The 144179-nt window shown below is 41.7% G+C and overlaps 1 protein-coding gene and 1 long non-coding RNA gene across 3 annotated transcripts; one reads left to right on the top strand and one right to left on the bottom strand.

The window, feature by feature from the left end:
- Window positions 1-39880: 39880 nt before the first annotated feature.
- On the bottom strand, window positions 39881-41613 carry LOC122984718. Its single transcript, XR_006403957.1, has 3 exons — window positions 41354-41613; window positions 40642-41010; window positions 39881-40197 (listed from the first exon to the last, which is right to left on the bottom strand). It is a non-coding gene; the product is annotated as an uncharacterized LOC122984718 (long non-coding RNA).
- Window positions 41614-41982: 369 nt separating this feature from the next.
- On the top strand, window positions 41983-98228 carry epha4l (eph receptor A4, like). Of its 2 annotated transcripts, none has more exons than XM_044354064.1 (18): window positions 41983-42307; window positions 44101-44168; window positions 46709-47372; window positions 66147-66302; window positions 72479-72814; window positions 78595-78719; window positions 78864-79023; window positions 80409-80520; window positions 83118-83173; window positions 83664-83777; window positions 84427-84612; window positions 88127-88188; window positions 89167-89376; window positions 89488-89637; window positions 90072-90268; window positions 92314-92472; window positions 93601-94830; window positions 96619-98228. In XM_044354064.1, the coding sequence occupies exons 1-17, from the start codon at window positions 42211-42213 to the stop codon at window positions 93713-93715; spliced, it is 2967 nt and encodes a 988-aa protein (XP_044209999.1). In that variant the 5' UTR covers window positions 41983-42210; the 3' UTR covers window positions 93716-94830; window positions 96619-98228. The 2 variants fall into 2 exon arrangements, with proteins under 2 accessions (XP_044209999.1, XP_044209998.1); XM_044354063.1 differs by having other exon boundaries at window positions 83115-83173.
- The last annotated feature ends 45951 nt before the right edge of the window (window positions 98229-144179 follow it).

Genomic DNA, 144179 nt, shown 5'->3' with positions numbered 1-144179 from the left:
ATATTGTGCTCAGAGTGGGAGGTGTGGAATTTTAGCATTCTGGCAAAATAGTTCTGACAGACAAAATTACAGTATATCACTTAAAGGAACAGTATATAATTTTGGAAAGAGTTAGATGAAATGATTGATACCACTCTCATATAGGCTACATTAAGTATGGAGCTGGACTGGGAGGCATTAGCGTAGCTTAGCATACAAACTAGAAACACAGGGAAAGAGCTAGTCTGGCTCTGTCCACAGTTTAAAAATACACCTATCAAAAGCTCAGTAGCTCACTAATTAACACATTGTATCTGATTTGATTAATTTGTACACAAATAGAAATATGAAAAAATGACAATTTGTTGAATTACATGCTTTTACTAGTGAACAACAGGTGGCTGCTGACTTCCCAGTCTTGTTGTGAAGTCTTAAGGTGTGTTCAGACAGAATGCTAATGGGATTTTCGCCGCGTGTCATTCATGTATATTTGACTGCTGGACCGTTTATTCGCCTCAAACAACCAAAATACCAACTGCACATTAGCTATAAGCTAGCTAGCAACAGACGCACCAACTGTGTCTGTGGGAGTGTACCTGTGTGTTTGTGTTCATACTCAGAACTCACCAGAGACTCCGGTTCTTTCTGTTATTTCCCTTCAGTCTTTCTGCTTTTTCCTCTCCTCTCTGTATGTTTATGAAGCATATTCATAAAGTTCTGGATATGGATGTATTTTTGACACGTATTTGTGTCATTTGTCACCGTCCTAGACAAATATGCGTCCACTCGCACCTTTGCATTGTCTGTGTTTTAATCACACCGAGTCTAAAATTTGCTTCACTCTCTGTCTGGACACACCTTTAAGAGTATGCTATCACTCCTTTACTGTTTAACTAGGTGCCCAAGTGACAAAGAACCAAAGTGAAAAAACTATTTGTCAAAACTAGCTGGAACTAAGTCAGTGGAAGAAACATCTTTATTTCAACAATGTGTTTCGGCACACAGTCTTCATCAGGGTGTTTCATCATGAAGTTGCAGAGATGTTCAGAGAGGATAGATTAAACTGTTGTTCATCCAGAAATAGTTACACTCCCCCTAAAACCACTAATTGTTGTTTTTACATTTCGTACTGATGAAACAAACAAGTGATAGCATCTTAATTAGTGAGCTATAGAGGTGCTGATAGGTGTATTTATGAACTGTGGACAGAGCAAGGCTTGCTATTTCCCCCTGCTTCCAGTCTTTATGCTAAGCTAAGCTAATTGCCTGCTGGCTCCAGCTCCGTACATAACACACAGATATGAGAGTAGTTGATCTTCTTGTCTAACTCTCTGCAAATAATTTAGTGTAATTTCCTTTAATCACATAATTATCTATAAAATGCATAAGTGCATAAATAATTATCCCAAACTGATCATACCTAATACCTACAATGTTGCTGTAAAGAGACATGTGATTTTCAGTCAAGTGTCACATTTTGATGATTGCTTTTCCCAATGCTTATCATTCCTAAGCATGCATATGAAGCTCCAGCTTACTGTATGTCCTTGCTGACGAGGCTTACACACAGGACTTGTCAGATGAGCCCCTGTGAGTCAGCAGGAAATTCAACCTTTCAAAACTGCAACAGCATCAGGGGAAAGCTTTTCATATCAAAGACGCCCCCAGAAAATATGCAGTTTACTTAGGGGCAATATGTGTGTGATAATTTATTCGTCCCATCATTTTTTTAATGAAAAAGTTATACCCTTTCATATTACAAAAAAAATCTAAATAAAACAGCCAAGTGAAAGCACAAACTTTCTCTTTTGAGGGTTTGAATCCAGTGTTACCTTGAAGACTTGAATGTTATCCCATCATTGTATATGCATGTTTTATTACCCCTTGGGTGTTGTATGCTGACTCAACATCTGAGAGCTGAAGATAATAAATAAAATCTATACGAGCAGCTGGCATGTGTGAAAAGTATATGTTTCCTATTGGTGTAAGCCTCCAACCCACTAACCCACTTTATACCATACCAGCAGCTCATGGTTTGGCCATGCAGTGCAGCATCTGCTGTTCAGCTTACACCACCTGCTTGCCTATATTTGTACACTCTTCATGTACTATATATGTATCTTGCATGCCATGTGTCATAACCACCAAAGTACCTTGAGTTTGCACACAAGCTGTTTCAACTGTCCAACCATGGCAGCATCAATAATTGAATGTGCGTTCAAAAAGAATGCATGAATAGTTTCACTTGAGTCACAACAGCAATATGCACCCTCCCCTCTGTAAACACTGAATTCCACTGAAATGTAGGAATGATAGATTGTTCAAGGCCTGATATGTCACCCAAAGCATGAAAAATAACATGACTGTTTTGATTGTTCCTGCACGGTGTGGCTGGGTGTGGCTGTTCTGGGTTACATTACAGTAGAGACTTGTATGGGACATATTTTCCTCCCCAGCGACTGTAATTAGAAAAGGCTTTCTGCTCCCTTGCTCATACAGCAAACACGTACTGTAACTATAACTCCTCTGGGCTATTTTCCCAAACTCCTGCCAGACTGTAAATGACCGCAACTTGTTTGATTGGCAGTGCATGAGAGCTCTACATGGAAAGCCGGCTTATGTGCACAACCAGTCGTATTAAAATGCATCCATCCTTATTAAGATTCAGAAAGGAGTGGCTGATTCTGTCTTTATGGTGCTCTCTGTCTCTTCATTGTTATTGAGCGAAAACCCATTAAAGCTGGGCTCAAACTTGGCAAGCTTGCAGGATGCTGCCAATACAACTCCGCTGACATTGTCTGTACCCTTGATACCTCAGCCATTCGCCAGTCTCATGCTGAATGATAGAAATATTGGAATTCAACTGATTTCCCCTGGCAAAGCAGAGACACTTTCCCAGCTGCAGTTAAACACAATACAAGAGGTGAAAAAGCTAAATTGAAATGATAAAATAGTTTCAGCAGGCATTTTTATAGACAATAGTGCCAATCAGGTAGGGTCCTAAAGGCATAAGGAAAGAGCAATGTCAATGAATTCACCCACATTATCCCTCTATGCTATGAGGCTGGGAAGGCTGGGAGAGCCATAGACGCAAAATGACTGAACAGCATTCCTGACAGCACTACAGCCATGCTTATCCTAATAATCTCTGTCACTGTTGGAAGGTCAATATGACCAGTACTCCAGGAAAGTACACATTTGACTGGCTTTACAAAGCAGAAGCCCTGAGCTCAATGTGCTATGCTGTATTAGTGCTGTATTAGCAACCATATTGTTGTTCTTGTACAGCTGCTACATTTTTAATGGTTAATTCAGTCACCTGCTCTTTGGCTGATCTCTGCAGTTGTGCTCCAACCCAAATGCATTTGTTGTAGTTCATTTAGGCCAGTGCTGGGCCGTTTACCAAGACAAACACACTGATTAATGGTGGCAATGGTCCACTATCAGGCAGACTAATGGTCTGCTTAGGCTAAATTGGTTTGATTTTTGGCCCACAGAAACTGAGTGCTGACTGTTAAAATACCAACTGATAGCCACTGATCAGTGGCTATCAGTTGGTATTTTGGTATTAAGTAATAACTTGTCAAAAACACTCAACTGAATGAATAAAAATAAAGTTTAAATGTTGTAATTTGTAAATAATATGCTTTTAATAGATTATATTAGGTTACTATGACATATGTATATATATAAGTCATGATGTAAGTTTAGGGTTCATCAGTGGGTGTTACATAATGGGTATTAAGTGACTTCTTGCTGCTTGAGGAAAGCAGAATTTACAATATTGACTTTATTTTCACCTGCTAAAGTTGATATGGCGAAACTGCCTATTTATACATGCACTATATAAATGAAATTGAATTGAATTGAATTGAACATTCAGCAGACATGGAGCAACATTAGTATTCATTTGGTGTTATGTCTCCAGCCATCTGGTGAATATAAGTCAAATATTCAGTCCACTAATAGCTATGTTTTTGTCTCCACCAACTCCTCACAAAAATATCTGGCTTTTTAGCAGCTAAATGACCCACTGTGTTCATTGGTAAACTTTGTCTATCTGTAGTTGTGTGCTGTCTGTGTTTTTTAGAGGTTGTTTGCTGAAAACAGCTACCTACAGCTGCTGGAAATGGGTATTGTGAGTAGTGAGACAGACCCAAATCATTTGCATAACGCCCTAACCCTAACCTGCTGTAAAACCAAAACAATGAGCGGAAAGATGCTAAAACACTCTCTAGAGCCACAAAGGACTTGGTTGATAATTCTCTGTGGGGTTGTCACACTTTCACATTAGGCCTACACATTGTTATATATGTCATTGGAAATATTGATAAGTTCAGCTTTAACAGACAGGAGACAAATTAAAGGAAAAAAAATGAATAAATAAGGGTTAGGGTTACAACAACAAATACAGATGCTTCCACCGAGGGGTCACTAAATTTAAATGATTTGATGAGTAATGTGAATGATATGAATTATATGCTAAAGCCTTCACAGTCAACAGGTCTCAACCTTACTAAACATCTATGGGATAATTTGGAGGGTTGTTAGACAGCACCCTCCACCACCATCATCGGGACACCAAATTAGGGAATATGTTTTGGGAGAATGGTGTTCGTTCCTTCAATAGCGCTCTAGAGATTTGGAGAAAAATATGCAAAGGAACACTGAACACTGAAGCTATCCCTATCTATCTATCTATCTATCTATCTATCTATCTATCTATCTATCTATCTATCTTACGAATTTAGAAAGAAAAGTTACAGAGAGTGATACAATTACCCTCTTAAGCTTATTGTCTTTCCTCTCTTGAGGGAGCCTTTACAGTTGACCATTTAGTGTGGCCTCCAGGTGGTGACAAATCACAGGTGACCAGAGTAGAGAGGGAAATAAACAAGAATTGAACAGCTGCCGCTGGGCTGGGTGAACTGGAAGAAGATGAACTTTAGAAATAATGGAAGAATGAGTCAGACCTGACCCGTTCAGACTCCCATCATTTCCCATGGTTGGAGGCTGAAAAGGAAAGAACACTGTAATGGGGAAAAAAGGGAATGACAGTAATAGTAATGTTAATGGGTTTGTATATATTGACTGTAGTGGTTATAGCTTTTGAGGGAGTTTTTGACAGTCTTCTTCAATTCCCTCCATTGATCTTAAACTCCCAAATGCATTGTTGGACTCCTATTCCTATTTCATTTAAATCGCTTAATAAATCACAGTTACAGCATTAACTCTACTGTAATAAACCATTCCAGGTAAAAGCTATTGAATTGTCGTATGCATCAGTATACTGTACATCCTCTAACTTTCCATTTTTCCATTTTGAGCATCGACTGTCCAATTAACTGCAAACAAACTGAGCCAGTCTCTTCCTGTACACATTGTTCATCGAGATGAATTGTACATGTATCCAATACTTCAGTGATACAATTTCATGCCTCAGCAAATGGAATGGTGTGGCTATATATTTAGTAAGAGGTTTATGCTTTCAGAGACTTTAAGACCTTCTGCATCTTTCAGTGAAATCGGGAAAGTAAGGGAATAAAATGTCCTGCTCAGTCAGTTTCCATATTTCCATGAACCATATACAATACATCACTGGTAATGACCTTTTTAAAATTAATGTCCATTACTGCACAAAGACAAATCTTATACACATGACATAGCTTTTCATTGGTCACTCAAACAGAGTGGGTAGCACTGTCACTTTTCTTCCTTTGATTTTCTGGTGATTCAGGCTTGTAGGTGCTCATTTCTTTATCTGTTTATTGTGGTGGCTATCACTGCTAATGCTTATTATATAGATCTTCTGAGTAACCATTTTGTAAATCTTCTCCCTGAGAGAAACTATTGTCCAATCATAGCTGTAAATTAGCACTGCAGGTCTGTGCATGGGGCTTCAGTAACAGAGATACTTAGTATCATAAGAGTTTGGAGATTGGTATCTTTTGTAAGCCTTTCCAAAACTAAAACCACAAGTGCAATAGTGTAAGGACTGGATTAAACATTTTATTTGTCTGCTCTAACATACATAAGCTGCAAACATTAGCATGCCCAGCTAACTAGCTTACTACCTACAGTACTATAGTAAGCTTTGTTCAAACAAAATAATAGTCTGATCTTTAATTTTTCCTCATCACACTTATAGTACTACTAGGGATAACTACCCCTGCAATCATGAACCCTTTTCATGACAGACATTTTGACTTGTCAAAGCAGGAAAAGCACCAGTGGAATAAATAACATCAATGATGGCTGTATTTTATTTAGATGAGTCCGTTCCATGGCTCTGGTATTTTGCATGCTCACTCACTGACATGGCTTAGTGGGACAATTAATAGAATGCAGTTATTGTTTATGTTATTGCATTATTATGTTGTGCTTTTCCTGCTTTGAAAAGTCAAAATGTCTGTTGTGAAAAGGGTCTATTCTCCATCCTCTCCATGCCTCATCAACTGGTTAGGAGGCTGACAGTTTGCCAGTGACATGTAGCTCTAGCCTCAGTATTTTACCATGATATAATGTACAGTATATCATCGTAGCCCATCATAGTGCATATTACGACAACTTTACAGGATTCTCTTTTAAAATGAATCAGTTAGAGACAAAGTTTTCCAACTCACAGAGCTAACATTAGCTTAATCAACTACAGTTGATAAAATCCTTTCAGCCAGTAAAATCGATGTTAACTGCATTTTTTTTTTCTGTGGTTGAGTTCTTCAAATCATATCTAAAAGATATCTGTTTTCAGAGGGCAATGACTGTCATCCAATAGTACACGAGGTCAGAGATCATCACTAGGCAGGGTGTGTTTCCTTGACACAGCTGTGGGAGGTAAAGATATAGACCCAAATGTTCTGTGACTCAGTCTTTTGTTCTCTTCTTCTTCTCACCTCCTTCCTGCACTCCCCTCTGTCCACCAGCATCCTGCCTCCAGACAGCATGCAGGTCGTTATCAGTTGAGAGGGAGGAGGTTAACTGGTGTGATGTATGCCTTGCACTTTATTGAAATGCTAAAAACACTTACAGCCAATGGAAAAGAAGCAGCAACAGAAGTTTTAGTTTGCCTGTGAAGCAAAATGGCCCTTTGAAAATCACTGCTGTGTAAGTCATGTGGCTGAGATGATAGCCTTTTTAGAAGAACCCTGTTGTTGGAACCTGCTTTTACTTTTGAATTACAGAAACAAACTGTATGAATAAAAATGCCAATCATGCAAATCTGACAATATCCCATCATTCCATTGTGCAGTTCTCCATTCATGCGGCAGCTTGCTGGCAGGCAAATGAGAATGAATAATCACAGGTGGTTGGAACAGACATTGGCATTCCCAGAGGGCTCTCACAGCCTGAAAGCACTGTTGTGTGCCACTGCCTTGCAGCATCAGACAGTACCATGCATCATAACAATACAGCATTGGCACACTCAGGACATATTGACACAGCAGTATAGCCAGGTTGGCAGTGTGGCAATCATGCCCACACACTGGTAGGCCTGGCAGAAACATGATCTGGAAGAGATGCCGATTGGGGCCTTGGGTATGGCTGTTGGCATGCCTTGGCATTTATAGTGCTGGTGTAATGAGTGTGTGATTGATTGGAACCACAATAGGGGCTCATGTACTCAGAGCGGTATACAGCACCCACCAGGCGGCTGGCACTCTTGGATTAGAGGCCCCCTGGGCTCACACCCAGATTAAAGGGTTACATTAAACTGCATGAATAAAAGATTGAAATTATTCTCTTTGGAGCGTACCCGCAGGAGAAAGGATTGGAGTGTGTTTACATTTGTGCCTGCTGGGAAGGATGTTTGGGATGAAGCTTTTACCATTTCCTGCTTCCTCTTGAAATACACATGCTTGCACTGAATGTCTCTATCTGTAGCTTTGAGCATCCAAGGGCAAACAGAATTTAAATATGTAATTACCAGCTACAAATTGTACAAATGGGACACCCGCAACATGATTATGCCAATGTTAAAGGTTACCTCAGTCATTTGGATAATTACATTTACATGCTTGGGGCCAGGCTCTCCTTGAGGAGAGGGGGGCATGGAGGGAACAGGAGCGCCACCTGAACTGTTTCGGAAGAGGCGTCCAGGAACTTAATGTTATCAGGCTTTAATGAGGACATTTGCGCCCATGGTCAACATAATTTTACTTAAACCATAAGAAGAAGGATGGCTGCTTGTGCTTTTATGATTTTAATCTTTCTAATTGGCCCTATAGTTCATAAGCTAATGTAATGAAAGAGGATGGGGCATCTTAATCAACCACAGGGAATGTGGGTAAGCCAGTGGGCAGCGCAGGGGCCCTGGCAGGGTCCGACTCCCACCCCCTGCTGCACTATTTCATCTTCAGCTCACTGATCACTTAACCAAATGAATAGGCTGCTCACATGTCGTCATGGTGATATTTCACACGTTTTTACCAGCATCATAAATATTACAGTCATTTCCCCCACTCTTCCTCGCTGTGCTTTGCTAATTATTTATTTATAAACATTACAGCTTAAGCAGTGTTTACAGTTGTTGTTCTTTTTTTACAGCTGTTCATGCCCAGTCTTGCTATAACTGAAGTAAAATATCCACTGTAGGATGTAAAAAAAAAAGAGCCTAGGTCCTATAAAAAGTAAGATTTACCAGTACATCAAGGGGAATTAGAAAATAAGAGCCTGATTCTGTTGCATCCCATTTGGGGATTTATCGAACAGTTTCTATTGATTGGTAATTCATCATTCAATCCAGGCCAATGGGCTAACGCAAGCAGAACAAGAGTTGGCTCCGGCCTCAGATGATGACTCGCACATAATCAATGGCAGATAATACAGAGGCCTTCCAAATTATTGACGACAAGAGCAACTCTCCCCTCTGTTTTTCCTATTCATTCAGAGAGGGGTCAATTAAATAGCCGTCTCGGCCTCAGACTCGGCTGAACAGTTGGTTAGAGCAGGCTATGGTCCTAAGGGAGACAGAGGTGAAAGGGTGACAGACTAGGGGATTTATGGCCTAAAGGCAGAGAGAAAGACAGTTGCTCTTGCTTACTAAGGAGCGATAAGATGCTGAAAAGATTTACTTATCAGTCAGCTCATCAGCCAACAGCCGCAGAATCACAGGTGCAGCTTGTCACAAAATCAACAGTAATTCATGGGAAGGTTACAGCCTCCTGCTCGTATTCATTCTCTTATTTCATTCTCTGCTTTAGTTTTGTGTGTGATATTTGTGTGTAATCCCTTGTTAAACTGGAGAGTACTTAGTGGCTTGTGGTTAGTTTCCATTATTTTGCACTTAGCGTGCTGACAAAAGTCTTTCATCCATTCCAGACATTTCTCTGTCTCGGTTGTGAAAAACAACTGGAACAGTGACTGGAAAAACATCTACACACATCCTCAACTCTCGGTTTCTCTCTCCCACACACACTCACTAGGCCAGTAGGTGATGCTTGGTAGTAAATCAGGAAATTAGGTCTGGAGAGAGAGGGTGGTCTGACATGTCTCCATCCACAACACAACACTGAAACAAATGTACCTCATAAAGCTGTGGGAGAATGAATTTACCTGACCACAGCTTCCTACCTCCAACCCCCTCTCCCAAACTCCAACCCAGTATCCCAGCAGTTTGTGAAATAGTCGCAAAATTTAATCTATAGATTCATGTACATGGACATGAATCTTCCATTTTTTTTCTTGACAGCATGACTTTTAAACTAATGTATTTCAGTTGGAAGTATGTTTCATGCCTGCACCATTTTTCAGTCAGTTGAGACTCAGGAGCACAGAAGCTGTATTGTTTTTTCTCAAATGTTATTGATTTTTTTTTCAACCATAACCGCTACATTACTTAACATTTAATAACAAGATTTTATCTTTCTATTTCTTTATTTTAATTTTATCAGTTCAGTCAATGGTCCGTGTCAGGCCAGTGGGCGGACAGGATGACTCGATGCCAGGAAATATTTTCCTCACTGTTGATTTTATCCTCAACATTTCTCAACACAAAAACACGCAAGTGTCCTTGATAACTCAACAACATGATAGGTTAATGTTAATGTGTTAGTGTTGAGAAATGTTAAAGATATCATTAAAAGATAACTTTATCATGGTGACGGTGAGGAAAACACCAGGTGGTGGATCCTCCGGTCCGCCCATCAGACTGATGCGTACCAATAACTGTTCTGATAATATTAAAATAATGAAATAAAAAGAAGGATAAAATCTTGTGATTAAATGTTGAGTAATGTAGCAGTTATTGTTTAAAAAAAAGAGAAAAAACAATACAGTTTCTGTGCTCCCAAGTCCTGACTGACGAAACATACTTCCAACTGAAATACATTAGTTTAAAATTTATGCTGAGTGTCAAAAAAAAGGGAAAATCCATGTCCATTTACACAAATTTTGTGACTATTTCATGAACTGCTGTGATACTGGGTTGCAAACCCATATCTGCCACCTCCTACCTCTTTACTTCCACTGACCCAGTCCTCCAAGCATCTCTTTTCTGCACCAGGTGACCTATGAACCCTCTGTGCTGTCAGGTGATGTCATAATGGAACAATGTTACCAAACCACCAAACTGAATGCAAGAGTCAAAACATGAATGACCGCTGACAGACACAGATCTGACCTGGAAACTTCAGGAGTTTATAAAAATGGGCTGTCATAGGAGAGGCATGTGGCTGTTAGTCTATATGAAAGGAAGATGTTTTTTTTTTAAATTTAATATGTGTTCTGATAAAGATGGTGTAGATAATTCCTAAAAATGATTCACTCACTTTTTCAAAATGTTCATAGTTTTAGCCATTAATTCTATAGGTTATAATAACATTGTACTCAGCAAAGTAATTGATGAGCTCTGAAACACAACAACATCGCTGCTACAAAGTCCAACAAAGAAGAAACATGAGCAGTCAGACAATCAGGCAAGTTTTAAACAAGCCAGATTATGTAAGTCACTTTATTTGGAGGGAAAACAGAAAATAAGCACATGCAGATTTTCTGTAATAATGCCTCATTGCACAAGAAAACTGTGTGCACACAACTTTTTCTCAGTCTGGTCTATACTATTTGTATTACTACAGTTGGTATTACTGTTTAACATATCAATGCATTCTTAATGCTGCTAATGTGCTTTTGTATATTCTTATTTTCTGTTAGTATTTGCTGCTGCAATCACAGAGTTTTACTTTGAAGTCCAATCTAATCTAATCTAATCTAATCTAATCTAATCTAATCTAATCTAATCTAATCTAATCTAATCTAATCTAATCTAATCTAATCTAATCTAATCTGCCATCCTTAATTATAAGGTGCTATCATTTATTTAAATTTGATGTTCTCAGTGGTTTTGTAAGTGTTGAATATAATTAATTTTTCTGATAAGATGCATTTTATTACCATTTCAATTTCAATTTATGCCAACCTGAGCTGTGATGTCACCCTTCTCATTTGACATGTCACTCAATTAACTCTTATTAAGAAGCGTAGGGTGCAGACAGAATAGCAGCGATCAATCTCTCCTCTGTAGTCAGAAGTGTAAATGTTTAGATGTACAGCGGTGTTACTTCCCATGTTAACACACATCCATTAAAGAAAGCCAGCAGGTCTATCTAGACTCCCTCTGACCTGCTGGGCCTTTATCAGTGGGAGCCTCTGCACCTGGACACTAGACATTTGTGTGTGTGTGTGTGTGTGTGTGTGTGTGTGTGTGTGGGAGTAGATCAATGCACAAATTTAAGTGTGTGGATATGTGTGTGTACGTGTGTTTGTGTGAGAGGGTGTGTGCGTTGTGTTTTACAGCGCGCATGTGAGCACAGACAAATGTGTTAGAGATTTCACGAACCTGTGCACGCGTGTGACTTCCTGAGTTCTGTGAGTTTTTTTTATGTCACAGGTCAGATTGGGAGAGACTGGGAGGTTGATGGGATCATGACATAACAGCCACAACATGCCCCCCAACACACACGCGCACACACTCACACACATACACACACACACTCGTCTCCCTCCTGTAAGGAATGCCATTTTTCAGCCCGAGTCTGACTTTCCTGTTTGAATTAGAGGTGCAAACATCAGCCGGCCTTGATAAATGGTGTTTATCCAGGGCCAAAGGATCAAGGAAACTGTAATGTGGTGTAAATTGATGAAGAAACAAGGAGGGGTAGAACAAAAGAGAGTGGAAAAAAACGATGAAGTCAACACTATAGTCATTTTGTGTGTGTGTGTTGGGGGTTGGCGAGAAGCGATGAGCCACTGAATGTGAAGCAGAAATAAAGGGATAGATGGATTTTAAGTTGGGGCAAAAGAAGAGCAAGGCAGGGGGGCATCAAGAATGTCTGGAGGCCACTCTTATCTCTCTGAATGAACGGAATGCGCACACACACATCTGTGTGATGTGTGTGTGTTCATGTGACTCTTTGTGTACATGTGCATGGGGGAGAGGGGTGCTGAGTTGGGGGGCACACCATAGAATTACCCTATGTACTTTTAGCTGCAGGGGACTCGGGTGGGAACATACACCCACACACAACCTCAATCAACATCCTCCTTTCTCCTTCCACTCCTGCACCCCAGCAATCCTGTCCACCCTACTGCCTGGAATCTCTTTAAGCAGGGTGAAAAGAGAGTGTGCGTGTGGGAGGGGGCTGTTTAATGACAAAGCAGCAGGGTGTCCCTAAGCCACCCATGAGTGTACCTGAAATTGCACCGCCCCCTCTGAACGAGCCTTCAACTGTAGTGGCTCTCTTGTCAGCTTTGGCTGAGGGGGTGGGGAGGAATAGCTGTATTGTTTTGTATGACAACATCACTACACCAAACTTCATTCAAAATTCTGTCTGTTTACTACTGCTTTATTTTATAAGAGTCTCCACGTTAAAGTAATTGGGTTTTGTCAGTCAGACAAAGGTGACTTTAATGTAAATACTCCTCAAAGCTTTATTCAGGCATGGCAGGACGCTTATGGAAACAGTCATGGTGCTTGTGCAATATTTGGTGCCTGGTGCATGGGAGGGAGCATGCGGTGTCGCTGCTGGAGAACTATGATTAATTGGAAATTAATTATATGGAGGAAAAAGAGTTTTGTTTTTTATCCTCTCACAGGCTGCGGCACTGATGGATTTTAAAACTTATTTTACTGTTGAAGCCTTTATTTATTAATGAACATTGTTAGTTTTTCTACACTGAATCCTCTAATACATTTTTTCTCACCATAATTTCACCATTTATTAGGTAGCTAATTCTGCTGCACATGACAAGACGTTAAGTCAGGACTTATTTAATTCCTATTCGCTCACATGCTTTTTGTAAAGATGGAAATATACTGTACGTACTGGTCTGACTATTGTAGATTATTATTTCTTCTTTACCTCTTTTGCCACGCAGCACAAGAGAAAAAAAACATTTATGGACTGATCTGACATGAGAAAAATCATGTCAAATCGGCTCATTCATAGTATTTTGTGGCTCTCTCTCTCTCTCTCTCTCTCTCTCTCTCTCTCTCTGTATTTAAATATGTTCTGCTGCAGCCTTTAAGTTAATCTGACAGCATCCACTTCAGCCATGTGCCGTGCTGAAAGTGTTATGGAAATGTTAGGTCTGACCTAGTAAGATTGCCGTTGTGACTTTTATGTAAATGTGACTTGGGAGCTCATGCAGACATGAGACCAACATGTAAAATAGCCATCACATCTAGTTTATTCTGTCAGAGGCTGATCGTACAAATAATAGCTGTGTCCCAATGATTGATAGAGGGTATTAATGATGTGCCACCAGATATGCACTTTGCCAATTATTGAATGTCTTATGAGTTCTGTAACTGTAAGAGGGAATAGCGTGCAATGAGTCAAGTGGGGAAAAGTGAATACCTCCTTTCCTCAGTTTTGATTGACAGAGTCACATTTTTTAAAGGTGCAGTAAAATGCGTAATAGATTCACAGTCCAAGAATATCTAACTGACAGTTGCATTAAAAAAAATCTGCATTATTTTCATATTCTGTTTTATTTTTTGTCTGTAGCAAACCAGCTTCCTCATTGAGGATCATTAAAGTTTCACTGTACAACATCTGAAAGCTAGATTTCAAGGCGAAATATTTCTTGAACATTTGACTCTTTTATTCATCAAAAGGCTGCGTTTCTGTGGTTTGCTGTGAAAAATTGCATTTTGTTACAAATTGGAATGAGGTCAGATGAAGTCAGATAACTTAGGTAGAGAATGCAGCAGATAGTGTCGGGTTTCATATATTCGGTTTGTGCAAATCTGACATTTGGGAAAACAGTGGAACAGAACGTCTTTTATAGATTCGAGGAATCACATTCATTTGAATATGGAACAGGATGTATCTTGGAATAAATGTGTTGATGTGAATAGGGAAAGAGCCACTTTCTTTCCACTTTCTCACTTTCTTTTTCCCTCTTTCTGACACACATACACACACACACCCTGGCTGACCCCTGTGTTTTGTCGTCATCCATTAGTAATTAGGAGCTGTTTCCTGAGTGTGTATCCAGAGGCTTGCTGAATAAAGGCTTTAGAGGGAATAATAATAAATAATAATCAGACCGACCAATTAAGACTGATTACCCTCTGCATCATGTTGGATGCCTCACACTGCTTTACTTTCATGCACAGGTTTGTGCTGATGTGTTAAGTTATATACAACCCTCCATGCTGCACACACACACGCACATACACAAATGCACATTACCGGGTTTCTTCCTAAATAAAGCCAATTCCATGCTCCAATACGTAATGTTGCGGTAATTGGGAATCCCTCAAACTTTTTATTCCTCACGGGGGCTCAGTCTAACTCCAAGAGACTGGGCCTGTGCCTCTCAGAAAGGCTCTAAGCCCTTTTAAGCCTTAGTCTTAGCAGAAGACAAAGGCTATGTGGCTTGGGGAGGATTAGTAATATGGGAGGAGAGGGTCGACATCCCAAAACGTGATTAAGTGTTTGGTAAGTGACTGAAGCGGGCTCGTGAGACTTAAAGTAACGCACTGAAGACACCGGGTCCTTTCTGATGTTAAATAAGGTTGGGAGATTGGAACTCAGTGGGGGAAGTGACAGAAGTGAAGAAGACGCAGAAGACATCAATAAGGAACGTTTGGCTTCTGACAAGGAAGATGTGGCTGCTTTTGTTTTTCTGATGTCCTAAGGGTGGACCATAAGGAGCTGTGATCACACACACACATGCGCTCATGCACACTTTCTTACACACACTTTCTCCAATCTGTGAGATAAATACATACATTATTGATAAGAAACATCATGAAATGTCCCCTATCAGCAATAACACAGTATTGGTTATGATTTCCCTCTATTGTCTTTATTCTAACAAATAAAGTGTTTTCCCATAAGTCCAACCAAAGAATTCCTAACACGCTTGTTTTGTCTTTTTATACTCCACAATGCACACTTTTCCCTTGGATATTAAAGATTCATACTGTGGCCACCTCCATCTCCCTCTTTCTGCCTCTGTCAATGGGTTCTAATGGCGTGTAATTGTCATGAGTCAGTGGCCCGTGGGCTTGTCCCCAACGGCTGGTTTGTGACTGACACCCACAGCCGCTCTCTAAGAAGTGCCATATGGCTACAGTTAACACTGACATATAGGACTGTAACACAGCCTCATGGGACAAGAGTGACAGGACTCAGTCAGTGCAATGAGTGAGAGCAAACACATAGTAACCGACTGGCTGTCTGCATTAGCTGGCTAAGAGAGTGGCTCTGATTTTTAAATTAAAACATTTTTAAATCAACACAGTGTGGGTTTAGTTATCTAAATATATTTAAAATCATTGTTAGTGGAGTGTGGTCGGATATAATAATACTAAGCAGGAATGGTCCAATAGAAAGACGTGTTATTGATGAAGAAATAATCAATAGTGTGGCATAGATTAAAGAAGTTGGAATATTCTCGGATGAGGGGTAAGAAAAACCCTCCAAGGAAGTCAATACTTCCATCCGCAGATGGCAAATGTAAATTAAAAACTTGAACAGACTATAAACAAATGGTTGAGTCAAACAGAAGATAAATAAAAGTCTACAGCCATGCAAGAAGCTCCACAAGGCTGTACTTGGGCACAGTGATGCTTTGAGTTAAATGCTAATGCTTAGCTGGTATAATGTTTATAAGTTTTATTTTACATCAACTATTTTCTTCAGAGGAGTTCCATCATCTTCGAATTTCTTCCCATTTGTGTCCCAGTGTTACAACCAGAAGTAGCAGAGGTGGTGGAGAGATGCCAAAAAAACATCTAACTGAAAGGCACTGTCATTTTTAAAAACCTTCAGCAGAGATTACTGTTGCTAAAATTTAAAGAAACACAAAGAAACTATTCAGCGCGGGGAAATATCTTTGTTTGTTTGCTTGCTTAGCTTAAAGACGCGAGCAAGCTATCAACTTTTGACAAGTCAAACACATGTGCAGTATGCTAAAATAACATTTCCTACATTCAATTTAGGTGTACATGTGCGAGTATTTGCTGGTCACTGTGAAGGGTTAAAGGCATGTAAAAATGGAACAGAGCCATTATTAATGTTATAGTGTTGTTCACTTTTGGCTAGGCTAACCATTTCCGTCCGTCTTCCAGTCTTTGTGCAGAACTAGACTAAACACATCCCTGATATGTCTCTGTAACTTGCAGGATGCATGGAGATGAAATTCATCAGCTTGCTGAAATACAAAAACAAAACCTCTTTTCCATTCGGTTAACAAAATAGCAAAACGTTTAGACATACCATGTGGCTAATGTCAGCTGATGGTTATGATTTGAAGTGTTGTGAAGACAGACACAAATAAATTACATAAAGTACTTGAAAATCTTCACTTGAATGAAATGATTTGTCTGCAGGCTGTTATTCCCCTTTAACAATAAAATGATCGTCTTATAGATCTAACTTAGTGCCAAAACATTAAAGCAAAACATTTTACAAGTGCTACTCCTGCAGCCACTGATCATGTACTGGAAAAGTGTGTATGTACTGTATGTGTGACAGAGTATTCTGGCCTGAGTCATTTACCATTGGCTTAGTGTGATAAATATGACCTGTCTCTGCTACTCTAGGTTATGTGCCATTGAGGGATAGCGGCTGTGTTTTGTTACTGAGGAATGAGGCAGGAGAACAGGCCTAGTAAATGACTTTAACCCTGGCAGAGAGCTGGGTTATCATTAACAGAGGCGCAAAACCGTGGCACTGCTGTCAGAGCGCTAACCCATGACACAGACATGACAAGGACATGAGATGTTGCGCTTCAGTTTTGACCTTGTGTCGTTTTTAGAGGGGCTGCATGTTTGGCGGCTCAGCCTTTTGGTTGGCTGGTTTTCTTATTTTTGTGCCTAGATTTATGTACCGTACATGTCCATGAGTTTCAGAACGTCCATGACTCTCAGTGCAAGAACAGAAACACATTCACATAAACACATCCGTTTTTCTCATTTGCTATTTGTCAGTTTTGGTTCTTGTTTCTTTTGTTTTTTCCCAACCCTATTTTTAGTAAACTAAAATTCTTTTACACCTATCAGAGAAAGGTTCGGTAGGTTTGTGCCATAGCATAAACTTATGTGGTGCCACAAAACCTCTTTTCAAATATACAGAATGATGCTCAAATAGTTTTAGTCAAGACTTTGGGAAGAATGCTAAGAACCACATTTAGTTATTTTCTGTGACCTTTTTAAAACAAATTATACATTTCTTTCTGCTATTATCTTATGAACAAAATACAACTACTGTCTTCATCAAAGAAGCGCTGAAGAACCTTCCTTTTTGTGTTCATACCCCACCTGTCTGATTTCACATAAACCTCTGTCACCACAGCTGTCTTCCTTTTCCTCCCATTCCTCTCTCTCTATCCCTTTCCCCAATCACATGTCAGTCCGTCATTTTCTAAATAGGCTAAGGCAGCGCAGCATTGTTGATGATTTCATACATGTCATACGACACAATTATGTTAATGGCTCCATGAATGGATTTCACAGAGAGTCGGTGGGATTTGTTTGGGAGGCAGTTTAGAGACACAAAGAGGCTGTCATGTCTGTTTGGCCATCAGCTACAAAGCTCTTATTAGCAGATGAGAGATTTGACAGTCCTGCTACAAATGAAGTGATTATTTCTTTATAATTAACACATAATAGAATTGTAAAAGATTTGTTCATAATCTTAACTTTTTTTCTGTCTTCCTTTTTATGCCAGGTTGTATACAGCTTTAAAAAACACAACAGGTTTTGCAAATAAACTGTATTTAGATAATAGATGAGTATGCTAGACATTCATTCTGTGTATGTGATGGTGTGTTTAGTTTGCTTGATATGTGCAATAAGTGGTTTGGCTTTAAAACTCACGCCACCTGTGTGATTACAGGGAAGACCAGCAAACTTTCTCCAGAAAAGAAGGGCTTCTAGCCAGCAGAAAATGCACACACAGACTGCTGGTTTTGGGGTTTGGCCAGGCTGGTGTGACCTCAGTGACCACTTAGTAAGTAAGAACTGGAGTGACCCGGGACTCCGCTTTTTATCACATTACCAACACACCCTTTGCAATCAGCTGTTTTTTTAAGATTTTAAAGCTGTTGAAGCTTCACTAGATCCCTCCTGCAGGCTCTGATTCTAGTCTTCTGTGGGGAAAAAATTGTTATTGTCACTGTACAAGTTTCCTCACTGTCGGCTTAAGCATGTTGCTGGGAGTGACAAGGTCATTCACTGAAGTGGTTATAAAGTTAATGTATTATATAGACTACCAAACAAAAATGTTTCTATATCTAGTATTTTTTGTAGTACAGTGACTTTAAAAATAAATGTTGTCTTTTGAATCTATAAGATGTATCTTTTTTTCTCAGCTTTTTTATGTTAAATGTAGTTGAATTTTTCAGGTTATTCAGTTAATTCAGTACCTTGCATTCCTGCTTGTGTTTATATTGGCATGCTGTCTCTCTAATGTCCATAGATTGGAAGATAGTTTGGAACGGTGTTTGCAGATGTCAGGGAGGTCAAAGAAAAAGCATCATTTATGTTCTTAGAACAGGATGCTTGACTTATGTCCAAGTTAATTTCCATGTATTTATTATAGGGAAGAGTTTCTATAACATAGACAGTACTTGGAACAAGGTTACATCTACATCCCATGTATGATGTATTCTGTTGGAAGAACTACAGGGAGAGTTTGGCTGAGATTAGTTTTCTTCTCCTCACTACAGCTTTATCTGCTATAAGAGCTAAACTGCATTTCTAATCGACTGTTTAGTAAATACGCACGGTCAACACAAGTGATTGCTTCACATTTTATATACATGTTATCAGAGTCACAGCAGATCTGTATGCTTGCACTGCCGAGTTAATGCACCTAAGACAGAGGCAGAGGCTGTGGCTGCTGCTCTTTGTATTGCTGCCTGGCTAGCAGCCATCACAGCAGCAGCCCTGCTAGTCAGGATGTTCCAGAGGGGGAGCCCGGAGTATTTGTGCTTTTATTGCCCACCATGCCAACCAAAACTGAGTCACTGTGCCGAAGGGGATTTCACAGTGGACTGTTAGTTTTTGTTGGATTGTGTTGCTGCCTGTTGCCAGTGCAGAGGAACTTCTGGTGTGTGCAACAGTGGACAACTTGAAACTACTTTCTTCAAAGATAAAGGAACAACCTTATCCTACAGGAAAAGGGCATCTGACTTATGTTACCTGATGCTATTAAAGTGTCTGAAATCTCTCCTTCATTCACTCACTCTTTCCTCAGTGATAATACTCAACAAATTGTCATGAGTAGAAAGTTGTGAATTGTTATGTTTTGTGTAAACTTTATTACCCCTGTCTCATGAAATGTCACAAAATAGGGTTTGAGAACCACATCTGACCTGGAACCATGTCATGCCTGTTGTGTTTGTTTGTTAATTTGGGATGCAAACAGAAATACTTGCTTTCAGTATGTGACATGATAAGGGGCTAACAGCCAGGTAAACAGGACAGTCACCATTGAGAACCTCATACATAATGTATACTGACACATGTATGGGCAGTAGAACTTCTCTGTCAGTGCTTAAGTGATCAACAAAGTGATTATTATATTGACTACCAAGATAGATGTCTACATAATTAGCTACAAAATCTTCCTTTATTGGCTCTGAGCCCAAGGTCTCTCTCTCCCTTTCTCTCACTCTCTGCATAAAATATATTTCTTATTATTATTTCTGTCTAAAAATGTTTCTATACTTTACTATACATTTAATAGTATGGTGACTTCAAAGAGAAATTTGTACTTCTGTATTTTGTAAACTGTATCTTTTTTCACATTTGTATTTTTTATGTTTAATGTGGCTTTGTGGAATTCTTTTTGTGTGCAAACTTACCAGCCACTAAAACCAGTTCTGGTTCTGTGGTAGGTGATTGTTGTGGTTTGCGTGGTGGTGGTGTGTGCATGCATGCATACATGCATGTGTGTGTGTGTGCATACGTGCATGCGTGCATGCATGTGTGTGTGTGTGCATATGTGCATGCGTGTGTGTGTGTGTGTGTGCGTGTGCGTGTGTGTTTGTGCATGCAGCTGAGCTGGTTTAGGGTCCCCCCTCCTTTGAGATCCTCTGTAATTACTCTGTTGTCTCAGAGGCCAGATGTCCAAAGAGCCTTTCACCTCTCAGCATTAAACTCTGCAGGACCCAGCTGGGACAGTGAACAGGAGCGCACTGCAGTAAATTAGTGTGCATGGATGTGTGTTAACCTTAAGTTGCATGGTGATGTAGGGATGTAGTGGGGAGCAAAACCACCCACTGTTTTTTTGCAGAATGTCACAAAGCTTTCCTACATATTATACATTACCTTGTATTGTAGTATATGCTTGTACACTCAGTGCATCAGTGAGCAGAGTATAGTCACTTTTCTACTGACGTATATGCCTGCTCCAAAACCAAATCATAACACTTCTACCACTTCTTCAGTTGCTATTGTGCGCCATATAAGTAAGCTGAACACATACATTACTGTCAATTGATGTTGTAAAAGGACAATATATTTTGGAAAACATAACTTATCACAGGTTTTTTTCTTTAATGGTGATTTATCACTGAAGGTTACACTTATGCATTGTAATATTTTCCACAATGTCACGTATGATAATATGTTCATCATCAGCACAAAAATATTATATTTCCCATCCAAGGAACATGGTGCAATTTGAAAAACTATACTATACCTGTGCAGAGTCCTTGACGTGTTTCATTATACTTAATAATTGTCTTCTAGCCTTGTGGACAAATGATAGTGAAGCTAGTTTTTCCTGACATAAATGTTAGAAAAGACTATTATCATGGAAAAGGATGACAACAAAAAGTCATTCAGTACTCTTTGGTGTCCATATTCACACTCAATGTAATTGAAATTTGACTTTAGCAATAAATTACTTCCATGAAGTAATAAACAAAATGTCAGTGTAACTCAATCTGTTTCCTCATCAGGGAGACTAATGCATGATGTGTGAAAAGAGCATTCTGCGGCTTCAAGGGTAGGTTACATGGAAATAAACGATAAAATAGATGAATGAGTGGGTAAGAAAAATTACAAATGAAATAGATTAGCTTGCAGTTTGAGTAAAACCTGAACAGAAGGAGACAGTACAGACACAAAGGGATGGAGACTGTGTGTGTGTGTGTGTGTGTGTGTGTGTGTGTGTGTGTGTGTGTGTGTGTGTGTGTGTGTGTGTGTGTGTGCACTGGTCAAAGGTGGTGTTAGATGAAATTCTTGCATCTCTGGTGACCCCACTCCCATCCGTCATGGTAGGTAAACAGCCCTCTGACACCCGCTGACACTCCACCAGGACCCTTATCGCCCCAGTCTGCCAAGTTACGGGTGGGCTTCTGTGGATAGGGAGATCATGCACACACACACACACACACACACACACACACACACACACACACACACACACACACAGGGAAGAAACAGACATTAATACACTTCTTTCTACTATACCTTTGGTTTCTCTCTCACACATAGAAATTTGGGTAGAACAGAATAAAACAAACCTTCAGTACTCTATATTGAACACACACACACACACACACACACAAAAACAGAAGTGGGGATCAACACACAAGCGCACACATTTCCTCCTCATTGGGGGGTCAGTGTGAGGTGCCTGGCAGTTTGTTGTCACATTCATGACAACAGTGACGGAGTCTTCCACCACCTGGCTTAGTTTAGCCCGATGCCAGATGTATCTTTTCTGCAACACACACACACAAGTTAAGACTGTCATGGACAGCCAGAGAGAGTGTGTGCTGAAGAAACAGGGGTGGCAGTAGAGAGGTTGAGCTCGGCAGCCAGGGAGCGAACCGGGGCGTGACATGCATGATTGAATGAGCGAAGCATCTGCTCTCCTTCCCGTCCTCCTGCAATAACAAAGCCTGATTTGAAAATCCGCTGCCTTAGGCCCTGGTTTATGCTTCATATGTGGCTCAGTGTGCAGGATCCATACTGTGTTCATGCTTCCAATGCTTGGCTGAAAACGCCAACATGTCAGTGACAGATGTGAGGGAACTGAGCTTTCTAGATGCAGCACCTTTTTTGGGTTTATTTATTTAAAAGATTTGTGTTACAGGTCAGTGCAGAGCAAATGGAAAACCCTTTTCCAGACTGTTGACAATCTCGCCTCAAGGTCAATTTACGAGCTGTTCTGCAGCTTTCGATATGATCTTCAACGGCAGTTTGAGTTTGGTGAGTTGTAATGGAATTTTGTGTGTGTTCAAATTTCCTTTTTTTTTTCTGAGCACTTTACAGATTTCTCTTCCATGTTTGCTTAAAAAGTTTCTTGTGAATAAAGCTTAAAAACTCCATCTGCATATGAAGATCATCTGATATGATCAAATTATTAAAATTAAACTTAAAACATACATTTTAAATATCATTTTTATAGCAGCAGATATTAAATACAATCCTAAAGAACATTTTTTTATGCTCAGAACTCTTTTTTTTGTTTTTGTAACACTCTTATACAGAAAAGGGGTGGATATAAAGCAAATTAAACAGAATTGATGTAAAAGCTGCTGAGAAAAATGTGAAAATGGTAACCATTATATAAATCTACAAATATGAAAATCAAGAAATCAAGCAAGCCATTCTAAACATTCTAACATTGTTCTTTACGTTCCATTTTTGAGGAAACATTTTGTGGTTATATATTTTTAGTGGTGAATACAGTATCTGTAATAAATATCCAGCATTCTTGTTTGGTCTTTGTCTCAGAGGAACATATTTAAAGCAGCAAAACAGGAACCCGGGGAATATTCTGCATATTTAAAGCAGACACAAACCAAACAAGGGAAAATCATGTTTCAGGCAAATCTTCAACATTTGCATGTGCTGTTGACTGTGGGCACATAGTCAAATGAGGATAGCATGGAACAAAAATTTATAGGAAACCACATGTCTGTGTGTGTTCCACCCCCTCCTGCCAACCCTCAGCCTGCCTGCATGTGTGTATTTACACCAGAGCAAGAACAACATCTTCAAATGATCATCCCTCACCTGACAAACACATGAATGAGAAAGACAATAAAAGAAGGAAGTGGTTAGAGGAGACGCAGCACATTCAACAAGGGTCTTATGGTTTATCTCTCAGTTAAAGAAAAATAGTATTTTGATCTCAAAAGTCAAGCTGTTAAGCTATCTCATGCTGCTGAATATTTTCATATTGCAACTACAACATAAATGACCAACATACCTCTTGAGTAACAGTCACTTGGCTGTACACTATTCTCTAAAGGAAACATTGTAATCTTGTATATTTTCTTTTACTGAGTTATATATCATGCTTTCAAAGCAACTTTAAGGTAAGATGACACTTTAATGATCCCTCCAGGGAACCTAGGGTCATTGTAGCAGCAAAAAGGAGGTTACATTGCTTTTGAGAGGAGAACAAATACATACTTGCATCGTTCCTACAACACTTTGTGTGGACAAAACACTGCATTAGTGAAATTCTACTGAGAGTACATGTTGTAGTTGATTTTATCCTTCCTGTCTATAGTAGCATTTCTTCTGGACACCAGGCCAACTTTACTCCACAAACAGTCTCACATCAGCTGGATCCCCAACGACTCATCTCCACCACCTCTGCTCTCACACCAGCTCCAATGCTCGGCTCGTTATTAAGCCGTTAGTCCTCACTGATCTTCAAGAACTTCTGTCTAAACCCACCCCTGCCTCCACTCACCCTCCAATAAACACTCCACTGACAGCAACTGGCAGTCTGACCCAGGATCAGGTCAGCTTTGCCTCGTCTGTTTGGGGTTTTGGAAGGCCAAAAGAAATGGTTGTTGAATCTGTTTAAAGCTGATATTTTCTGCTGAGCTTCAACACAGTTTAATACGACAATGTGATATCATCCAATATGTAACTAATGTGGAATGATTAATTCTACAAGAGGCATGTAATCAAAACGCATTATTAAAAAAGCCAATAATGATCAGATAAAACTGGCAAACTGATATCAGCCTGTAATGTTATGAAGAAAAGTTGCTCTCAGGGCAGTTTAATAGCCTCATTTCACTCAATAAACATCCTCCAATTAGTCTAGCGTGCTATAGTTGTTTCAATCGTAACCATGGGAGATGCTACACAGGAAGACAATAGTGCAGGTAACACTAAAATGAGAGTGATTGTCAAAGAGAGTGAAAAGTAGCAGGACAGACCAACAGGCTTGCTCTCACGTACACACCACCATACGAACACACTGCTCTGCCGTCGTTATCTGCAAATGAAGAGGGAGGTCTGGGAAAGGGAGGAGAGGGTGATAAATGACTGAGATCTTGTTGACAGGTAGTTGCCCAATGGGCCAGACTCTGTCCGACAGGCCTGCCAAAGAAATAGTGTTGACGTGTCTTGTTCTTTGAAGAGACAGCTGGGTTCCCATGTTGTTGCCGTTGGTGTAGGAAGTAAATGAGCATCTCTTGTGATGCCGCAGTTGTGTTGCAGGAAGTTCTTGACGTGTTGTGATGTATCACATTGTCTTCGTGTAGACTGATCAGCAATACTGCGCTCAAAGCAGGGAAATAACATGTCATGCAATTTCCTGATTGTCAAAAGTGAACAAAACTGGGATAAATATAATAGGAAAACATAACCATATGGAGCCCAAACTCTGATCTCTGATGCAAGCTCGAAACATCTGCTGTGAAAGCTTTTTTGTTGTAATAATTCAAGTCAGTGAAGAGACAGGTTTTATATTTGAATTAGCATGAGTGCTAAAACCTCACATTTGCTTGCTTTTTAATAAGAACATTTCACCAACAGGGTTGCCACTTGGTAGAAACATTGCTCATCATCATTTAGCTATTCCTGCACTGCTGCACAAATCTCACATTTTTATAAACGTACCGACCTGACTCGTTTATTCGCTGCGTCTCCAGACAGAGCGACCTTGAGTGTACGGTTGGTTGGTTTCTGCACCGGCAATGACGGTTGGAGGCGCTCTGTGGGCTGCGGCACTGAAACCCAATAGGGGCTCCATATTAGCGGGCACTGAGTGAAACAGTCAACAGCAGTGTTTCAGAGAAGCAGTGGAGCTTTAACACCTACTGTAACGCTCTGCCCTGCTTCCTGCCCTGGATTACATCTAGGCTTACAGTATACCCAATGTCGCGCTCCCCCCTTCTCCTTTCCCACCCACTCACATTCACATGGGGGTTATTGCACCTACTCATGCTCACATATACAGGCACACACACATGAAATGATATCCAAGCTATTTCCTGTCGCACTTAATACATACTTGTTATAATCTGTTTGTAAGTGTTATGTTAATGGACAAACAGCAAAACACCGAAAGTGCTGAGCATTATCGATACAAAACACACCATTCAGAACAGCTATGATAGGTTTTCACACACACACACACACACACACACATGCACACACACATCACATGCACCCTTTTGTTACATATTAGGGAACTGGTAATGGAAAGCCCCCTCCTATGAGTGCTGGCCTCATTTTAGTAATTATCATGTGGAAGGTGTAATGGAAGCCTACCCCCCTGAGCAACACACAGTGACATAAAGGCACACGTACTTACACACACATACACACACACACACACACACACAAACACCTATCCATGTACAGTCACATTTGAGTACATGTATTTCCCCTCTGTTCATCCTCACGGTCACATGCATAGTGTGGATTGGCTACATTCTTCACTAGCCACTCTGTCTGCCAAACACATATGCACACACACACACACACACCCCATCTGTCAAAAGGCCAGTCCTATCTGTTATCAGCATGTCTTGGCCTGTCATACCTGCCTGTCGTCTGCAGCCTGTGTCCCAGAATGCTGACAGATAAGCCGGCGTGTTTGTGTGTGTGTGTCCCAGTCCTAGCATCAGTGTGTACTTTTTGGATCTCACACTCATCCACTTTTTAGGCATTCCCATGTTCTGGCGGGTTACTGTCAGTCCCCACTAGTCACGATTCGGCCAACCGCTGAGTCAGACCAACCAGACACACTCCATCATGAACAAAGAGTGCTGGTGTAGTGCAGTGGAACAATCTCTAAGCAATGAAGTTGAGAGGCTCTAACACATCTACAAACAAACACGTACCACAGGCTTATAAATTATAGCACAAAGACACATTGTAAGATGAACACTCGGTATGTAGAAATTTTTGAATCAGTGTCACTAAACCATGACCTATCACTTCAGTGCAGTGTTTGATGGCATAACTTAGCATGAAATAAAGCCCAACAATTCAAACTGCACATTCTTATAGTGCATTGTAACGACTGATTTTGGGCAGCATGCTTTTTGATGTTAATTCTGTGTCACTGAAATACAGCGAGGAGTCAGGTGATGAGGCAGTTTCAACCAAAAGTTCCAGCTACTCTGGAACCACAAGGAAACTATAAAAGAAGGGAGGGTCATTACAGCATAAAACCAATGTTCTAATGCTCCGCTTGGTGCCAGACTTTGGTGCCAGTTCTATTGAAGCCCATGGGAGATGCATGGAAAAGCACACTAAAACCCAACATATCTACGTCGTATGACCTTTGATGAAGAAATGCTTCTACCAAATGAAAGAACACACTTCAGAGAATACTGACTGATTTTTACAAATGTGTGCATTCGTTTATGTGGTCTCAAAATAAAATCCAAAGATGATTATAGGCATACTTTACAGGGCTCATGGTGAAAATCAGAAAAATCAGAAAATAATGCATCATAATTATCAATGAAGCAATCCCTCCCGTGATAAAATCAACACCTGGGCTGTAATCCCATTGGTCTGGTGCCCTGCTGTCCACCTGGTCACAACATCAAAAACTGTATATTACGTTACATAATGTCAGCTAATGGGCCCAGAGTTCATTTAGTTATGGTATTATAACTTACTAACATTGCTCTGTTACTATCCTCAATCACATATGCATACATCTAGCATAACATTAACGCAGCTTGCATACAAATAACTTATTGAATTAACATACAAATCAAATGAAATATACCTTGAAAATCCATGAAACATTAGCAGAATAATAACACAACAAAATACCAGTGCCTCTATCACCCACATTGATAACCTGTGAAACTGAGATGAAGGTTTGACCAATCATCGATGGTCATAACTGCAAAACCCAACCCCAAAATACTTCTGGAGATTATTACCCCCAGTGAGGACTTTTTGAGGGGTAAAACAATTTCCCTGGAAATTCTTTTGCCCTTCATTTAGACCCTTGTCCCCCCAGTGGTAATGCAGGTAGAGGAACTGAGGTTCTTAGTCTCTAGGAAAAGTTCCTGCAGTGGAAAGGCAGCTAAATGGTTCTATATCTCAATAGGGCATAGTTCTTGGGGGCCAGCCCAATAGTCTCTGCTCTTGAGGTAGTGCTTTCTGATGGTCCAGGAACTATTGGGTGGGGTTTGCAGTGCTGAATGTCACTCACTTGGCCAATACAAACCTTTTGGCTGCCCCTACTTGTGTACAGCTCACACAGTTTAGTCTGACTTCATGACAAGAAAAAGAAAGACTTTCTCTGTGAACAAATGAGAGCATAAGCAAATGGAAGAATGAGGGAACACTGATTGAGAGCTGGTGTGTAATCAAGAGAAACAAAACTTTATTTACTCTTTGGTTCAATGAGGTTACGTTTTGAAGCTAAAATAAATCATCAGCAGATCATCTGCTTTGAAGACAATAATCTGGATTTTTCAGTCTCCTTTTGCTGCTGTTTTTCCAACTGTTTTTCAGCTGCACTGGAGACATAAACAGAAATGCACAAAAGGGACTTTTTGTTCCTGATTTTAGTTTGTGTTGCTTCCTAGTACGTATTTGGTCAAAAAGGGAGAATTGTCTACTATTTATCACCATTTTATGTATCACATTATCCCACAATGCAACATAAAAAGTAGCAAACATCTAAAATCATGCATTGCATGTGACTGGGGTAGTTTTTTGAACATACTATACTGACTTCTGTGCAGTATCCCTTATGTAATGAGTAGCAATGAGTGCAAACTCTTACTCTGTTCTCCTCTCTCTCAAACCCAAATCGTAATACAGGGACATACAGGGACATACATGCACTCACACACACACACACATACACACACGGAGAGCAAACAGAAGCAGGCTGGAAGACATAGTGGTGCTTGGAGGTGGGTGGCACTCCTCAGCGACTCTCAGTAATAAAAGTCGAGCGCGATTTGAAAAGGCCCTATTGTGGCTTCATTCTGTTTTTCCACGAGGGTAGCATTCCTCCCAAATTGGACAAAAGAATTTTAATGGGGCGGCTAATGGACTGTGATTAGATAGGAGGAGAGGGAGAGAGAGAGAAGGAGAGCGAAAGAGAGAGAGAGAGGTGGGCCTTGTTGGGAGTGAGCAGGATGGGGGTCTAAACGCTACGGTGGGGGGGGCTTGAGTTTCATCCATCCAGAGAGAGGGGGCGATGGGCCAGGAGATTACCCCATTTACCTGCAACCTTTGAGGAGGAACTGGAGAGGAGGACGGGAGGGGGGTTATTGCGGAGGTTAGGTTGCAAGGGGGACACAGGGGACTCCACTCCAAAGGTATATCTGTACATATAGTGTAGGGATGGATAGAAGGCCACCTGCTTTTAGCTGTAAGTGGATTCAGTGTGGTTGAAGTGGCCTAATGCAGGGCTTACTCACTGTTGTGTAAAGAGAGACTGCAGGACTGTGTACACAGACAAGGATGCTAAAAATAGGACTGGGGTGTTAAACCTTTATTCCAAAATATGAGTGTAAATGTTGGAGTGACAGCCAGATGGCCAGGATGTAACAGAAGATAAGTTGATTCATTAAGATCATTACAAACTTGAACTTTATGGTAAAACACATCTACCTCCACCATCACAACCTATTGCTTTACAATGCACAGTGCAAGTTTCTTCTCACTTTTATATAAAATGTTTGTCAGCTTTAAGTTTTAAAACTGTTGAAGATCATATAAACCTTTTCAAGTACAACTATTCACATGACTTGGACTCAAGTTAGACCCAAGTGATGAATGTGATGACATTAGACCTCAATGCTGTAGACTTGAAAAAATAAAGATATCAATGACTTGTGACTTTAATTGGACTTTTATGATTCAGTTATGTTAAAATGTCCAAGAATCAACACTTCATTTTCCTGATGATGGATGAATCAATCATACATACATTTTCCACGAGCGGAAGGGAAAGTGCACTGTCAGTGCAGCCCAGCAGACAGACAACAGATGATATCTCAGATTGTCACGTTTGGATTGAAGACTCAACTGTGGCCAACAAAAAATGGACGATAACATGCAAAACATTTGGCTCAAGATAAAGCGTGCAAGATATTTTTGATTTTAAATGTTATAAAGTGTATTTGAGCGTAATAAATGAAAATTGTAAAAAGCATTCATTATTTCTTTGAATTTACCATACCAACAGTTAAACTGTTCAAATTTAAAATGACATTATGACTTGAGTGCAGGACTTTAAACAAAATTTAGGACTTGGACTTAGGACTTTGGCACTTAGTTACCTCATAGCCAAGACTTTAGACTTGCAAAACAATAACTTTGTCCTACATCTGCAACTGTCAAGTCATGTAGTAAACCAATAACATAAATTTAATTTGCATACATTAATGTAATTCATAAATCATTAATATACTTGGTTTCTAAAAGAAAGTTCACCTTCATGCATGCTGTATGGTGTCAAGTACAACTTTTATATATAATATTCTTCCTTAATATAGTTATTACTTTTTTAGGTTGTCTTACAGCACTATATATTTAGTTTTTTTGAAGAATGATGACAGTATGATAACTAGTTGCAACCTTTTTATACAGCAGTTTACATCTTGAGTGAAATGCCTCTCTTTCAGTCACTGTAGGATAGTGAGATTATGGGTTAAAATGTCATTTTTCTTGAACAACAGTTCATTTCCACATCTGTGTAGAACTAGCTAATCATCAAGCTAATTGACAAATCAAATGTCATTCTAGAAATGTGTTAGGCTCACTCAGTGATGTCAGTCACATGATTTGTTAATGCAGTACACGGTGACAGTGGTCACATGAGAAAAGTCACGGGGTCACGGCTGAGACAATCATCCACCCGTCTGAGCTGAGACAAACACGAGCCAGTCAAGTATCAGCTGGCTTCTGTTGACATGTATTAAAAGTGGGGAAGGTTCTGGAAATCAGATTTTATTGAGAACTTTTGTTGCTTGTAGTTAATGCTATCCAGTAACTGTGTGACATATTAATGTTGTTTGCTGGGTGGACGGCTCCTTTAGTTGTCTTTTCACTGCGTCTATCATAACCTAAAATTCATACATTTCCACAATTTCACTTCACCAGTATATGTCTGTAAAAATATTTCTTGGTGTTGTTTTAATTTTGCACTTTCTAATAATTTTCAGATGTTGGAGATCTCATCTCGGAATAAACTCTTTCCTCACTTTCTCTTTATTTCCCAAAGCCAGTCCTAGTTTTAGAAGCACCTTTTCAGAATGTAATTTTCTCAATGACAAAACCAATTTCTCTTGTAAATGTATGGATTTCTCTTCCATCCCTCTCTAGCATGATCTCTTCATCACATCTTGTCTGTCTTTCTGCCTGCCAATTCCACTATGAAATGACTTGAAATACCGTCTGTCTTCACAAGTGCACACAGCACACACAACACATAAATACACACTCTACTCTTACTTTCATCCCTATGCAGATGAACTATCCTGGCACACACACACACACACACACACACACTGCCATTCTTTCCCAAATTGGATAGAGACACTGCCTTGCGATATTTACATAAGTAATAACAGGCGGCTGCTCCGGGGGCCAGCAGCTCCTATCTCACAGCACAGAATGGGTAATTGCTATTTTGGCACAGAGGTGCTACCTGTGCTTACGTCTGACTGTGTGTATGTGCAAGGAGGGCTCATCTGAATGAGAATCAAAGCAAGAGTAACGGATTTATTAGGGATTTATGTGTGCATGTGAGTAAACGTGCATGTTTGGTTTATGACAGAATGAACCTCTTCTTCTCTTTTTATTTTCTGCACATGTCTAGATGACTGTTTGTGTTAGTTAAGGTCCGGTGGGAGACAGCAGGCTGCATCTGTAGCCCACAGCTTGATATTTGGTGTCGGGCTGGCGCAGTTTGTTATCAGCACATATTGTCCCGCACTGCAAGTGTGCTGCTGTGTGTTTTAGATGGTTGGTGTGACTGCATCTCTCTCACTCCCTCGCTTGTTCATTTGCTCTTTCTCCTCATCTGTGTGTGTGTGTGTGTGTGTGTGTGTGTTTGAATATTTCAAGCAAATATGTGGGCAGCTGTCAGTTGTCCTGGATGACTGTTTCTCAGTGAATAGGTTTTATTTTGAATGAGTTTGTTTTTGTCTCTGCATGTATTTTTGAGCATGGAGTCTGTGTGTCTACTTCACCATTAGTGTGTCCGTGCTTAGTGCAGTGAGTGTGTGTATGCAGACAAGTGTGGTTTAGTATTTCTGTTCTTATGAGAGCCGTTTTTATTTTAGACATTTTTAAGAAAAGATAAAACTTGTAAGATCGTTTTTTTTTTTCTGGCCGTCTCCTCTCTTTTCACAGGACTAATTTAGCAGTAGGTTATGATAAAATTTAAGATTAGATTTAGGCTGAGATTAAGGTGAAGTCATGTCAGAGGTTTAATACAGCTAGTAGAAGGTCTTCACAGGTATAGTAAGGCAAACTGTGTTGTGTGTGTGTGTGTGTGTGTGTGTGTGTGTGTGTGTGTGTGTGTGTAATCCTCAGTGCTCTCGACAGCTCGACGGCTCTCTCCTCCTCTGTGCAACTCAATAAGCTCTCACTGCTGTCACTGTGCAGCAGCGGGACGCCATAGCAACCAGCCCACCTTAGGTGATTACCATGCTCAACCCTACCTCACCCACCTCCTCCATCAACACCCATGGTGCAAATACAACCCGCCCCCGGGAGCAGGAAGAGGAGGAGGAGGAAGAAGAAGGGGAGAGACAAGGAGAGGAAAAGAATAGCTGGTCTGAACAAAATATTTTACCATAATGTCTCTCCATCTCTGCAGATTAGACAGACTCCCACATTGTGGTTTTTGCAGATATCGTCAGATTGTGTGTTTCTTCTGCTTTCACTGGAGGATAGGTGAACTAAATACTGTTCAAGTGTATATGCTTTGCATCCTCACTGAGCCTGCACAGCGCAGGAATCAGATTGGAGTCGACCAGTTGATGAAGTTCACATGGCTTATATCAGAGAATGACATTTGAATTTTGGATAGTAGCTCAGACGTAACTATTTTGAATATAACAAAGATTATGCAGTACTGTAGAATAGAATAGAATATAACTTTATTGTCCACAAAAGTAGAAAACTGTTTTTGGCCCATCTGGCAGTTCATTAAAACATAATCATGTACCAACACTAACAGTATGAAGTAAGAAGAACAAAACCAACACTGATTACCACCGCGCACCGTCTGTGTAGCCAAAGCCTGATATGTCTTATTCCTCAGTGCCACAGTGCTCCATTGTTGTCCAAAAATGATTAAAAACACATCATTGAACCACACTGTTGCACTGTATGACTTTTCCTCATTACCATGAATAGGCCACGCTTATTTTGAGTCAATCACAGATGCTGTCTTGCCTGCATAAATATTCTCTCGAGCACCAAATCTGCACATGTTTGAGTAACATTTGTTGACTACCTGCTTTCAATAAGAAAGATGGAGATTATCACCAGACTTATCCTTTAAGCTCTGCATGTAAAATTTCTCAATGAGCAGGCACAGAACATTAAGTGCAGGGTGTAGATGATCTGTTGAAAATCACATACAGGTTTTTCTAGTGGATGAATTATTGAGTATGAAGGTCTCTGACTGCTCACCAGCAGCTTGTGTGCAGCTTCACATTGTGCAAACCTATTAAAGCTGAAATCTGTAACTTTCCACTATGTGCCACTCTTCACAGCAGCAACAGGTTGACAGCAAATACTTGTGTGAAAGGTCATCCTTCATCTGAATCAGCCATGACAATATCTGGAAAATTACCCAGTTAGTGATGCGTGATACTACTTGGTTTATGCTTCATTTTGTTGCTTTGAAATCCAGACATGGTGTGAAATGTAGCGATCTCTTAAGTGTGCCGGCATGGTTTTGAACAGTCTTTACTGTCAGCAAGGACAGACGCCACCTGACAAACCATTCAAAGATGATCTACATGCAGATTACATATTAAAGATACTCCACCACACAGGTATTACATATTAGTGATGTAATACCTATAGTGTAGCCAAAGTGAACTGCATATTTATTTCCTTTTTTTGTCAGTTCATGACTTGCTTAAATGCTAAATGCTACACTAAATCAAAACACAGCTGCTAAACATACAACACAACTGCCAGAACAATGACCTAGATAAATGTTATTAATCACAATTACAACATTGTTGTAGTAAAAGATAAACATTTAGACATTACAACTAAACAAAAAGGGGCTTTTTTCATACAACTTAAAAAATTAAACCATCAATTGTATCAATCCCAATGTATTATAATGCTTCATAATGTTGTTACATATATCAACTGTCTTTAATTTTTATCCATCATTCACATCAATCTATGTCATAAATAAGCAGATTTATTGACTCATCCAATCAGTTTAAGACAGCAGAGTATGTGCAGCCATTTAACACCAATAAATTATCACTACGTTAGTTTACTGGCCTCTTGCCAGTTCTGCATGTTACGTGTTGTGACACTGGGTTCTAGTGGACAGTAAAATTTAATTGTTTTATGGTTGAAAACAGGAAGCGGGAGCTGTTCTTCCTCCGCCCATGGAGATAAAGTGTTTTGGTTAGCAACAATCTTTGTGGATAAGGATAATATGGTCTTAATTTTGTAAATCATTAGTTTAACATCAGTAATACCGCTGGCATGAGATAAAAGCTACCGGGTGACAGCGATCTGATTTGTTTACAGTCATCATATAATAGCACCACAGTTCCTCACTTAGCACCTCTCATTTGTACCAGTTAGTCTCAGAGTAACAGCTGAAAGACCAAATGCTCATTGTGCGCTTAAAACCTCCCACTACCTTCTGTGCCTGCTCTTGAGTCCCACTAAGTTAGGAGAAGACATCAGTTGGAACACAAACGCCGTCACCGAATCACACTGCCGAGTCTGATGGTTCAGCCAAGTGTCAGGTTGTGTGTTAGTGTTACGCTTGTGTCTTGCATCTGTGCTTGCTGTAAACTCACAATTAAAAAATCTTAGACTGAGAGAGAGAGAGAGAGAGAAGTTCTCTACATGAGTTTTATTAATGCAATGTGACTGGAATCTATGCATGTATAAGCGTATAAATAATCCATGCATACATTTGTACATGCTGTTACTAACATGCCAAGGCTTAGGGAAATGTCCCTTATGGAGGCACATACCTTCCATAACTTCCACATACATAGCTTTGCTGTCACTGCTCCACCTCCTTGTCTCAGTCTAAGTATGATGATTAGGAGGTGCTCTGAAGCGCCTGACACCACACCATAAAATAACTTAGAGACACCTTAAATCATCTCCCCTTGAGTGTTTATTCCCTTTTGCGGCTGCCAAATGTCTTTTGTGTGTAATCTTTTACATGAAAATTCTAAAGCTGCCTAGAGTTCTAGTTGATTTGTAGCTTGTGTTGATGCTTTAAGCGTTGAGTGACTGTGCCGCCACAGACATCTAAATGCATCTAACGGCAGCAGCTTAGTCTGGCAGCCAGATGAGACTTTGCTGGATCGTTACCCAGCCTACTATAAACCAAAAATGATGTTTCTACAGCAAAACAGTGGGATAAGTGGGTTTTCATGGGGTTACAAAGAGTAATTTGTGACTTTGATACAACTTTGCTACCTTTACACCTCGTAAAACAAGACACGGCTACTTCAAAATCATATACCTCAGTTACAACCTAAGAAATAAACCTGCCCATAAAATGTGCATTTCTGTTGCTTCCATGCACTTTCTGTTTATTTTTTATCAGACTTGCCAGAGAAAGGCATGTAACCTCGATATGTCTTGATCAGGGAAGTTATACTACAGCGTGGCATTAGAGAAACTCTCAGTGTGAGCACACACCACCTGCTGTCAAGTCTCAAACCAGTGGCATTTCCCAGAACAACAACTCAGGACTGGAAAATGAAGGGCGATAAACAACAGGGCAGACACAACAACGGTCCACTTTGAAAGCCCTCAGGTAATTCTGAAATGACACAAAGGATCTCTTGCCGCTCGGTTGCTGTTCCACAAGCACAGAGAGAGCTCGCACATGCTGGGCTCTACTGCTGGACCTGCCGTGATGCTTATCGACTGACACACTGCCGTCAGGGGGTAAAGAGCTGGGTGGCAGGGGCAGGAATAGGTCAGATAACAGCCAGTAACGTGGCATGGGCCATGGGGATGGATGCTGCATGGTGGACGGCTTGTAGATGGTTTCAGAGTTAATATGGCTTTGCCATAAAAATGCTTTTCTTTGTGAGGGGTGGTGATCTTTTTTTCAGTTGTATCACACTGACAGAAATGTGCTCATATGGTGTCTTCATGTAAAACCACAGTATTGCATCTGTAAATGGAGAAATTGTTCAGAGTGCCAGCTGATCATTAGCTAAAAACTATTTTCAAATTTGGAGCGTGGTTTCCAAAACCGAAATCACAAGAACAGAAGTGTAGAGAATGGATTAAACCATGTGTTTATCTGCTCTAGCTTAAGTTGCAAATGTTACACTGTTGCCTTAATGGAGCATATAAAAGAGGTTGATAACATAATAATGTAGTTTGACAAATTATGTATTAAATATAGGTCATCTGACTGACTGATATTCCATGGTGGATGGTAGCCTAAACATTTTCACACTGGCCATGTGATCTATTACAGCTCCCACAACATTTGATTCTAAAGTATCAAAGCCATGAATGTATAATAAGATCTTATAATGACATCCATAGTCAAAGCGGGTTAGTGGTTGGGTGACATTTTCTACTGACAGTTATGTCAAATCCTTCATAAAACACACACAAACTAACTTTAAGAAAGGTGAATGCTTCTTGCTGGAGACACAGTTTCAATTACAAGCTTAGTAAGACAAAAAATATCTGACAAACTTGTAATTAAAGTAAAACTAATAACGAATTTGCAAGAACACCTACGTGTTCTCTTGGTATTTTCAACAGCTGCTGTGTTTTTTGTTTTTTAAGCTCATGTCTCATGAGGCCTTGGAGGCCCAGGGCACCACTGTAGCTCATTACATACAGTAGAAACCTAGCATTATTTACAAAGGCAAGGGCAAAGGCCATGTTATTAGACAAGTTATATTAAGTTTCATAAGTTATGAAAAATACCTGTTCAGGACCGGAACATCCACTGCATGGGACCCAATCTTTAGCAGCTCTGTCCCGCTCTTTATTTAGTTTGGGGAAGTTTACATTCCAGCAGCCTCAGCTAAACTTCTGTTAGATAGAGCTACATTGTAAAAGTAAAGCACATTGTTTGAAAATACAAAAATGAAAGCATAATGGTATACTACATCTAGAAAATCAAAAGGATATGTTAGAATGAATAACATTTTATTTACATTTTTGTCTATCATTTTGCACTGAGGTACTAAGAGTAACTAGCTCTACACTGTAGTACTTCATTTCTGTCTTCTACATGGATCATCAGCTGGTGTGTGCAGCTCAGACAGTTATGCTTACATCACTTTGTTTAGAAATGCCAAAGGAAGAGACTTCAGGTTGACAGCACTGCAAACAAAAGTGAGTCATACTTTTTTTTATCTTTTTAAATCCAAATACAACAAGGACAGCAAAGAGAGCAGTCGGTCTGATTGCTAGTTGAAAATGATGGTGTTGTCTTAATCGTGAATAGTAAGCAGGTTTGTTCATCTCTCCAGGTGACAGCGTCCAACAAATGCCTTACATTTAAACGTAAACATAAATATAAAAGGAAAGTGACTGGTCAAGAGGCAGTTCGGTAGATAAACACAGACATGATGTGAGTCAAACATTATGTTCTGCAAACACTTCCAAAAGCTGTCCTGAAGAGATAAAGAGTAAACATTGGATGGGCAATGTAAGTGCTGTAACTGTGAAACAATTGAGAGAGAGAAACAGCTTCAAAGAAATGTTGGATATGTATTGGAGAAGAGAGTCTGGCTTAAAATGTATTTGTGTTGAAATTTAATCTATATCATCTGTATTTTAGGCCACATGTTACAATTTAATCACTGCACCTCAATGGATTACTTTATCTTATTGCTGCAGCAGAGAATAAGATATAGAAAGCACTGGGGATAATATAGTAATTTATATGACAGGTTTACAAGTTTGAAATGGATCATCAAAAATTCATGTTATCATATGGTCTTAAAATGACTTGGCAGAATTATCAGGAGATTTATGTGAGTGTAGAGTGACCTAAGGAGATTTGGATGATCATAGGCAAAGATAAAAACAAGTTTCACTCTGTCATAATACACAAAACAAGTGTATAAAGGTTGTGTGCATGTGTGTTTTCATGTGTTTGTGTGAGCAATATATATATTTCCAGTCCAGTGAGTTTCATCTCATCTCTGACATTCTGGTTCAGAGCTGCTCTCCTGCTGCTCTTTGATCTCTTCTTCCCTTTCTCCTCTGGTCTCCTAAGACTCCCACTCGCTCTGACCTCCGGGGACTGTCTCTCTAACTGCGGGCCCGAGGAACACCGCGTGAGGTTGGGGATCCGAAGGCGGTGGGCAGGGCCTGTAGCCTGGGGGGTCACGGGCCAGCAGGAGGGACTTAAGGGCTTTAGTTGAAACAATGGCCCAAACTGTAGTCAGGGAGGTGGGAGAAGATGAACAGGGGGAGGGTGGGTTGGAGGATTTTGCTTGGTTGACAATAAAGGTGTGATGCACTTTCTGTAGAGATGTGAATGATTGGGCAAGGTTGCTGTGCATTGGATTTTTCTGATGAGTGCTGGTAGCTCATAATTTGTACTGATAATGACCTGGGTGTTAACTTTGGTTTTTCGATATGGGATTAAAATGATCCCTTGTGCAGGTACCTATACAGTGTTTAATTTCAGCTAGCTTACTTTGTGTTAAAGCAGGAGTTTGATGTTTTGATAATGAAAGATTTTAAGAGCACTGATGCTTAACTTATCAGTATAATGATATGTGTTATTAAGTTATTAACTTTTGTTGCATTAAAGTGCTTATACGAACACGTGACTGAAAATGAGTCAGCTCAACATGCAGTCAGCTGGGGTTAATTGTTGATGCAGCTAAACTAGTTGATTTGCCAGTCTGATTGCTGATTGATTAGAAAAACACAAATACTAATGAATTCTGACTGGTCACCATTACTGTTAACTATTGTAACTAGCTAACAGTGTATCTCTTTGCAGGAGTACTGATCTAATTAGCACTGCTGCAATTGCAAATGGTGGTTGATATGTTTAAAAAACCGCTGCTGTGAAAGATTCCTCCAGCTATGGTGGTCTTTAACGTTATGCCTTATAGTGTAAAACTGGTCAAATATTTGCCAAAATGCAGGTGCAAGGTGGTCACATGCAGCAGATGCCAACCACACATCCCCACCTCTAGAGTGGAGCGGTTCCTTGTTGCTGGGAAACATAAAGTGGATATTTTGAAATTACTGTGTTGCCCAATACCTTTTTTCTAATTAGGAAGGAAGGTAGGAAGGAATGAAGGAACTTGATTGTCCACACTGCGGAAAATTATCTTTGGTTTCACCACGCAGGGCAAAAAAACAACATGAAACAGGACATGATGGAAAAGCTCTGAAAAAACTAACATCCTGAGTAAATTATAACTTCCATAATGTTAGAGCTGGACATGACTGATATCCAATTTGAACAAAGCTGATATCAGTCAAATATATCAGGAAATTGGTCTATAACACATGTTGTAACACAGCATACAAGTATAACATATGAGTTTATTTGAGTGAGCTGTGTGTGTGTGTGTGTGTGTGTGTGTCCGCTCGAGAAAAGGATTTGGAGTCGGTGTGCATGATTGGCACACAATGCAGATGTGTGGGCAGCAGATGCCATCTGGAGAAAGCGGAGTGGGCTGGTAGAGGGAGGGAAAGGGGGGGGTGCTCCACCACTCCACCACCCCCCTACTCCCGAAAAAAAAGGCGCTGGTTTGACAGGAAGATAAAGGAAACGATGGGAGTGTAATCAATCAAAAACACTGTGACACAAATAAAGGAAGACAAGAGACACAACCCGGCCCCTCGCACCCTGTCCCAACCACCACCATGGCTCCGCCTGTGCACCAGCAGACCTCCGTCGTTGTCGGTACATGAAACTTTGCCGTCATTGGTCGAAAAGATCAAAAGCGTCCTTGCTCGGTCCCCCTCTGGCTTTTTAAGGTTGCAAGGCTTGTAGTCAGGGGAGAACAGGGGAAAGTGCCTTTCATCTGGGGATGTAGTTTTGGACAATCGATGTTCGGGGGTAAATTGGCCAATTTCATTGGAGCACCAGATGCTTTGTCTGTGTCATTACGCTGGACGAGATGCTTTTGCAGGAGAGACCATAACCCCACAAAAGCACAGTATGGCACACCAAGAGACCCTCATAAACACCCTACACACACCTCTCCTCTCCATTTCCAAATCAGCCAAATTCTTACTAACTCCATAGCTGTCCTCTCTCGATCTGTAATGTATAAAAACACTACTCTCCCTCTTCATTTGAGTGGCATCTGTGAAGGGAAACAAAGCCACACTGTCTGCCAGAGTGTTTGAGACAAAGACAGGTCTATTCGCAGTGAGATCATCCATATGAGAAAACTCCTAGATGTTTCCTTGTATGGGCAGAAATAAATATATTGTAGCCAAATCTTGGAAGCCTGAGGTTGGTGTGACAGCTACAAAGAGGCATGGGAAATGGAACACTTGGGATCTGCCAAACGTGGATGCTAGAGGCTATAGACAACATTTCTGCACAAAGACACATTCATACATGTATGATGAAAAAAAGGTATTCAGACACCTGCTGAGAGTGCAGGGTTATCTTCTTATAGCTATAAGCTGCACTGTCTCACCATCACAAACACAGATGAAGATGCCAAAACTTAAAAAACGCATTTCATTTCAAGTTTAAAGATAGTCGGTTTCATACAACAGAAAGAACAATGTTGACATACTTTTTTGATTCATGTGATGAAATTCTGTTTTGGCTTCCCACCCTCAGAAAGGATCAGCAGTCCTAGAGCTGATGGGGATCCAATGACTTGCCCAAGGACACTTCAGCAGGGTGAATCTTTCCCAGCTGAATAACTGTCTCTGTAATCTGTAAAGGCCAAATTCCCCTCTAAATGAGTCACAATACAGGACCAGATATTAAAAAATGTGCTGGTTGTGGATGTGCAAACCTATCTGTAGTCACTGGCAGCAGTGTGTGGTGATGCAGAACGACCTAACCTGCCCACTCAGTGACAATAACCTCTGAAGATCATTGAAAGGTTGCCTGCCTCCCGCTGCAATGGGCACATCTCACGGGAGCAATAGAAGACCTGTGTAGGAGGACATAAAAGAGTGAGAGCACCCTGGGCAAAACCCCAAACCTGGACACAGCTGCATGGCTTTCTCAAAGACGAACAATGCAGCCTTTGTTTGAAGAAAAACTGCACAAGTAACATCATTTCCCCATCAATTCCTGCACATCATTCACTTCTGCAGCTTCACAACACCAGGCCTGTTCTAACCTGTATACTGAGGGATGGATCTGTGTGCACGTTTCATCATAAATACCCATAAAGCCTTGATAATATTAGAATAATAGCAAGTGACAATAATCCAATACAGGCTCGACACCGATCACAAAACGGGCATTGTCAATTTCACAAAGTGCAATACCATGTAATGTTAAGGAGGTCATGCTCATGCTTGTTCTTTAATCCAATTTTGGTGGCAGAACAGGCGTCAATATCTCCGCTAGGTGGCGACCTTGGTCTGATGCGGTTCACCTTGGACAGCGCTGCGCTTGACTGGAGCCAGACTACATGCAGGATCAGCACAGTGTGACTGCTGAGAAACACAGAGGACAAAAACTGACGCATTGCATTTTAGGCGTTAAAATATATAGCTAGTTTAGGAGCAGTTTCTGTTTTCATGCATTAAGGGAGTTGTGATTTCTGCAGATTTTTTTTCCTTGATCAACCTCAGTGCCTTATAAACTATGGATGCATGTGCAGCGCGCACACACCTCCTGTGCATCTTCACTTTTCATATCCCCCCGCAGTTTAATCTTGTAATGTCAATCGGTGACTCACAGGGTCACGGAGAGTTTTACATCGCCCTTGTACCTGCATGGCAAATATGGAGAAATGCCATCTCACACCATCACCATGTTTCTCCGTGTCTCCGTCTAGTGCCCACTGGTAAATGAGAGAGTGAGTTGTTTGGGGTGTGCGTGGGGGTTGGGGGGTGGGGGTGAGGGGGTAGTTAATGATTATTTGCCCCCCCTATTCCAATCCCCTGTCCACTATTCTTCCTATATGGTTTGACGGGGTCCGCGTCAGAGCGCACGGAGTAGACCCGCCTCCTGGCTGTGGTGCGCTCGGTGCGTCTCTCTCCCCGTGTCCGCTTCAATCCCATATTCCACTGGGAAAGAGAGAGAGGGGGAGAGAGAGGGAGTGAGAGAGAGAGAGAGCAGGACCTGGGAGAAGAGCAACGAGAGAAAAAGAGGAGAGAAAAACGGAACAACCACACAAATGGCACTCATGGCAGGGATTTTGTTCACGGCTACCTTTCTTGTTTCTGGGATTTCTACATTGGTTTCTACGGCACGGATATACCCCCCAAATGAAGGTAAGGTTGTTGGGAGAACATAACTGCCGCGGACTTCTGACTTCATCCCCGCTCCGTCTCCGTGTGTGTTTGCGCTGCGGAGCCCTACTTCGTGGCCCCCAGTTGCGGGTGCGTGGAGCCGCAAAGAGTTGAATGGTAGAAAACACAGACGGTCACCTTTACGCAGCGACTTTTGCGAGGTTTTATTAAAACGAAGCTGAAATGAGAAGTGGCTTTCCAAAATGGGCATCGGCTGTTTGGGACTTGGATCGTGCCAGCTGCCGAAAGCCTGAGCAGGAATACTTGTAGCCCCGATACGGGCTGTTGTCTCTGTCAAGAGGGAAGGTCAAGCCGTAGTCAATCCAAAAAGCAATTTAATGCTGCGTATAGCATCTCCCTAAACGGACACGTCTTGTAGAACATAAATGAAGTGCTTTTACGAATCAGTGGGAGACTCGCAAATCCGGCAACATCCAACTGACCAAGCAGCTCTTAATTTATCAATTTCAGTATTCTTCACAGTGATCGCTCTCGCTGTCAGGGAGTGTTTTGGTGGAAGGTGATTCCGAGAATGACAGGAAAACCAAAACTAAAAGTTGAAATGTTATTGAATCAAGGGCTGCTCGGTGCATTAGATATACGCCGATTTAAAGAATGGTTCCCAGAGATCCACAAAAACATATTCGGTTATGCTCTATCAGGTGCACGTTCTCTGAAAAGCAACCAATCATTTAAATGGCAGATGTATAAACTGAGCACGGTGTGCCATACCCAGAGCTCGGAAGGTTTCGGGACTGGAGTTGTCTGCTGCCTGCTCGGGGTCCCGGGGGCGCAGTGTACCCAGTTCCAAAATGTTAGGCCCAGTACAGACTACAGCCTACTTCCCAGTGCAAACACTAATAAATTAAATAGTTGATATTATTCGAAACAATCCCAGACTCCTGCTTCGAGTCTGTGTCCTGTAGATCCGTGTTTTCTATATTTGTCCTGCTCGGCAGAGCAAAGCTGTTCGACTCAACAAGTTCAAAATGATGCATCGTGGGCTCCGTTTATTTAAATATGAAACAAGTGTTTTAAATATAAAATGGATCAGTATTAATTGTAATTGTAATAATTTATACTATGACGGGCTTATTCATTAATTTTTACTGAGCAGTTCATTAAGTATTTCAACCACGCCGAATTCAAAACAAGCGTAAAAATAGAAATAGCCTAGGTCTATCTATACCAATTAATTAAATCGAAAACATTTTTAATTTACCTCACAGACCCAACCTTTTACTCTTTCTAGAGAAATGTAGAACTATTGTGTCAGCCTGTATGTCTTGGGCATTTTAAATGCATTTGTTCTTCAACGAGCACGTTTAAGCAGTCGGCTCCGTAATTGATTCTGACCACATCAAACATGCTTTGAACTGATGCTGAGCAAACTGAAAAATCATTATTTTAAAGACACGGGGGAGAACGCATTTGTCATTTGTAGAAAATATTTTTCTTAACGGAAATCAATCTAAACGACGTACGTGAAGCACAGCAGGGAATTGCGCACAAAAAAACATTACAAGTTTATCACTTTTACGCTCTTTAGTCTATTCTTTATTCTCTCTCTCTAATATACATCCATCTAGTATATTTTTCTATTTGATAAATCGTTTTAACAGTTATTTGTATTCATTAAGCCTTTTTTGGAAGGAAATGGGAACCCTTTTTTCTCCTCGGTGTGTTAGACATAAGTGGATTATACATGCCAGTGCTGATGTTGTATGTGGACGGACTGAGACTGCATGCTCACTTCTCCCATTCTTGTTTTCCAGTCACGTTATTGGACTCCAGATCCGTACAGGGGGAGCTGGGATGGGTCGCCAACCCGACAGAAGGAGGGGTAAGTACTGCAAAGAAGTGTCCCCTTGTTAGGACGCATGGTCCCCTATTGAGCAAAAATGGAGAGATATAATCCATTATTGGCAGGAGCTCTGGAATGGACCGCCAAATAGATACACTGCCCTCTTTGATAGGATGTTGTCGTGGTGAGCCCTTTATGGGAATATCTTTGTTGATGATTTATTGAATTGTTCAGCTGCCTGTACTGGGCTCAGGGTGAGATCAAGGCACAATTTCTAGTATCTTACAGTAAAATATGAAAAAAATTCTAATTCACCATTTAGCTGTACAGAGACCCTCTGGAACACCCTCCAGGGCCCCATGGGGTCCTCGGAATCCACTTTGAGAACCACCGGTCTACAGGCACCCCCCCTCACCCGCAACCCCTGCTCCCCTTTCTCCTCGCTCTCCTTCTCTCTAACCACTCTGTAATGGTCAGATGCAGGGGCCGATACTGCAGCGGGCGTCAGGTTTCCTGAATAGACGGTGGATTGAATCGGCCTTTGTGGAGAAACTTTATATCCCTTTCCACCATTGAGTTGAAGAGCGAGAGAGAGAGGGGGGGGGGGGGGGGGACGAGAGAGAGAGAGGAACTTGGCAGCTGAGAGAGGGTCCTCTGGAATGGATGAATAAGGGGGAAAGTGCAGTGGGGTTCAGCTCTTGCCGCAGGAGGACTGAATCAGGCTATAAAGCAACAGGGAATAGGGTCAACCAAATGCATGATCCCTCGGTCTAATTGGGATACCTACAGTGGCTCTGATAAGAGGAAGAATAGGGGACACACTAAGGGCCACAGCCCTGCCAGGGACAGTAGATGGATAGGGCTGAGTCTAAATCTGATCATAAAGAAATGGCCAACAATCTATTTGAATGCCATTATTTTGAAAATCAGTGATAACCTAAATTACACATTTCCTACATTAAACAAATATCAGTATTTGTCAGCAGTCACTTCTCCATTTGTCCCACTCATATAAATGATGATGAGCACAAGTGAGCTTTTTAATGTTTTATGAAAATTAACACAAATTAGTAACAATCAAGTCAGCTAATGAATATGAACCCAGGGGACCAGAATATCACCTTGTGCAGCTGTTGCAGGCTCTGCTTGTGAGCTTTTTTCTATGAACTTGGCCAGTGCTGTGCTCAGGTCCTCCCCACGGCCATTTTATCACAAACAAGTGATCGACAGGGTCCTGGCAGCCCCAGCAAGCCTGCATTCACCCTCTCATTACGACCAATTGGCCTTATTCTCCCTCTTCCTTGCTATCGGGGAAAGGTGCGGCCTTATCTTAGTGCCTCTTGATTTTCACAACAAAAGAGGGGCGAAAGGAAGAGAGCAGAGTGGAATGGAACAGCAGGGAATGATAGACATTTTCTCAAATCATACAGCGGCAGCTATGTTTAGCATTATCCCGCCCTCCTCCAGGGAAATAAGTCTTTAAACCAGATTGTTTATGATAAGGCGTCAAATCAAATCTGGCAGCACAACCCATATTCTCACTGTTCCGTTATTATTTTTTTCATACAGTTTTCTAAATGGTTGAAGCTACGGCAGCCAAAGGCCTGTCTGCTCTTGTTTACAGCCCAGCTCAGTCAAAGACTCTATTTAAAACACACGGTGAAAAACTTAAGGGAACACAGCCTCTCAAGACATGCTTGTATTTGCTCAACAGTGCTCTGTCGAGAGGGGAACTTTATCATAAGTAAAACAAACATTCCCTCTCAGCAAAAATAAGCCAGGCCGTGCTGGATAACTTAATCCATGCGCCCCACGTCAGCGCCCTCCACCCCCTCCTATGAGTTCATACTAACAACAGCAGCGAACATGTGTGCATCTGTCTCCCGGTCCCCATCACGTATGCAGACGTAAAGCAGGCACACATTAGATCATTAGCATTGATTCAGAGACCTTTGGTTTCTGCAGCCCCATAATCCCCTGTTTTTCATTCTTTCCCTTCTCCTCTGAGCCATCCAGGTCTCTCAGTGTGTGTGTGTGAAGAGGGTTTTGTAAACCACTCCCCAAGTAATTGAACTGTAGGCATTACTGAGGCATAGAACTAATTACAATTTTCCATTCTCACAGTTGAGGAGAAGCAATGAATATTAATATCTTTATGATTCTATATTAGGACCCAACAAGTCTATTAGGTGCCATTCATAAAATATGCATTAAGTTTAGCCATCAATTAATTGCTCTGCTGAGACTCAAATATTGACTAATCATTCACGGATGCTCTTTTGCACAGTATCTCTTGTTCTTGGCATAGAAGGGTTCACTGTTATGTGTGATACTTGTAAAGTCCATTTTCATTAGGAGATAATTAAGATCAGATATTTCTCTGATGATCCTAATAAACCTTTAGTAACTCTGCCATAACACTGTTATAGCATTTTCCCTGATCTAATCTTCCTTAAATATGGTTTGGAACTCAATATACTGTAGGTCAAAAATAGGTAATTCTTTTGCAGATTGCAGAATAAAACCAAGAGGTTTAAGAATACCTTATTAACATTTTAATGGTTGTGTCCTTTCCCCAGTGGGAGGAAGTAAGCATTATGGATGAGAAGAATATCCCCATCCGGACATACCAGGTGTGTAATGTCATGGAGCCAAACCAGAACAACTGGCTCCGCACTGACTGGATCCCCCGTGGAGGTGCCCAGCGTGTCTACATTGAGATCAAGTTCACCCTCCGAGACTGCAACAGCCTCCCGGGGGTCATGGGAACCTGCAAGGAAACCTTCAATCTTTACTACTACGAGTCCAACAATGACAAAGAGCGCTACATTCGTGAGAACCAGTTCGGCAAAATCGATACCATCGCTGCAGACGAGAGCTTCACTCAGGTGGACATCGGTGATCGCATCATGAAGCTGAACACGGAGGTGCGGGATGTGGGCGCCTTGACCCGTAAGGGCTTCTATTTGGCCTTCCAGGATGTTGGAGCATGCATTGCGCTGGTGTCCGTCAGGGTCTTCTACAAGAAATGTCCTTTAGCGGTGCGTAACTTGGCCCAGTTTCCTGATACCATCACTGGAGCCGATACCTCCTCGCTTGTGGAAGTTCGAGGCTCATGCGTGGATAATTCAGAGGAGAAGGAGGTTCCCAAGATGTACTGTGGAGCTGACGGAGAGTGGCTGGTGCCCATTGGGAACTGCCTGTGCAACCCTGGATACGAGGAGCGCAATGCAGAATGCCAAGGTAAAGAACTGAGATTTGTCTTGTGTTTTTGGGTGCTGACTTCCTATTTTTTGCCCCTCTCTCTATTTATAGATCATTCTCTCCCTTCAAGCTTTGCCTTTCCGTACAGTATCCTACCTCTTTAATTTCCCCCCTTCCTTGTGCTCTGTCTCTTTGTCTTTATCCCCCATGTTTCGCTCTCTTTGTCCTTCCCTCTCCTCCCTCCCTCGATTCACCCACCTCTCACTCTGTTGGATATTTTTTCCCTCTCGCTCTCCCACTCTCTGCGTTCTTCTTTCCAGTGTCTGGTTGGGTGATAGAAGCAATGATGATTGTAAATGGAGTAATTAGCAGGCCCACTGGGAGGTGTTGTGCAATGGGATGCATCCCAGAGGAATTGGTGACACCAGGAGGAGGCTAGAGCTCCAACTGGTTTGCACTACCACAGTGTCTTTCACCCCCACCTGCTCTTTGTCTTAGTCCCGATGAGGCCTGAAGCTGGGAAAAAGAGATAGACAGCTTTAGAGGAAGGGAAGGAGAGAGAAAGAGTTTATCATTCCAAGCAGGTATGAGAGAAGTGAAAATACACAGCTGTGAGATGGGGTTGAAATAGTGCTATTTGGTAGGGGGGAATAGCCCTTTGTGGATGATTATTCTAGTCCCTGTTCGCCGTGATCCTGTACCAGGCTATTTGATGAGGTTTTAAGGTCAGTGCATAGTGCCCCCTTCCAGATTTTTTAAATCAGGAAAATGATAGAACTGTCAGCATGCTGGTGAATTCAAAAAATGGACTAGCAATGCTCATGAAACAACCAACAAATCGATGCTTTCAGCTTTACAATTTCTGATGGTGTTTTGGCATCTACACGGACTCCACACTCATTTAACTTGCTTGTTTCATTGCACACTATAGGTTGTTATATATGATGTACAAGTGCTGTATAGTGGATAGCATCTAGTTGTATTCAGCAGCTGTTTTGTGGATTATGTTCAGCGTTTTGCCAAGCCAAGGCGAAGCTGTCAGCTGGCCAGACGAGTGGATGCCAATTCTGCCACCATGGTTTATTGGTACACCCCACCCGCCACCCACTACCATCACACACAAAAAGCAGGGGGCCGCAGCAGTTAGGGGTCAGAGGCTGGGCACGGGTGATTAACAGGGGGACGGACCACTGCACCTCTCCTAATTTATGAGGGAGCCTTTATCTTAGACGACTAATTGCATGACAAACAGGACTGGTGATTTAGAGGTACCACTGGCTGCTTGGGGAAGGAGAGGCAAAGAGGTACAAGTGGTCACAGATGGTTTTGTGTGTGCACTTGTGTGTGTATTTGTCCCAAAAAAAAAAAAAAAGTATCATTTGAGCTGTAAGAGTTCCCTTGGAATGTTGCCCATCGCCCCTGTCGCCGGGTTCAGATGGCTCAGGCCAGGTTTCTGTCCCCAGGGTTGGCTTCAAAGAAGCAGAGAGAAATGCAGGGTTGAGGGAAGGAGACCAGAGGGTAGTTAGTTACAGACTTTAGGTAAATCTCATCTGAATTGGCTTTCTATCTTGCAATTTACTATAATAGACTCTTATTTCAAATCAGAATGAGAACCCTGATCTCATACTGTGTATCGTAACTTTGCTTTGCCTGCAATATTGAAACAGACTCCTTATCTCTCCTCTTTAATTTCACTTGAGATAAATAGCTGTTACCCTCCAAAGAAGGCAACAAAGGATTTGGAAACCTTGATTTTATATGACTAATGCAGTCTCGAAGTGTCTGCCAGCCTCTGAGCTGGCAGTATTGCTTTTCAAGCCAATGTATCCATTTAGTTCACATATCATTGCATCTGCTTTAGTTTGTTTAAGTTTACAGTGCCAACACATCCACTCCATTCACTTTTAGCTTCAAACACATTTCTCAAAAAGTTTCATGACATTTCACTTCAAATGAACTCTGGTGAACGCGGATAGGGTTTGACGCTGCATAGCTGCCTGAGGCGTCGGTGTGGGTCAGCTCCAGTGACTGAAGGGTTAAAAGGTGCTGGCCACTGTCAGTCTTCAAGTGCGCCGATGAGCTGGTTAATATTCCCCCGTGGGACAGGCTTTATGAGTGAGGAGCTCCACTGCTCTATGACTGTGTTGACCAAGGGACTTCGACAGGAGCTGGTTTTCAGGAGGGGGAAGGGGAGATATCTAGGGATAGTTGTGGGGTAAGTTGTGTTTGTTAATAGTTTTTTTCTGACTTTTAACAAGTCTATGAGAGTGTGTCAGCCTATGCTTACACTATGTGGCTTGATTTGGTGAAAAACCTTCCTTTTTAAAGGTTTTCTATGGTGCACACAAGCCCAATTGTGTGTCTGCGAGTGTGTGGGTTCACAAACCTGTGTGTCTGTGCTTGTTTGTGTACGTGTGGGGTTACAAGGGCACCTTGGCCCCTGGTTCCCAGCCCAGGATGAATGGGCTCTCCTCTATCATTGTTTGGGGCAGCAGCGGAGCTGACTGGGGCTTGCGATGTTTCGGGGGAAAAAGAAGTATGGGGAGAGGGGGGCTTATGGGGCACGTAGGAGTTGTATTCTCCACCCCTGGCAGGGGTCAGGGGTCATCCCCTTCTGCATCCATCTTACTGCTGCATCTGACAGGGTCGTGGATCCAGGATTGATTAAGACGTCAGGGTTTTGACAGCTGTGGAGGGTGTGTGTGTATGTGTGTCTGTACTTAAGGTGGGCCAAGGGTGGCCAGGGTGTACACCCTGGGCTAAGGCGAGCGGGACAGCCAGGGCACTGAGGGCCAAGGGGCCCCAGATCCTAAAGAGGGGGCTCTGTCTGTTTGCATTTGGGATCCCTTTCCCTGTTAACCACCTCCCCCAAGCCTCTGTTGGGGAAGGGTGGGGGTCAGGGTGTCCTCTCGCTCCTCATCTGGTGAGGGGTTCCCTACTGTTGGAGGGGAAGGGTGGGAGTGTTGATGAGCTGGGGGGGGGATTAGTGAGAACTACGTATGTCATTACAGGGAAACAATAATCACAATTTGTCCCGTCAGTGAGTCAGAGAAACATTTGAAAGACAAAGGGCTCTGGCAGCAATGTGGCTTCTGCAGAGCAGTGATGTGTGTTTTCAGGAAAATCAGAAGATTTTTTTGTTGTGTCTTCAAGTCGTGTTTGTTGGCGTGTGTGTTTGTTGAAGATATAGCTTGGTTGAGGCGTGAAATTTACAGGCACTTTTGACACCGCAGAATGCTAGCTGACGGTTGAGCTGGCCCCCACAACCTATCATCACCACCACAGATCAATACACACATACACTCATTAACATTTCCTCAAAAACAGAAAAAAAAAAATATATATATTATTTTACAGTTTTTGTTTTCCTTTTTCTAGATTCAGATTCACTTCTTTGGGATTTTTAAATTTTCTATTTTCCTCATTCTTTGTTCATGTCTTGAGAGTAGCTAACAGAAATAGAATTCACTTTTAACTTAATTTCCCACAAGCTCTGTATATCCTCACAACCTGTTTGCATGTGAGCGTATGTGTGTGCATAACAGCTTAGGGCCCCGACTGTGATGTCAGCGTGTGATCCGAGCATTTTCTCACCTGAGACCCCCCCCCCCCCACAACCTCCTGATCCACTCCCTCACTATTCCCAGCAGTCTTTGCTGAGCTGGAAACTCTCATTTATATTGGATTAAGAGGTTTTAAGGATGAAGTTTCTCTCCTGTGCTCCACTCATTGTGTGTGTGCATATCTAGGTCTCCCATTCTCTCTCTCCCCCTGTTGACAGTGTTAAATATGCGCTTGGGAGCATCATTCTAAATTCACCACGTAATTCTATTTAGCCCGCCGGTCCCCGATGGCTTTAAATACACAGACTCAGTCCTTCGCTCTTCCTCTCCTGTTTTCTTCCTCCTCCTTCCTCTCTCCTGTATACACACAAATTAAGTATTTGCATACTTACTTATGTTCTTGGCCGGCTTGATTGCTCATTTTTTTGTGTATCTGTCTTTTCTAGATTCAAGGTTCTCTCTCCTGTTGCTTTAATAGCTCTTTATGAGCTCTTTTTTTTCTCTTTTCATCTCTTTCTCCCCTCTAATCTCCCTCCATTTTTATTGCTGAGTCTGTTAGTAATTTTCACCCATTCACACTCTTTTTTTCCCCCCCCCCCCCCCCAGCCATCGAGGTGGTTAGTGTTCATCACCCTGTCTCTGGTGGCAGCAGCAGGAAGTGGGCTGAATAATGAGATTACCTTCACTGTTGGGAGGGAGGAAGGCAGCTAGGAGCAGCACATGGAACATCATCACTCGTCATTGTTCCCACAAACACACATACAGAGAGTGTGCGAGTGTGCACACAAGCCCGAATGACAAAAATCCAGGCACACGCAGGAAAGAATGTCTGAAGTGACACTCACCAGTATGCGCGCACACGTGCACACTCATGCATTCATGCTCATACAGTTTATACAAACTAACACAAAAATTAAGGCAATGGATTCAGGCAAAAGGAAATGTTAAGAAATCATACTCAGACACACATTCATAAATATGTACAGCAGAAGCACACACACAAGCTTTAGTATGCGTTAGCACACACAGACACACTCTCAGAGCAGAGCAGAGCAGAGCGCAGCAGAATGGAGGTGAATGTACTCATCACTCTCCCTGCCACCAGAGAGGCTCATTTTGTGCTCCTGAATAGAGACGAGGAATCTATTACCAACGGATAGCAGGAAAGAACAACAGATACAGAAAGACAGGACAAAATGAGCAATCCTCCGCCACCCTCCCCTTCCTGCTGAAATAATTGCTTAAAGCATTTTTAAAATTCTGTTCTTGTTTAGCTCCTCAAATGATGGAGGAAAAAAAAGGCCTCCCAACACACACAAATCTTCCCTTGCCTGGTCGGAGGAGGGGAGGAGGGGGGGGGTGGGTTGGTGGTGGTAATTCAGCCATCATTAGCTGAGGTGCTGAAATGTTTTTCCTGTTTGGGCTGCCGTCCTGCCCCAGCGTTTGTTCCTTTCGCAGTTCTTGACACTCATCACCCCTCTCTCTTTCTCTTCGCGGTGTCCTATTTAGGGCAGAAAGCCACCGGTGATCGAGCATGACCCGGACTGATGGCCGTAGTGCTCGCACAGCGCCAGCTACACCGCAGTGTGTATGAACGCTGCCACGAATATCCATCTTTAAGTCATTTAGCCCCTATTGAGTTCTAAAAGCTAATTTTTTTTCCTAAGGAAATCATGTTCCTTTTTAGGAATTTTCTGGATAGATGTGCTTTCTCCTACCTCATTTCAACGAACTGACAGTGGATTTAAAGAAAGTGCCAGAAGCATGACAGATTACATTTGAAACAAGTGGGATTTTCTTAGCCTCAATTGTCTTGTGGAAAATATGATTTTAATACTTGATATGAGACTTAATGGTATGTTAGGATGCAAAATTGCCAAAACTGCCCACTAAAATGCTATCGTAGCAGACACAGCGTGTAGAGCAAATATGGTATTGCTTTACTCTGAGCTTTAGTGCAAATATGGTCTTCTTATGCTCAGGATTTGTTTTGTTTTTAAGTTAAATAGCAACAGGTGTCATTAAATGTCTTGAAACAGGCTGGTTTACATTGTTAATAGGTGGAATTATCCTAAACTGAATAGTAGACATCATTCTTTAAAAAACAAACTTTAAAAAACATTCAAGTCAAGCTCTTTTCTACATAGCAGCTTATATTTATTTAGTTTATTCATGTCCGAAAAGTGACAAAGTATACTCAAAGATGTCAGTGTAGATCTTTGGTTGTGCTGTTGATGGCCAGTGTCGTCCTCCAGTGCAATGCACTAAAAAAATGAAAACAATTAAAACAAAACAAGTGAAAAATATTGATCAAATTCTGACGACCTCATAAAGCAGAGCATTTTAAAGTTGCGGTCTGAATGTCATCCGTTGGCAAATGTTCTTGTATTATTTCCTGCTAGTTAAATACACTAACTGCCGAAACAGTATACTCAAAGTATATGCAAATTAGTATATAGTGTATATATCAATGGCCTACTATTAGCACATAAAGTGGAATTAGGACAATTTACATGATGTGTTAAGATGGATGCTTTAACAGAGCAGCTAACATGGTTGTCAGCTGGCATCAGCAACATACTGTATATGCTGTGAAAATGTCAAAGGGGGGTTAAAAGGATGATACAATTTATCTTCTTCTCCTCTCCTCTCCTCTCCTCTACTCTCCTCTCCTCCTTTCCCTCATCTTTTTGAAAAGCATCCCCTCTTTGAAGCCCACGATGGGAAGAGGGAGCGATTAAAGCAGTCAGCTAGCAAATTAGCATGTCAAAAGGCCCTGAATCAATACCCCAGCTCTCTACCAACACAACCCTGTAGTCCTTTCACCCCCCCCCTCTCTCTCCCTCTATCCTTCCCTGTCGTTCCCCCATTCCTCCGGCTGTTTCCCTTCTTCTCCTTCCATTTTCTCCCGCACTCCTGCACACTCTCCCTCTTGCTCTCTTGCCCCTCTCTTTCTCTGTAGCTCACTTTAAATTTTTCTTCCCCCTCTTCCTCCAAACCCCTGTTTTCTCCCTCAGCTGACAGACGGAGAGTAGAGAGGGGGGTTTGTAAGGAGAGTTGGACGGATGTATAGGCAGAGAAAGACGGACAGAGAGAGAGAGAAGTGGACAGCCATCAAGTGGGCATGGACTATTTCAGGGAGAGAGGTTATGAAAGAGAAAGAGGGCCTCTGCCACCTTCTTTGTGCTGAAAGAGAGGCAGAACAGACCTTTCTCGCCAAGAAGAGTGGAGGAGATGGAGATGAGGAGGCTGGGAGGGAGGTAGAGAGAGAAAAAGAAACAAAAAACACGGGAGGAAGTGAAGTGGAAAGAGATTTAGTTCCAGTCTGGCAACCGTGCTTTTTCTACACTTCATCCGTCGGTTCACCATTGCACGGAAATCCCTTTGATCCTGGGCAATGTGTTACTGATCGCGAGGACTGGGTGTATGTGTGTAGACAGACAGAGAGTATGTGTGTGTCTGAGCCATTATCTGTCCTATATTTATTCTGTGCATCTGTCGCGGCAGGCATATCACATGCTGTATCATAAACTTCTATTAACGTTCCAATCGCATTCTGTGATCTGAGCCCGGAGACAAAGCAGCACAGCAGCGCTTCAGATGGACGGCCAACTCTCCCTCAGTATCTGACAATGGGAGACTGATTGCAAACACCTTGAAAATGTTTTATCTTTCTCTCTCTCTTTCCCCTGCTGATTTCTATCTTAAGCTCCCTCCATCCTGCCGGGGTGATAGTAGGTGGTCTTTTCTTCTCTTTCGTTGTCATCCTTTTTCTCCAGGGCGCAGAGTTCAGTGGCCAAATCAAAGGCTGCTCCGTGGCAATCAGTTAGGGGTTATGACAAAAAGCCTTGCAATAAAGGGCTGCTCTGTAATCTGATGGGCCCTGAGACTGGACGCAGTGCCCATTTTAATGAGCTGAGATCCCCCTTTTATAATCATGGTGGTGGAGGAAATGGCACACTGGTTCATTCTCCCTGGAAAAACACACACACACTCAGAATGTGTGATTTGTATGTAGGAAGAAGAATAAGGAATACATGCAGGTTGTTCCATGGTCAGACAGAAATCTGTCAGTGTGATATAGTTGTGAAGTGGGCTGAGTTACATTGTAGTGCAAGGTTTCAGAAGTAAATATCCTGCTCATTTTCTTCAGAGGCAATGTTAGCCGACTGACTGTTGGAGGCTTGGCTGTATATAAATCTCACCTAGTTGAATCATCAGTACAAAAGATTAGGAAGCACATTAAAAAACAGCTTTTTCTTTGACAAAGAGTCACAGGTAGAAAGCCTTTGACGTAAGGAGAGAAATCAATTATGACTCCCAAAGTGTATTTTGGTAGGAAATATCCAGTCACTGAGGTTAAAATGTGGCTATGAGTGCTGCCAGTAGTGAGTGGAAGCTAAATTTTACATGGTTTGAAAACCTGATAAAACATTCAGCAGTTATAATCAGTTCTCTTTCTGATTCTGGATAAGTTTTGAATGAATTCAGTAACTAATGCAGTGTTTTGCTCCCAATTACAGCAACAAAGCATTGCAAATTTGCTACTGCTCTCATTCGCGTCTTTGATTAGCTTTTGTTAAACTGTAAAGGTAGTTCTACTTTGAAGAATATGGAGAATATTATTGCAGGAAGTCAACCACAACTTGTCGTTTCTACACAGTTCTGTGTGGATCAAACGATTAAGATGTAACGTGTTAATTAGTGAGCTTTAGAAGTGCTGGTAGGGGATTTTTTAAAACTTTTGTAGATAGCCAGGCGAGCTGTTTCCCCCCTGCTCCCAGTCTTCATGCTAAGCTAAGCTAACTGGCTGCTGGCCGTAACTTCACATTTAACATAGAGACAAGAGATAGGTATTGATCTTCTCATGTAACTCTCGAAATGGGAATTTACTATAGGAACCACTTTGAAACTCTGTTGCCATTTTAGGTCAACTCTGACACACATACATACACACAGCCTTGGTTGAAAGCCAACTTAGAGATCAGGTGGCTGACCTCTTGCTGAGAATACATGTGTATGCACAGCGACATGCAAAGCACATGTGTATCAAACACACCTCTGGGTTGCCGGTGAGGTGTAACCTCTCTGTGGGAAAGCTGAAATGTAATTTGGGGATGTGGAGGTCTCGCAGCACCAGGGATCCAAAGCTGCAGATCTCCAGCCAAAGGCAGAGGTGTGTCCATGCTAGGGCACGTCTCTGGGATTAGAAACCTTGATCCTTCCTTATCCGCAGCAAGCTGTCAAATACTGCTGGAAGGGGAAGAGAAAAAAAAAAAGACGCAATCCCTTGAAGGCTCACGCCACGGAGGAATGTGAGGAGAAGAAGAAAGAAGAGGAGAGAGAAAAACAGAGAAAGACAGATAGGATAAAGATCGAGAGAAAAGGAAGTGATTGAAATGAGACGGGGGCACACATATATCCAAGTAGAGCGGTGATGAGTGAATGTGTGTGACAGAGGGACTGTGTGTGTGTCTCTGTGTGTGTGTGTGTGTAAGGAGAAGGAAAGATGAATTGACTCCTGTCTAGCGAGCCTGATAAACGGCAGGAGATGTGAAAGGTGAAGTGGGGGGTTATGGGTACAGACGCTGATCGCTCTTTGAACAAGCCTAGTGTGGTTGTGTCACGACCTCCGGCAGCTGCGGTTGATATTACCATCAATATCGCTATCATAGAGCAGGTTCTCCTCACTTTGAACTATTTTTATGGAACTACTTTCTACTGATGAAATAGCCCCAGTGAAAACTGTTGACAGTCTTTTCTGTAGATTACCCAAAGTACCAGGGACAATTTTCTGGAATGAGATGCTGCTGTTGAATTTTTAAAATGTCATTTTCAGTGTTGTGAGTAGCACAACTGAAATTTCATTCACTGCCTTTGTATTGGGGTGAAATTTCCTAAAGATATCTCAAAACATGGACAAATGAAACTAAAACTCTCTGCATGGCTAGATACCACTAGAGTGAGGAGATGCTGTATGTTTTTCGTAATTTGGGGCGAGTCAACTCAAGCAATTTATATATGACTTTTCTCCTCTCCAGGGCAAAAATAACCATATGTTGGTATAATATATTGGTCCTTTGTATCTGAAATATAGAGATCCAATATTGGCGATGTTAAGAGAGAGAATAAAGAAGTCATGTTCAAATTTTTGGCAGCTCTGCTAGCCAAGTGTTGAGCATCATCCTAAGTGGTGAGAAAAAAAACATAAAGATAAAGAGAGATAACAGGAAAGGCAGAAAGAGAGCAGTATACATAGTTGGAGTGAAAAAAGGTGTTGAGTCCAAAAAATACAAAAGATAACCCAGAAACTCGACTGGCCCTCTTCCAGTGCTCCCGCACACTTACTTCAAAGCTTGCTGTGCATTTGAATCTCTCAGCCTTTTTTTGTTTGGCCCTTCCCATCATCACCATCCCTGTGTGTCTGTCCTCACATCAAAGCTAAGAGCTAAAACGTTACACATTAGCAGAGTAACCCTGTCTAAGCAGCAGCCATTAACCCCAGGCTCCTGTTACACACTCTGCAGCAACCCCCCACCCCCCACCCTCTTCCCCCCGCAAGGCCAGGTTCAACTAGCCTGAGGTTAGGCAGGGCAACACATACACCCACAGGCAAAGTTTGGGAACACACACACATGCGCTGCTAACTTTGGAATGCTCACACACACGTCATGCAAAGCTATACCATGCGAACAGGAGCTGACACCATTTCAAGTCGGAGGGCGTATCGCTTCCACAACAGCAGTGACCTCGATCCTGTTTTAAGAGCGAGAGAGAGAGAGAGAGAGAGAGACAGAGAAAGAGAGAGAGGGAGAAAGTGGTCTAGAGCGAGTGAGGCCTGAGTGACACCAAGAGAGGTCAAAGGTTAAAGCAGTGACAGCCACAGCGGAGACCAGCAGACCGTCATCAGGCTGACGTGAGCTGTTGAAGAGCTAGTGACCCAGGAAAGTTTTTATGTACACTGACTGAAGGACACACACACACACACAGTTCATATAACTGCATGTGGACACACACAATGCAGACACAATGTTCTCAGGGACACACACCCTCACGCACACACACACATGCACAATAGAAGGTGTTTTGAGGCCCCAGACAGGCTGTCGTCTGGGAGCTACAAGTAGATTACCTAAACAAACAACCTAAAAATACCTTCCCTTTCACCCATAAGTCGACCCTTTCTTACCCCTCCTCATAACCCACCGAGCCGCCTCTGAGAAACCGACAAGGTTGATGTTAAACTCGCCCCTGAGACCGCAGACAGCTAGGTAATTAAAGTTTTGTATGAGTGTTTGCGCACACTTGTTGACAGATGTGTGCGCACTCTGATTCGACATATTCGACATAAGTCACATATGTGTATGCAAGGTGTGTTTGACAGTGTTTGATGTACTAGCAGTGCAATCTAAACTCACTGTGACAAACTTTTTTATGTTGATGGAAATATTCACATGGTAAATTCATAATTATATAGGCACTAATATAGGATGCCCTATTATATGATCATATCCAAGTTGCCGCATAACAGTAGGTACATAGGAGTAGTTGGTTAGAGCCCGTTTTCCTAAGGATTAAATCAAAGTTTCCCCCTTGAAACGCAACTGATTTTCATTTAGGGTTGTTTGTCTTTTGATAATCCCCAACTGCAGGCTATTTTTTTCCCCCCATCTTGTTTCCATATTTATCTGGATATGAAAGTAAGGATTTATTTGCGCTTTAAGGTATACAATATGTGATATGACTCTGTGGTGGTAATGATGTCATATTCTAACCATTTTACAGTACTATCGTTGCCACCTGAGGTTACACACCTGTGCAAAGCAGATCAGAGAGGATGGAAATATTGAGAGGATTATTAAGGCTGGAGAATAAACTGCATTTATTAACTTATAGACATCATGAATCGACCCAAATGTACTCTTCCCTCTACTTCCAAACCGCCCAGTATGATGCATAAAAAATGTATGTATAACAATACTGTTATAGTTAATACTGATCATTTGATTAGAGCTGAAATGATTAATAACTTAATTGATATACATGATTAATTGTTAAAGTAAATTTTTGAGTAAAATACCAAACATTCCCTATTTACAACCACTCAGGTTTGAGAATTTGCTACTTGTCTTTGTCTTATTTGATAATTAACTGAATATTTTTAGGTTTTAGGGTGTTGTTTGGTGTTAGAAAATTCTGATGTGCATTTTTCACCATTTACAACATTTTGTTGACTAAATAACTAATCAATTAATGGAAAAAATAATCCACAGATTAATCAATCAATCATAGATTTTAGGTCACATTTTCCAGCTTCATACTTGGTTGGTCCAACATTGGCTCTTGTGGGTTAAATGTCAGTATGATGGATTTAAGTTTTACTGGATAATTAATATTTGATTAAATGTATATGACTGTATATTAACTTGACGTGTTGCATTGCAGGGATTGCAGTGATGTATTTATGCTACAGCCCAACACGTGGTTTACACTTGTTTACAGAAATGGATATGAGGCCCCATTGAGACTGCTTCCCTATCGCTTCCTCTTCCTCCTCACCTATTCTTAGTGTATGTTTGTATGTGTTCTCCTCACACATCCTCCCTTTTCCTGCCCCATTCTCCTTGACTCGCCGTGAGTAGAATAGTTTAGCTCCCCTGATTGTTTTGTGGTGTGTGCCGATGTGAGTGTCCCCTTGCACAACAATATTAGCATACTCCCCCATCTCCCACCTCCCTGCCTCTTTTTTTCATAATTGAATTGAAATGCAGCTCTTTTCATTGTAAACAATGTCAGGAAAGCATGCTAGATATACTGCCTGCTCAAACACACACATGCTGACACACACACATGACCAACATGATACTTGAGTCCCTGGGGACCTTGGGGAAATTGGACCAAGACAATACCTTGTTTACCTCGCATCGTCCCTGCTGTGCTCCTGTCCCTGTGCTTTCCATGCTTACACAAAGCCTGTTTGGTGTCTTTGTGTGTGTTTGCATGCATGTATTGCAAAGTGCATCTGTTTAGTCAAAAGGGCCTTTGAAGGGCTTTGCATGCATACCTGAGAGTGTGCAGGTGTGCAGAGGTGTGTAAGCCACTGTTTGTGTATATATCCCTGCCTTGTTTGCTTTGAATTAAAGTCCATTACCCACCTGCTGTGTAAATTTTAGGTCACAAAAGGTCCTTAGTGTGTTGGCATGATTCCCGGCTTTGGGTGGTAACACCCTTGCGGACCTGGCATGGGTGCAAAAGTGGAATCTGAGTTGCCTCCACCTACTGTGGCCAAGTCAAATAGTGTTTCACCAAACAAAGATGGATCTGTTTGCCTGCACCGCTCCTTGTTCTGTCTATCTCTGTCTGCTCTCCTCTTTCCGTTCTGAAGCCCCAACTTATTCTCCTCTTAGTGCAGTGTGCCTTCCAAAAATGTGTAAAAATATCTGTAGCATTCATTTTGTGTCAGTTACTTTTCCTTACATTCACTTTCAATACCCTGTTTCTCAGTTTTTAAGGAGTGGTCTTGTCCATTCTGAAGCGGCAGGGTGGAATACTTAAGATTTTTGCGATATAACCATTGTACTAATATTCCTTCTTAAGGCCAGGCTAGAGGAATTGGGGAGGAAGTTGAGGCCTACGTGTCAATAAGAACGTGGAGACCTTGGTACGCAGGAAGCCTACAGAACAATATTTCAGTTTTTTTCAGTTATGCAATCCAAACAATAACAATATAGGTGGCACCAAAGTGCACTCTGAACAAAAATGGCTCTATATTGGAGCAGGAAATGGTTTGTCAGGCTTGTATATCAGCAGAAACTTTCATAAAGGTGCAGTGTCAAGCTCAGATTGTGCATAGATGCTTGTAGAAATCTGTTTTGAATGTGTGAAATTCTGCAAATTAACACATTGTAGGTAGCACTGTGGTGTTACGTTTTGATCAAAATAGAAGAAATGAGTATAAAAGAACAGTTTGTGGTCTTTACAGTGCCTTAAAAATGTTACTGAATATAATACTTTTTCACTGTTTTGCTCATCTGGTTCTTTGGCTTGTGTTCCTATCTGTCAGGTACAGACATTTTAATTAGGGCAGCATCTTGGGTGGCTCATGTGATGGATCAGTGCTGCTGAAAATACAGTTATAAATCACCCAGCATTTGACAGACAAACTGCTGGCAACTCTTGCACCCCCTGGCACTGGCCACCATTAGCAAAGCTGCAGTGATTGTCAGCAAGGTTGGCTTACGCGTTATTAACATCGTTAGTCTCACTGCCTTTTGTTCTTAGCCTTCATTAACACTAGTAAGGATGTCAGCCCAGATGTCACTACCTGACTTGTTTGGTTTTGCATCTTAAAGGATGGTACCACTAGCATGGGACCTTTTCCCCCGCCAGGTCAAGGTCAAGATGTGTGTCGAGTGTATGTCATCAATCATGGTGATCAGTTTCGGTGGCCGTGTGTCCCTCATCCATCACGCTGATGGGTTTCGCTGGCCGTGTGGCTGCATGTCGCCGTCAGGGCCGGAGGTAATTAATAACCCTCAGTGACGGAATTAATGAGTTAACCTGCTCCACTCTCCTGCTGTTACACTGACAGATGCTAACGGTCAACAGCTAGTTATCCCTACTAATATGCCAGTGGCTCAGGTGTACGGATGTGGATGATCTTTTATTATCCATGTGTGTATCTGTGTGGGAATATCCAGCACATCCAAGACTTCTTATGTATTTTTTTAAATCCAGCTAGGGACAGCAGCCAGGGGGTAAACAAGCGCTCTTGGAATACTAATCATTTCTAGCAGGAGTCTCACCTGAGTAACAGACTGCTTTCCACAAGGCGAAAAGGAGAAAAAAGGGATAGAAGAGACACAATGGAAGAGGGTTATGGCAGAAAGGCTGGTTGAATAGAGAGCGCTGACTCCTCAAGGCGCAGGAGCAGGAGAGACTCTCCTTGCCCTCAGGTACTGAAAGCCGATCGCTCTATTTTTTGAAAGAGCGGCTTTGTGAGGATGCCTCTGACTGCTCTTCTGAAGAGCGCTCACTGTCTGTTATGACTAAAAAGAGTGACCGAGTTTTCATCACCCAAAGAAGATAAAGCGCAGCCTTGAAAGGAGGGAAAATGCTGTAGTTTGAACATAATTGTCTTTTTTTGATTATAAGAGAGGCAATTGTTCTGCCAGGGCAGGCCTAGTTATTGTGTGCCGTGTGCTGGGTGTTATATTCCTGGGGTTTTTGGAAGGCTATTGTAGCACATGTTTGCTCTGATGCTTTCAGTCCCTGGTGTATTGGATACTTTGTTGTGTGGGCTGCAGAATAGCTTGCCTATCAGGCTTTGCATGCAGGTCAGTCAAGGTGGGCTGCAGTGGGTGGGTGTGTGGGTAGATGTGGTTTTATTTGGCGGCAGTGTAGAGAGCATCTATGGCTGTTCAAAGCCTGGTGCGTGGATTGCTGCTACTCAGAGGAAAACTTAGCTGGGTTTTAGATGGCTCATGTGTGGGTAGCTATCATTGTATCATTAGCTTTTGTACGCTCCTATTTTTTGCAGATGGCTGCGTCCATGGTTTTGTCTTGAACAGAAGTTCCCGTTTTCCCCTCCCCTCACGCAGTGCAACCAATTCAGCCAGCAGAATCCCCACCACACGGACAAAACTACTCATTAACTCTCACAACCGTCTCCCTCCACCCTCTTTGCCCCTTTTCCTCCAAACGTGCTTTAGCTTAGAGACAACAGGGATGGGGATGGGGCGGGGGAAAGGCTGACAAAAGGGAATAAAGACTAAAGCTAGAGAGGAGGATTGAATGAGTGAAAGAGCTGCTGGGGGAGAAAAGGGGGAAGAATGCGATGTCCCGGTCTATGAGGGATTCCATTTTTTGCCTTTCCAGAATAGAACAGTAAGTCACCAGTCTCTTTGTCTGCCTTTGATCTCTCAGCTCAGGGATTTGGCACCTGACAAACCCCTCTCTGTCTGAAAGGAGGCCTGCAGAGAGAAAGCCTAGCAGAGTGGGAGACAGAGATAGAGGGCAAAAAAATAATATCAGAGTGCGACCGGGCAAAAAACACAGAGACAGTATAAAAAAGATGGTGTGGAAAAATTGGGTTAGACTTTTGAGAGCTATGAGAGGATACGATGAGGGCTTCTCAGCTCAGATCCCATAAAAACTAAATACATGTGTGTTCATGTGTGTCTGTATTTGCGTCTGTTTGTGGGTTTGCCACGGCTGGCCCGGACAGTGATAAATCCAGTGAGTCTTAAGGGAGATTCCTCTCTGAAGCCACGGTCTCTTGGACCACCCACAACTGCGGTCTCTTTCCTCTCACACACACACACACACACACAGACACACACACTCACACTCCTAATAGGAAGCAAATTCCCCAGCTTTACTTGGATATCGACCTCTCTCTTCCCTCGACTGTTCCTTTCTGCAGGGCAGTCGCTGCTGTAAACAAGCCTTCGTATGTTGACATCACATTTTCAAACACAATTTCTGAAATGCAGAGTTTCAAACCACAGATGAATATGCCAGAGCATGTTGGATGGCAAACGGGGATTTGAAGTTGTGCAAAGAATTCTGGGATGGCCTGTGGGGGCTTTGGGGTCAGCCTTGGGACGGCTTAATAATTGATGAGTGAAAAACTCATCAACTGTGCACAGTTTGAGGTAGCCTGCTCTTAAACTGTGTCTCTTTAAAGAGGCTCAGGCCCAAAGGCTGTGAAGCATGGGACTCAATTAACTCTCCCTCCAGCTTTTAGCAAAGAGGCATCTTCTCAAACAGCTGGTTGACCCCATTCTCAACTCTGGACACTTTCCCGGTCATCGCACATGTACAAACCCTAACGGTAACCTTGTGTTTTGTCACCTGAAGCAGTCACAACCCCTTAAACAATACCCACAAATCCCAGTGTCCTTCTGTCTCTAGTGAGGAGGCTGAAAGATGATGAAAGATTGCTTTAAAGATAGAGAGATAACACAAAGTGCCTCCCGACTAATCTCTCCTCTTTTTCTGCAACTGTGAAGAAAAGAAACGGAGGCTTCACGCACCCCTGCAGGCTACAATCAAAGAGGTCCTTAGCTTAGCGTTAGCGAGTGAAGCGGCAGGGATTTAGCCCTGATTGACTGAGTGGGAACAGGCAAAGAATGGCTCAGCAGGTAGCAGCTAGCCCGGCTCGGTTAACGCCACGCTACGCTAATCCAGCTGCTGGAGAGGAGAGGCTGAGGGGCAAAGAGCCTGACTTTATTACGCCTCCAAGAGAGGGATTTCCCGGTATTCTAGGGAGTTTGTGGATTTCCTCTGCTGTTTGTACATGTGAGCATGTCGGACGGTTGGTGGAATATGTGTTTTTGTTGGAGAATGGACTTCCTCTTCACTGTGGTGTATGTGGATAGGCACTGATTTGATTTCTGGTGTGGTGAACACATGTGGGAGTTTGTTTATGTGACTGTCTTTTGTATGTAGGAATCCCTGATGTATTTATGACTGTGGCATTGCAATCCATGCTTTTTTAGATCTGGGTTGTGTATGCGCTGGTGAGGACAGCAAGCCTTTATATGTGTGTGTGTGTGTGTGTGTGTGTGTGTGTGTGCAGGGGGGGATTGCTTTACCCTTGCAGGCTAAGTGTGTAATTATCTGATTTATATTGGGTATGAATTTATCCATCTGTCTCCAGTGGGTCTTTTTACATCATAACAAGACAGACAGACACTCACACACTCAGACAGACACACACCCACTCAAAACCACGACCCTCCGGCCTCAATACCATTTGCCGCCCACTGCCAAGCACACGGCAGCCTCACTGATTGACAGGTTATTTGGCCAATCGGTGTCGCGACTGTCTACGCCGCACCTCTTAGAGAATTGTTCTTTTGTCCTCCTCTTCTGGTTCAGCGCACAGGAGGTGAAATATAACCCCGCTAGGTTTCCCCAGCCATTATAGAAACGGATAGACGAGGGAGAAACTCCTTGAAAGACGAGCCCTCCAATCAAACTGTCACTCAAGAGAAAGGCGAGCGCTGTCGCCAAAAGTAAGAAAAGTGTCACTTAGGTTACCATTTCAGACTGAGGTGTGTGTGTAGGTGTGTGTGTGTGTGTGTGTGTGTTAGTTAGAGTGAAAACAGGCTTGTGAGAGTTACTGAGCTCCTGGTGTGCCAAGGGTGGTGGCATTTGTTTGTTAAATGGTCCGAAATGCCAACAGTTCTGGTTTCAATGTGGCCCCAACTCTTGCCAATAGAGCATAGCTTAAATTTGTGAGAAAGACAAGAGGTAGTTATTTGATCTTCTCTTTTAGTCAGAGGAAATAGTGCCCTTTACTCCTGTTCTGTTGTTTTTGATAATGGAACGCAGGTTCGTGAGAAAGGAGAAAGGGGAGAAAGCATTGAAGATGGAAAATGAAGACAAAGGGAGGAAGCAATGGGAAGAGAAGTAGAAGCCTCTGGGCAACATATTGTTTTCCTGTTGCTAATTGGGGGAAAATGGGCAAGATCACAGCATTTTCTTCCTCTCTTCCATGGGAAAATAAATATTTGATGTCAAGTACAATGCTATGGCAACGTCTACTCATTGCTAAATGTTAGACAGCCACTTGTATAAACTCCATTTGTGATACACTATGGCCATATAAATCTTTCAAATAGATTTTTGGGGATTTTTAGCTACACTAGCAGCTTGGCTCTACGGATGGCATTGTTAGTCTGTCAGTGCGGTCAGTCTGTAAACCACTTTGGTCAAGACAGAAATATCGCAACAGTTGAATGAATGGTCATCAGGCGTTCATGTTGTTTGAATCCTACTCACATTGGTGATCCCCTCACTTTTCCTCTTTCCCTCCTCTCCATTTTTGTTTCAGAGTGAAATGTCATGGATGGAAATGTCAATGTTATTGGATGGATTGCCATGAAATTTCCATCTAGCTCCATTATCAGGTTTTGACTCGTCCAACACTTGCAATACTTGCAAAACTAATTAGATTCCCATCAGTCTCAGGCGTACTATTTGTTTAGTGCTAATTAGCATATGTTAGCGTGCTAATATGCTAAACAAAGATGGTAAACGCTGCAACCATTACACCTGCTAAACATCAGCATCGTCTGTGCGAGCACGTTAGCATGCTGAATTTAGCTCAAAGCATCGCTGTGCTTAAGTATATAGCCTTGCTGTAGATCCATCCTAGGATCATTTTAGTATAAAACTGCTTTTCATGATAACGTTGCATCTAACCAAACTTTCCCCCCTCTGTGTGGTTGTTTTCTTTCAGCCTGTAAGATTGGTTACTACCGTGCTTTGGCCACCGATGGCGCCTGTTCCAAGTGTCCCCTCCACAGCTACTCTGTCAGGGAGGGCTCCACCTCCTGCGCCTGCGATAAGGGATATTTCCGATCTGAAACGGACCCAGCGTCCATGCCCTGCACTCGTAAGTACACCCATATGTAGCACACACAGTATGTAGTAATGCATAGGAATACACAAAATACACATCACTAACCCTAACACACACAAGTAATTGCCTTCGCCTTAACACGGCCATGGATTCTCTCTCTCTCATATATTGTCAACCTCAATTACCCCCTCGCACACAGAGAAAGTCTTCTCCGCACACATATAAGGCAGGTATGTGCTGGTTTAATAGGTGTGTTTTGATTCCAGGTGGTACTTAGTGATCAGTCATGGTGACAGAGAACTAATGAGGGTATAAACTGCTACATCTTAGATTCAGCCTTCCATAGAAAGACTGCAAAACAGCAGAGGAGGGCGACAAATGGAGATAAAATGTTAGTGGAGACGCGGTGAGGTGAAGAAAAAGGTGGAAAAACAAGAGTAGGTGGAAAGCTGCAGATGTATGCAGAGGATGATTAAGATGCAGTGATAGAGAAAGAGGGTTAAAGTGGAAAGCAGGAAGAGAAGAATGAAACACAGGAATGCATTGAGCTAAAGGAAGATATTCAGTGTTTTATTCTCAGTGTGTGTCTCCACTTTCCTCCCTACAGTTGTATGGGTCAAACTCTGGTGAATCTGGCTCTTCCAATCCTCCCTCCTGACTCACCATGACTATCATAACAAATATCATTAACAATCCTGCTGCCTAATGATACCTCTCCCATTTGTACTCCTCATTCCCTCTGAGTCACAGCATTGGGAGTGCGCACCGGTAGAAATATCTACAAACAGAGAACAAAAAGAAAAACCCACACAACACAAAAAAGTGCTGCACTCATTTCCCAGGAAATAAAAGTAATCATACTTTCATATGACAGACGTTTGTGTATGAGTGAGTATGTGTCATAAAGCAATTTTAACAACCAAAACATCTGTTAAGCTGCTGAGCTCATAGTTGGCTCACCATTTGGCCCAAATGATCTGTCAAGTTCCTGTGGATTCATCACTCAACTAAACACTTTATTGAATCAGACGAGCAGCCGAACGCCCCCAGCCTCATACTTAAGCAGCAAAACTGAGCGACCTCTAATTATTCCCCTGGTTTATGGTATCTATGTGAGATTATAAACAGTGCTCTATTGTGAAATATTGCTACAATAAAATAAATGAGTAAATGTTCCACTTGAGCAATATTATAATCTTTGGTGCGCAGTGCTGATTGCAGATTTACTTTCACCCTGCTTTCCTTGGTGTCACTAAAGAGTTTGCTTGGACTTTGTTTCCTGTAAATAGAAAAGCTTTTAAGAAACCGCTAGAAGCTATTGGACTTGTGTCATATAAACTAACAATCGAAAGTAGCAAAACGGGGAGTTTGTTTATGTGATAATATCCAGGAACATGATGGAACAGTAGCAATATACAACCAGTTGATTAATCGATTAGTCGATCCAAAATTAATCAGCAGAATATTTGATGGTTCCAGCTTTTCAAATCTTGTAATTTTCTGATTTTTCTTGTCTTACACTGTAATGACATTACTCTTAGGCTCTGGGAAATTGTAATGGACATATTTCACAGTTTTCTGATATTTTACAAACACAACAATTAATCAGTTAATCAAGAAAAATAATCTGCAGATTAACAAATTCATGGTCTTCTTAACCACTAAACAGGGCTTTTCATTATTAAAACATTTGCAAGTAAGTACACTGCAAATATTGTATGCCTGATTTTTTTTAAAGGATCAGACTGGTGTATAAAGTGTTTTTCTTGCTGCAGGAGGACATTTTTCAGCATTGTTTTCAGCAAACAAGGTCCTCCTGGGTGTTTAGCTCAGACAATGCTCTCTGTAATAGAAATTAAAGAGGAAAAAAAAAACCACAAATGAGCTGCTGATTATGAATCCCTAAAAATAATTCCATTAAAACTTTTTTTTTATTAAAACATGAGCCCTATTACTAAGTCACCCTCTGCACCTCTTACTGCTTTGTCACAGCACTTATATACTGAGTCACCAGCCCTCTTTTAATGGATGAGCTGGGATATCGTCCCCATTGTCTTGTTAGTCAGTATGGCATTTGACTACGGCTGCTGCAAGCAACAGCTGTCAAAGCTCATTACTTGGCTGGTTTTATAGGATCTTGCATTGCAATCTCTGCTACGTTCCCAACTCCACTGTTAGGAACTCAACATTAGCGGGACTCTCTCACCGACCCTTGCCCCACCTCGTCAGTCGGTCAACATTTGATCTCTGAACTCTCACCCCGTCTGTCGTCTGCTGTTTTCCTTCCTCGTGCAACTTTTTTTTTTTTTTTTTCAATTCTCACCCACATGTTAGAGCTCTGTAATTACAGCTGTCACTCACGCATCCCTCCTCATCCACATTTTTGTTTTCTCCCTCTCTCTCTCTCTCTCTCTCTCTCTCTCTCTCTCAAAACCCACTCAGAGTCATGAACAGAGCAAATGAAAAAAACCTCTTAAAGTCATTTCCCAGTTTGCCTTGCTGAAGGTCAGGCTGGGAAAGAGCCAGCATCTCTGGTAATTGGGGTACATGTCTATGTGTGTGTGTGTGTGTGTGTGTGTGTGTGTGTGTGTGTGTATGGGTAATTGAAAACGCTTTTTCCCCCTCTTAGCTAGGGGTTTACTGATGCAAGATAATGATTAAAACTGGATGTTGTGTAATTTTGTCAATGTGCGACTGTTTGTGTGCAGGCCTGTTTCTGCTCCTGTTTCCTATCTGTCAGCGCCTTTTCCTGCATCTTCGCTTTGTTCTTTTGATCGGCGGGTAATGTGTGCTACATTTGATCGGACTACTCGCACTCCAGATTAAACACAAGAGATCCAAATGTTTGCTTCCCACACTTTAGATTGACCTGCCTGAGAAACATGGCAGGATCAATGAGTTACATCTTTAAAAAAAACAACTTTTAGTGGTTTATTTTCATGTTTCTTGTCATGCTTTTGTGTTCCCTGGCTTGCTTCTCACTGTTTTGTTGTTTTTTCAACTTCCTTCTAAAGAAATTTATTAAGTGTGCTTTGAAAAATGCCCCAAAGACGAAGATTTCTCTTTATTCATCTTCATTTTTGTCAAGATTATTATGCCTCCACAGGCAACTGTAGACTTTTTTTCTATATAGTCCATATAGTTTATAGACAGGTATTTACATTAATTACAGCATATATGTATTTTCCAGAAATTTCAGAAACAGGTAGAAGACATCTCATAAATAACCAAATATGTTCTGGATAAAATATGCAATAGTAGGTATGCATTCACATGGGTGTATAAAAATACATACACATACACCATGCACAGGGCGGTAATGAGGACCAGGGACATGCACCCATGGGAGCTGGTTGCTCCACTATGTTCAGGTTATAAGCAGGAGTGTTCTCCATTTTGGGGTTTCTGTTGGCCCTTGATGTGTTTCTCAGATTTTCCCCAGTTTTCTTAGCAGTGGTTTAGTAAAGAGGAAGCGGGAGGGATGGAGGGAGGAATGAACGCAGAGCGGAGAGGACTCGAGGGGGCATTGAATAAATCCCAGCCGGATGGTAATAGCGGGGTCGATGCACCGGCCAATTTAGCTTGCTCTCCACCTCGGCCCTGCATAACACTCGCCTAACAATTACTGATGGAAAGAGACAGGAAGAAAGAGGGATAAAGGAGGAGAGAAGGTGGAGGAGGAGGAGGAGAGGGTGGCGGCATGCGGAGGGGAAAGATGGAGAATGGGAGCGGAGTAAAAATGAGAAAGACAGATTAAAGCAGGCAAGATGGAAGCGAAGGAGCAACAGGAAAGAAAGAATTAAGGCTCTGAGCAAATTGCAAGGCCATAAACGAACGGAAAGGAGAGGAGGGGCAGAAAAAAAATAACGTCTTTTAGCTGAAACTTTCTTCAGGAGAAACTTTGTCTCCCTTTGGATTCCACCCGTAAGGAGTGCGAATTTTACGGCTATGTTGAGCTAACGTTGTACAAAGGTTGTGTGAGCGTCGCGCTCCCGTCTCCCCCCGCCACACACTCTCTCTCTCTCTCTCTCAGGATTAATTACCGGGTGTCAGTCACAGCCGACGGCTCTCCCACGCTCCCTTGCTCCCACCGGTGCATTCTGGGAGAGCGACAGGTACAACCAAAGGTAGTTTGCGTGTGTGTGTGGAATGTCAGGAGAAATACTGACACGTGGCGGAATGTGTTTAAGACTTTATACAGTCATAAAGATAGCGCTGTGGCAGCGCTCGTCATAGCAACAAACAAACAAAAATAATCTTACTGAGGTGTTCATACACACACTTGTTACACACATATGACCCCAGGCCTGTGAGTGGGAGTTTTTTCATCTTTCTATTCTTGTAAGGACAAGAACAGAAGAACGAGAACACACACATTCTCAGACGCTGACCTGAAACATTAATATTACCTTTGTCCTGTTTGGTTTATGACTTGAAGTCCAGATAACAGCCTAGTAATAGCTTTTAACTGTGTGTCTCAGACAGCACACTATTGAGTATAGAAAGAGAGTAGAGGTTGGTTGAACCTAACACACTGACAAAGGCCCTATTACAATGACGGTTGGGTGTTGGCACCTTAATTTAGAAACCCCATCTGTAACTTGTTCCCATTGTCTGAGAAGCGGACGGAGAGAATGAGGTGAAAGAGCGAGAGAGGAAAAGTGGGTGAGGAGGAGAAAATGTGTGTGTGTGGGGGGGGAATAGGGAGTCAGCGCTTTATCATCATTTTTAATGAGACTTTATTAATAGGTTTTCATCGAAGGCTGCGAATGGTAGAGGAAGCTGAGTGATGCTAATATTAACACAGTGTACTCTGCATCCTTTCATCTCACCGTTTCACACACAGATTGTGTCACAGGCTGTTAGTGACCCTTTAGGTCATTTTCAGTTAAAGAGGCAGCCTTCCTCACCCGCCACCGTCCTTTTCTGTCCCCTCCCTCCATCCAGACTTGCTCCTTCCATACTAATCAGGAGCTTTCTGCTTTCTGGATGAGCAGACGGTGTTTGTCCTTCTCCTCTCCTCTCCATCTCCCTCATCTCAGCCTCAGTTTCCCCTCGGCGTTTGCCCGACTACAAACGCTGGCAAACACGAGTCCGGTCCACACACACATACGAGCGTCTTGTAAAAACGCACGCATCATGGGTAAAACTGCGCTTCCACTCATGCACAAAAGCTCACTTATTTCTCCTCAGGGCGACCATGCGCACACACTCCTACACGCTGTCCCCTCTGCTGCTCTCTGTGTCTCTGTGAAATCACTCATTGCCACTCTGCTCCTCCAAAAATAACACTGATAATTAATTTCCGTTGTGAGATGATTCGTCTGTGGACTGACTAGCTTTCATATTTCACCCTGCATCGATCCCCCCCCCCCCCCCAACACCCCAGCCCACTCGCGTGCGCTTCATTAGTCAGAGAGAGAGCGGGCGAGACAGGGGAAACAGAGACAGGGAGAGAGAGAGAGGGAGAGTTAAGTCAATTACCGCCGCTTATGTTTGAAAGCAACGGAAAAAAAAACACATTAATTACAAAAGAGCTGACATGTAAATTGGGATTGATGAGCAGGGGAGTTTGTGTCACATATCTGCGGAGCCGCTCCCATATAAAGCTACAGTGGGTAGGCCTTACATCAAAGCAAGACCTTAATAACAGGGTCCAAAGCAAACTTTGTCTAAAGTTATTGAGTGGGTGCCATAAAGCCCCGCTGTTAGCAGCAGGCTTGGGCGCTCTGCCACCTCCAGCTGATTCGACATATGAATGGGAAAGAAATCTGCTGGACTATTGGATTTCACTTAACGTGCTGAATTAATTGAGGTGAAATTGGATCCTCCCTCGCTGTAATGGACAGGACATTAAAAGGAAATTCAAGTAGCCTCAGCTCTCAATAAAGGGACAACCCAGTCAATTACACGTTCACATCTTTGTTATATGTATGTATGGAAAGAATCACTTACCAGACCCATTGAAGCAGTCGCCAAAAGCTAGTAGTATTTTTAATAATGCAATCACAAATTTGTTCTATTCTTGTTCTTAAAACTGTTTTTTGTGGTCACAGAAATAATGTCTCCCTCCTTACATTTTCAACAGTAACCACAAGTAAACATGAGTGTAACTCTGTACCTGCTTAGCATTTGGCTCAGTGCTGTTTATTCTAACCACCACTGGTAACAGCACCAACTCTTTCCTTTTTCCTTCCACCTCTATGTAGGCCCTCCGACGGCGCCGCTCCACCTCATCTCCAATGTGAACGAGACCTCCGTAAACCTGGAGTGGAGCCCGCCCCGGAGCTCAGGAGGACGCCAGGACCTGACATACAACGTGATGTGTAAGCGCTGCGGGCCCGATGGCCGGCGCTGTCAAGCCTGCGGTAACGGTATCCACTTCAGCCCCCAGCAGCTGAGCCTGAAGGGAACCAGGGTGTCCATCAATGAGCTGCAGGCCCACACTAACTACACCTTCGAGGTGTGGGCGGTGAACGGAGTCTCGCCTCAGAGCCCCGGGCCGGAACAGGCCGTGTCGGTGACCGTCACCACCAACCAAGCCGGTAAGATGATCAGACGTGCTTGGAGTGAGTTCATGTGGAAGTGTTTAGTTCCAACAGTTGTATTAAAGGAAGCCATTGCCAAGAAAGATAATGTGACAACTTGCCAGTAGCCATCAGGGATTGACTGATATGGGCTTTTGAAGGGCGATGCTTTGGACATCTTTCAACTTGAGTGCAGCTTCAGTTAGCTAATGTTTCTTACAAGAATTCACTGGGCTTCACATAGGCAACCAGCATAGCACTGATTAAGTCAGCAGTAAGTAAATGTTTGTCAATCAGACTGGATTTCTGCAGCACTGATTGGCCTGATTTATTGACATACTAATATATTTTTCCACTCTACTGACCATTCAGAAAGATTCAGTGATCTTTTTATGCAAGTTTTGGCCAAGAATGATAAAAACAGTTCTAAATCAGTACATAAGGTATATTAAACTATAGGTAACTGTTGTAACTATGGTTACCTAACGCCATGTTACTAGTCACAATTTGTAAGTGACATAAAAGCCTAACCACAGATTAACCTTTCAGATTGAAAGTTCCTTCTCGACTTGGAAAAAGCATTTGAAAATTCCAGTCTCATGGCAAGGTCCTTGTTTTCGATCATTTCACATGATTTTCCTCAGGAGCTGGAGTCGCCCGCTTGTCATGAAATCATAGATGTTCATATTTTCATTTGTACTCCTCGCTATCTTCCGAGGAGGATTATGTGATACGATCAAAAGCTCCAGAACGGTTCCTAAACTCGTCTGTATGTGCGTGTGAAGGAAGGAGCGTATGTTGTAGAGAAGCTTTGCAGTTGTGTGTGTAAGCTTATGTATGATTCAGAGCACAGGTTTGTTACACTTAATGCTTGAAGTACTTTTTTGGCGAGGCAATCTACGTGTCAGAACATGTTTATTAAAGCTGTGAATAATTTGGGCGAAGGCTGGATGATTACTGAGGAGGATGATGAATTTCTCTGCTGTGGGAAATGATTTTCTGCAATATTTCACTTGAGTTTTGCATAATTAGGCACGAGAAGCCTAGGATGAAGATAGGGGCAACGTGCTATATTTAGCTCTCAAACTAATGAATTAGAGGAGTCGTATTGATCTTGCGGAGGCTTCATTACAAATGCCGCTGGATTGTGTGTCTGTGTGTGTGTGTGTGTGTGTGTTTGTGTCTGTAATTATTTGAGTAGAACACACCCATGAATACAGCCTCTCCTCCAGTGCTGGAGAAGAGCCCTCTAAGCCCGGGGGTGCGTCCAAAGCCTCCCGTTGTTTTGTCATTTAGCCATTTTGTAACTGGTTGTTGTGCAAATGGATTTTACAACCCTGGCCTTTTCTCTTCATCCCTCTCTTCTCTCCTCCGCTTATAGCCGATCATTACCTTGGTCTTCTTTACAGCTCTGCTCTTGGGTGGCAAGCTAAGTGCCTTTTTTGTGTCGTTTTTATATCGCTAATTTCCATCCCTGGGAAAAGCGAATATCTTGAATGGGGCATGGACTGGCAATGTAAGGAAACAGTGGCTTGATTTATCAGCTGGGGTCAGGAAGATAGAGATGAATGGATGCGCTGCCTGTGGGAGAGCTACGAGCGCTGCCAAACAGGCATGAGCTGTAATGGAGCACACCCAAGAGTCCAGGCTGAGGGCTCGTAATAGCATGTCAGGACGGTCACACTGGCGTGCGGTTGCGCAAAAAAAACTCCAAAGTGCACACTCTCACACATGGATTCATACAAAGACATAGTAACACACGCACACACACACACACACACACACACGGCGATCTTCCCCTGTGGTTGCTCGAGGCTAATCTGCTGACTTCGAGTTGTAAGATATAGATGATGTTGCCTTTGGCTCGTCACTGGTGCATGTTTCACAACTGTTCCCCAGGATTAGTTATATGAAGCTTGCAGCTGGAAGCTCTATTAGTGTGTGTGTGTGTGTGTGTGTGTTTGCACATGTGCAGGACTGACTGCATGCTTGGCTAAAAGTGAGAAAATGTGTTACACAGAGTGTTTGTACGCTGGTGGAGAGAGACTCTCAAACAATGTCCTCTATGTGTCTCTGGGTGGTGCGTGTCTCTTCTAATTTGTGCGCATATGTGTGTGTGTGTGTGCGTGTTAAAGAGAATAGCTCCAGACTGATTGGATTTCTTCCTGCTAATGCTCGGTAGGGGCTTTGGAAGCTCTGGTTTCAGTCGCTGGTAATCCAGCCAGTCATCTGTGGCTGTCCCTCTCTCTGTATCGCCTCCCCTCATCCAGACACCGTGGATTACACATTTATTATGATAGATTTATTAGGATTTATAAGTGCTGTGGAAAAGACACCCCTCGCCGCCGCTGCTGCCTTCTCATAAAAGTTCAAATTTCGGCTAGAGAGGAAGAAGTGAAGTAGGCAGGTTGGAAGGGAGGAGCGCTTATGTGTTTTTGTGTGAGAGGAAAAATGGATGAAGCTGCAGCGCGCTCCAGGAGACAAAAAAAAAAATGAAGACATGAGTGTTTTTGATTGCATGTGCATGCATCTGTGAGCAGGCATGCATTTGTGTGCGTGCACGAAGAGGTCAGATTCCGTGTCTCGCCGTGAACAATTCCGCCGTCGTAAATCAGCTGGGATGTAACCCTTTCACCCAGTCTGCATGAGGAGAGGGAGGGGAAAGAGGGGAGATGTCCAAGCTTTGAACTGACCCCTGGCTGTAAATGGATGTTTTTCCCCATTTTATGGGGTCAAGCACTTTGTGTGCGTGTATGTGTGAGAAAGAGGGGAAGAGAGAGTGAGAGAGAGAGAGGTGTTTATGTCTCGATACAAAATACTTGGCAGGCTTAGGTGACTAAAAGTGAATTAGTGCATGAGAGTGTGTGTGGGCACGTCTGTCAGCGCACATGTGTGTGAGTTTCCATCTCTCTGGCAAATCGGACAGACGTACATGTGGAAATGTGTTCGGGGAGATGGAGGCAGGCTTTATAGGCGGGAGGGAAGGATCTTGTACGCAGGAGCCATTTTCCCGACACCCTGAAAAACGGCTCCCTCCTCGGCTATTTTTCCTTGGCGGCAGCAAAAACGAGTGACTCCAATCTGGCAACCACATGTGCACCCCAGCCTCTGTCTCTTTTAATGTCAAACTGTAATCGACCGCATATTCGTGCAACTGCTCGCGCCGACCACAGCTGCTCCTTGCAGCACAAATACTTTGTGATGAACATGCTCGCAAAGACAAACTCGCTCACTCAACAAACCGTGTCCCACGCTGAGGCAAAACCTCACAAACGTCTGCAGAAAAATCGCCGCTCAAGCCCCACTATTCTCCTGGGAGGGTGATTTTTCAAACTAAACCCAGAACTCTGCATCTCTCTGCGTCTCTGCTAGTTTTTTTTTTTTACTCGTCATAATGTATGCATAGGTGCTGTGATTGAGTCTTTTTACTGCCTGTGTGAGATAATGGCAGAAGGTGTATGTTTTTCTGTGTGAATTTCTATCTGTCTGTTTGTGTAATGAGGTCCTTTGTGGTGTTCTGTGTGTGTGTGTGTGTGTGTGTGTGTGTGCAAATGTTGCAGGCTGTGAAAGAGTTTTTTTGGAGCGCACAATTCTGAAATGAGATCTGAATATTCATTGCGTCTAACACTTATTATTCCACCAACATTTTTAGCCCACACGTTCAGGAGGCAGTAAGAAATTACAGATCTGCTCCACATATTTTCTCTACAGAGGTGCCAGCTAGTCTATCATGGTCTGTCCAAATCGCAGCCTCAGGTGAAGCTTTTCTCTATTCAGGATAGAGATGTCAGGGTTAGTCTTACATCAGTTCTGTGCACACATTGTTCGACAATATTTCAAATTTCTCTTTGTATCAGTTTGCTTTTTAGGCATTCCTCTGACCAATTTATCTTTTCAAGTCATAAAACATGGCCTTGATGGATCATTTATTTGGTGTCTGTGCTGTTTTTAACCTTGCCGTCTCATGTAGTGAACCTCAGAAGGGACCACTCAGAAAATCACTCATCTTTATCCTCACATTAGCCGAGGGAAAAATAAAAACGCAACAAGAAGAGCAGAACACGATTAAATCGCCATATCTGTCATCTTTGGAGGAAAGATGGATGTGTGGATTACCTTGGGGGAACGAAGGCCTGTGACCCCTCTGGGGTTTTTCTTTCTGAGCCGAGTGTCCTCGGTCGGCCCCATGGGGGCCTTCAAATTGCCTCTTGCTGCTGGATAAGATTGATCGGAGGGATACAAATGGCCGCCATCTAATTGTTTAACAGAGACGCAACACATTAGGCCAACAGGATGACACAACCTTGAGTTAATCTATTTACTAAGAGATGTCTGCAATCCCATCCCTTTCCATCTCCATCTCAACCCCCACCAGTTACAAACCCACTGCCCCCTCCTGCCGCTTCTTCACCCCACTGAAACTCAATCCATGGCTGGTGCTTAGATTCCAGGCCTGTTTGAACTCAATCCCCAGCTAAAAGCAGGGCTTTGTTAGCATTAGCTTGGAGGCTAGGCTCCCTGGAGTCCCTAGTCAAAGTGATGAGAATGTATATAATGTCATAGATAATCCAATAATAATCGGTGGACCACGAACCCCTCATTAATCATCCCACTGTAATTTTTTAAAAGGCAGATGGTCTGAAACCAGTAAGGTTACAGTATCACTGAGGAGCAGAGGTCAAAGATTCACTTCTTGAGAACTTGTAAGAGCAGACGCTGTAAAGAAACACTGCCTTGGTTTCACTGGAAATGTTTTTTGAGTGTAGCTTTGTTGTGGCTCTGAGAAGAAGAGAGGAGTTTGTAGTCATTTGTTTGGTTGTGGTCACCTGTGTGTGTGTGTGGGCGGATGTTCGAGCTCCTACGGGGACTTTCCCGATGCTCGAAGTGTGTGTTTGTGTTGTCTTTTTGTCTCTGGGTTGTATGTTCATTCCTGTACTTTTTTGTTCCTTGGTGTATAACTCCATCTGTCTCACTGTATGTCTTCTTGCCTGCTCAAAACTCAATCTGTACATGAGTGTATCTCTGTTTACAACACTATCTCTCTCTATGCCTATGCTTTTCTCTTTGTAGTGGCTAGAGTGTGTATGACCCAATTTTAGTGTTGTCACATTCCCTGAAGATAAAGGTTTGATTTGTGCAGCGGTGACACACTGGTGGGAGGGGACGAGTGCAAGCCATTATCTGTGCTTTAACCTTCACATGTTAAAGGCGGCTGAACGCAGATAGCACAGCTGCTTGAAATATGGCCTCATTATCAGCTGCAGCAGAAAGGGCTCGAGATAAGATCGCTCGCTGAAGCTTTAATGAAAACCAATTGATTTGCTCTCTTGAAGACAAAAAAAGGCAATGGCGTTGAGCTCATTTCGAGCTCTCCAAGGCGGACTTTGTAGCAACGTAAGGTTTCCCAGGGTGACCTGGAAAATGAACTTAGACATTATTTTGCCAGCTTGTAGAAAAAGTGGCTGAGACGCTAGCGTCAGCCGAAGGGAAATTGGATCAGTTTTATGGATGCCAACCTTGAGTTCAGAAACAGAGTATTGCCATACTCTCAGCTGTGTGGCCATACAGCTCTGTAATACCTCTGATTTTGAATCGAAGCCAAGTTCAAAGACAAATGGAAGTGATTGCCTTGTGGCCTGGACCACTGTTTGACTTTCTCAGCAGGAGCAAAGAGAGGGGGATTTAGGAGAGCAATAAAAAACAGACTTGGTGTTTCCAAGGCTGAAAACAACATGGTGGACTGGGAGAAAACAGCGGGCTAAAATTGTTTCTTCTCTTGTTTTTATTAATCTTGCTAGCTCCCTCTCCAGTGACGTCCATCCAGGCAAAGGACATTACAAGACACACCATCTCACTGGCCTGGCAGCCTCCAGATAGAGCCAACGGGGTCATCCTGGAGTATGAGGTCAAGTACTACGAGAAGGTGAGCGGTTTTACGGGAGATGTAGGTTCTTCTGACTAAACAGCAATATAATTTGACAGCAAGTATATTTATTGCAAAAACAGCTTTTGAATCAGCCAATAAAACCATATCTGATTTCTCTGTCGCATTGTATTTCTTCTCCAGGACCAGAATGAAAGAAGCTACAGAATCATAAAAACCTCATCCAGGAATACTGACATCAAGGGTCTCACCCCCATCACCTCCTACGTATTTCATGTGCGCGCTCGCACGGCTGCTGGCTACGGGGAATTCAGTGGCCCCTTTGAGTTCATGACCAACTCCGGTAAGTTCAGCCACACCACTTTTGCTCGCCTCGCATGGATGACATCATTGCACTGCAGAGCCAGAGAGGCTTGATGCCAGCTCTATCGTCCCTGTTTCAAAATCCTGCAATGATAGCATCTTTTATGAGTTTGTCTCTTTCATTGTAGAATCATTAATCAAAATAGCTGTCGTCTATAAAAGATAAATGATATTGGTGCTCCAGAACCTGACTAGCAACTTGAGGAGTTTCCATTATTCAAGTTGCAATGAGTCTCAGTGGATGTGCCAGCGACGGTTCAACCTTTATGAGTTTTTGAAGAATGATACCATTTATGATAGTCTTAGTTGGAAGCTGCTGATGGCTACTTTTTGCTCCTTGCAGTGGCCTTAAATATGATCATATTAAAGTATTCAGTGTTTCCACCAGACTCTGAAACTCTAACATAACAACAGTAACAGTGCCTATATGGGCGGACTCCATTTCAAATCAGTTGTTTCAGACTCATGCTGTGCAGCCGACAAATGTTCAAACCCACAGAATCTTAGTTTAAATTCTAGTGGAGATCCCAAAGTTTTCAAAGATGCCAAATATGTCAGACTGAGGTTTGGGGAAATGCATATTAAATGATGCACAGACATCTAGAAAATTTCTATTTGATGGAATGGTGCAGCCATAGAAACACACAAGGTCTTTGGATGAGCTGATACTGTCAGACAGAGTTGAATAAGATGATTTAGAAGGGAAACAAAAGAGGGAAACTGGCATTATCAGGAGTTAGAATTAATTCACATGAAGGACCGAGGCAAACACTTTGGTGTTCATCAGTTTGTTATCAACATGTAGTCAAACAGACTGCATCAGGTCTATCATATCATTAGTGGTCGGCACTGACTGACCAACCTAAGCTTAACTTCTTACTTTTTCTTCACATCTCTGCTTTATCTCAGTAAATATTCTGCCAAATGATATGAACAGGTCGTGGCAGATTGTGACGTAGAGGGTTACGGAGATGCCCTGTAAGCACAGGTGTCCCCTTTATCATGCAGATAGAGACAGCGGCGCATGGTAATGACACGGTCAAGCACACATCCTAATGGGCTGTCATTGTCCATCAATGAAGCATGTGACAGACTTTATAGGAGGGGAATCGTAAAATGGAGGCAAAGGGAACAAGGACAAACATTGTGTGTGTGTGTGTGTGTGTGCGTGTGTGTGTGTGGAGAGAGTGGAGGAGAAAGAGAGACATGGGGAGGAAGTGGGAGGGAGGTCAATGACTGACAAACACAAAATGTACACTGGCTCTTTCATGTGCGATGATATTGACTTTGCTCTTTTTTCTCTCTTCAACCTTCTTCTCTTTCTCTTTTCTCTACTCTCCCTCCTCCTCTTTCCCCCTTCCACAGTGCCAGCTCCCATTATCGGTGATGGGGCCAACTCCACGGTGTTACTGGTGTCCGTGGTGGGCAGCGTGGTCCTCCTCCTCATCCTCATCAGCGCTTTTGTCATCAGCCGAAGGTGAGCTTCATCCCTCTTCATCCCTCTGTCCCTTCTGCTTTCTGTCTCCCCTTCTTTCCTGTGAGATGAGGGATGTCTTGCTTAGCAGCAGGAAAAGTAGCTGTCAGGAGATGGACGTCACTCGGAAAAACACACAAACACACACACACACACCGAGCCAGACAGCTAGTGCAACTCACTCACGTCGGATGAGTGATGACTCGCCACACCGGAGACGTGATTGACAGCCCCGACAGCTGAAGAGATGCAATCAGCGACCCTTCGCTCCCTGTCCTCTGCATCCATCCTCGCTCCTCGCATCCCTCCATCCCTCTCCCTCTATCTCTCAGCTAGCGGCTGTTATCCCGGCCGCTGGTTATTTTCTCCCGCTGCGCCGTGCTGACCGCCGTGAAGAGAATGAGAGAGAGAGAGAGAGAGAGAGGAAAAAAAGAGAAAAAGAGGAAGAGAGATAGGAGGGTGGACAATGAGATAAGCAGGGCAATGAAAAAGTATGGAGATAGAATAGAGAGAGAGAGAGTGAGACAGAAAGGCATCAGGTGGATTTTCAGTGACCCAATCTCAGAGTGTTAACCAGCGAGCAGGACAAAGCACTGCCACACAGATGGGATTACATGCAGATGGGGCTGCCTCACCTCAGGGTGTTAACCACACTCCTCCTGTGTGTGTGTGTGTGTGTGTGTGTGTATCTGTGTGCATATCCTTATGTAAAAAAAAAAAAAAAAAAGTATTGTTTTCATGTGTGTGGTAGCACTGGGGGAGGGGGAGTGTTAATGGTTTGTGTGTTGACACATTTGCATGTGTGTCCGAGCCTTTTGTGAGCATTTGTTGATCCCGTTATGCGTGTGCGTGTGCTTCTTTATATGGAAACCAAATCATTGTTTGCATGTGTGTATTGGTGTTGAGAATGATAGGGAGTGAAGGGGGCTGTTGATTGTGTGTGTGTGTTTGTGTGTGTGTGTGTGTGTGTGTGTCCTCGCTTTCCATGTGATTGCCTCTCTCCTCAGCCAAGCAGGTGGTTGTCTCTGCCTTTTTTATATGCATGTGACGGCCACTGTCATTGTGCTGCCGCGGCCATCCTGTGATTGTGGGGAGGGACTGTAATCACGTAGCCGTTTACCATCATTACACAACCATAGAGGAGGACAATGTCTCTCACATCTGGTCATTTCCACCACCGACCCAACACATCAATATAAGCACAGGTGTCAGGCTGCCTGAGGGATTCGGAGGGATTTAAGTGCATCTTCACTAGGATTGATTTATAGCTTTTATACCCGCATGGCCCCTTTACTCCATGTTCTTGCTGTACGCTCAGTGCCCTTCAGAAACCCTCAGTGCTGGTAGATGTTTTACTCGACTAAAAATAGAAAAATACAGAATAATTATTGGCAAATTGTATTTAAAGTATAGAAAGTAAAAGTACTCATTATGCAGAATGGCCCCTTTCAGACTCTGGAATATTAATACTGATGCATTAAGATGGAAGTTGGTCAAAAAGGATCTAATTTAAGCTACTTTTAGTTTGGTAGATGGTTCTCTCAAAATGCAACATATTTTACAAGCATGTTATGAATGTTATAGAATCTATAAATCAACTAGTAACTGTAACTGTTAAATAAATACACATGAAACTGAACTTATAATATTAATATTGCCTTATGAAGTCAGTGTAAAGGACCATAAAATTGGACTTAAGTACAGTACTTGACTAAATGTACTCTGTTACTTTCCACAACCAGAAAACTTGAGTCTTTTTTGTGATTTTTGGCATCTGGTAGTAAACATTCCTAAAAAATATTTTAATGAAGTGATGAATGCACTGAAAAATGTTAATAATGCAAAGGTAGCATGGGAGTTGACCCTTCAGTGGGATCAGTTCAGTGTGGTGAACTTTCCGTGAGTCCATAATACATCATTAATGGAATAGTTCAACATTCTAGCAAATACATTTTTAAATTTCAGTTTCAGATTTAATGTGCTAATTAGAGAACTTCAGATTTGCTGGTAGAGGATATTTTTTTCACCTGTGGACAGAGCCAGGCTAGCTGTTTCCCCTTGTTTCTAGTCTTTGTGATAAGCTAAGCTAACAGTCTCGTGGCTTTAGCTTAATATTTAACGTACCGTCATTAGAGTTGTATCAAGCTTCTCATCTAACTCTTAGCATGAAAGTGAGTAGGTGTATTTCCTTAAATTGTGTTCTATTCCTAAGCTTTTATCTACATAACTAAGAGCAAATCTCAATATTCCATATCTAAAAATTACAATAGGTATGTCGTCAGCTTATTATATAGAATGCATTCTGTCTGTGTAATGAGCTCCGACTAATAAATAATGATATCGAACAAGAATATCAGTGTCTCATCAGTAATCAGTCATTTTGTTGCCTCTTCGCGTTAATTAATTGATGTATAAGTGGGTTTAGGAATCTTTGTTTATGTTTTAATTAAGCTTTACTGAATTGACACTTGTGTTCCATTTTGTTTTGTTGATGCAGATGCTTTTTATTCTGACACACACTCCTTGACATTTGAAACTTGAAAATTTGCATTTGCTGTTGTGACTCCAACTGACCGCCCTACTGTTTTTGCCCCCAGAAGGAGTAAGTACAGCAAGGCCAAGCAGGACTCTGACGAAGAGAAGCACTTACATCAAGGTAACTCATAGTTAACGCTACACCTACACACTCTATAATTGAAAAACATTAGTGCTGTCAGGTGTGCTCATGTGCATGCACTCTAAACCGCAAATGAGGCCCATAAAATGGGGGGAAAAAAAACAAAACTATTTTGAAGTTAATGTACTTGCATCCCAACATGCCCCAAACACCTCATTATCAAGCCATCAGCATTGTTATTTGGGTCCCACAAAAATTTCAAGTTAATGAGCTCCATCTTCATCGAAGTCAGCCATGGTGACATGAAAAGCATTAGAGTCGGTGTAAATGGATGTATGGAGAGAAGAAAGGAGGAGGAAGAGGAGGAGGAGAGGTTCCGCAAAGGAAGGCGGTGTAGCCTGCAGCACGATGAAATAAAGAACAGATGGAGAGTACTTGCCGGAATGAATTAACCTTCATTTTTCACTCCCTTCTCTCTTTCTGTTTTGCTCCCTTCCTTCCTTCCTTTCTTTCCAAACTTCTTTCCTAGGAGTGAGGATATACGTTGACCCCTTTACCTACGAGGACCCAAACCAAGCCGTCCGTGAGTTTGCCAAAGAGATAGATGCCTCCTGCATCAAGATCGAAAAAGTCATCGGCATCGGTGAGGAGCTATGTTTTGTTTTCAGTCATTTCAGTGGATTCACCCATTTTTCATCAATTATAATAAATGCAGTGTTTTGTGGAGCATTTGCAGTTGGACGTATTCTGGCATACTTTGGATAAAAGCATCCACCTAATGGAATCATAGCATATTTGGTATTCGTTTCATGCTAATATTTTGCTGCCAGCATTTGTTTCTGGGTGATTCATGCCTGTGTGTGGCTGTGTATGCACTCATGTGCGCTCAGAATAAAAACCATCGTTTTCTCTGACAATAACATTTGGTCTGCCTCCAGAGAGGTCAACGAGTTAAAAAAAAAAAAAGAATTCAGGAGAGGCTAAATATGTTGTCCGTGCTATTCCTGTGGCCAGAGAAAAGTCATCCAATGACAAAATAATAAAGAGAAAGAATCAATATCCATTTCCTCCCTCTCTCTGCTCCAGTGGGTGAGGGGGGGGGGGGGGTGAGGGATTAGAGACCCTGATCAATGTTTAAAGTGGACCCCTTCTAACCTGCACGCGCACACAAACACACACAGGCGCAAACCTTCATCTACTGCCTTCTTGATTTGATTTATAGTCCGTGTACTGTCGTATCAAGTGCTTGTGTGATCATTCCGCTTTTTCAACCCGACGGCCGTGTGTTTCAGGGGAGTTCGGGGAGGTGTGCAGCGGCCGACTGAAGATGCCGGGCAAGAGAGAGATCTGCGTGGCCATCAAGACGCTGAAGGCCGGCTACACCGACAAGCAGAGGAGGGACTTCCTGTCCGAGGCCAGCATCATGGGCCAGTTCGACCACCCGAACATCATTCACCTAGAAGGCGTGGTCACCAAATGTATGTCTGACTTTGTTTACGTTTCATTTACAGAAAGGTGTCAAATAAAACAAAAAAGATAGAAGATAATTTGGTGCATAATTCCTTTGCTATTCAGGAAACCTTTGGAAACTATTTGGGGGACATGAAATTGCTACAGGAAATTGCTCCCACACACACATACACAAACACACACAATCCCATTTTCACACACAATGACTATTACATTATAATAACACAGACATTCATTTCTGCTGTCCCCTCTCTCCCTTAAAAAAAAATCGTAACAATAAATCATTTCAAACTACGTCTGCGGTTTTGGGTGACTTTGGAGAAAGGTGAGTGCAGGGACAGACTTATCTTTACTAGCCGAAGGTGTGTGTTTGGGTGCTTTGTGTTTTCATGCCTTTTACCTACAGTATCTAAAGATATCCAAACACTTATGTTCCATCCTGGCATTGTGTGTGCGTGTGTGTGTGTGTTGTCCGGATGTCCCACTTGGGGTATCCCCAGGTGGATTTTGTCCAGATGGAAAGGGTCCAGCATCGGTGGGGAGGGGGAGGTGGAGTTAGATCTAGGTGGGCAGTTGGGAGGGGGTCTAATGGGTCCAGGAACAGGCCCTGTAGTGCGGCACCAGGCTCATTAATCATGGTGTCAGCTGTAAATGTGTTTGGGGTTAGGGAGTGATACCCTATCCCTCCTCTATCTGCTGCTGCATGGCCACAAAACACCGGCCAAATCTCCCTCCCTCTGCCCTTGGCACTCTCTCCTCTCTGTTTCTCTCTACCTTTTACACCTTCCCCCAATGCTATTTGGTAGGATAGAAGTGTATATGTATGTATGCGTGTGTGTGTGTGTGTGTGTGTGTGTGTGAATATCTTGTCAACACATGTCGGCGTCTGTGCCTTTGATTTTATGCATGTGTATGTGAGTGTTACCATAGCTGATAGCCGGTCTCGGCTCGGGTTAGATGGATGAAGTGCCTTAATGTGTCGTGACACTACAGCCTGGCCCTATCTGTGCTAGATAACACTGTCTCTCTCACTCTTGTACACACCATACACACACTCAGACAGATGCACACACACACACACTTAGCCCAGCTGGAGCTGAAAGTGAACAGCAGCACAGGCAGAATTGCTTATCACCTATCCCACCTCTCACCATGGGGAATGACCTCTTAGACCTCAGAGAGACGGAGTGAGAAAGACAGAGGGAAGGCGGACAGATGGACAGGCGGAAGGAGAAGAAATCGGAGACAAGCGGCAGCCAGGGAAGGTGCAAATAGAGACGCGGACAGAAAGAGACAGGGAGGCGGTCAGGGGCTGATGGATTAGAGGAAAGACGGAGAACAACAGCGGGGACGACAGTGGGAGAAAGCAGAGGGTGGGAGAGCTACTGAACTGGAGGCTGAAAAAGAAAAAAGATGGAGCAAGACAGAGGGAGAGATGAAGCAGAAGAAGATGACCTGCGAAGCAGTGACAGGAGCCGACATGAAAGGATGGTGAGCCAAAGCAAGGAGGGCATCCGATAACTCCCACTCCACCTCCTTCCACTTTTGAGAGCTTGACACAAGGTTTGGGCAAATTAGTCCTTCACACTTGAGTGTGTCAGCGGAATCTATTAAAAATCCATTATTTGAATAGCACTCCGCTCTCCATTACAATCAAGTTAAAAGGAATTCTCAATCTGGCCTCAGTTTGCTGGCATGTCCAACAGAGCCAATTAAGGCTTATTAATTATGGAGGAACTCCAAATAGGCACTAAAATACATAAATGTGCAAAAATCTCACACTGAGGACTGCCTGGCTGTAGTCCACCATCTTGAAACCCGTATAGACTTTATATTTCTATCACGCTAGTGTGTAATTAAAATCCAGCCTCCGTTAGAGCTCAAAATCAGACGTGATATTTTTAACGGCTCATTTACATAAAGCAAAAGTGTGCTAATTTAAGAAAGATCTGCTTTTAAAAGCCAGATCTTTGTTTGTTGCGAATGCAAGGGCCTCTGAGGAGCGTTTGCCCAACGTTCCCCCAATATTGTCCCCCTGTTGCGTCTTTCCCCTTCCCCTGTTTTGTTGGCAGGTGATAATCGGCCCACTGGCGGGGCCCTTGCCCAGAGTTCATTGCCAAAGGCGGCAGGGCGTATTCAGTAAACAAGGAATTAGCATGCAAATGGGCTGGGAGGAAGAGGGCGGGGCTGGGAAGGCGAGAGTTTAAGGTCGCAGGTCAGACGCTCCCCAGACTTGATTGGGGAGCTGTCAATCACCGGCGGCCCTGGGGCAGAGACGCACAACAAAGGGAACAAAGATGGCTGACAAAGAGGGCCCCCGCTCTCTCTCAGCTTTAACTCCACTTCCTCTTTTTGGGGCATCGCCGGAGCGCCCCATAATTAATGGAGTGCCAATCACGCGGCGGGTAAGGCGGTGACTGACGGCCTCTTGGCATGGCGAGAGGCCTGATGTGGAGTGGAGGAACTTCACCTTCTAGACCTCAGCTGCCAACCACTCGGCTCTCTGCTGCTTTAGGCATTCTGCTGGAGCGCACAAGAGATTTCACACAACCTCCTCTCAAGGCCGTAGGCTTAACTCAGCACTTCTCTTAAATGCAATAAGCTTTTAAGTCCACCTTAACTGTGCCACTTGAAATGGAACGCAAAGAACCGCGCTGTCCTCGGAGGAATTTGTGGCAGCACTTTTCGGCATGTGTTGTTGCCATGGCTGGTTAGGCACCAGCTTGCTGGCGTTTTGGGACAAAAACAAGCCACCCTCCCTTCCTCCTCCTTTTTTTTCGTCTCTCTCTCTTGCTCTCTCTCTTCATGCCCGCTATCCCGCCTCATCCTAGGGGAGACAAAGACAGACAGAGACCCACCAGGGAATGTCCACCCTCCCTGCCGCCTGCCCTGACTCAGATAAAGACACAGACGCTCCCCCAAGAGAGACAGAGAGTGGAAGACAGAGGGATGGGGTGAAAAAGGCCAGAGAGGAGTGGCAGGGATCAGGGGTAAAAGAGAGTGGGAAAGAGTATGAGTGAGGGAGGAGAAAAAGAAAGCAATAGGAACTAGCAGGAGAGTGACAGATGCGTGGAAAGTTGGCAGAGGAGAAAGAGGGCAAAGGGACAGTGAGTGACATAAATAGTGAGTCAGAGGGATTCTGGGTGAGTGGCTGTGATGATACTTTGGATAATGCACCCAACGTCAGTTCATATTTGCATAAACACAAGATGGTGTGTGTTTGTGTGCATGCGTGTGTGTGTGTGTGTGCGTGTGTGTCTGCTGGTGTTTTGTTTCAGTGGAGATGCCTTTGCATGTGCAGCGAAAGAAGGGGGACGTCAGGGCAACCGTTACACTGAGCTAATTAAATCACTACGGGACAGAGATGGATGGCCTAACACACACACACACACACACACACACACACATACCCACATTCCCTCGAGAACCTCCCCTGCTGTGTCGGGCTGTGATGTGCATCGTTTACCTCCATAATCATCTGCCTTTCATTCTCTCACTCTTTCACTCTCTCTCTCTCTCTAGGTAAGCCAGTGATGATTATCACAGAGTACATGGAAAACGGATCACTGGATGCATTCCTGAGGGTCAGTCATGCGTTTCTGTCTGCACACACGTGTGTATGTGTGTGTGTACGTGTGCGTGTGTGTGTGTGTGTGTGTGTGTGTGCGATACAGCTGTACCTTGCTTATCCCATCTTATCTCTGTAATGTCATCTGCCGAAATTACAAGCGTTCGTTCACAAACATTCGCCCTAATCTTTATCCTCTCCTTGATCGACCGTTTTTCCGACAAGGAGGTTGGCGCAGGTTTCACCTCTGTTTTTTCAGGGTTCACTGAACTTTAGGATTTAGATGACGATTAGCTACTTTATCCTGTAAATGTACACAGCTTTAAGGTAAATGTAAGAAAATTACAACCACTTGTTGCACAGCATTAGTTATACGCAGATATAAGGAAGTTTTCAAGTATTTTGTAATGTTTTTATCAACCACCATAACTCCTTTTATGATGCATCTATAACTGGTATACAAACAGTTCATGAATGCTTAATTAACTACAATAACATAGTTGTAATTATATAAAATGATATGTCTTAATGAGTGTTTAGCACATTTATAAGTAATTGTAAAATTGTGAATGTGTATAAATAGTTCATAAATTCTTTATAACTTAGTCTAATGTCAGGATTATTTCATTAATAATCCTTCTTTATTATCAAAAAATGCATGTAATAATTTGTTCATGTGTGCAATCATACAGATGCATTATACTGTGTTATCAAGCATTGCCAAATACAATAATAAACACTTTAAAATGTATATATCAAAAATAATCTAAGCTGAAAAATATCCTTATATCTTTATACAGCTACATTATATTATAAACCACTTATTTATTTTTTGTTTTTATACTTATAAATGTTACTTAAAGTATTACCATTTTTAAAAATCCACCATGGAGCATTTCATAGTAGAAATAATGATTTATACTTTTTTTAACATCTAATATATCAGTAAGATTATACTGTATGAATAAATATATTTTCTTTTTCTTTTCTGCAGAAGAACGACGGTCGCTTCACAGTGATCCAGTTGGTCGGCATCCTGCGCGGAATCGCGTCAGGCATGAAGTACCTATCAGACATGAGCTATGTTCACCGCGACCTGGCAGCTCGCAACATCTTAGTCAATAGCAACCTGGTGTGCAAGGTGTCTGACTTCGGCATGTCCCGAGTGCTGGAGGACGACCCAGAGGCTGCGTACACCACCAGGGTGAGTGTGTGTAAGCGAGCATATGTCCGACTGAGTCACTGGTCTGTCTGCGTGTCACCTTACTTGTCTGCTTTGTCAGATTTTATTCATCAGACCATCTGTCAATTACAGGGCGGGAAGATCCCAATCCGCTGGACGGCCCCGGAGGCCATCGCTTACAGGAAGTTCACCTCGGCCAGCGACGTGTGGAGCTATGGCATCGTCATGTGGGAGGTGATGTCATATGGCGAGCGACCATATTGGGACATGAGTAACCAAGATGTAAGTCAAAATGTAATTATATGCAGACATTCATAAATAATAGACAGCTTGAATTAGGGTGCAGTATTAAAGCTCAACAATAATTCCCAGTTGCATGTGTACCGTCAAATATTTTTAAAAGATCATATTAACTTGGATATATAATAAAATGCCTGCAGGGATGATAAACACCAGCAGTATATTTCCTTTTCTCATTACACATTGAATTCAAATTTCCAGTGTCACTAATGATGATAAAGAATTTAATTTATGCCAAATGTGTTGCGTAGGTGCCCAAAGTAAGATGATTAAAAATTAAGCGATGGGTATAAAATTAAGTGGGAAAAAAACAACATAGCTGTAATCAAACTGCCTACAGTTTTTATTACAGTCAAATCCTTCCCAGACAAACACAGAAACACAGTGACTCACCACAGAATTAATCTACCTCCTAGGTGATCAAGGCTATTGATGAGGGCTATCGGCTGCCCCCGCCCATGGATTGCCCTGTGGCGCTCCACCAGCTCATGCTGGACTGCTGGCAGAGAGAGAGGGCCGACCGGCCAAAGTTTGGACAGATCGTCAACATGCTGGACAAGCTGATTCGTAACCCCAACACTCTGAAGAGGACCGGGGGAGAGACCGCTGTCAGGTGAGAGAGGAGGGCCACCCAAATTACAAAAAACATGTTTTCACTCGTCTCTAGTTGTATCTAGCCATGCAGATAGTTTTGTTTGTATTTGACCAGGTTTTCAGATATCCAGCTCTGAGATTTCTGCCTCCAGCTCCGTGTGAAGGAGAAAGGAACATTTGGAGTGCTCAGAGCACTGAAAAATGACATTCTTAAATGTCCCAGAGCACACTTTGAAGAGTTTTCATTGGAACTACTTTCTAGGCATTCAGAACATGATCTGAAAACACATAAACGCACACACCAATGCTTTTACTGGTGATAGAATTCCCAGAATATAATGGAATTGTAAGTAGTAGAAATTTTAGCAGTAAATCAGAGAAATTTATAGGAATTCCTCAAATAAAAATCTGGAAATACACACCACTTTGGTGATGGGTCACAACTTGTTTCATGGATTCCTTACATTAAATGATGTTATTTTAGTTGATCTATATTCCAAATGAATCTAGAAAAAAAAAAAACAGAGCAATATAGATTCAGGAGCAAGTACTGAAAATTATAATTTCACAATCCACAAATATGTTGTTTTGGAAGCTAATGTACATAAACACACATTTAGTCATCAGCTTTACCCACTAGCCCGCACTGTATGCAGTCTAGTTGCTACAAAATGTATTATGTACCTCTCACACCAACACAAACACACACACACACACCCCTATTCTCTCTCCCGCATTTACATTCACCATTAAACATTATCTACCAGCAACATGTGGCTCTTTTCAGCACAAACACCCTCCATAATGGATTTCTCTGCAAACTAGCTTTAATGGTGCTATACACTCAGGAATGCAGCCACTCTAAAAGGGGGGGAGAATTACGATGTAACGCCGAGTTAAAAACAAACATGACCCTACAGCTCCGACACCATTACTCTCGAGCAGCTAAACGTGTTAAGAATGACCTACGTGTGTTTACAGACTCAACGCAGGCCAGCGGGAGTCTGTTTGAGTTTAACGAGTTTGTGAGCACACGCGAGCGGGACACACCTGCGCACGCACACACTCGCCTAATGGGACACGGCGAGAGCAGAGTCCTTATGGAGTAATTTGCAGAACCGAGTCCTATACAGTAAATGCAGCTTTTGAAGGTACAAGAGGAAAGGGGAAAGTAGAGTGTGTGTGTGTGTGTGTGTGTGTGTGAGGCGGGGTATAATCTTTTCCACCTACTGACAAGTGACGACTCAGTGAAGAGTCTGACATCCTGTTCTCACACTTCAACTCAACATCCTTTTTAAAAAGAGAGAACGATAAAGAGTGTATGAGAGTGAGAGAGTCATCAAAGCATGACGAGACTGCCACCGCTACAGACTCGCCGGCCCCTGCATGTGAATGTTTCTTGGCTGGCGGAGAAAGGGAAAGATGTGAAAAAAGAAGTGGAAAAAAGAAGGAGGTAATTCTGTTGATGAATATCTGGATTTGAGAAGGAACTCCACCGTGCAGTTAAGTTCAGTGAAGTATGCCCGGGTTGTGTGTTTTCTGTAAAATAAGGATTAACTAACTGTGTCGGTCACACCCAGGAGGAACTGTGTTTGACTTGGCTCCGTTTCTGGTAGGACCTAGATAACAGGGGCACAAGGAAATGTAGCATGGTGCATTTTACAGCTGTAGCTTTTTTGTCGTTGCACAAGGTGTATGTGTCATGCTCTTTTGATACTAGGGTGGAGCATCACAGTCTGGTGTGAGGAAAGTCTAATTCCCGTAATGCAGTCATTGCCGTACTTGTCATGAATCAGCGGTGTTCCAGACTGTGTAACAAAGCGGATCATTGCTTTTCACGTCAAAAGCACTTAATCAGACTGTAACTTTTATTATCTATTTGCACAGACGGTTGCACACATGATGGTTTGGGGCTAAAGCTTTCATGTGTGCTGGACTGAACTGCAGCAGCATCAAACACTGACTGTGGCTGCTACTTGGAGAAGTTAGAACCTACAAAACTTAAGATAATTTCATTAATTTTCCACTTTTCCTCTTCCTTCCTTTCTCTCCTCCACCCACCAGGCCCAACACCACCCTGCTGGAGCCAGGCAGCCCCGAAGCGTCCTCGGCCGTAGGCACAGTGGAGGACTGGCTGCAGGCCATCGGTATGGAGAGATACAGCGATAACTTTACCGCTGCTGGCTACACCACTCCCGAGGCTGTGGTCCACATGACACAGGAGTGAGTATGAGGGGGAAAAAATGGGAGAAGAAGGGAGGAAGGAAAGAAAAAGGGATAGAGAAGATACAAGCCAGTCAACACAGCAAAAAACTTAACTTTTCTTACAGCAAGCCAATTCTGTAAATGCAGTGGAACTGTGGTCCCACTTTTTACACAGATCACTTCATTATTTAAAAAAAAAGAATATTTAAAGAAGTAAAAGATGATTTATGTGTGAATTTGGACTGGTTTACCACTTAAAAACATTGGTTTTACTTGAAAATACTTATGTGCACAGTAAATTTCACTTTCATGACTACTAAGAAATATTCTCGAAAACAATCAATCAAATCTTATTTAAATCTTATTTTTTTGAATACTTTGATTATTATTTTGAAGACTATTTTGAAATGAATTGAAAATTCTAATTATATAATTGAAACAAAATTAATCTTATTAAAGGTATACCTCAACATTTTGGGAAATATGCTCATTTGAAGAAGAACATTGATGTCACTTCCATGTTTGTATGCTAAATACAAAGCTAGAGCCAAGAAGTGATAGTTTAGCTTAGCATAACCTAGAGCTAGCCTGGCTATACCAGCACCTCCACATTTTACCAAATGACACATATCCTATTTGTTTAATCACAGACAGAAGTGTAAAAACAGCACATTGTGCATCTTGTGTTTTTAGTTACATATTAGAAATACTTCCAGCACGTAACCTAGCTAGCTTTTTCTCCCAGCTTCCAATCTTTATGCTAAACTAAGCTAAGCTACTTGCCTGTTGGCTCTAGTTTCATATTTAGCATACATACATGAGTGGTGTCAATCTTCTTGTAAACTCCTGGCAAGAAGGCAAATAAATATACATGTATGACCCAAAATCCATGACATCTTTTGAAAATTATACATGTGTTAAATGTGTCTCTGTCACTGGTCTGTAGGCCTAATATTTTCATTTTTCACCCATTAAGATTACAGGATTAGGATTGCTGTGTTGGCAAGTGAAATTCCTTATACAGCAGTTAAACTGTCAAGTCAGTTTCCACTGGAAGGGTGTAAAATCCATCATGTGGATCAGGCTTTCGTGTGTTTGTTATTGTTGTCCTCAGTCCTAAATGTCTGCTTTTCCCCATCCTTCCAGAGACATGGCCCGCATAGGCATCTCCTCGGCAGCACACCAGAACAAGATCCTGACCAGCGTCCAGGGAATGCTGTCTCAAATGCAACAGATGCAAGGCAGAATGGTTCCCGTCTGAGAGATTTAAACAAAGAAAAAGGAAAAGGGAGCAAAGCGACTTCATTTCTTATGAAAAAAAAAAAATAACAAAAAAGATTAAATATTAAAAAAAAAGAGACAAATAAACTATGAAGAAATAGTTTACCTCATCCATGCACTTTAAATTGGATCTAAAAGAAAAGAAGACGTTGATGAAGAAGAAAAAAAGTGGTGAAAATGGCACTTTTTTAAAATCAGACCTTTACCTTGCCCTTTTTTTGTTGTTTTGGAGAATGGGACACTTCTGTCTGCAGCATTTATGGATAGATGGAGGGACGGCTGGAAAAGTGCTTCCGAGAGGCCAATCTGGAGTGCCTTTAATGGTCTGGAAGGAAAAGCGAGGGAGGAGGGAATACCTTTCTTCCTCCTCTTGGGCAGAGTGTTGTTTCTGGAACTTTCTTTCTGGAATAGTCCGCGGAGCAGATTTTTTTGATTTCCTGTGACTGTGTTTATTGTACATGAATTGTTTCTGTGGGACACGCAGGCCGCCCCGGCCACCATTGTTCTCTCTCAGCTGGATCTGTTTGATATCTCACAGACAAAATGGAGGATCCTAACCGTCAGATATAAACAGTGAATCTCTGAGAGGTTGAGGGTTGGATTCCGCGGGGAGATGGCGGTGCAGGGAGGGCTTATTTTGAGGAGCTTCTTGTTGTATTTTTGCTCTGTTCTGGCCTTGTTTTTTTTCCCAGAACGCTGTATTTTGTTGCCCTCAGGACGTTGCTGAGAATGTCTTTGATCTTCCAGAGGAGCCTTCCCACTCCCCTGTCTTCCCAAAAATGCCTTCCCACACCTCTGATAAACACACAATTTGGATTCTTCCATTCATCTCCCTATCAGAATCAAAGCCCCCGCCCACCCTCCTGCAGGACCTACCACCTCTTCCTCACCACTTTTGATGGACAGCTGTTTGGACCAGCTAAATTGGCTTAATTAATTGGATGCAAGATGACGGAATTTATTGGCAGGATTTATTCGGACAAAAGGATGCAACAAAGGCAGTATGGATGCAGAATGAATCAGAATCATTAGCATCAAAATTGCCAAGACAATAAATAAGAAAATACACTGGGGATTACTCAAACAGATATCAAGGTGAGAATCAATAGTACTTTTTTTTGTTTTTACCTTTGCACAGCACTAAAAAAAGCCCTCGTAAAACAAAACATATAAAGTTATTGGATTATACCTCCCCTTATTATTGCAATATGCCTCTAATATCAAGTATGTCTAGCCACCAAGAGCCTATAAAATTCATTAGAACCCCCTGTTTCTCTCATCATTGGCCCCTCAGCACCAGAAACAGTGTTAATTAACAAGCGGGTCGCGCCATCGTAGGCAGCCAGAGCAGATCAATAGCCGCTGGTCTGTGATCAGTCTGCGGACCTGATGTGGCTGGCATGTTAATGAGAAGAATTAATCAGCGGCTGACTCCCAGTCAGCCAAACAAAGCCCTTTAGAGCTCACTAACACTTTCAGGATTGAGGAGAAGGTGATTCTGGGGCGACCAACAAACAAATATGTTGTCATGGTAGCAGGAAGGCTTTATGCTTTCATTTTTATATATCAAATAACACTAATTCGTCCCCCCTTTTGGTTAATCCTTGCCCAGATTTTCATTTTTTGACTTTCTAAGTAGAAGATCATAATTTATGCGCACAAATTAACACATACCCCCAAGTTAATAAAGAATGGATTTGGATTACTCAGCAGGTTCAAGACTGACCTCGCCCACTTACATAATTAGTTTAAATTATGTGACGGCGTTGATTTATTTGATTTATTTTTATACACTTAGTTTCCAGTTTATTAGCTTCATCTAACTAATACAATAGCCCTTGCAATAAAAAATATACCTCCATGAAGGTTATCATGTTCAGTTTTCATTGCAACTGTTTCAGAGAAGTGTTTGTTTATGTGCAGTTTGTGGAGCTGCAACTAATAATTATTATCATTATTGATTAAAAATCATGAAAAATGCCTGTTATAATTTCTCAGAGCCCAAGGCGATGCTTTCAGGTTGTTTGTTTTATCTGACCAAGAGTCCAAAACCTGGAGACATTAGATTTACTATCTGAGAAAGTAAAGCTTCAAATCATCACGTTTGAGAAGCTCAAACCAGCGAATGTCTAGAAATTTTGCTTGAAAAAATGACTGAAATGATGAAGCAATTATCCAAATGTTTGCTGATTAATTTCCTGTCGACCAACTAATTGTTTCAGCTCTACTGTTGAATTATATTTAATTAAACTGCAAAGTGTCACCCCATTTATATATATATATGTGGGTAGACTAAATATTAGAAAAACACCTCTCAGTATAACGGCGTTTACTTCTTGTGAACAAAAATAAAACTAATTTTGAAAATTGCTGTACAGAGCTTTTTTTGAATATCCAGTACCTATAATAATGAGAATGAATGTTCCATATTTAATCAGTATTCCTTCTTCAGGGATGTTAAAAATTTTACAAAGGAATCATTTCAGTCAGTATTATAAAAAAAAGCATTGTGCAGTTGCACTGGCTTCAATTTATACATCTAGTATTCTAATATACACACTCGTTAAATGTGTATTGGCGTGCGTTTGATGCGTGCCAATCAGTCAAGGACACGTTTCATGCATTATGTGCATACAACAGCATATGGTGCACACAAGTTAATACATTGTTGCCACGAAATCCATATTCTCCCCCTACAGGGCGGCTGCTCGCCGTCTCTGGATGCTCTGGCTTTGGCTCTCGATTTTGTTTAGCAGATGAGTTGAATGTTCCACGGAGCTGAAGCTAGAAAGGAGTATTGTTGGTCAGGACTGGATGCCAAGCAGAAATTGTTTATATTCAAAACCACCATGACTGATGCAGTCTCTCTCTCTTTCTCCCCAGCTGCTGCCGTCCATCATAAAACAGGATCCCGGCCTCGCTCGCCATGACTAGAATTCCTCCTCGTCTTCCTCCTCCTGCGCTCCCTTCCTCTCCTTGGAGTCTCCTCTGACATCGAGATGACAAATCCATCCCCACGTTTCCGAGACGTCCGCCGTCACAACACGTCAACTTGACAAACTAGCCGCCATGTGCTTGTGGCCATCCAGCAAAGTACTGGAATTACTATGAATGATTTAACAGCATAAAAAAGAGACAATAAGAAGAATGTAATATAATCGAGAAGCCCTGCTCCAGCGGATAATGTACTTTTTTTTTTGTTGAAAGTTTCATTTTATTTTGTGATTTTTTTTGTTGTGTTGTTTTGTTCTTTGTTTGCATGTAAAGTAACAAGCGTTTGATTTGAGCGTGCGAATGAGTCTCGAAGTGTGTGTGTGTGTGCACGAGTGTGCGTGTCTAGATGTATGAGTGACGTCTCAGAAGTACTATCAGTAATTTTGTCTGTTTTCATGCCACTGTGGAGGAGGAGGAGATAACAAGAGTTGTATTGTTTTTGATATAAAGAAAAACCGTGGACTTTTTTTTTTTTTGCTTTCGTGTCGTCTAAAAAACGATGTAAGGTGTGTTGCTCCCGTCGTGCAAACTCTACTCAGCAACAGCATTTATTAAACAGCTTTGTGGAATGCAACCCATTTCTGCTTTTGCAGTGAAGCCGGCTTGCAAATGGACACGCAGAGACACAGACAAGTGCAACTCGAAGCCTCTTGTCCGTAGAAACGCAGCGGACACAGACTAGAGTTTGGACTCTCCGAGCTCATGACAAGTCAAGGAGAAAATGTTGGAAAAGTCTCTCTCGATATGGGAACAGGGAGCAGTTTAAAATGAAGCATCTGTACACAACAAAGGATCAGAGAAGTGAGGAAAAAAGTGATAAAGAAGGGGAAACTGTTGGTTATTTTTATTTTTTCCAGAGCACATCATACAGCTACAGGTTTAACCCAATGGACTATATTCATTTTGTTCCTTTATCTCTTTAAACTATACTTATGTGAATGTTTTTAAACTTGTAAGTGACGCTTCAGATAATACAAGAACACCTCCGTCCTTAATACAGCTCTACTGCTCTTTCCTTTTGGCAATGTGTTATTTTTGGGTTTTATCTGTCAAAAAAGGACCTGTTTGGAAATATGCAAGACATGTTGGGAAGGAGAAGGAAACCAGAATGTACTGTAAAATACTTTTTTCCTTTACTTAAATGTTGGACGATTTGAAAAACACAAAAAGAAAAAAAATTAACAAAAACGCAAGAGTTAATGTTTGTCATTGTATGCCTTCCGATGCCATATGATCTAGCCATGTAGATCTAACATTCTCTCAATCTTTTGTTTTTGTACCTTTTTTGACATGATCATGATTTTTTTTTGTTTTGTTTTGGGTTTTTTTGGCCTTGTTTTTTTTTTGTTTTTTTGTTTTTTTTTTTGTCAAGGAGCTCTAGGTACATGTAACTTATGTCATTTATTTATGTCCTTTTATATCTAGTTTGTAAAATAATAGCCTAAAGTGAAGAAAATAAAGGGGTGCCAAAGCGCATTCTTATTAAAGTAGAAACCATATGACGATCTCCCTGCCTCTCATTCACACACACACACATACGCTGCATTGTCTAAAGCGAAGACCGTCAGCATTTTCATCAGTTATTACGGTCATTATGTCCGTAGAGTAGAGCTGATTATCTTACTATCATGCATTGATTACTGCATTATATGATTGCATATAATGGAGGGATTATGTAACAGGCCAAGGTAGCACATCAAGCAGTTTCTTGGCCTCATTTGTGCTTTCTATTTTTCACTGTCGCTCTGCGTAACATAAACACACACACTGAAAGAAAAAAAAAAACTGGCCGGTCTGTTGGCAGTGTGTCCTCTCTGCAGCACATGTTCAGCAGATATCATGACTCTGGACTTGAAGACTTGGCCCTCAACTCCTCTCAGGCCTTGAGGCAGCAGCGAGCGCCACTCACTTGGCGCAGTGCATGTGTGTGTATGCGTGTTTAATCAGAATAACATCTGCTTCCTGTGCTCATTTCCAGCAGCGATAAACCGCTGATTGTCCTGAGTCTTTGATAAGGGCCCGGGAGAGAGGGGGTGTGAGGGGGGGGGGGGGGGGGGAGAGAGGACAGTTTTAGAAACGGAGCTCAGGCGAATGTTGAGCCAAATGGCGTTTTACACATTTCCTGAGAAATCACCAGTGCAACGCATGCATACATTAAAGCTCTGAAGTTTGCAGTGGGAGATTTTTATCGGCCTCTGAGGGAAAGTGTGCCTCCTTCGCAGATTGTTGGCAAGCTTCGAGGGGAAGACGGAGGAAGATTAGTGAGGCTGAGCTTGATAAATTTGCCCTAAACCGAGAATGTTTATATTTAAAATGTTGACAACCGGAACAGAATTTGATTTTTTTTTTTTTTTTTTTAAAAACATAACCCACACGAATACACATACATATAATATGTATGTGTACACAAGGATTTTTTTTTGCTATAATCCTGGCCCAATAATGTTGACAAAAAGAAGAGGGGGTGTGCTGCTCAACAAGGCAGATGAAGGAAGGCAGTAAGTGCAGCCCTGAATGCGAGCAAGAAGGAGAACAGAAAAAAAACAAAGTGAGAGGAAGAAACCCAGACAGGCAGAGTTAGTGCAGGTCACATGGAAAGGAAAAGCTGGCTGTCTGCTAACCAGAGTAAGCCAAGTCATGTTGAAAGTTCAGGTTGTGGCCATGATTTGGCTGTAACGCTGCCTGTCTCTCCAATGCTAGAACAAAACGAGCACAATCCAACACCTCTGTCAGTAAAGCCTTGGATGCTCAGTGAGCCGGCCCAAGAAAATGATCTTCCAGATATTCCAGCCCATGATCTTTTTTTATAGGAGGGACAACACAGATGGTGGGAATAAAAGACCATCCTTTACTTGGATCGTTTTAAGTGTATCTACTACTACAATAAACATTAAACTTTTTTATTAACTATAGCCACAATCCTTCCATAATCCAAGGAATGTCACCTGCTGATCCGGAGGATCATCAGGGTCAAATTTAAATGGATCAGTAACAGCTAAAATAAACCCGATCAAATGCAGATGCTTTCTTTAATGCACTCTGCTGTGTCATGTCCACATCAGCCAGCTAGTGCTACGATGCTGCTCTTCTTTCTTATTTTTACTCCTTATGTGAAAGTGAAGACTAGAGTGTAGCAAACGTGAAAAAATTCTTTGGCCGCACTGGTGCGAGTAACTGACTGAGACTGACGGGCTGGAAAAACACACTAATTCACTAGCACCAATGCTAACAAATTTGTTTTTGTAGTTCCAACAACATCAACAGAGTGATAGGTCTTCTGCAGTAAAACCATCAACTCATCATGTCAATGTCAGTCACATTCTCCCAGGTAAACTTTCATTCAAACCATATCAATAATAAAAATAGAAATAAAAAAAGCTGATCAATTTTATAGTATGAGCCAAGACTGTCAGTATTTGGATCAAGTAGTTCATGAAAAATACAGTAGGCTACAGTTGTTATTTCACTGTGTCAAACACATTCAATCAACAATGCTTATCTTCTGCTGCATGTATTAAATGTAACTATGTGTGTTTCTTTCAGGGTGAATTAAGCTCTATCTTATCTCATTTTCAAGTTGTAGCTTGACTGAGACTGTACAAACATTGTAGAAAGTGTAAATTTGGAACACACTGGCCTAGAATGTAATCTAGCCTTGTTTTGTCTGGCAATAGGGTTGCTTTACACACATTACTCATAGACATGAACAAACTTTGGGATTTGTATTTCTTTTGTCACTTTAAAACCTGTCTCAGCTCTGATAACTCAATCAAGTCTCAATTGTATAAACCCTCTCACACTTAAATCCAAATAAAGGGGCTTATATGTAGACTGAGTGAAGAGATAGGAAACTTACCCCTTCAGATCCTCTTTTACACACAAACACACACAATGCTAGAAACCTTGATGCTTTTGTCAGCCAATCCAATTAGGGAACCTGTAGGTGAAGTGCTAGCCCCTCAAACTGGCTTAACCCCAGCAGCTCCATACTGTCGCTGCAGCCCTGTTCATTGGGTCACTTTGTTTCATAATTCAATGTCCTGATTTGAAAGATAAAATCCCTCCTGGCCCGTCCTTTAAGTTAATCACAGTGGGGCGCCACACTTCACACTGACATCATGATTACTCTGTCCTTTGTGTTGTCATTCCTAAGTACGTCCTTAAATCCGCACAATATTATAATCCATAATCCAAACGTTTCAACGTTAATCCCCAGCTGCTTCACCCAATTTTGAGTCAAGAGTTTTCTTTTCTCAACTCTCCAGGTGATTGGTTTATGTTCTTGTTGTAGTGAAGGACGATTTAAGAGGGAAACTGAGTGCTGTTATGACGTACGTGGAAATATCTGACAGCAAAAGCAAAAATGAAAAGTGAGGGGAAGAAAACAAGAAGGGCTGAAAGCTTCAGTGGGAAAATATCTGGGTAGAGCCTCTCAAACGTCTGAGCATATTGATCGAGAGGCTTCCAGCATAGAGTTGACCTTGTGTCTGGTCTGTGAGGTATTGCTTGTGAGGACTTTGACATACGCAGCGATAACCATGCAGGGCCAAAAACCATGCCAAGGTCGGAACAAAGTAGGAGCAAATTCTGGCAGTGAGACAGAATGTGTCTTAATTTAGCTGAAATCTCCCAGTTCACAGTCCAATGCTGTCTGTGTAGCCGTCAAACAGCAGCTCTGGTTTGGCAGACACCAGAGGCAGAAACTATCGCAGACAAACACCCGACAACATGAAAAAACACTTACGGGAGAAGAACCCTCTCTTGGTTCAAACCCGGCCTAAAGGCAGCTTTTTTTTCCCCCAGAGTCTCCTGTGAGTAATGGAAATGAACGGGAGATGAATGAGAGTCTGAGAAAAAAAACAAACATGGGAAAACAGAGATGTGAGTTGGCGCGACAAAGAAAGAAAGGGGAGAGGGAAGTGAGTGAAGACTGATGGGTGACAACTTCAGACAGCCTAGGACGTCTTTGAGTCAAGAATTTACGAGTAATTGGCAGCAGATCTGAGAACATTTAGTCAAGGTTGATTAATATACATATATATATACATAATATATATGTATATATACCTAACAGATGTCTTCATGAAAATATCTTCATTTAACATTTCACATGGAAAAAAGAGGACATTTCTGCTTTCTTTTGCAAGGGCACTTTGGATAAATAAGATAGGAGAAAAAATAGTTACTGGTACCTCTACATCCAGGAGTTTAGTGCTATGTGACATGGAGGGATGATAAAGGGATTTAGGGGGGGATCTGGATGAAGAGGCAGAGATTTTTCTCTGTTTATGAACTCTTTATTCAGCACCTCATAACACATGGCTGTGTTCAAATATGTCATGGCCCCCAAACATCTGTCTAAAGGTTCAGAGGACAAAACCGAGAGACATATTCACTGCAAAGCCAAACTATGCGGCTAGCTTAACACCCAACCACTCAACGACTACTGCAGCTGTTTCTCTGTGAAAATAAAATCTATTGTTTGACATTGACGGCTGCAGCAAACCTAAATATGTATGTTTTCGCTCAAGGCTACAGACACCGAACTAACAACAGGAGTAGCCTTAAAGTCAGGAGCCTTTGCATCTCTCCCCACCTGCTTTGTGTGGGAAAGGCGACTCTCTCCAGGAGCATAATCCTCAGTGATTGTTGGTCTGTTGGGAGAATGTGGAGCTTTATCAGCCCCACCAGACTAATCTCACCTTCGGGCCAAAGGGTGCCCGCGGGTTGCCTGTTCCCAAATGAAGGCGAAGGCAGGTCACCTACTTGACCACTCAATTGCTCCTTATCCAGATCCACTGGCCACACTGCTGGCTCCACCTGATAGGCTGACCTTTGACCTTACTGAACACACACATCTACGTACAGCCAAATACACACACAAACATGCTAATCTCTAGAGCAAAGCACTTTCTCAAGCCTCCAAGTCTCTTGTCTAGGACTCCTCGGAGCAGTAGCTCGAAGGTTAAGGAGGGAAAGTACACATGCGAGTGGGTGATGTGGATTTGGCTTCCAACTCTGCTGGCAAGATGATGACTAATCAAGTGACCCTCCCCCACCCCCCACCCCCCCCCTTCCTCCTCCCCCTCTGTGTCTGGACGGCAGCCTGATGAAGGTCCAGCAGGCTATCAGCTCAAGCAGAAACTGGTTATCACAGTGAAAGCAATGTTGAAAATCCCCCTGATAACTGCCTGATAGACTGACATGGACAGACAGCTATGTATATATAGAAAGACAGAGGGAGAAAATTGGAAAAGAGAAACGAAAAAGAAACCTGTAGATGAAAGGAGAAGTTGGGAGACAGCCAGGTGATTCAATTCCTTGCAATTGCCCCCCCAAACTTCTCTTTTTAACCTTATTTTATTTAAAAAGTTGGAACAAAGAAAAAACAGGGAATGATAGAGTGAAAGAAAGAAAGAAAAGGCACCTTGTGTCACAGCAGCCATCTATCATTTGCTGGTTTGAGACCAACGGTGAGAAAAAGGAGTGTAGATTAAAGGAGACAGAGAGCTCAGTAACACTGCTGAGAAAGTCGGGCTCGGGGATTTACTCTGTTCGGCGCAGCTTTGCCCTTTGGACTGATGACAGCAATGAGATTCGTATCACTGTTCACATGTGGGCTACAATACATGCAAGCCACACACACCCAAACATGTGGGCATATACATGCACACACGAGCCACACGGTCTTAATCCTCACTTTTCAGCAAGTTGGAGAATAGAATTAAAATACCACCCATGCCAGGGGATTGTGCTACAACATTTTGTGATAACATCGAAAATAGAGAAATACCGTATGAAACAGCTCAGCTCTTCTGCTCGTAAGATTTCTTTCATGTCAGGCTGCTTTTTGTTAACAAGGGATATGTCTGTTTGCGTGATTTAAGATAACGTGGTCTTGTATTTCACATTAATAATGTATTACCACTACTACTATCATGCTAATACAAATACTAATACTTCATTGGTTTGGTTTTATTGTGTCATAAAACAATAAACACATAACACACTTGCTAAGATGTTTACAGTACATAAAAGAGAAACACAGATAAAGAAAAAAAAAGGCTCAGTAGAGCATTGGACCATGACACATGATGACAACAATTTTAAATAAAATAATGTAATATATTAAAAATAAAACATAGACAAAATGTTATGCATTTAATTAAAATAAATAATATAATAAAGTTAACACAACCTCAACAATCATAATCTCCCTGAAATTTCTACTCCTCCTCCTACAATAATAACAACAACAACAACAACAACAACAATAATAATAATAATAACAATAATAACAACAACAACAACAACAACAATAATAATAATAATAATAATAATAATAATAATAATACACAATGTACAATGATAGTGTCCAGTAATGTACTCTACTTCAGTAGTGCAGTTCAGTAAAGTACAGGATTGTCTTTGGATATTAATATAGAATTATGTATATATACAGTGTACAGTACTTTGTATAAAAGTAAAGTACGATGTATGTGCACCTGTGTATACACAAATAGTCATCTAGAGGGTGTGAAAAGTGTAAAAGAACAGACAGTATCAGAAAGATTACTAGATAAATCTGTAATAAAACAGAAGCAATCAATGAGTGTAATAAATAAATCCAGGTCAGCAGTCTGTCCTATTTCTGTGAGAAACCTGAGGCTTTATTACCAGAGGAGTCCCATGTCCTGACACGGAGGAGACATGTCAAGGTGACATGAAACTGCCTTAATGCAGACTTAAAAATGCAAATAAGTAATAAGGTGCTAATTATCTTCCAAAAATATTTTTGCTAAAATCCTAAAACCATAGCAAGAATCACAGAATAGAGACTTGTCTACTCTTATGATCATGCTAGAATCCTAAAAAAGTTGATGAAAACAGAGCACATCACACCAGTCTAAGGTTTCTGCCCTGACTTTCTTTGTGGAAAACAGTTCAAAAATACTACTGCTTGTCCACTAAATACATACATTACTGATTCTTCTCTGCTATATGACCTCCTCTCCCATCAGGTCAAATTGCAGCAGCTTGCTAAGTGTTCCCATGGAGTAAAAACTAAACATGAACAAGTGAATTAATATGCCACACAGAGCTAGAAAAAACCTTGTAGGAGATGGAAAGATCATCATATATTAACATCAGGTTAAAAACCTTTCTGATCTCCATTGCTTTTAACCTTAAGCACCTATCATTATGTAAAATACTTTGAATTACCCTTGTGTACTGTATATGAAATGTGTTATATACTAAATAAAAATGCATTTCCTGTTGAGAGCAGGGTGAGCTTTTCCACATGTTAATCAGATCAGCCTATTAGCATTTTTTCTCCTCATATGAAATGATTATGTGTTAGGCCTAGCTGTGCAACTGCTGGTCATCCTTATGGCAAAACCTTTACCTGAGGGAGATGCCTCGGTCTTGTGTTTTAATGGAACTACTCCATTTTACTGGCATTTCCCAATTAAAAAAAACAAAACAAACAAACAAACAAACAAAAAAACAGGTATACCTACTAAACACTCTAAACAGAGGCACAGTATGACCTATCACTGGTGTTTCTATTCCTAAAGCCTGATATATGCTGGAAGTGGCTCCAGTTCTTCAGTGATCCTGTATTAGCATAAGGAATCACTGAAATGGAATGACTTAATGACTTGGCATATTCTGCCATGTTTTGCACCTTTTTTGTTGATAAGAAATCAATGAAAACAACTTGACAGGACATCACATGGAGTAATATAATAAGATGGGAAGCAGGAGTGTGTTTCTTTCAAAAATAACAAAGCTCAGCATGCATTCTTTGGACAGTGAAAATTGAGTGCTCAATAAAGCTGTGTAATAAGCAAAGTGAGTAGCAGGCTGGTATTTGCCTTCATATTTATTTGTGGCCCTTTTATCCAGCCCTGCACAGCTTGCCCCCTTACATCCTATTCAAGACATCATTCAATCTTTGAACTCCAGCTCCCACCGCCCTGGCTCCTCCACCCCCCTCAGAGTGAGAGATTCTGGGGCTGAACCGGGCCCTTCACCCATACACGACCTCATCGACTGAGCTGCTCTCCATCAGCTAAATGATTGATACTACCCTTTACTAACTAGACTCCCGAGTCCAAAAACAACTAAGACTGACTGGCTAGTTGGCTGCAGCGTGTGTGTATGTATCTTTGTGTGTGTGCATATATAATCAGCCCAGGAGACCCAGTAAAAATATGTATGCAGGAATGAGGCAGAGTGTGTTTGTGTATGTTTGTGAGAAAATGTGCTTGCAGGTATAAAAATTTAAAATGGCAGCCTTTTTAGTAGTTAAGGTGTGTGCTGTGTTTGGGGAGAGTGGGTGTTTCTTTTGAGTGTGTGTTTTTGTAAGGCTTAACACAGCATTGCTTTTTTCACTTTCATGTTTGTCCTCAAATCCCGACAGTACATGTACATTACATGGGCTCTTTGGTGTGGGAGTATGTGCGCGTGTGTGTTTCTACTTATAAATTTGAGTGGTTGACTTAAATTCTGTGGGACCACACAGCTCATACTGATGGAGTCAGGGCTCGGTCATAATAAGGTTACAGTTAGGCTAATTGAATGAAGTGGTTCGTGCTTTGGTTCACTGGTTAGCCTGCTAGTGCTTTTTGAACCCATGACACTAATCGTACAGTCCATTAAGTAGCTATAAAGTGCCAATAGCAAACAAGGCATGGGTCAACAAGAGCATGGGGCAACAAGAGATAAAAAAAAGAGGTTTACCTGGAAATATAAAAGCACAAATATGAAATACAATGAAATTCCCTGAAGATTCAAAAGTTTGGTTATCAGGAGGGTAACCTTTATTTTAAGCTCTGTATTCAGTCCTTGTTAACCCAGAGAGTCTGCACCTATTAATAACTATCACTGCTGTATATTCACCATCATTACTGCAGGTCAATGTACCTATCAAGGAAACTTATGGCTAGACTATCACCATGGAAACTAAAGTCTTACCGCTTATGAATTGGCAATTACACTGGGTCAAGAAACCTTTCTTAACTAATCATGGAGGTTCTATAACTTAAATTCCCTTATTCAGTCTCATGGGTATTTGTAATATTATTAAAAAGAACAGCCAAGTTAATAAGTGCAGCTCTGCAGTGAAATGAGAGGACAAGGTTTGGGTTTCAATGAGTAGTTGAAAAATAGAAAAGCTGTGTGTTTCATTCCTTATTACTGAATAGAGATTAACTAGAGCATGCTGTTCATAATGGGAGTCAGAAACAGCATCGATCCAGTCCGGAGGACCTTCACTTCATACGGCCTGTCTGATACTGTTGGAGCCATAATGAATTATGAGTTATGATTATAGTTAAAACTTGGGAAAAGGGGAGTTAAATATATGAAACTAAAATGATCTATATGAAGCGGTATACAAACATGCTATGTTAAATACAGTATGGTTCAATATGAATGTTGGATGATTTCTGTGTGCTTATGCCTTGCTCTGCCCTTGGGTCTGCTCTCATCATACAAAGTATACCACTGAATTATTGATTAAGTTTTGTTATTTTTGAAAGTCAGTTGAAAATGATCTTTGTTAAAAATTTTTGTTAATAAAATACCAAGAATCCATTGTTTGGATTGCATGTTGTCAACCTTGCTCAAACAGTGGCTTACTGAATGTGGGAACTGTTGGAAGCCACTATATTAAGTCAAAAAACTCTGCCAGGACTGGGAAGAAACACACACTGTTTGCATTGGAAAAAAGGGACACACCAGAGCAGACAGATTGGGCCAGTCGTGAGTAAATGAATGAATCTGCATACTATGCTATTAATGGAATGTTGGGATGTTTGATGAACATGAACTTGAAAACGGGAATTACAACAGTGGTTGGAAAACTGGAAAATGGAATTTAAATATCTGGCGATCTGAGCCAGGCTGCAAAAATGAACGTCTTTGTGCAGCAAAGTTGACAGTGTTTAAGGATATTTTTGACTGTGCTGTATGAAACACATTAAAGGAGTGGAGCGCAAAAACGTCTGAAACACACAGCCTAAAAACATACAGTCATTATAAAGATTATAAACATGACTGACAACACTGAGACCTCTGCTGAGGCAGAAGTGTGGTTAAAATCAGTCAAAGCAACCGGCAGGGGAAAACTATGTACTAGAAAAATGAATGAAATAAAAGCTTTGCTGGTAGATGGTGGAAATGTTGATCATGTCAGTGAAGGGGGGGAAGCATTTAATCAAACTGTCAATGATTTCAATAATGTTAATCAGTTTGTGCAAAAGCTCTTATCAGAGGAGGAGAGAGAGGAGGATCATGTGGACTTGTATGAGCCAAGAATACTTCATTTCAAATATTTTGTGAAAGAGGTTGAAGTATAGAAAAGAGAACAAATTGCACAGTCAAGGATTGACCCCCAGGATACCATTTCTAATGTGTCACGAAAATCAAAAGGATCAAAGGCCTCCTCCTCAATCTCTTCAGCATGTAAAAAAAGCAGCTGCTGGAAATGCTGTCCTGCTAGCCCGAGCTGCTGCATTAAAGGATAAACATGCACTGCAACTTCAAGAAGTGAAACTAAAAACAAAATTAGAACGAATGGAGCTGGACACAGAAGTTGCAGCATCGGCTGCTAAAATAAAAGTTCTCCAAAGCCTTGAAATGGATGATCAAACTCAAGAAGATGGAATGAATGCTTATTTGGAGGCCAGCAGACAAAAGAACATAGATGTTTTGGTCTCAATTGTGGAGTTTATGCAAATGAGTGCGGTGCCCAAAACACCACTTCAGAAAACTGTTCTGGACCAATGCAGCCCTTAGCAACCAATAAAACAGTCTAAGCCTTCCAGAATGCACTGTATGGATAATTCAGCCCACAGCCATGATACTCATGATAACCTCAGCACTCATCACAAGACAGAGAGACATTGCTGACCTTATCGTCATGCAGCGAAAACTAGCCTTACTACTGGCTAGGGAGATTACAGTATTTGATGGTGATCCACTGACATATCAATCTTTTATGCAGGCATTTAAACACCTAATTGAGGATAAATCCAAGAACAGTAAGGACAGGCTCTACTTTCTTGAGCAGTACACCTCCAGCCAACCCAGAAACCTTGTCCGCAGCTGTCTACACATGGATGCACACGGAGGTTCTGCAGAAGCCAAGCAACTATTAAAGGAGCACTTTGGGGACAAAATCAAAGTAACTCATTATTTGGAAAAGGCATTGAACTGGACAGACATTAAAGCTGACGATGGAAAAGCACTTCATGCTTATGCAATGTACTTAGGAGGATTCTGTAATGCTATGCAGGATTTACTGTACATGGATGAACTTGATATTCCCTCCAATTTGATGTCAGTGGCATCTAAACTTCCTTACAAGCTGCAGGAAAAATGGTGAAAGGCAGCCTATGACATGTTACCAAAATAATTCATGGAAAAGCAAGCCAAAATACTCCTGGACCCATTGTTAGTGGATATACAAGACCATCACTTCTCAATCAAAAGGATGGTCACAAAGAACCAAACAGTGAATTTTAGAACACCAAAGAGTAAAGGCAGGAGCTTCACCACTATAGTGGCATTAGCAAATGATGGAGAAGGCAACACTGCACTTTCAAATACGGCACAACATTGCACATTCAAACAACAGCCAATAGGTAGTGGCCCTGCCTCTTCATACAGTTTCTGTAAAGGGAAGCATGTGCTAACTGATTGCACACCATTTGAAACCCATCCACACTAGAAAAAGGTTGATTTTCTGAAAATAAATGGTCATTGTTTTGGATATTTAATTAATGGTAATCTGAGCAAGAACTGCAAAAATAGGCTGACATCTCAAAAGTGTCAAAGGAGTCACCCAACCATACTACACATAGAGAATATGGAAACCACAAACCAAGAACTTCAACAAAAGCCTAGCCCCACTGAAACTAAAGAAATATCAGTCAGCAGTGCACTCATTTCATCAGGTGAAGTGACCATATGACACACGTGCACAGGCCATAGTGCCAGTCCAAGTAAAAGTTAATAAAGGAAATAAGTTCACCTCGACCTATGTATTCCTTGATCCCACCTGCTCAGTGTCATTTTGCATGGTGAATCTTATGAAGCAGCTGAATCCTAAAGCATGTAAAACAACAGTTCTCCTACAAACAATGGGTCAGGAAAGACCTGTAAAGAATTATGAATTCACAGGATTGGAGATAGGCAACTTAGAGGGCACCACATACTTTGACCTACCAACGGTGTTTAGACAAAGTACGACTCCTGTCTCAAGAAAACATACCTGCCCAAAAGGATCTAGCCTTATGTAATACAGTTGAATGAAATTGATGCTGACATTGAACTTCTGATAGGAATTGATGTCCCTAAGGCAATGGAGCCCTGGGACATAATTAACAGCCAAGGAAATGGACCACATGCAGTCAAGATATTGTTTGGATGGGTGGTAAATGGTCCACTCTATTCTTGTACTGCTGTGGTATCTGGACCTGTGGTGGCAATGGTCAATCGGATCAGTTGCTAATCTGAAAGATCTCCTCATCATGCAATATAATCAGGACTTCTCTGAAAAGGAGTATGAAGAGAAGAGGGAAATGTCAGATGAAGACAAAGATGGAGATAGCATCAATCTCCGTAGTTCTCAAAGATGGACACTACCAACTACCCTTGTCTTTTCACAATAAAGACGGAGTTATGCCTGACAACAATACAATGAAGGAACAATGTACTCTAAATTTTCTTAAGAAGTTTAAGAGGGATGCAGGATATGTTGTAGAATATAAAGACTTTATGGATGATGTGCTCAAAAAAGGTTAGGCAGAGAAAGTGCCACCAGAGCAACTTCATTGGAAAGACAGACAGGTATGTTACATACCTCACCACGGTGTTTACCATCAACAAAAGGGTACTTGGGATCCAACAGAATACTGAAAGTTACTCTTTCACCTTCAAAGTCACTATCAAGAACAGAGCCCCTACCAGAAGAAGTATCCTCTCTACAGTTAGCTCAATCTACAATCCATCAGGATTCCTTTCCCCATTCATCCTGAAAGCCAAGCGAATCCTCCAAGGACTTTGCAAAGTAAAGTGTGGATGGGATGAAATTATCTCAGAAGAATTTTACAAGCAATGGCAGAGCTGGAACCTGATGAAACCTGAGAACTGGGCACGGCTGATCAGACTTTAAATTCTGTAAATTCTGTATTCTGTCCTAAAAGAACAAATATTGGATGATGAGACTTTACAGACAGCATTATGTGAAGTTGTGGCCATCATGAACGACAGACCAGTAACTACAGTGTCAAGTGTTCCTAATGATCTTGAACCCCTCACCCCAAACCACCTCCTTCAACTGAGACCAAACTGGTCTTAGCACCAGGACTCTTCCAAAAGGAAGACCTGTACTCTGGGGGGAGATGGAGACATGCACAATACCTTGCAGATCTCTTCTGGCAGACATGGATAGCGAATATCTCCCAATCATGCAGCAATGGAGTAAATGGCACAATCCAAACCAGAACCCTTGCCCCAACGATCTTGCCCAAGGAACTCTTGGCTCATGGGCTATGTGGTAAAGACACTGCCAGGGCCCAAAGGACTTGTCTGGAGTGTCTTGGTCAAAATTAAAAGTAGCATCTTACAGTGACCCATTGACAAGCTCTGCCTGCTCTTGGAAGCAGTGGATTGAACATAAGGGAGTCATGTTCTGGTTGCCTCTGATTCCCAGAATCACATACACACCTGCACACATTCCCCATGACTACTGAACTCATACATCATACATACATGCCTCACACATACTTCGGAACTCTGAACTTACGATCCTATATTCAAAGGATTACATGGACTAGATGGCCTATGAAAATGTTTTTATATCAATGAGTCATGTAAATCTTGTGTAGTTGCGTTTGTTTTTTTGGCTCCATTGAAGTGTAACTAGGTTGTTGTTTTGCTATGGTGACGACAATTAGGCGCCCGTGTGTTGGAGCCATAATGAACTATGAGTTAAGTCATGGTTAAAACTTGGGAAGAAGGGAGTTAAATGTATGAAAGTAAAATGATTTATAGTAAGCAGTATACAAACATGCTATGTTAAATACAGTATGATTAAATATTAATGTTGAATGATTTCTGTGTGCTTATGCCTTGCTCTGCCCTTGGGTCAGTACTGCTACTGCATGTGCATTGTTTATTTAATTATTTAAGGGATTAATGACACCTGGAAAAGACAACACCTGGTGAGACGGAGGAGCGGAAGTTTTTCAAGCGCAAATTATAGAAAGTATACCACTGAATTATTGATTAAGTTTTGTTATTTCTGAAAGTCAGTTGAAGAATATCTTTGTTGAAATCTTTTTCTTAATAAAACACCTTTGTTGACTTTGGATTCACGGCGTATTGCTTGGATTGCATGTCATCAACCCCACTCACTGAATGTGGGAATTGTTGGAAGCCACTATAGATACTCAGCTGCTGTCTTACCTCAAACAGAAGCACACTCAAATGCACACACACACAAACACACATTCAGCACTCTGCAGGCTGTTTCACCACCAAGTGAGTTCATGTATATTTCTGTTGTCCTGGGAAAACCTTGTAAGTGAGGTTCTGGTGATTTTCAGGTTTTCACTTCATTTGAAGGATTACGTGGCTCCTCTGTGGGTCAAGAACAGTCCATGACCCTTGAGCTGATGAAACACTTTCAAACCCCACATTGGATACACTTGTCTAAAACAAGCATGTTTTTCTGAAGTTGTTGAAAACCTGGCATGTTAACATTTTTTAACAGTGTGATGAATTTCAAGCTACCATTTGAGGTCAGTCTTAAGTCTTTTTTTTTTTTTTTTACATGTCATATTTCCTTTCACTCCCCTCACCCATATTCTCCCCTCTCCAACTTCTCTCTCTCTCTAGTCTAAATAAAGTGTCTGCAGGGGTAACTCAGCCCCTGAAACAGAGGAGATTAACGGTGTCCATTGGGGAGAAAGAGAAGAAGAAAGTGTGCTCACTGTGTGGAATTTAGTTCACTTAAAAATAGACCCCTGGCTTTTCTCTCAGCATTTTTAGTTGAGGGGCACAACGGCCCTGTAGTTAAAGAATAGTATCCTAACAGCAAAACTGCAAACTGACGCTTAAATTTTGTTTAGGACTGCAGCTAAAGATTATTGTCATTCTAGATTAATGTCAATTATTATTTTTTTGATTAATCAATTAATTGGTTATTCTATTAGTCCAAAGTGATGTTTTAAAATAGCTTACTTTGTCCAACAAAAAGTCCCAAACTAGAAAGCAGCAAATCCTCATGGTTTGACCATTGCTTTAAATATTACTTAAAAATTAAGCAGTTGATTATCAGTATACACTTTTCTGTAGATTGACTAATTGTTTTGTTAGAATATTAACTTTTCTTTTTTCTGTCTTTTTTTTCTTTTTTTATATTTTCAGACTAATCTTAGCCACTCAAGTCCTAGCAGAGAGTGCCTCTGTGAACGTATGTGTACGTGTTAGTCCATCACTTTGGTCCAGACTGAAATATCTATAACAACTATTGGATGGATTGCCATTAAATTTGTTGGAGACATGCACACTCCCCAGAAGATGAATCCTAATGACTTCAGTCATTCATTTGGTGATCCACTGACTTTACCTCTTGCACTAGCACTGCCATGGGGTTGTCATTTGTGGTTTTAAGTGAAATGTCTCAACAAGCAGAGCAGTGGATGTATTGCCATGAAATTGGGCAGGGACATTAATACCACCCTCAGGAGGACAACTTTAGTGATTCCTTAAATTTCCTCTAGTGCCATCATTGGGTCATAATTTTAATGTGTTCAAATACCTGTAAATCTGGGCATCCTGGTTGCTTAGAGATTAGGCACCAAACTGCAAAGTGTTGTTTGTTGCATGCTGTTCAACATCTCTCTCCTTGTTTCCTGTAATCTCTACTATCAGCTGTCTAATAAAAAGATAACATGCTCTTTCAAAAAATTACAGCAGAGCTAATGACATTTGCATCGACTGTACTCTGTGTTTAGCGCTAATTATCTAAGATTATGAACATGGAAACATTATATATGCTAAACATTAGCATGTTAGCATTGTCATTGTGAGTATGTTAGTATACTGACAAGCTCACAAGTTCAAAGCACAACTGCACTCAAGTACAGCATTGCAGAACTGCTAGTTCTTGTTTAAAGTCTAATCCCATAAAATATGCTGTTGAAATACAGTAAATTCAGGTTAATGCTGAATTTTCAACAAGTTCACAGTATCCATCATATAAGAGGTAGACAGTGCTAACTCAGTGATGTCTTATTTGTAACCAGCACTGCGTCTAATGGTCTAGTTCACTCCTCACATTCTCATTGACTCATTGACACGATCACACTTAAGAGCTAAGCTGCCGTACATAATGACACTTTCCCCATGCCAGGCGCTAAAATGTTACTTCAATAAGAGGTGGTTACCTCCAAGCCACACACTTCCAGCCATCCGAGGAAATCAAACAGTCGGCCTGACAGACAATCCTCCAATTTATTTGGCTCACAGCGTGCTACCGGCGGAAGGCGAAGCTAAGATGGAAACTCAGTAACTGACCTTTAATGTAATACGGCGCCAATAGCTCACTGAAGAAAGCCTCTGGAGTAGCGGCCGCTGTGTGACTCTGGGTATGTGTGTGAGCTGTGGGCATGTGTGTGTGTGTGAGAAAGTGTGTGTGTGTGATGAATTATGACCAGCTCTCATGTCGGCATTTGGGAAGTTGAGAGCCAAAGCCAGGTGGATTAGGACAACTCGCCTCTGTGAGAATGCTCAAAGTGGGCTTAAGAAAGCATGTGTGAGTGTGTGTGTGTGTGTGTGTGTGTGTGTGTCTGTGCATGTTCTTGCATCTCTGTACTTATGAGGACCAAAATGCTCTCACAAGGACTTGGGTTTAGGACGTGGGTTTCACATTAGAACTGGTTTGAATTGGTTTAAGGCCTCAGCATAATAGAGAGGGTGATAGGGAATAAAAGAAGATCCTCACATGTGTAACAATGCAACTCTGTGTGTGAGTGTGTGTGTGTGTTTTTAAGAGAACAGAAATATACCACAAAAGCAAAGGCATAAAATGCCACCTTAAACTGAAGAAATCAAAATAAAGAAAGCAAACCACCGGCACTGTACGGGATATAAAATGTGTAAAAAATAAAATGTGTCCATTTATACAGGGAAAAAGTAAACCCAAAGAACACTAAACTGTTGGGGCTGAGGGTTGGTTTGAAGCACTAAGCTCAAAGATACAAACATCCTCTGCCCCTTCATAGTTCATGACCTTTCTGACCTCCAAAAACAAAAAACAGGATATAATGTAGAATGCTTAGTGAACATTTCCTCTTGCTTCCATCATCAAATAAAGATGATGGGAAAAATGCTGACATGATTATGCCTCTTTGTGGCAAACAATTGTGAAATTGAAAAAAATACATTTACAGTATGTTCCAGCCAGCTATTTGTACATTCTTTATTCAGAGTGATAAAATACCAAAGTCCTTGCTCATTAACAGTATAATGAATAAACAGCAACATGTCAAGGATCAAAACAACAATCAGGGATCAGCTCAGTTGTATTCATACTTTTATTGGTTTATTTAACTGTCACATTGCACATTAATAAACACTGTATTCAATGTGCCAGAGTCATTCAAACTGTTCATTTTCATCTGTACCCACAGTCCTAGACATATTACATAGTCAAGCTAAATAAAATAAAATTTAAAAAAAGACATTAAAATTCAAACTGCTTTTTAAATACTTAATAAGCATGCTGGGCAATAATAAAAACATATTATTAAAGTTCGTAATGATATCATGCAGGACATCATTATGTTACATTGTCAGGTATTAATTAAAACATGCCACACAGAAGCACACAATAGAAAGCATGCACAGTGATAAAATTAGGAAAAATACTAATGTTCACAGAAATATGTACTAAACAACAGACATCATTGTGTCACATTATTAAATTGAAACACACAGGCATACAATGCACAGACATAAAAAGCAACACATACATAACAAACATAAATCACTATGGCAAAAAAAAAAAAAAAGAGAACACGCCACAGGAAGGAAACGGAACACCGCAACCAAAGATATGCATGCAGACACACAGACTAGACTAAAATCACCAGTTTGTCTCTCCAGGTTTTACAATCTGTACAACACATGACACCGAAATTCAGATTATAAGGATAAAAATGGGAGGAAGAACAACAGAATAGGGATTCCTCTTCCAGGATGTGCAGAATGTAGCACTTACAGAGTAGAAAAGAAGTAACAGGCAGCATTACAGTATGTCAAAAAGCCAAGAACTACAAATTGGCAATGCTACAAAATACTGCAGAAAACAGAAAATAACTAAGAGCAGCATCCTTACACAGCTGGTAGAATAACACTATTACACCACCGGAACAATGAAAGAATGAAAGATGATATTGTTATAAGTCAAAAGATTTCAAGCAAGTGTAAAAGTTGACAAAACAATCTCACCACAAGATCCTGTTCTGGATCTTTTGATGGCATCACATCATTCAAATTTCTATTCTTCTGTAAAAATGTAAGAGTAAAAGTTCATGATGGACTGTGGATGAAAGAGAGGACGTCCAGCAACTCTCAGGTTCCAGTAAGAGCTGCTATGACTTTTCAAGAATAATAGAAATAAACAAATAAAAGATGAATCCTTCAAAAATATTTTTAAAATGGTGGGTGTTTGATTAACAGTAATTAGAGTTGGAGTGCTGTGGTGCTGTGGTAGCCTAATGCTTAAAGTGTAACACATACCAGCTGGAACACGCTCAGTTCATTTCCAGCTGGGGACCCTTGTTGCATGTCATTCATCTCTCTCTCTCTCCCCTTTTCTCCTGTCTCTATCTCAACACTGACAACCATCACATGAATGCGAAGAGGCCGAAAAAAGTCATTAGTGTCTAAATTACACCTTTTAGCCTTTGTTGTAGTCCTGAGATTGTGCTGCTGTTACATGCTATTACATCAGTTTCTCCCCTTTCAGAGGAGACTCTCCACTTTCATAGAGAAAGATAAAAAAAGAGCTCCAGTCAATGCATGTTCCCTTCTTTTCCTTTCAGGCAATGAATAGAATTTACTTATTCATCTGTTTATCCGTTCAGAGCCGACACATGAATACATTCATCAAAGCCAGCCTAATCCTGTGTTTTGCTCACATGTGTTTTTGTAAGCGCGAGTGATGTTGCATTGGTAAACATCATTATCCCAGGACGAGGTGTAAAATGACAGCAAGAAAGAGAGAGAGAGAGATGAGGGAGCTGCTTAGGGGAGATATCATTTGTGTCAGTCGAAGTGAACACCTATCGATTTACATCCAGCACTCCTCTGCGTCGCCACAATGAGACCTCATGCATAATTCATGCAGGACCTATGAAAGAGCCATAAATACAGTCACTCCGCTCGTCAGCACAGCACACTCTCAGCACTTATGGTCACCCAACACGGCTAGTTAGCAGAGGAAGTGGGAAACGCGGGGATGGAGAGGAAGAGCAGATGCACTTGAAGCAAGAATTAGAATGATATAATGTTCCGGCTCAGTCTTCATTAGATTGTATACATTCACATTCAGTGCAGATGTGTGATCGTGCGCCATAAGCAAGTGTGATCTGCACTTTAATGACGCTGGAGCTGCAGAGGGGGTCCTTCATGGCTCCTGGAGAAGGCTTTTGTTTGGAGTTATACCCCAGAGTGGCGGAGGCCTTCTTCAGCCCAGCCGCCCCTGCTTTGACGACCCTGAGGATTTACATCCCACTCCTCGCCGTAAAACAGCCACTTGCCTTTCATTCCTTCCACCCCGCCTTTACGATCTGGAGTGGAAAGGGTGCCTGAGTTATGTGCTTTGTTTGGGACAGAAGAAAAATAAAAATGCTATACAGCCGCGCCATGTCAGAGATGTCAAGGCGGATTGTCTGCCTTGCATGTGTGGTGAATTTAGAGGGGGCTGACCGGGGAAGAGGTACACAAGTGTGTGTGAGCACATGTGTGTTTGCTACACGTGTGCGGTTTTCATCAAACCGTCATTACGTCCAATTAAACCTCTGAATAAATCATGCGAATGCGAGGCATACGCACAAATCAAATATCTGTGCTGAAAATGATCAACAACTTTATTGGAGGGGGAAATGCAGGAGATGGAGTTACTGAAACTGAAGTGAGGCTTTGCTTGTGCAAACTTGCAAAAACAGCAAAGTTTGAAACGAGGACTCCCTTTCCAACACAATACACACTCTGTTTGCCTCTGTAGTGGTGGAACGGGTGCTGTCTAATGACTTGAAATACACACCATTCCATTTGTCAAAAGAGCAAGTTGCCCTTATACGCTCCACTAAATCTCCACACTACTGAGGTCATCACCTCACAACGGCCATCCCTCTCTCGTCATCTATCTCCTCAAGCTTTGTGACTCCCACCCCCCTGAAGCGAACCTTCTCACGCAAACACACACACACACACACACACACACACAAAGTAGAACAAACCTTCATTTCAGCCTGGCTCCTCTCCACCGTAAAGCACCAAACGATTGCTCCGTCCTTGAACGCAAAAGTATTAGAGAGACAGACGAGGCGTAGGAGGAGAAGGAGGAGGAGGAGGAAGAGGAGGAGGAGGAGGACAGAGCAGGAGAAGGAAAACAAGGTAGAAGAAAGGGCTTTTTCATAATGACAGTCAGCTTAATGAAAAAGCAGTTAGGGCTCATATATCTGCTGGCCCCAAGGTTCAGCCCTCTCCTCTCCCTTCCTATTGGAGCCGCTGGGTCCAGGCAAGCTGCTGCACTGTGCCGGGTCATGCCGGGCACAGGAGCGATGGGTTTGGCTGAGGAGAGCCAAGCCAGGCTGGTAAGGGCCAACCAGGGCCGGGGAGGGTCAGCTTGGGTTAATGAGACCTGAGCCAGGCTGAGCGAGGGGTTGGGGAGAGTGCTGTTGGCCTTGAGTGCGGTGCATTCGGGCACATCAATCCACACCGGCAGACAGGAAGGACGGGACATCAGTCACTGGAGCTGCAAACCGCAGAATGCAGCTTTAACACAGCGCATTCATGCACACTCACACAAATACTCCCTCTCCCTCTTTCCCTCTCTTCATCTGCAGCTTCAGATCTCTGCCAACTCTACTCCCCCTAACACTCAGCTCTTCCAGTAACTGATGCACTGCAGAGTAAAACACATAATGGCTAATTAGCAGCTAACAAATACATCAAGGAACTTAGCAGCGGTAGACGACACATACAGGTTGTAACCCTTTTCTTTAAACACTACTGGCTGATCTAACAGTCTGACACGTAGGGCTTTTTTCTTGCTACCCGGTGAATGATGTAGCCTGTAATGCTCAACAGCACATGAACATTTTGGCGTGCATGTGATGAGCTGCGGATGAACTGGGCCAAGGGTATCTGCTACAGTCAGATGAAAAGCCATCCTGTACACAAGGGAGTCTCTATCCACAGAAGAGCAAACTAATTTCTAGGCCAAGAAAGTTATCGATGTGTGCAATGGAAAGAGACTCAGAGAGGGTTAGCATGTGAGCAGGTAGACATAATAGAGTTAAGATTATGAGACATGTACAGGGGTTTAAATCAATAAAGGGTGAGTTTGTGTGATGGTGGAGAGGTCTTGTTATGTGTGGTTTGAGGGGTAATTAGCTCATGCAACAGCCAGTCAAAACAAATAATGTAGTATATCTGAATCTACGAGACTTGTCTTTGGCCTTCAAACTCCAAGGCCTGAATCTATTACACCAATGCAAAATATCTCAAAAGTATCCCGACCCACAAAAAACAAGGCTGCGCTAAACCAGCTGGCCAGGAAGCTTCGAAGCATCCTTTGATCATCAAGGTAAATAAAAAAAGCTAAGGCCAAGAGGAAGGAGGAAAAGTAGTTTGTGTTTTGTTTTATTTGCCGTAACCTTGGATGTTTCTCTATCAAAAGCATACCATTTACAGGCAGCAGACTACCTCCTTCTATTTCTCATCATCTCTCATCCCTATTCTTTAACCCTTAAAGGGTCAGTTCACCCAAATAACAAAATCACATTACATTACATTTTCTCACTTATCTCAGGTTTTAAGATATCCATGTGTCTCTACTGCAATGCAGTGGAGGTGAATGCAGCTTCATTTTTGGGGCTTACAGCATTAAAAAAATGAAATGAAATATGATGTAATCTTACATTTAAGAATTCAACAGCAACATCACTTTAACCCTTAGTGTGCCTGTTAGAGATCTGCTATCTGATTCAAACCTGAAAGGTCCTCACAAAGTATCAGGTCAAAACCGATATATGTCTACGTTCACGTGACAAAACCCTCTAGTGACCAAAGGAACTGTGACTCCTATTGTCAGGGAGCATAGGAGGAAGTAATGGGATGTTGTCTAGCCAGCAAGTCAGGGTGGTTGGATGGTTGACCACCTTATCCAAGCTGGGGGGTTTTTTCAACCCAAACCACAATCCTGTTTTTGTGTCTAAACCAAACCAAACCTTAAACGTAACCTTGTTTGACCACCGGTAGCATTGCCATAGAGCAATGTTATAATGAATGGGTGCCTGTTTAATTTGTTTGTATTGTGCCTCCTGCTGCCGCTTTTACACAATTCCACTGATGAATGGTTGGCAGCGGTAGCACGCTAAAAGAAACAGCAATGTGCTAACAAAGTCAATGAAGGAGAAGACTGCCAAACTAGCAAATACGGATGTAAACAATGCAGGATTTAGAATGTGTAAAAAAATCACTTCTTCAGCTGTTTCATGGGGAAGGAAACGCATTCATCAGGCTTTTGTCAGGTCTCAAGGATACACAAATGCGTTTTAGTATTTAACACTGAATGTAACATAACTTTTTTTCAGAAAAATATTCAGCAGGGCAACTTTAATTACAGTGGTGTCAGATCAGATTTATTTTTGCAACAGTGATTGGAAGGCAGTGACAAATTATGCTGTCCTGCTGATAGGGTCGTTAGATCAGAAAATGCTTATAGGTGTTGTTCTGGAGGGCAATTACAATCAACAAAATTTGTCGTTTAATTTAGAAGACTTGTACCTGTCAGGTTCAGCCAGGTCAGGGTCTAAATGACGGGCCAGGTTTGGGTTGTAGGCCTGTGCAGAATTCTACTTCCTCTTAATCTGGAAAACCCACAGAATGCTTTGCTATTTGACAGTAGAAAGTAGCCAGGAAAATTAAACCAAACCTGTCTGCATGGCTAGATACTGCTACATGTAAGATTTGTTTTTGTTGAACTTGAGTTAAACAACCCTTTAAATTTTTACTACTTTTGGTTCTTCTCTCTCTGCTCTGTGACTTTTCTTCTATTTATGCACCAAGAATGTCGGCAATGAGTTTTCCATGCAGACTCCTGCATAGCAACCCATTTAATAAACACTGAATTTCAGTCCGGGCCTTTGCCCTAAACGCGAGTTATGAAAATGTAGGAGTGTAATAATATGTAAGTGCGCAATAATAAACATTGAGTACATGTGTGGGTTTATGCTCTGTTACTGACCCCGAAACCTGAATGTGTGATAAGATGTAATGAATTTCTCTGGCCTGACATAAAACATAGCATTGACTCAGTGTTTACTCTGCAGTGGAATGCCAGATACATGGAGCCGCTCTCTCCCCAAGGCTGCGCTGCTGCTTATATCGGATGACCGCCATCTCACACCAACACACACACACATACCAATAAGAGCTTTTAAATTCATCACATTTTATTTATAATCTTTACAAGGTTGTTAAACTGAGGACAAGGTGTCTTGGGCGTGTGTGTGTGTATGTGTATGGGTATATTTTTGCACTGTATATACAGTTTATAACTGCGACTTTGCTCCCGTTACTGAAAATATTTCCCTCAATCTTTATTTTTTGTCTTTTGGTATGCTATTGTCTCTAAATCAATTCGCCTGTGAGTCGACCTTCAGAACTAACTGTATGTACTTTTTTTCTGCTGCCAGGATTGATAACTGGATTATAGGCTCAATAATAAGTACACAATGGCCTTCTTTGATAAGAGGAGTGCAGTCAGAGTGGGAGGCTGAGAGGGGAAACTGTGCCTCATAGAAACCACTGTGGATTACTAAATAAAAGAGCCATAAAACACAGCCCTTTGGCTCTGGTGGAGGAAAGCTTATGCTAACACACAGCGGTAATGATTTTAATATCTGCGTTTAGAGCAAAGGACCACTTGCCGTAAATTTCAAATGCACCTAGCACTGTGAGATACACCCCTCCATTGCTCTGTGACTTCAGTCTGTGACTCAGTCTGCCCTGCTCGCCATCTCCGCCTTCCATCACCTCCCTTCTGGGTCCTTTTCTTCACTTTTTGAGGGAGAAATATGTAGAATCAGCTCCTGTGTTTCTCTTTATTTACACAGGAGCAGATAATCTTTTTATTATTTTTTCTACTCTTTGGAGGGAAATAGGGATTTCTTCATAGCTATGCAGTCAGGAAAATCTGACCTTTCCCTCATTGGACCAGTTTTAAAAACATCAATTGTGTAAAAACTTGAAATTAAATTTAGTTCTTCATTTTTTGTCTCCGTTGAGACTTTTTTCCCCTATTCCCCTGATCAGGAACAGGCCTGGGAAAATGAATCTATTTAATTCTTGAACACACAAGAAGAACAAATCTTATCTATCTATATCTTTCAAATCATGGGTCCACTTTGGAGGCCCGTTGAGGCATCTGGCAAGTCACATCAAACGCACTTCAAGTGGTCCAAATGTTTTGTTTCAAGCCGTATTCTATTAGCCTACAATTTTGCCAGAATATGATAAGAACTGAAATCATAGATGTAGGAACAGTGCCTCTGCACTCTGCCCCTGTATCTTCTGTCTCTGCATCTGTTCACTGTTAGTTAGATAATGATTTCAGTACACTCCCCTCTGCTTTACAGGCGGGGGTGTACTGGGAAAGCTATTCAGCCCTGGACTTGGGATTGGACTGGGACTTTTGATGCCGACACTGGCACTCATCAGAATTCCCCCTGTCATCAAAGGGGTGCGCATCTCCAAAATCGCCTTTATATGTCAAGACGTAATTGTCAGCCAAAGCTGCTGTTTCCAAAACATTAGTAACTATATGCTCATTCAAATATGTAGCAATGTGCAAGGGGGTGGAATTCTTAAATTGTTACACAATGATCAGATCACAAAGACCTTTAAGAGAGGTCACTTCTGAAGCAGAACACCAATGATTGAAAGGAGACAAGTTCTGAGTAAATTTAACAGCACTTTGCTTATCTCCCTGTTCTCAGGACCGAAAGCCCTGGCGGTATGCTTCAGGGACCACGCTCTCATGTGCACCCCGAATGACAGGCACACAGAGAGTGCTGGTACAGAGACAGACAAGGCCGGTAAAAACTTTATGGATTTTTTGACGGTCCACTGGCCAACGATGCGATGGCCCACCGGGATTTGTCCTCGTATGCCTGATGGCCAGTACACCGCTGTTCACAGGGTAATTCTTGGCCAACGTTTTGCTATCGAACTGTCTGGGAAATTTTAAGATTTGATGTAGTCCCACCAGCAAGTTTAATGCAAATAAACAACACATCCACATAAATATTCAGTCTTTCAATCTATCAGTTAGCAAAATGCAGTTTTCCAGTCTCAATAAATACTGGCCACATTTTATGATTTCATACATACATCAGAACACTACAGTAAGTCATACTCAAACTCAACTTTCACTAAAGTTTTATTTTAGATTTCATCTTTTTTTTCTTTTTTTTATATTAGTTTGTTCTGCACTGATAAAAAAAAGGATGACCAATTCAATTCAATTAAAAATTGTACAACCATGATGTTTGCTTTAACAACTATAAGTATGTATGTGAGGGTATATTAGACATAATTCCTTTTTCAGTGAGTAGGGTTAGGGTCAGGGTTAGCAGTAGTAGTAGTAGTGGCCCTGAGTTAAATACATTTTTCCACTTTTTAATGTGCTCCCAAAGCTGTGTATCCTGTAATTTCTTCTACATTCTACAAATGTAAAATAAATTAAAATATTTCTAACCTCAAGCATGTCTTTTGGTCTACTAAGGCTTTCTAATTTCGTATATTCAGTGACAAACTGTCTGTCGATCAAGACAGTGAGATGTGGTTGAAAGCTCTGTCAAAAGTTAGTAAGTGAACCTGAGTATTATTTCCACAGTCAGGAAAAACTTTCACACTCAACATCATTTTTGCAAAAATACTTAAATGGCAACACATGTGTCCCTTTAACTCATACAATTTGGCCATCTTGTTGGTACATTTTTACTGCTCTATCGGTCCATTGATTTATCCATCCATGTGGCCATACACACATCAATGAAAGCATACACAGTCACACACACACACAGCGTGGCCGTCCTCTGGCTATATCTGTCGGTTGTGGTTTACAGTGGGAGCCAGGCACCTCATTAGTGGACAGCTGCTTCTGCTGCTGCTGCTGCTGCACCTCCTTCTACACCTTCATGTCCTCCATCTTTCCATCCTCTCCCTGTCTCAGCTGCCCTTACCCTGAACCTGTCTTGTGGGGGAAGATAGGGAAAGAGGGAGGAGAAATGAAAGACGGAGGAGAGATGAGAAAAGTCAGAAGGAGAGGAGGGGAAAGAGTCAGAACTCTGCACGGTCAGATCGTTTTGCCTATATCTGCTGGAGAGACAGAGTGTGTGTGTGTGTGGGACATTCCCTTTTTTATCTGTGTGGATGAAAGTCCATTGAAGTATGACGATAAAGTATCAGTACTGTGTGTGTGTATGTGTGTAATACTGTAATGCCCACAGAGCTAGTTAAATGAGTCAAACTGTGTCTTGTCACTGAGTTGTCATTCCTTCAGACCTGCTAATCCCTTATTGAACACACACACGCGCACACACACACTCAAAAGTGACAGTAGAAGAAAGGAGAACAGACACAGAAGCCTCCAGTATTTCAAAGTAACTTGCAGAGAAAGAAAGAAATAAACATGAACTATCTGATATGAAATATTATATCAGCTAAGTATCGTGTTTTCAGCAACATCCATCTGACAAAACACTTATCAGTCCCATCTTGCGGATCTTTTTCACCGCTGGAATAAATCCAAGCTGTTCTGTGCTGTGAGACTTTAACCAAAATCCTTCCCTGAAGGGCCGGGATCAATCCCAGCTCCTCTTTCATGTCTAATCGACTTTTACAAGCCTTGTCCCTCATAGGCTGACTTTTACAACTTTTGCTCCTGATTGGCCGAATGACTGAGTGTTGCCGAGCGGCACAGGTGCAAAACATTACTCCCCTAATCAGAGTCAATTACAAACAGGTGTGTCAGCAGCGCAGGCAGGAAAGGTGACTTTCTAAAAAGGGAGCAGGAGCTTCTGAGGCTGGGGAGTTGTTACATGACTGAACACACGAGGGGGTTTCATGAAGTGAACTGAGTCATTTTAATAAGTTCTGCTTATTTCTTTTTTACAAAGCCAGCTTGGACGTATGCCAGTCCAGCTACAGCAGTAACTTCTGCTTTCATTCAAGTGTGATAAAGGCCTAATTTAAAGGACAGGTTCACATTTTTTTCAAGTCTGTCTTGAAATAATTTTCAGGTGCCCATAAGAACAATGAAACAGTTTTAGCTTGCTGTAATAATTTCTTGTCTTTATACTGGCCCTCAAAAGATCCCTTCCTAACATGCTTACGGTGTAAGTGATGGAGGGCAAAATGTACGGTCTTTGTTCTGTGCAAAAATACATTCCAAGGTTTATCTGAAGTTAATATGAGGCTTCAGCAGGAGTTCATCAAATCAAGAGGGTGTCTTCCAAAGTTAGTCTTTTCCTTGTAAAAAACATTCTCTTTTTGTGTTTTTGCCCAGTGTTTCCGTGCTGAGCTGCAGTGCAGGGATAATAACAAAAAGATGAAATTTCCTACTAAAACAGACTTTGGGAGATAGCCACTTTACTTGATTAACTCAGACTGGTGAAGCTTCATATTCTGTCTTTATTTCTGTCTTTTGTTTGTTTTTGGGTTGGTGACATTTGAAAAATATTAATAGACACCAGTGCTAACAAGTTAGTTACCTACTTACATGACTACCAACCTGTTGCACTAATGATGAGGGGCATTTTGCATTTCAGTAAGGTTTTGTCTTGTTTTGTCTTTTTCCAGTAACATTACTCATCTTTAGCAGTTCTTGGAAGAAAACGTAACATTTTTGAACAAATCTAAAAACCCACAGAGAATTAGACCAGATGTAAAAAGCAACAACAACAACAACAACAAAAAAAAACAGAGAGCAAGGCCTTTTCCCGTAGATAAAGCAAAGTCTGCTTTCTGTTTGTCCAGGCATTCAACTCAAGTCCGCTGCTTAACTCACTTGGCAACTCTTACTGCAACATATGTGTCTGAGTTTTGCTGTATGTCTGCTGCCACACTGCTCACCTGAAAACTATGTTGTCATTTGCTGCTGCTGTACATACAGCTTTTCAAAAGCCCTACAGTACCACCACCCCAGCATCCGCCTCTAGGCTCTGAGGTTACTGCTGTGCTGAGCTTGGTGTTCTCATGTGGGGGTGTGATGAGGTCAGAACCTAGAAGCCAAACACTAACACTGTACATATTCTACATTCACATAATAATCTGTTTCACATGAGTCTGCTGAATAAACTAATCTTGCGACAGAACATAGAAAGGACCACCACAGTGAGTGTACACAACAAAGACGCTAACAGCTGCATTCCTACGTTAGTGCTTAGAAGATACGTAACAAAAATGACATGATGAAAACCTCACTGATATGCCTTTCTTGTTTTTTCCTAAAACCAGACTAAAAAGAACAATAATTACACATTTTTGTTAAAGACTAAAACTAAAATACATTTAAACACATGAACCTAAACTAACACTGACAGACACTGACATACAGGAGAATAGGCACTGTTACTTATAGCTCAATCACAACAGACCCTTCCATTTGAACAAATCCTGCACATTACATTAGTGTAAGCCTAACCTCTGCTGTGATGTAAAGTAGAGCCAAGAGTTTCAAACTACAAATCATCAAAAAACAAAACACATGTTGGCTGTTTGATTAAGTGAGAGTCAGGGCCCCCCAAGATTGATTCATTACATCTAAAAAATGGCTCAAAATAATACATGGATTTACAATCCATGCAGTGAAGATATCTTCCCTGTTTTTTTGCTCAAGACAAATTTATCCTCTTTAAACAACTCTGGAAGAGTATTCTCTACAAGTATCGATGAGGAAAAGTGAAAACACCAGTCTTTATGTTGGTATAATAGACAAAAAAGCATCTCTCATTCTTCACTTCTTCTCTTTTTCCATTGGGTGAAGTCTCATTGGCTGTTGCTGGTTACTGTCAAGATTTAAGTCAGTGAACAGCTCACTGCACAGAGACGTCAGGAATTGTACAAATCAATTACATTTCTTTTTTTTTTTTACATCAGTGCTTTCAAATGTCTAATGCAACTGTTCCAAACTAGCACTAGCTCTGTTTAATCTAGAAAATGAGCTGTGGTGGCCAAATTGCCAATAAGATGTATAGTGTGTTTCTCTTGGCAACCCCAGCATGGAAATTAGTCATTTACTGCCGATGAAAGGAAAAACTGTTTATTTTGCATTCAGAAAAGACAAACACGACATGAAATCCAGATGTAACTACACTCAAGATGGGTAACGTCTCATCAATAAAATCAGGCGTCAAAGAGGACATTAGCGCATTTGGTGTCATGGAAATGGAAATAAGCTTTATTGTGTGGATCCAGCCAGGTGACAGACATCTTACTAAGTATAACTAACATCTTAGTCAGTAACGGATTGTTGGGATAATGCCACAATCAAGACAAGGTGTTTACTGGCGCTTTTACAGCATGTAAATATTAGGAGAGAAAAAGACATAAACAGCAATCTAGTTTTTGGCAACGGAAGTAAAAAATCCAGTTTGACTATGTTGGAGGCAGATTTGAATGTCAAGTGAAGTGTTACTCAGCCTAACAAGACATTGTCCAGGCACAGTACAAGACATATGTTCATAACAGATATAGAGAGGCCAATTCTCAAGAAGAAACCTCAAGTGTTCTGAATCAGGAGCAAGAGTTCAGTCAATACAGACATATAGTATGAAGGTAGCATATTACAGTTTAATATCTACAATACAGAGAAAGAACAATGCAGTTTAATGTAGTCCCTATAGTAAATAGTGTTTTCTTACTGTCTAGTCCGTATAATCCAGAGGTTCATCATCACCCTTCCTGGGATTCACCTTTCAGGCTACATGCAGGACTCTGATTGGTGGAGAGGAACAATTGTAGATGCTACCTAGGCCTGAAAAAACTTTGTCAACCTCCTTTTCATGTTTTTCTGGAACATTGTTTACAGTTGACCACATGTAATTATAATATGATCAATAGATGGACAATTGGCAGTAGGGGACATTGTTCTTAAGTGTGCTTCCCAAAATCTCAAACCTCTCCTACCACTCCTCTATCAATGAAACAAAAAATAATTTTGCTTAAGGTGCATTACAACAATTTTTTCTTTCTTTTTTTTGGACTAACATTATTATGTAAAACACAGCGATCATTTTTATGAAAAGCATAACATCCTATTTCATATGTTATTTGTTAGCGTAGCATCTTTCAGGATTTTTTTTGTTTCTGAAAAACAAACCTACGCCCTCTTCTATAAGCCAGACTGGGTCTGTAAAATCTTGACTTGTGAGTCACGCTGATTCTTAAGAAACTCAAACTTGACCATTACTTAATTAGTTAGGTACAATACTATAATTTATTATGTAGCAGATGTTAAATAGTTTTTCTGCTCCACTCCATCAGTACAGCTTGTGTGGAATCAAACAAGCAACAGAGTGACTCATTCGCTGACTAAGGCCTGCGGCTGTGTGAAGCATAAACGGTTTTACAAGATTGATTAATTCTAATTCCTTCACCCTGATCCAACTGGCTTTTAACTCAGTTTTAAAGCAGATTTTTACAATGGTGAATGATGTGAAGATGAAAGCTACAGAGGAGTGACTGTGTGTGTTTATGCTCCTGTTTGTAAGGCCAGAGGAGGACAGAATACTTTTCACAAAGACCATGCCAGAAACTTGTATAAACAGAGCACTGGCCACAATGACTCCCCTGCCAAACTCGGGGCTTCTCATCAACCTCAACTAACCACACACAAACAAAAGTGCGTAAACACACAAACAAGCACACAGGGATAGGGAGACAAAGTGAGAAAGCAATGAAAAGATGCACATAAACGCATAAAAAGTATAGGCAGACTAAAAAAAATACACAATATAGGAAATACGCAAAATAAAAACACACACACACGCTAACAAACTGACCTTGCGGCTCACATCCCATTACACTACAACAATGTGAGATTTAGCAGAAGCCGAGCAAATCACTGTCAGAGTGGATCCAAACTAAATATGAAACCACATCTGCCTCTGACCTTCTGAGCCATCTGAAAAAGCACAAATACATTGAGATCCAAATGTCAAAATGATCCAATCTATTCTCCATTTTGCACATATTGATTTAGACAAAATGGACCACAAACACCACAGCACTAACAGGAGAGAGCAAGTCGTAGAGAGATGTGTGTTCTGAGTGAGAGGTGGAGAGGTGGAGGGATTTCCCACATGTGAGTGGTGAAATATGAGGATACGGTGAAGGAGGTAGAGAAAGGGAGGATGAGGGAGGGAGTTGTTTGGGAGCTGATATCCATCCAGCAAGTTCCTTGGACAGGAGAGGAACAGGGAGTTGGAGGCTGGCCTTCCTCCACCTTGAAATCTATCCAACTGCATCTTGGCTTGGAGTTCAGAGTGAAAAGTAAGGTTGGAAGCCCAAAGGCCAGGACTCGGGCCTGAAGGTTTCCTGAGTACACATGGCCAATGTCGGGTGTGTCCCTTTGGGCCTAACAGCTGGGAACGGTGGGGGTTTTCTGGAGGTGGAGGTGGAGGTGAAGTGACGAAAGTTCGGAGAAGGCCCGTGTCCCACGCTGTTGCCTTTCAGTGCCAGGGATTCTGTAGAGGGAGAACAGTTGGCAAGTGTGTGTTTATATATAAGGTATGTGAACACTTGTATTTGGATGCTTTCATATCAATTTTTTAAGGTTCTATATACTGTATATATAGTAGAAAAATGACAACTTTTAGAACTTATTTTCATAGTTTTAGCCATCATTCCAATAGTTGGAAAAACTAATTGCTAAGATCATGAAGTAAACAATCCAACGCACTAGCTGTAGATGATCTGAACCACTTTAGAGGTCAGCGGGCAGTAAACATACTAGCAAAATATCTTGCCAGTGGTAGTGATAGCTTTGCCAACATGACCTCTGCCTTGTAGGTCGTAGCGGTCCATCAAGATTCTCCCTTCGTTTGCATCGATTTTCTCTTCCAAATAAGTTTGACTAACACAGGGCAATGATAAAAACCTCAGTCTCACTGCCTGAAGGCTCGGGTCTTTTACCCAGTGTTTTTTTTTTTTAACACAATCACCTCATTCCCAGATCTCAGCAATTAACTATCACTCTGTAACACTGTGATCACCAAAACTACATAAATAAGTTTTGTTAAACCAGAATTATCCTTTAAGACATCAGTTTCCACTTTTAGTTTTAGTGTTTGGCTATATGTGTTAATTCCATAATGTTGTGAAACTTTTTTGGGGGACTGATGTTTAACTTGGCCACCTCCCACATATCACTATTTGTCAAAAGCCTACAGGGTTGTGATGTTAAATGGAAAACTATCCAGCGCTCTTCTCTTCCCCTTTTCTCTTCCTTTCCTTGGCAAGCACTGCTCTCTCTCTGTCTGTCTGTCTCCCCGTCTTTTTCTCTCACTTTGAGCAGTCGCAGGCTGCTCTCAGAGGAAGTGACGCAGTCCATCTGGGGTGGTCGTTAACATGCTCCATGGAGAGCAAGCGTTTGGCAAGGGACACATGAAAACATCTTACGCAGCGTTTGGCAAGGGACACATGAAAACATCTTACGCACTGAATCCACAGCAGAACCCAGGGGTGCGTTATAATGGGGAAAATCATTTTGGGGGAAAACGTCTGGAAAGACAACAAAGCTGTGGGAAATGTATCTGAGACAACTGCGAGACCACTTTATTTTCTTCTGGTTAGTTTCAGGAAGCTGGGTTGGAATTGTTCAGGGGGAAAATAAAATCATTCAAGTATCATTTCTTGAATGTCTTTCCTTTGTCTGTGAAAATAAGTGGCTTAGATGTTTACTTGTCTGTCATTCTGTCTCTCTCTGCCATTCCCCTTGATCTACTTAAATTCTGCAACAGATGCACTCAGCATTACTTTTTGGTACAGTAGCACTACGTCAATGGCCTGCACTAAGACACCTAAGAACTTTTAACACTGTCCCACGGTACCATTCAGGATCAAATGACATAATGATGAGCGTTTTACACTGACAATTACAAAGGCACACATGTCATTCAGCTGACTAAATCTAGTCAGACGCTCCAGGAAAGGTAATATACAATGAGGTCATACAAGCTAAAGTTCCTTTAACTCATATGCAGATTTATGCTTATTAAATGGGAGTTCGCCTACATAATGAGCTCAGCGGTGTGTCACACTTGGTGCCAGTATCTGCCATCATAAATCTAGTCTCAACTGCAAACCACAGTGCCACATCTCTTTCAAGAAGAGTGATGTAATGCTGGTGCTTTCAACCCCACCCTGCATATTAAAATACAAAAACTCATACATACATTAACAGTAAATAAGAATGCAGTTTTAAAGGAACAGTGTGACATTTTTGGAAATATGGACATGTGCTTTCTTGTTGAGCATTAGATGAGACAACTGACACCACTCTAATGTGTACATAGTAAATATGTAGCTTCAGCCAGTCTGTTAGCTTAGCTCAGCCTGGGACTACAACTGCCTCAGCTAATCAAAGTTTGTGATGTCATCACAGAGAGCCTCGCTGCCCATATGCCTACAAAAATAAAGAAAAGGAGGATAAAATGGCTGTGCAAAGAGGCGCAAATTACAAGGTGCTATGTCCAACATGAAAGTTTGAAAAATGAACTTATTAGTTTACACTAGTCTGCTATTACAGCTTTATTATTATTATGATATTAAAATGCATATTTTCTTTTAGATTAGCATTTTTCCACCATGGAAGTAAGGTAATGTTACCTTAACAATTTTTGCCCAAAAATAGTGATTGACAAAGCAATACTATGGGCAATTTCTGATGTTAAACAGTAACCTAGGAGTTGTCTGAGCATATTGGATAGATTTTTGACCCTAGCTCTCATTGTTGCTTGTTGCCTGCAGCACTGATCATAACACTTCTGAATGTATCACTACCCTAAGCCCCACCAACATCAATAATGGAGGGAAGTTTATGCTTTGTTAGCTAAAGCTAGATATTTTGCTAGTGCCCTTTAAATATGAAAATAAATCAAATGTCTTTTTGAGTCAAATACTATTAATATTTTCAGTACACTTTAAAAGTTTAGTTAGCATTGGCTTTGTGGCTTGCTAACTTGCTCATGTTTGCAAGCTAGCTAAGTTTTAGCTTTTTTAGCTGGGCATACTATAAAAACATCAACATCTCAATATTACTTTCAGATTGTTTCAATTTGAGCCAGAAAGATAGCAATGCTCATCAGTTTTGGCTGGTAGCAACTTGGCTAACTGTTAGCTCACCTTTGCAAGCTAATGTTAGCTTACTTTCATGTGGGCAAAATGCTCATGCTAATGATAAAGCTGTAGTAGAGGACTTGTGTAAACTAATAAGTACATTTGAAAACTTTCATGTTGGTCTCACCTTGTAATTTGCACCTCTTTGCACAGGCATTTTTTTGATTAGCCAAGGAAGTTGTCCCAGGGCTATATCATACAAAATGGTCTCAAGACAACAACTACTTGGCAAAATCAGGACTTGTGTTATGTGCTGGACTATTTCTTGGCCAGAAGCAGTAACTTTTTATGTTGATAGCCAACTAGTCCCAGCCAAGAAATAGTCCTGGACAAAAGCCCTCATAAAACTGTGGATTGTCCTTACATGAGATACTAACTCTAACTCTTGGCAAGAAAGTGTATGAGCATATATCACTGTCAAACTAATCACAGTTTTTTTAAGTTTGTAAATCTCTGTCTATATATCATTATCTGTAAATATGTATTTTTTATATATATTTTCCCGTCTTGTCTTTTATCTCTTTTATCCTTTGACTGTCTGAAATGTGTGAAATAAATTGAGAGACATTTCCACATAGTCATTTACTCAACACGCAAGGCACTTTTTCTGAAACACTAAACACACTATATACACACATGTTGAATCTTATATCTAAAAAGATGCTTTATCCTTAAGACTTAACACCTAACACAGAGGGATAAGGGCCCTTATGTGCTTTCATGTGTGTGGTAGGTAAAAGAAGGCTAAATGATATATTAAAATGTAAAACAGGCTTGAGTATCTATTTATATGGGTTAAAGCAGCTGTAACTGCTAGCTAAGTGATTCATTAATATGACCATAGGAACGGCACTTTCTTAGCCCAGGGGAGTGCAGTAAATGTAACATAAGCAAGTGTGTGTATACGCACCCACATCAACACATACACACACAGGAGACACATTTGGAGGTGTACAAATTAACCTCAAACTATCATTAGTTACAAACAGCACATTTGCACTGTGCTAAAGAGAGCACTTGCTGATTAATTTGTTCCTTCTGTCAGAGTAAAATATATAGGTAAACACTAAAGAGTGAGGCTGTGGGCGGCAGCACTTTTAGAACAAGAAGAATCATCCTCCACACTGTGTACTCCCTGAGGAACCCGGTCGAGGCTAACGTTAATGGGCCAACTTATCAGTGTCTACTCAAGGCTAACACTACTACTGAGGGTATTAAGAGGCATGCAATAATGTTCTGTACATATGTAGTAAATACATATTCACACACACACACCACACTTAGCAACATACCAGTGACACACGTCTGGGGCAGCAGGAGCTTTGAGATTAGATAGGGGGCTGGAACATTGTTGGCACAAATCCCTGGACCAGGTGCAGGGCTAGATTAACGAACTAGTGAGGCCTCAGGGAAAACATGAGCCATCTCCTCACCCCTTGGTCTGCTCTCTGACCCCACCTACACCTGGTACTGACATGCAACCTGTATGTGGATGCATTATATGGATGATGACAACTGAACACTTCATTTATATGTACACCTGGTATTAATACACATTTTTGGTATCTCATTTCTAACCACATTGTGATTGGATTTCACTATGTAAATTGGGGAGTCAAAACTGGCAGATGTATCAATGAACATGGTGTGTCCTAGTTCAAGAGAAGCAATGCTGCTAAAGAAGACATCGCTGTTTTGCCAGGCTTGCCTGAGATAGCAGGAAACAGAGCAATAAATAGGTGGCCATTCAACTTGTTAGGTGGATTTCTTTCACACATAGCGAAACTGTGCAGGTTGCATTTACACTTTGTTGTTATTCAATCACAGAGCAAACTAGGCTACCTCCATATATGGTCTGACTGATCAGGTCTCATTCTGAAACAATTCTTTTTTGGCGAATTTTTACATATTGCATTAATATCCCGTCATGTATCCTGTTGTGTTTAAGCACCCATCAGGTACAATGCAGACTGCAGACTACACATGGACTTTCAATATATTTTGCCCAGGGACTCAGAAACCAATCAATGCTCCTGTGGTGGGACATCTACTGTGCCCAGATGCACTTTTTCAGTTATTAACACAAACATATTTAGGAAGGCACCATTATATTATAACAATAATGAAGTTCTTAAAACTTACCCTCTACTAAACAGGATATAAAGGTTTGGTAATAATAATGGAGGATATAAAAACCAAAAACAAATTTCTCAATCAGTTTCTTTCTACAAGTAATAAGACCCAACATGATCACAAAAAAAGAGTTTCTGTAGTTTTGATTTCTTCTTCTTCTTCTTCTTCTCCTCTCCTCACTGGTTTGAAGTGGGTAGGGCTGATTTGGACAAAGGCGATGTCACATACTTCCATGCTATAATCAGGATTTGGCAACACTTGAATTACAAATTCACGATATTTGTGGGGTGGTTGCATATGTTGCCAGGCCACTGTCAATCAAATGTGATCAAACCACACCCACACAGTGCCAAACAAATTGCCACACACTGAACAGGCCATTTGACTACTTTTCTTTGTTGGTAATTCAGCCCTGGACAGGTGGGATAGTACAGGTGGAGAACAAACTTAAACAAATGTATGAAATGCACACCCTCTTACATCCACACAGCTGGATCAACAGCAGGCCTACAAAGTTTTAGTTTAGGCCAAATGTTGCTTTTTTTTCAGCAAGGAGGAACATAGTGTTGTGTGCAGTTTTCTTCTTAAGGTTATTCCCTGAACACCAGGCCTAAATCTTTATGGCACACTGACTTCAACAGAAGAAATGAAGAGGAAAAACTTCAACCTTAATTTGCCACTTAGGCTGTGTCACATATCCTCAGCCAAATCCTCAAGCCTCAACTTTTTCCCCTTGCACCGTTGTTCACGCCCAGCTCCCTCCCCAAATGGCTCAGTATCATTTTGTAAATCCATATTAAAGCTAGAATTAGTCTGTCTCCATTTCAAGCAGGAACATGACAATTTGAATTAAATCATCACCAGGCCTCCTCCCATTTTCCCTCCTGTTCTTCTAATGTCTTTGTTGGGTGTTCTCTTTGTGTTTATTAGTTTCTGCACACCCCAGCCCCACCAGTTTCGCTGCGGGTTCGATAATCTGCTTAAAAACCTCTGGGTTCTGCTGTCTTTGCAGTGCGACCAACCATGGCCAAATGCACGAAGACAAGGGAGAATGGGGCGAGGAGAGACTAACGGGGGTGTCTGAAATTAATCTGGATTTCTGCGGAGGACGGGGGGGAGGTTTGGCAGATAGATTTCCATTTAAATACGTCTCACTCGCAGGATTTGGCAGGTTGTTTCGATGGCAACAGTGGCCCATCTCTGGATTGTGTGCATGTGCGTATGGGGATGTCTTATTGTACTGTGTGTGTGTGTGTGTGTATGAGTCGTGACCTCTTAGCTTGACACCTTTAGCCGGTTAGTTTCGCTGCAGAGGCTGGGGCCGGCCAGTCGCTCTCATTTCAGAGGAGATTTTGCTGTTGTTCTCTTCTTCGACGTTAAACATTACTTCCACTTGCTTCCACACTGCTGAACTCTGATGTCTACTCTGAAATACTTTGTACTTACTACCAGGACTTACAACTATCACTTTTAATTATACCTGTCAGATATCTGAGATCAAAAGGTATGGACTGGCATCCGATCATGTATTAGACCTGACAAGCATGACTACAAGCTGTATAGATAGTGAAAAAAGATATCATATATACTGAATATATACTATAAATGCATGACTGCATGGATCGACCGATGGATGGAAGAATGGATAGATGAACAGTTACAGTATGACTAATTTATCACCTACATGAAATTCACATGCCAATAACACACAATACATTCACAAAAGGATCATGTGTGAAAATGTTGGGATATTGAACATTTGTGATACATTTCAATGCAATAATATTAGTAAAAACATGTAATTTGTTGTGTTGTGGTGGAATATCACTGCTCATGCCAACCAATCAGTTCTTTTGTTTTTTTTTTTCAAACAAAGGAAAAATGGTAAAGTCATCACTTGCTGTGCACCAAACAATTATTTTATGACTCGAATATCCAGTAAACACCAAGCGTTTTGATTAGTAAGTGTAAAAGCTTTAATACATTGGCTGTAGACCAAATCTCTCATTACCTTAGTTGGAAATAAATAATGGTTTTATACAGTGTTCACAAAATGTCTTCACAATAAAACTGACAGCACTGGTTGCGTAGTTCATTTCCTACAGTCAACATTGGTTTCTTTTAACCATCACCACAATCTTTCCCTAACCTTAAGCAAGTAGTTTTTTGTGCAAGTCTAACCAAAGCTTAACTATAGTCATGGCAGATCAGAAAACGGTGATAAGAGTCATTTCTGTACTACTCATACGCATTTTGGAAGGCAATGTTGTGTGTTATTCATCTAATGACAAACAATGAAGAAGACATATTTAAAACGAGTCACACAGATATCGAAACAGAGGCATGTGGAGTAGAAGGCAAATGAAAAATCAGTACTGTGATCATGCAACAACAATACCTAATTTGAATATCATATCTGGATATTATACACACACCCTAAGAATAACAGTCCAATCCAGCAGATGTTGGAGCATGTAACAGAAATTGACCTGGCTTATTCAAGAGCCTGACTGAAAAGACTAAACCAGGCGTGCACTGATCAGTTCAGCCCTGACGCCTCTTAAACCCATGGCTGCAAAATCATGAGACACTGCAATGAGGGCAGGCAGGAGGGGGAGCGGATGAGGGGGGGGATTGCTGTGTGATAAAGGCACCAAAATGGAGGCCGCGTGCACAAGCTAAATGGATTACTTCCCCTCAAATTGAGAGATCATTGTGTGTCAGGAAACTGGGACCCCATGCTGTCTTTCCAGCCAGGGGGTGCATTGAGGGTAGGGGTGTGGGTGAGTGGTTGGGCTCACTGATTTGCAGACGAAGCAGGGAGACAGACGAAGCAGGATCTGACAGACTGCAGGAAGGCAGCGCTGGGAGGGAGCAACCTGACAGAATATCTAAAACAGAGGAGAAGCTCATTGAGCCAGCGCTGATTGAAAAATCCACAGATTCCCCCCCAAACCCCTGCTGTGTGGGAGCAGCTGTGGCGGCGCATGTTAAAAGACTGGCGAAGAATTGGGCTGGGATGGGGTGAGTTTAGGTGGAATGTGAGGTGTGTGTGTGTGTGTGTGTGTGTGTGTGTGTGTGTGTACATGTGTGTGTATGGTGTGTGTGTGTGTATGGTGTGTGTGTGCCTACATGAGCTCACAGCACCAGTGTTGGATGGTAACGGACTCAGTATCAGTAATAGCAGAACTTTCCTCACTTAAAGAAAGTACTCAGTCTCAGAAAATACATTTAACTCAGTTTACTAACTACTAGTTTCAAAAAAAAAAAATGAGTTGTGGCCTTGGTTTACATTGACTCTAATATCAAGCTAGAGCTAAGTGGTCCAAAACCTATAACCTCTACTGCTCATCTCTTTTCTCTTGCATTGTGCTCAGAAGACTTCGCTCTCTTTTGGTAAAAAACCACTCCATTCTATTTATTAAGCAAAAAGAAAAAGAACATTGGACATCAATTTATTTTTCACAATCATTCTCAGGAGAGGAAACAACAACATGACAAACATAATTTATAACTTACCATTGACTATATTGCTCTTTGGGTTATTTATGTTATTGTGTAGTGCCCAAAGAATTTTTGATTTGATTCCATCTAATCTTAGAAATATAACAAAAATCTGTCCTCTGTTTTCAGAATACTGAGGAAGTTTCCTTCATTACCTCTCATTTATATAACTGAAGTTCTCCTCTTATGCGTTTGTGACCCAGTCTTCTTTGAACCATCTTCAGCTTGCTCAAAATTCGGGAGCCAGACTGCATATCTGCTCATATCACTCCTATATAAATCTCTTTACACTCCCAGTATGTTTTAGAACTGTTTTCAGGATACTTTTTATTACCTACAAAGCACTACATGGCAGTGCTCCAGCTTACAGTATTGCCCTGAGGTTCTTTCGCTGTATTTCGAAGTCTCCACAATCATCTAACATCTAACACACACACACATACATATATATATACACAGTATACCAAAGTTGAGTAGTTACCAAGGAAACCAAGGAAAGAGTGTTGAACAAATCAGAACTAACTGATTTGCTCATCACCACCAACTTAATGAATCCCTAATAAAGTGTTTCTAAATATCTCTAAATGTAGATACAGTAATATATGTTACTTGTGAACAGACTTCCACATATATCCAGATATTACATTAGAAAGGTATAATTATGTAGATCCCAAATATCTATGAGTCGACATATTAACTGCTTTCTTAATTAGTGGTGGAAGAAGTGCTCAGATCTTTACTTCAGTAAAAGTAACAAAACCACAGTGAAATGCTGTGTACAAGTAAGTCATGCATTCAAAATGTTACTTAAAAGTACGTAAGTATTAGCATCAAAATATACTTAAACTACCAAAACTAAAAGTACTCATTATGTAGAATGCCCCTTTTCAGAATAAGATTATTATATTATTGGATTATAATTATTTATGCAATAATGTGTACATCAATCTAATGTTGCAGCTGTATCAATGTGATACAAGGTCTTTCAGCATCATCTGACCTGACAGCAGGCCTCAGTTACTCCATCTACCTTCAGTCCACCTCAGGTGATTGACAGCTGTGGGCATTGAGGAAACAATAGGGCTCCAGATGAAGTGTCTATGTCCTCTGGGGTCACGGGGTCAGATCGACGGCCACCTGTGCGGGCTGGGTGTGCCATTTTAGTGTTTAGCCCCAACACACACATGCACACCCACATGCAGCGGTGCTGAATGACATGGTTCTCTTCCTCTCTGGAATGGCAGCAGACAGCGGTAAATTAAAAAGCTCTTTTCCTAATAATTAGCCCCTCGGCGGGGGCGACCTTTGTGCCTCCCACAGCAGGAGAAGCACACAGGTAATTAATGCCCCCCAGACCCCACCCTCTCCTCCTCATCATGACACACACACATACCCTGCCCTGTGGGGCGAGGGCTACACGGGCCAATGAGTCCCCTCTGAAAATGATACCCTGTCCTCTGTGCCCCCTTCAGGGCATCCCACCTGGGCATCCATGGGCAATGGCAAGGAAACCATGTGAGTGTGTGTTCCTGGGAAAACACAAATATTACTTGCATGAGGGGGTTATTGTAGAAATGGCTTGGAAAGGAGAACAGGGTGTCTGCTATTACTGAGTGTGTTCTTGTGAGAGTGTGTGTTCATGTATGTGCAAATGTGTCTGTCTGTTCATGCTTATGTCCATATGGGTTGTGTATGCATACAGAATTTGTCTTTGTATATTCCAAAGCAAATCTATTGAAGCATGCATCCATATGGGCTGTGTGAGAGTCTATATGCTTTGTGTGTGTGTGTGTGTGTGTGTGTGTGTGTGTGTGTGTGTGTGTGTGTGTGTGTGTGTGTGGAGTGTGTAATGGTGGGTTTTAGGCTGTCAGAATAGCTGTGTAATGGTGCGTAGTCCCTTTTGATAAGTCTTACTGTTGTGACCGCGGCCCCGTCCTCTTATCTCCAGAGGACAATGTTGCACTCAGAGCAGCTGCCGCCACAAGCCCAACACACACCACCTCACACACACACTCCTGCCGCTTCACAGGCTCCCATTCGTCTCCACACGCTCAACTTCACACAGACATGCAGACACACACAGGTTTCTACATTCACGGAAATGTGCACACACATTCGCACAAAGTACCATGAGAACACACAGCCCATAAACACACACACGTGCTCTCAATCACAGAACACACACCATCTTCACGGTCTAAACAACTTAGTTCTTATCTCTTCAACTCTTTCTGACTTCAAATTACTGCGTCATTATCTGGCACTCACCTCCTTAAACAGTAATAATTGATAAAATGAGATTGATTAAGCATGCTATTAGTGCAGGATAATTGGCTTGATAATGAGCAGATTGCCTGCTAATCGCTGAACAGATAATAAGTCTCAAATTTGCCTCAGGCAAAAACAGTGAAATAGCAGATATGCACTTTGTGAAAACCATCAAACTACAGGAAATGGTGCCTTGATATTTGCTATAAATTACCCCTCTGCCTTCCAACCTTCCAACCACCCAGTTCAACATGGACATTTACTGGTGTTGGCACCTGTCACAGCTCAACCAAAGCGAGTCACAAATTTAAGCATTACAACGAAGTTACAACCTACAAATTACAACCTACAAAAAATTGGATGATATTTGTGTGAAACATTTCCATAGATCGTTCACATCAGGAAGCATTAAGCAGTGGCCTACAATTTTTACTTTACTGATTGTACTCTGGCAAAGTTCAAGATGTATTTTGCTTGGAGCAGGCATTATTTCATGCCTGTTATACTGTATTTAAAATAAGTCTTTTATACTGTAACACTAACAAAAGCCTCTCCTACACCTGATTGGCTTTTTCACAGTAAACATCTTTACTTGTCACAGTAGGAAAAGCATAGGTGTTACTCATAACATGAATAACACTCTGTTCTATTCAAGAGTCCCAGAAAGCTGTGACAATGTGACACTTGGCCAACATGTCCAATACAAGGATCCCGAAACTGAAGCAGCTTCAGCCTTCATTCATTTCAATGACAGTAATACGTTGGCCCAGCAGGGATCTCAGTGAAATGAAAAAACTTAGCTGTCTCACTGGAAGAGTCTGCTCTTCATTGTTACTTCAGCACCTTGTTAACTGGTGCAGAAGCAACAAGAAGCAACAACTACTTGGTAAAAAAGGCTGAGTTGTTAACAAAAAAGTTGAACATGGCTCAACTTTGTCACAATGCAATGTAACTTCATTCAGAACTGTATTGCAAATGTACCTGTCATTCCAGGTAGAATACCTTTAGTATGTAGGTGTATTCCACTGTTTACCTTCCAAATGTCTAAATGGAGGAAAAAAACGATTGCTGTCTGAATTATCACAGTTGGAGAAAACCTGCCACACCGTATTACAAACTGCTGTATGGCATTTGCCCTCTGATAAGCCTTCAAACTCACAGATGTATTATTCAAACTCCATCTTCTCACAGGTGCCTGTAGGAACAAGTCCAACATCATTTTTTAATGTACCGCTACTTTTGGTCTGAATAGGGCCTAGCCCTTTCAATAAATTTGAGGTGAGAATGCATCCCAATTCTTTATTCTGTATCTATAGTCAGTAAACTACTCCCCATACTTTGCTGATTGGTTGCCTTCCAGCTTCTGGGCTCAATCCATTCACAGTGGATGTTTGTTTCTTCCAGACTAATATCTTATAGAGGAAACTGAGCTTGTGAGATTTAGGCTGGTTCTGCAAGGCTAAATTTAGCACTAATGTTCTCCCTAAACTGATGATCACTTTGTTCCCAGAAAATTAGTCTGTATGTAAATGTGCTGCAAGTTTTGGTAGCATCAAAATAGTAACTACAGGCACTTCACCTTCTGTCAGGATTTAGTGAGTTGATGCCTGTGCAGCATTTCCTTTATCTATCTCTTTCTGTTTCTTTCTGTCCATTGGAGGTGTCTTTCAGCATCTCTGTCAATATGCTAGCCATCAATGGCCCTCTGTCCTGCTGTCTGGGCCTGTTAGCCTTAGGGCTTCCCCCTCACTCCGAGCAGCCTCCCTTTGTGTAGGAGAATCACAGGGAAAGAAAACAAAGATGTCGGAGGGGGGAGAACAGAGGGAGAGTTTTGGTAAACAGTAGCCTGTCACAGCTCAGCGGGAGATCCTATAGCCATTGCCTCCTCTACTGCCACCAGGGAGATTTTTAATCGTCGGGGCGTCTTAAAGAGCCAATTAGACAAAGGAGGGTTTTGTGCCGTCTCTGCAGAGCGGGCTGGACATTGACAAACAACTGTGTGGGAACTTAGGGATGTTTGAGGTGGCTGAGAGGGGGTCTGTTATGGTCAAGAGCTGTCTGATTAATGCCTTCTCATACACTGTACCAACAGATGGGCTGGGTAGTCTCGACAGGCCTGCTGAGAGGGGTTTGGGCTGGAGTCACCTATAGAAAAAGTCTGAATATTTTAGGCTTTAGGGCTTGACATGCTCTGTTTTGGTATCAGGTGGGCAGCAGGAGAAGGTATGTGAACTTAAAAGCCTTCATGCAGCTTTTTTAACCGCAGCATTTCCTAGCTGCTGAGAAAATAGGGCACTTAGAAGCATTTGCTCCAGGTTTATCTCACTTAAAAAAGGATATTATGAGGTTGGAGTTGCTCAGAGCTCATCAGTGTATACAGTAAGAGGAAGAGGATGTCAGATGTCCTAGTCTGGATTCCAGGCGTGTTTCCAGACACCAGGCCACTGTGGCCGATGCAAGTCTCCACTGTCATTAACCTACATCGCTCTAAATTACCTCCTATTCCCAATGAGGAGAGTGTGTGGGGGTGCAGGAGAAAGAAAGAAAGAAGAAAAAGAGGTAGAAGAAGTAAGGTTGGCAGGAAATTCAGGAGGTGCAGGCAGGAGAAAGGAGCACAGGATAGATGAGGACAGTGATGGAAGCTGACAAGAAAGGGAAAAAAAAGAATGAATGCGAGAGGTAAGGCCGAAACCATTAGGAAATGAAAACCCAGCATAAAAATTTGTCATATTTTGTCACCGGATCTTGCATTAAATGTGAAAAGTATGATTTATTAGTGTTGTTTTTTCAGTATGAAAATGTAATTCATCGGATTGTAAATACAGGGGCTGCCTGTGGGAACTGCCCATTGATCCGAAAGCCCATTATTCCCGAAACCTCAATAGTTCAAAAAATGTCTCATTGGACCAAAAGCCCATTAGTCCAATGGCCCCTTATCCTGAAAACAAACGCCCATCGCTCCGAAGGCCTGTTGCTACGAAATTACACATTGGGGTTGTTGGAGTTCAGTAACTGCCGGTGTTACTAATTTTAAGACTCCGTTAACATATTGCTTAATTTAATGGATCTAGGCTCCCCGCTACACAGATAGCCTACTCCTAAATTATAACATATGACTTTGTGTGACTCCTAACAAAAGACTAACAGGTCTTCTGTGAGCTAAGTTAGATAAACTAAAGTAAGATATGTAATGTTACTGTTTGACATTCTGAAATGATGCCAGTCAGCATGTCCAAGCAATTTTTAAAACGTGATGTTTCCCAGATAATGCTCATCTGTCTTAATGATGCAGTTTACACATTTTTATAACTGCTAATCCACATGAAGCTGAATTTAGCAGAAGACTTCAGTAATATATAAAAAGTCTGTTTTGCCAGATAATAAACATTTTCAGTGTCTGATAACCAATAATGACGCACTGCCATTATTTATGGTTGGGCTACTTCTCTGTCATTTTTTGACTTTAATATCTTGGTATATTTTGATGTGCTTGTTAAAAAATAATTATGTGACAACACTGTGGTGTAAGGTCTGGTTAGGTTTAGGCACAAAAACCACTTGGTTAGGGTTAGGGAAAGATCATGGTTTGGGTAAAAATTATCACTTGCACATCAAAATAGCCTCCCTAACATAATAAAGGGGACATGAAACGTTTTGGCACTGGTAGAGCCCATACATATATACCACCTTGCCTAAAATCTGATTTTAAAAAGTTGTCAAAACCACAGATATGACAAATTTATTTTCATAATATCCACCTAGCTATCTAGCTAGCGAGCCACCATTTTGGAGTGATGTCATCGCCTATGTGTAGCAGGTTTGGTTAG

Source organism: Thunnus albacares, chromosome 6 (genome assembly GCF_914725855.1).
Source record: "Thunnus albacares chromosome 6, fThuAlb1.1, whole genome shotgun sequence".
NCBI classification, from domain to species: domain Eukaryota; kingdom Metazoa; phylum Chordata; class Actinopteri; order Scombriformes; family Scombridae; genus Thunnus; species Thunnus albacares.
Note: the sequence above shows the minus strand (reverse complement) of the source record. Positions and strands in the feature narration are given on the sequence as shown.

Excerpts from the sequence above, each read along its gene's own strand:
- epha4l (XM_044354063.1), top strand. The coding sequence starts at position 42,211 with ATGGCACTCATGGCAGGGATTTTGTTCACGGCTACCTTTCTTGTTTCT. Across the intron at positions 44,169-46,708 it reads CCAACCCGACAGAAGGAGGG|TGGGAGGAAGTAAGCATTAT; the intron begins GTAAGTACTGCA and ends TCCTTTCCCCAG. Across the intron at positions 83,778-84,426 it reads CGAAAAAGTCATCGGCATCG|GGGAGTTCGGGGAGGTGTGC; the intron begins GTGAGGAGCTAT and ends CGTGTGTTTCAG.